This window comes from Lepidochelys olivacea (genome assembly GCF_965140295.1).
Source record: "Lepidochelys olivacea isolate rLepOli2 genome assembly, chromosome: 27".
NCBI lineage: Eukaryota > Metazoa > Chordata > Testudines > Cheloniidae > Lepidochelys > Lepidochelys olivacea.
In genome coordinates, this window is record NC_140437.1 from 9,344,306 (window position 1) to 9,467,486 (window position 123,181).

General features: G+C 50.6%; 1 protein-coding gene across 2 annotated transcripts; it reads left to right on the forward strand.

Annotated features, from left to right (window-relative positions):
• The first annotated feature begins 7,018 nt into the window (after positions 1-7,018).
• MRC2 (mannose receptor C-type 2) lies at positions 7,019-115,923 on the forward strand. Of its 2 annotated transcripts, XM_084615842.1 has the most exons (31): positions 7,019-7,035; positions 20,050-20,321; positions 55,805-56,212; positions 57,676-57,849; positions 58,837-59,001; positions 60,921-61,034; positions 62,577-62,720; positions 67,352-67,540; positions 69,610-69,764; positions 70,730-70,840; positions 83,406-83,521; positions 85,094-85,242; positions 86,046-86,263; positions 87,992-88,134; positions 89,273-89,375; positions 90,791-90,929; positions 95,010-95,045; positions 97,101-97,261; positions 97,893-97,960; positions 99,398-99,498; positions 100,136-100,281; positions 100,894-101,008; positions 101,246-101,409; positions 102,566-102,674; positions 104,030-104,268; positions 104,365-104,533; positions 105,204-105,353; positions 106,014-106,133; positions 107,144-107,323; positions 111,172-111,198; positions 111,959-115,923. In XM_084615842.1, the coding sequence occupies exons 2-31, from the start codon at positions 20,219-20,221 to the stop codon at positions 112,177-112,179; spliced, it is 4,437 nt and encodes a 1,478-aa protein (XP_084471968.1). In that variant the 5' UTR covers positions 7,019-7,035; positions 20,050-20,218; the 3' UTR covers positions 112,180-115,923. The 2 variants fall into 2 exon arrangements, with proteins under 2 accessions (XP_084471968.1, XP_084471967.1); XM_084615841.1 differs by lacking the exon at positions 7,019-7,035 and having other exon boundaries at positions 19,998-20,321.
• The last annotated feature ends 7,258 nt before the right edge of the window (positions 115,924-123,181 follow it).

Genomic DNA, 123,181 nt, shown 5'->3' on the forward strand with positions numbered 1-123,181 from the left:
TGGACGTGGCTCTTAGAGTCTGACCGAGGGCAGCGTGGAGAGTGATGAAGGCCCTCGACTGAGGCGATGGCAAAGATGAATTTTTCTTCTCTTCTGCCATTATGCCCCTGAAGCCGTGGCCGGCGGAGCTGTTCTCAGAAGCCGACACCGTGTGATGCCCAGCTGCCTCCGCTTGGAATCGCACACCGGTCCCAGTCACACTGAGGGATTTTCTGCCAGCTTCCTGGCCAAGATCTGAGGGAATCTGGCTGCCACAGCAGGAGCAGAGCAGTGTCGGCAGGAGTCTAATAGGAGAGCGCTGGGGGAGTTTGTTTCATGGCTGAGTGCCCTGGAGGAGCTGAGAGTCACAGCCTGATCCTTGGACCAATGCCCCTTGTGGCTGGTAAATGCAATGGGCCAGGTGCGGTCTATTGATGGGTGAGACGAATACCTCCTCAGGGTGCTGCCTTCCCTCAAGTGAGCAGTAGTTAGGCCTTGACTCAGGAAGCCTCAGCTGGACTCTAGCAATGTCGCCAGCTCCCGTCCCTAGTCGGTTTGGTGTCCTCTGGAGCCTTCCATGTTCCTTTCATTTCTTGCCAGCGAGATTCGGGCCTTACCAGAGAGCAGGGGCCACGCTGCTTTCTCTGGTTGTTAACCCCACCCCTGGTGGGGATGGGCAGTGCTCGGAACTCCATTCTCCCCCTGCTGCAGTGGGTATTGTCGGCCGCACGACCACGCTAATTGGCCTGCAATTGCTTTGGGGGCAAAGGGGAAAAGTCCGTTCCCTTTTTGGGGTGGTCTCTTTTTATTCATGGTGGAGCTGAGCCCCCAGCCCTGTTCGATGAGGCACCAGCTGAGCAAACTTGGCCTGAAGGACCCTGTGGAGACCCATGGGCAGAATCAGGTGAAAACCCAAGGACTGCATGGATTCAGAGAGGATACTCCTATTTAGGGACAAGGTGGGGCAGCATGGGAAGCTCTCTGCTGCCTGCACTGTGGATAGCAAGGACCTCACCTCATGAATCCGTCAGCTTTCAGCAGCTCTAAATCCACTACGTCTGCTCTGCTGCTGTGTATGCGCTTCCCCTATGCCCTGGAGGTCCTGTACTAGCTCCTGGCCTCCAGGAGCCCCAGATGTTTGCATTGACCCCTGAGCTCTCATTTCAGAACAGCCCTACCCGCTGTGGCTGGGATCCTCTCCTCCAAGCCTGTAGGAGGGTTGGAATAAACAAGTCCATGGAGTGGAACGTTGGCTCCGAGTCAGTGACTGTCTTGCTACGATCTGTGTCCAATGTTTCCATTCCAATGAGAAGCTGCAACCATGCACGCCACGTCCATGTGGCTCGTGCAAGCCAGATCCAGATTTTCCAGTCACACAGTGAGAAGAATGGGGAGTACTGATGCTCCAGCCATACCCGGCTAAATCCCTGCTGTCACAGCAACACACCCACCTGGCCTGAGCAGAGGATCTGGGCTCCAGTCCCTCCAAAGTCCTGCCCAAGCACCCCGAGGGGAAGTTTCCTTCCTGGGCACTGACTTGGCCATCATTTTAACCCTCCAAATGTGAGCCCCTCTGGTCTGGCATAGGAAGCATGACAACTCAGGAAGAAGAGAGCAGAGACAACATAGTGAGAGCTCGGAGTACTTCGCAGCGGGGAGGCTGGGACAGCTTCACTTAAGGGTTATGGTCGTTGCATCACAAGGAGGGGGGGGGCATAGTAACGAGTGATTACAGCTCAGCTCGTGCGCTCGCATTGGGCCTGTGACCATTTACACAAGCTGAGGCTCAGTTGCCCTCTGATTTAGAGTCCCTCCGCCACAGGATTTTGTGGTGCGAACTTGGCCAAGCTCGAATGAGGGCAGCAGCTGCTCACCTCATAGGATTGCAGACCTTCCTGGACTGCAGCCTGGCCAGGGCTCTGTGGCTGGTCAGTGACTGGAAGGCATTAGAGAAGGGAGCGTGTTAGTACTGAGCACCTTTTCAGCGCGATTTGCAACAAATAACACACCAGAGCCCGCCAGCCATTAATTCACACGTCTTAGTGTGATTTCACTGACAAATTGCTTAATACCTTGTGAGTCATGAATAGTGTCCAGACCTCCCGCCCCCAGCATGTTCCAGACAGGTCTCCACTTCACTGCTGCCAGCTGGAGCGATGTCAGGCCAGTAAAAGAACTCAGAGCAGCAAAGCATGGGACTGTCTCCTGGGACTAGAATAAGGAGACTGGCCTCTGTCCTTACACGGGGCACTGATGGCATTGGCATTCTCCCCACTCAGTGACAAAGGATGCCCTGGGAGCTGCCCTGCGGATCAAACCAGTACTCCAGCTAGCCTGCAATCCTGTTCACACCAGCTGATACCAGCTGTTTCAGGGAATGGCGGAAGAAACTCCATTGTAGACAGTTACAAGAGAACCTGCCCCCAAGGAAACTTTCACCCGGCCACCAATATTTAGAGAGCAGCTTAAGCCATGAAACAGGCATGTGCTAGCCTTACCAAAGTGTTGGGTGGTCTGTTTTGTTTTTTTAAAGCATCATCTCTCCTAGATAGCTATTTACATGGAGAATTAGACTAATCCTTATTTGAGTCCTGCTATGCCCTTCGCTCCCCTGATCTCTTTGCAGCAATGAGTTCCATGGGATAATGAGGCCCAAAGTCACTATGTGAATATGCTACAGAATTTGCCATGCAATATATTTTGAATATTGTATTCTGTTTATTTTAAATTCAGATTTAGTTGGGACTGGTCCTGCTTTGAGCAGGGGGTTGGACTAGATAACCTCCTGAGGTCTCTTCCACCCCTAATCTTCTATGATTGTATAAGACTGGCATCTGGACATAGGATGCGAGCCAGGACCTTGGGGGAGACCAGGACGCAGAGGATGGATGGGGTGGGGTTCAGGATGCACAGGGGGACAAATGCAGTTTGGGGAATTAGGGGCAGATGAGAGTGGGAGCTAGGAAAACAGGGAGCCAGGAGCAGATCACGGGGCAGATGGGATGAAGGGACAGGAATCAGGGGCATATGGGGCAGGATGCTAGAAAAGGAGGCTGATGGCATGTGGTACAGGACCCCAGGAGTAGACAGAGTGGAAGCAGGATAGGGAAGGGGCAGACCCCCGGTGGGCAGATGAGGTGGAAGATAGATGACGGCAGGCCCCTGGTTGGCAGATGGGCTAGGACACAGAGTGGGAGATGAGATGCAGGAAGGCTAGGCCAGGGGAGCAGAACAGCAGTGGAGAAGGGCAGGAGGGCTCTGACAGGGAGCAGATGGGGGAACCAAGGGGTGCCACTTCTCTGGTCACCACCCACCCCAGGGGGACCCTTGTTCTGGGTCTTGTCCCGGGAGAGGCAGCCAACAGCTGGGCCAGGCCCCCCAGCCCATGGGCCGTGCAGAGGCCTCTGCATGTGTTCATGCATGCAGGGTGATGAGCCGGACACTCACCGTTCATTCGCTTCACTCCAGTCCCCTTTCAGAGAGAGCTGGGATCAAAGCACACGAAGGACGGGTTAGCGGGCGGCAGGGTGAATGCAGAGAGCACGCGCTATGGCAGGGGGTACATCACAGCCACCTCGCCACGAATCTGCCACAGCTCGCACCTGTGCCTGCAGCAACTTCTGTGCATACCATGCTGGAAAAGGCACCGCATATACCTGAAGGCCACCAAAGTGCAGAGAGAAGCAGTCACCCCTCCAGAACCCCCCATTATCTCTGCCACTGCTCCCCATACCACTGGGAGGGAACCCAGCCTCTGGGTCCCCAGGCGTTTCAAGGCTCCGAAGCCTGAACGGAGCCCAGCTGCTGCCCCAGACTTGGGCTCCCTAGGCACGCTTTCGGGGCACAGACCCTCTGTCTAGTACTCCTCCACCCCCTGAGAGCTGGAACACACAGTCCAGCTGCTTACCCCATCGGCTCAATGCTGACCCTTCAGACTCCCTTGTAGCTGAAACACCCTCTCTTCCCGTCCCCACCCCCACAGCGGGAGCTGCTGGTTTACAGTAGCTCTCCCAGGAGGCCCATGGTACATGTCAGGCATATACCACATGCTTTGCACAGGATCGATCATCTTTGCTCTTTTACTTCCCATGTAAAGCACAAGGGAGTACAGAACATGACAAACCTCCTAACCACAGCACCCAGCACTCACCCTTCCCTTGGGGACCATCTGTGTTCAGGAAGGATCCTCCCTGCTAGGTTGCTTCTCGCTCATCTTGTCTTGAGCTGGGTGGGAAAGGGCCCCCAAGTAGATCAGCTCCTCCTTTTTTGTAAGTTTCAGTCTCCTCTGTGAGGTGACCAGAAACCAGAGAAGTCACCCTGTGACTTCATTGTCAAGCAACCTTTCCCCTGCTAAAGCAGTTCTCCTGGTTGGGAGCCGGTCTATATTGTTAGAGCGCTTTCATTTCAAGGGGAGAGCACTTCAAGTCAACGGCCCTCTTTTGTTATACTCCTGCCGCCAGCCCTTGGAATTTCAGTCCAGCGTGGCAGCAGACAGCCCACAGAGAAGGCAAAGGGTTGCAGCTTGGTAAAGATACACAGAGCACGTTTAGAATCTCACCCAGAATTAACAGTTTTACAGACATTCAACAAATCCTAACACCTCCTCTTCATCCCCTGCACTGGAGGGGTGCACAAGTGGGCAGAATTAGAATTGTACAGACAACAGTAAATCTGGCATTTCCTACACTGCAACCTGAATGTCATTTGTTTAAACACAGTTTTGTGTGTGTAATACAAAGATAGAACACAGAGAGCCTCATTTAGGGCCATCAGGTAGCAGTGCCTGGGTGGGGAGGGGGCGTCTGTGGCTACACACACACCACACACACACACACACAACTTCTCATCTTCTTCATGTCTCTGTCCTCCCAGATTCTGGCCTGAGCTGGGAGCAGCAAGTCAGACCAAGGGACTGCAAGAGACTGTTTGTGTGGATTTTTTTTCTGGAGCAAATGGAAGCAGGAAGCACCAGAAATCTTGGAGGGGGGGAAGATTCTTCTCCGAAGATTTCTAGTCAGTTTTGCAGCCCCGTGCACATTCAGCTGAGGATAGCGTACACAGCCAAGCTGCTAGAGATCGGCCTGTCACTCATCCCCACAGGAGACAGGGCTACCCAGAGCAAAGTATCCGTTAGCTCAGGCAAGTCCAGGGCATGCTCTCCACATAGATGTCCTGGTGATGTATACACAGCTGATTCGAAGCACAGCAGATGGGAAGATTCTGCCAGGGATGGTGTAAGTTCTGTGGTATGTGGCACCATTTCAAGCCCTGGCAGACTACAGCTGTCTTAATGATGCCTCTAGGAGAAAGCAACTTGGGAAACAGCATGGTCTGTTGCATAGAGCACTGGAGTCAGGACAGTCATGGCCCTGCCACTGACTTGCTGAGTGATCTTGAGCAAGTCACTTGCCCACTTTGTGCCTCAGTTTCCCTCCTTGTAAAATGCAGATACTTTCCTCCTTTTCAAGGTGCTTTGAGATCTCTGCCAGAAAAGCTCTACATAAGAACTTATCCCTGAGAAGTGTTTAGAAATAAGAGGGTGGTCATGGGAGTCAGGACACCTGGGTTTTGTTAATGTCTCTGCCACTCTCTGTTACCACGGGCAAGTTACTTCAGCACTCTCTGCCTCAGTTTATCCATCTGTAAAATGGGTGTGATAATGCTGCCCTAAATCACTGGTCACTGAAAGCACATGAAGTTTCTGGATAGCAGTGGGAGTATTAATCAGTTGCTCTTGGATGTGAGAGATGGGCTGAATCAGAGAGAGCTTGCTTGCTTAGGTGTAGAGCTGCTTACAGCTCGGCAGCTAGGGCCTGTGCTTTAGAAGAACAACAACATGCTGAGTTCTACTTCTGCCGACCAGCCTGTGTTCTGTGTGCGCGTACCGTGCCGAACATCTGACAGCCCCAATGGCTGTCGCTATAAAGCCATGGAGGCCTTCCAGCCAGGTTTCACCCACTGTTACCAACCTCACAGACACTGTGTCTCAAACTGCTCTGAGATCTTGCAATGACCGTATCATTATCAACATTCCTCAGACTGGGGAGCAGCTCAGCCTAGAATGCTGTAGACTGGGGCTGCTGTAGGGTTCAGGGAGCACCCAGCTCCCCTGATTCTTCCTCCCTTTTCTTCTGGGAGCAACAAACCTGTTGGATTAAAAGGAACCAAATAAGCGAAAAGCTGGTGGCTTGCCAAGATTACAGGTCTCATTTCTCCACTCTCCTGGGGGGAGCTCATTTGCTGGCATTGCACGTGCATCCAAAAGCACTTCCACTTCCAAGGCAGCTTCCAGCCCTTGCCAGAGTCTTTGGTTTTTCACTTGTCTTTTGCTCTTTTCTTGCCAAGTGAGAGAGAGAATTGGTTTTGGATGACTGGGCTAACAGAGGGAGTTTGCCTGGGATCTGTCTGAGAGGAGGTACGCTAAGGGCTGCATTAGGGAGGCTGTGTTAGTGAGTATCTGAGTGTCTGTTGTGGGGACAGGTTGATCGTGTGCTTGATTGGTTGTTTGAAAAGTGTGAACTGGGAGTGCTTTGTTCCAGGTGAGCCTTGAGTGGGTCTGACTGTTATAAAAAGCCAGTCAGCTGCGAACAGCAGAGAGGCTAACAGAGGGAGTTTGCCCGGGAATTCGCCTGGGGAGAGCCCACTGAGGCTTACATCTTGCCAGCTTCTCCGAGTAGTTACTACAACTCCTGAGGAAGCTCGTAGAAGGAAGGTAATATGGATGGGGAGCATTCAGCTGTTGTGACCTGCACTGGATGTGCCATGTTTGTCTGTCTTCCACAGGAGAGAAGCGACTTTGTCTGTACAAAGTGCAAGAGGGTCTCCATATTAGAAGAGAAGGTTCAAGGTCTGGAGAAACAAGTATCGACCCTGTGTTACATAAGAGAAACGTAAGATTTCCTGGACAGACATCAGGCTATGCTTCTACGGAAACAATGTTCTGAAGATTCAGAGCAGGTTGCACTGCGGGAACAGGAGGACAGTGAAGAAATTTAGCAGCATGTGACCCCCAGAAGAAGAAAGGGGAGCATCCATGTACCAGCAACACAGATACAGGTAAGCAACCGTTTTCATGTTCTCCCCACAGGTACTAATGTAGAGAGTGGACTAGATGATACATCTGAGGGAAGGGAACAGAGGGAGACTCCACTGATTGGAAGGCATGAAATGTCCTGTCCTAGGGTTGGCGGTTCCATGACCACTGCTCCCAAGAGGAGGAGATGGGTGGTGGTGGTCGGGGACTCTCCTCAGGGGGTCTGAGTCATCTATCTGCCGCCCCGACCGGGAAAACTGAGAAGTCTGCTGCTTGCCAGGAGCTAGGATTCACGATGTGACAGAGAGACTGCCGAGACTCATCAAGCCCTCGGATCGCTACCCCTTCCTGCTTCTCCACCTGGGCACCAATGATACTGCCAGGAATGACCTTGAGCAGTGTGACGAAGCGGGACTGTTCTTAATGTTTACTCTGAATATTGTGGGGATGCCTCAGTTTCCCCTATGCAGTTCTTAAGTATCTAGGGGGTGGGATAAGGGTGTATGATCGTTGCAAAGCCCTAGAGGGCAGGTGTGTGCAGGAGTCTGGACACAGAGAATGACCGACACCCTGTTTCCTGGCAACTGATGGCCTGGCCCTTCCCCCCCTGCACTGCGAGAGCTAAAGGGTTGGAGAACAAAGGAATCAGGTGCCCTCCTGGCCCGGGAAAGGGACAAAACCCAGAGGAGGAGGGGCTGGAGGGTGAGTCAGTTTGGGGCTGGCTGGGGACATGGAGTGAAGTGCAGACGTGGTTGTCTGGTTCACTGCTCCCCCACAATGGACCCGGCTGAAGGGTCCTGTTCTCTATACCTACAAGCTGTTTTAGACCATGTTCCTGTCACCTAATAAACCTTCTGTTTTACTGGCTGGCTGAGAGTCACGTCTGACTGCGGAGTTGCGGGGCAGGACCCTCTGGCTTCCCCAGGACCCCGCCTGGGCAGACTCGCTGTGGGAAGCGCACGGAGGGGCAGAGGATGCTGAATGCTCAGAGGTCAGATCCAGGAAGGTGGAAGCTGTGTGAGCGGTGTGTCCTGCAGACAGGCTGCTCACAGAGAGGAGACTTCCCCAGAGTCCTGACTGGCTTCATGGGGAGCAGTTCCAGAGCATCGCCCAGGGACTCCGTGACAAGTGGATCACTGCAGACTACGTAGCTTTGGGAAGAAGGATAAAGGAGTTTGAGGCGCAAGTGGTGTTCTCATCCATCCTCCCCATGGAAGGAAAAGAGACCGTCAAATCGTGGAAGTCAGCTAACCTCCTCACTCTGGTTTTATAGATGGCCAGTTTAGCTAGGGCCAGGAGGAGGTTGACCAGGAGATCCTGTGAGTTTGTGGGGTCGCGGATAAGGAGTGCATAAATGAGAAGGTGAGGGGAAAAGTGCAACCAAAAACATAATAAAATATTTGTGAGGAGCCGGAATAGGGGCTGCAGCCTGGCACGCTCCAAATACATGTGTGCCAGGGTTTCTCTCACGCCGCAAAAGGGGCAGGTATCCGCGATAGGGGTGAACCGCGCCAAATACAAGCCTGTGCTCACGGCTCCATGAAGGAGCCACCAACTGATATCCCTGGCAGGCCTTGGGACCAAGGTGGAATATAGGCTGGCCCACTGGGGCTCCTCACCCTCCAAAGGTGGCAGGAGGTCCTACCATTTTGTATTGGGGCTGGACATGAGGGAGAGGGCATGAAAGGTGTGGAGCAAGAGCATGTATAGATGTTTCCTTGGCGCGGTCTGGAAGCAGAACAGCTGCAGCTCGTGCAGCTGGCTCACGGTGAAGGGGTGGGGGGGGTTGGTTGTGTCCATGGGGCAGGGGCCCAATGAAAAGGTCCGATGGGCCTGGGGTGGAGGGTGGGCAGGGCGCGCCCTCGTGCAGGACCCAGTCGAGGTAAACCCGGGTGGCAAAGCGGCCTTCACCTCCTGAAGTACGCACCAGGGAGTACGAGGTCTGGAGATCCGCATGCGCTGAGCAAGCGTCAGGGGATCCAGCCAGTCTCCCCGGTCGTAGTCCAGGAGGTCTCAGACTCTTGTGACTTCTGCCAGGACCAACCTCTGGTGCACCGAGGGGGACTCCGCCACCTGCACACGAAGCTGGGGGTTGTGTAGCAGGGGCTCTGCGAGGAGATCTGCCCCCTTGCTGGCCGCCACAGACCTGGTCGTTGAAAGCAGTTTCCAGGTCCAGAGGAGGTCCTGGTAGAAGACCGGCAGCCCAAAGAGGTCTTGTGGAAGACCTCTCGGGCTACAGGAGAGTCATAGAAGGCAGATATATTAGTCCCAGGCTACGTAGGTCCCTTTTCTCTGGGTATGGTAACAGGGAAGGGTCCAGAACAATCAGGAACCTTCTGGAGACCATTAAGACAGGCTGATTAGAACACCTGCAGCCAATCAAGAAGCTCCTAGAATCAATTAAGGCAGGCTAAATCAGGGCACCTGGGTTTTAAAAAGGAGCTCACTTCAGTTTGTGGTGTGCGTGTGAGGAGCTGGGAGCAAGAGGCACTAGGAGCTAAGAGCGAGAACTGTTCGAGGACTGAGGTGTACAAGCATTATCAGACACCAGGAGGAAGGTCCTGTGGTGAGGATAAAGAAGGTGTTGGGAGGAGGCCATGGGGAAGTAGCCCAGGGAGTTGTAGCTGTCACACAGCTGTTCCAGGAGGCACTCTAGACAGCTGCATTCCACAGGGCCCTGGGCTGGAACCTGGAGTAGAGGGCAGGCCCGGGTTCCCCCCAAATCCTCCCAACTCCTGGTCAGACACAGGAGTCATCGAGCTGGACTGTGGGTTCAGAAAAACGGCCAAGCTGAGGGCTGCAGTGAGGCTCTAAGGTGAGCAAATCCGCCAATAAGCGCAAGACCCACCAAGGTAGAGCAGGAACTTTGTCACACTATACACAAATGCAAGAAGCCTGGGAAACAAGCAGGGAGAACTGGAAGTCCTGGCACAGTCAAGGAATTATGATGTGACTGGAATAACAGAGACTTGGTGGGATAACTCACATGACTGGAGTACTGTCATGGATGGATATAAACTGTTCCGGAAGGACAGGCAGGGCAGAAAAGGTGGGGGAGTTACATTTTATGTAAGAGAGCAGTATGACTGCTCAAAGCTCTGCAGAAAAACCTGAGTGTCTCTGGATTAAGTTTAGAAGCGTGAGCAACAAGGGTGATGTTGTGGTGGGAGTCTGCTATAGACCACCGGAGCAGGGGGATGAGGTGGACCAGACTGTCTTCCGGCAATTTATGGAAGTTACTAGATCATAGGTCCTGGTTCTTGTGGGAGACTTCAATCACCCTGATATCTGCTAGGAGAGCAATACAGCGATGCACAGACAATCCAGGAAGTTTTTGGAAAGGGTAGGGGACAATTACCTGGTGCAAGTGCTGGATGGGCTGGATGAACGGACTATAAGGTGGCTAGAAAGCTGGCTAGATTGTCGGGCTCAACAGGTAGTGATCAATGGCTCCATGTCTAGTTGGCAGCCGGTAACAAGCGGAGTGCCCCAAGGGTCGGTCCTGGCACTGGTTTTGTTCAATATCTTCATTAATGATCTGGAGGATGGTGTGGATTGCACCCGCAGCAAGTTTGCAGATGACACTAAACTGAGAGGAGAGGTAGATACGCTGGAGGGTAGGGATAGGATACAGAGGGACCTAGACCAATTAGAGGATTGGGCCAAAAGAAATCTGATGAGGTTGAACAAGAACAAGTGCAGAGTCCTGCACTTAAGACAGAAGAATCCCATGCACTGTTACAGACTAGGGACCGAATGGCTAGGCAGCAGTTCTGCGGAAAAGGACCTAGGGGTTACAGTGGACGAGAAGCTGGATATGAGTCAAAAATCTGCCATTGTTGCCAAGAAGGCCAATGGCATTTTGGGATGCATAAGTAGGAGCATTGCAAGCAGATCGAGGGATGTGATCATTCCCCTCTATTCGACACTGGTGAGGCCTCATCTGGAGTACTGTGTCCAGTTTTGGGCCCCACACTACAAGAAGGATGTGGAAAAATTGGAAAGAGTCCAGTGGAGGACAACAAAAATGATTAGGGGACTGGAACACATGACTTATGAGGAGAGGCTGAGAGAACTGGGATTTGTTCTGCAGAAGAGAAGAATGAGGGGGGATTTGATAGCTGCTTTCAACTACCTGAAAAGGGGTTCCAAAGAGGATGGATCTAGACTGTTCTCAGTGGTAGCAGATGACAGAACAAGGAGTAATGGTCTCAAGTTGCAGTGGGGGAGATTTAGGTTGGATATTAGGAAAATCTTTTTCACTAGGAGGGTGGTGAAACACTGGAATGCATTACCTAGGGAGGTGGTGGAATCTCCTTCCTTAGAAGTTTTTAAGGTCAGGCCTGACAAAGCCCTGGCTGGGATGATTTAGTTGGGGATTGGTCCTGCTCTGAGCAGGGGGTTGGACTAGATGACCTCCTGAGGTCCCTTCCAACCCTGATATTCTATGAGCCCTGTGGTTCTGCTGTTGAGGGACGGGAAGGGGAATCACACGGATCACTGTTCCCCCAGCGACGGCCAGATTCCATCTCCAACTAGCACGCTTTCAGCAATTCCCTCCTCCCCACTCTGGGGTCCCTTCCAACCCTGATATTCTATGATTCTATGATGTTTGGTTAACATCTCTGGTCTGGTTTGGTGAGGGTCCAGCCTGGTTCTGGCTACTTTTATTCTCTTCTCAGCCCCAGTTTTTAATTCACGTTTCTTGGTAGGCTTAGCTGGCAGAACCACTGGGATAGAGCCCATCTCCATTCAAACTCTGCTGGATCAGCCCAGTTGTGTGCACTGACTGTTTGCAGTAGCATCAACTGACTCAGCAATGCTTTGACTGTCTCCTTTTGAGTTTCCATCTTTCCACAAGGGAGGGACGCTGCTAATCAACTCACTGCCCCATCCTCAGGTTTCCCCATTTTGGCAGCTCTCACATAATGTTAAACTGGGACATTGGAAATCTCTTGTTGGCTGGTTCTTTCAGCCACTAGGCTATTAGGACCAGACCCTGATCTTAGTTCTTTTCAAACTCATGACTGGTGCAGCAACCTGCACGGGACGTGGAGGGAGGTGCACAGGCTGCAGAAGGGAAGAGTTTGGAGGAGGTGCCAGAAGTCAGTCAGTCTGTGTGCTCAGGGCTGGAATGCCAACTGAAGTTGCAGCACCTCTGTAAATAGTTGTCTTAATAAAGAGCCAGTTTTGTTTTGTGAGCATGGTGTCCTTTCATCTTATCACCCACATGCTCTGCCTAAAACTACTAGCGCCGGGCAGCTTCCACCTGTGCAAGTCCCTTTTTTTAGCCTGGCATGGCTTCATTGGGGTTCTGCTCTGATGCAGCTGTACTAGTGGTGGGAACTCGAATGCAAACAAGGCCTCACTTACACTGGAGTGAATCTGGCATGACATCCTTGCATGTAGGGCTGCCGCCTCTTTGGGGAGAAGCAGCTTACGGAAGTTTAGTCACTACTGCATGAGAGTTTGTGCAAATTATTAAACAAGGTAAGGTCCATGTCTGTGACTCATTTGCAATGTAAGCGGGTGTGTAATTTGTTTAGAAAAGGGAGCATGCTGGTGCGGTGCTGGTGAAAGGCCTTGGATCAACCATCCTGGTAAATAAAATCTACAGGGTGAGCGAGCTCCCCCCACATGCTGCCCTTACCCCGCGTAAAGCTTCCCTTGGTTCGTCCCTGGATTCAGTGCATGAGCGCGGGGAAGGAAGGGAGCCCAGGGAAAGCATTGAGTAGTGGCAGCTTAAGCGCCTGGTGTTTGAGAAACACCCCTGCTGTTTGAGCCCAGCCCTTGCTGCTGCTGCCAGCACTGGCAGAAGGGTTGAATATCTAAGATGTGTATGTGGCCCTCCATGACTGTATCTGAGGGTGAGGGCCCCTGAAGGAAGTTACATGTTGCAATGATGAGCATCACAGCGCCGAACAACTTTTAGGTGCCTAGAAAAATCACAATAACAACGCTGCCATTGACAAAGCCTGAGCTAGGGCCCAAGGCTCCCTATACAATTAATGGGGGGAAGAGGCACCTGAGATTGCGATCCACAAAGCCTGTGTGCTAGGTGGGAGGCACCTAAGCTAGCCCGTGGGAGATGCTGATGACTGGGATGCTTGCTGGAGACAAGGGGGCTTCCTCGAGCCAGGCGCTGTAGGTACAGTTGGATTCTTTCCAGCACTAAGCAGCGATGCTGGAGGAGCCCCACCCAGCCCCGGCAGGAAACCGATGGCCAAAGCCGGTTGTTCCTCACTCAGATTCTCAGCTCTCTTTGGGGCCCTGTCAATACCTTTCATTTAGGCTTTGCCAAATGATGGGGGTGGGTTATGGCAGCTTGGCACCAGTTCAGTAGCTGCCCCCCCACATCAGCTGCTTGTAGCAGAAGACAGTGGCAACCTATGCACCTGTGAACCCAAGTCTGCATGCAGAGAGAGCCTTAAAAACGGTTAGACAAATTTTGTTTTCACTTTGGAAAAAAACAAACAACTTTTGCCTTCTTCATAAATCAGGCAGTTTTCAGACCAAGCCAAAATCATGGGCTCTAACAAAGGGCTTAAAAAAAGAAGCTGCTTGCAGCCTTAAATGTAGAAAACCTACAGCCTCCACATATGGATTCTCTGATCATACATGACTGGATCTTTTTCCCTCTGGACGTTACCGCACAGGAGCTGATTCATCACGCCTTGGCCAGCCAACGCTCTCTTAATTGGCAGCGGAAACATTCGGCGTGCAAAGGAATGCAGAATCAGGGCCCAGCCTAGATTGCCTGGTTAGTGACTGAGTTTGCAAACTCCAGTTTCCTGCCGTCCGAGCCATTTGGATGGTTCCGGCCAAGTAGAGGCACACAAGGGAAAGTTGGCAATAGAGCAACTGCTGATGAATTTCTTAATGTGCTCGATAAGTCATGTGTCATCATTCACCTATTTTTTGGCCACAGATTATTCAGCTTCTGTGAGATGGAGTTCTTCTCTCTTTGCCATATCAATAGCTAAAGTCATGCGTGTGTTTCCAGAAGCGATGGTGCCTTGGCTGATAGGAGATCAGAGCTGATGACATTTTCCATCCAGCCCCTTTTGCACCATTACCATGCCGCTGAAGTTGCTAACAGAAGTCCGAGCAAGAAAACTATCCCGGTAGCTTTGTTCTATTCTCTGGGAGTGTAATAGCATAGGCAGTGGTCTTGTTGCTCTCATATATTAAACACAGCCAAGCCAACCCCTGAACAACCCCTGGTGCTGCAGGAGGTATGGGTGAGACTGCACAGTGAGACAGTTGGGAACAAATGCTCCAGGCTCCACGCTATCAGGGAACTGTCCTTTGGAGTGAAGTTTAAGAACAGGGGGTCCTGACCATTGGTGGTCATTAAAGATCTGCTGACTCTTTGGCACTGATGTTGGGTGGTGAAATTCCACCTCTGGGATGGAGAGGGTCTTTGGCACTCATGCACAGCTTCACACTTTCTAAGCTAGCAAGTCATCTAAATCAAGATGGGATGTTTTCTGAAAAGCTATTTTCTAGTTAAAACTGGAATGATTTCTGGGGGAGGGTGTTCTCTGACCTCTTGCCTGGCATAGGCTAGACTAGAGGATCACAGTGGTCCCTTCTGGCTTTAGCATCTAGGAACACTTTCCTCAATGTCAATTTGCGAGCTGTCATTTAGCAGTTTGATTTGGTATTGCCGTAGCACTGAGCACCCCTGCTCCTAGGCCAGAACCCTGTTGTGTGAGGTGCTGGACAGACACAGAGCAAAGAGCTTCCACTGTAAGTAAGTGTTACCACTGGCTCCATGTCCTTGTGGAAGGGCTGTCCATTACAATTCTGCTGTGTTGTTTGTTCCTTGGCTTTTTTCACATACACAAAACTTGGCTGTTACCCTCTCTCTTCTCTATCCTATCAGCAGTGTACTGTGCTTACATGATTTGGTCCTTGGCTTGTGTGTGATCTCATGAATTGAGGTCAATAAAAATAAGACTCAGGGTGGGGGCAGATTGGAAAGTTCATATCACTCCAATACTGCACTGGCTCAAGCTTGGGAGGTGAATAATTTACCTTGAGAATCTCCTTCAGGCGTGGAATACAGAAGTATCATCAGACACAACTACCCTGTCTGAGCCTTTCCTGTCCTGCCCTTCACTGTGCAGAGTTGATGTGCTCATCAACTGAGCTGTGAAGGGAAGGGAGGGGTAAAGCACTACCCTAGCACTCCAGAGACACAGGTTCAGGTCCTGCCTCTGCCACAAACTTATGTGATCTTGGGCAAGTCACTTATTCTCGCTGAGCCTCAGTCCCCCAGCTGTAACAGGAGGATAATATTTTGCAATCACACAGAAGCCAATGAAGTGCAGGGCTTTGATACAGTCAGGGCAGGGATGATATGAGGAGGCAGAAAGGGTTTTCCCCCCATGAAGCTGCAAAGTTCTGTCCAGGCCTCTCCTTCGATGTTACACCCGAAGTTGGTGTTTGCTCTGTCACGAACGTGAATTCCCAGTGCAGGGTCTGTGTGATGGGTGACACCATAAGCGCCCAGAAATCCTTCCCTATTTACACCCCCGCTGACAGAGAAGAGGGCAATTAGGCAGTGCTGCTGGCATATTCCTTCGAAAGCCCCATGCCAGCTGAGATGCTTCTGAGCCCTGCCCAGAGCACCAGCACCAGCTTTGCAAGAGGGAGCTCCTGAGATGCAGCTCCTGGCGCAGGCCCGGGCCCTTCTTTGGGCGTCAAGACGTAGCGCTAACCCCAGCAGAACGAAGGCTCATGCTGAGTCACCGGCTGCAAAGTGCGCTACTAGAAAACAGGAGCACCCGTCAGGCTCAGCGCTCTGTTTGCACCAACCTGACTTCATTTCTGGCCCTCAGCTGGAGCAGAGCAAGCCAAGATCAACACCCATCCGGCAGGCAGTGGCTACACTGAGATCACCGTTTCGAAAGGAAAGGGGAAATCAAGTGAGGCTGTCTTACAGGCAGATGGAGGTCACCTCGCTCAGGCCCAGGGCGGTGCTTGAGTGCTCTTCTGTGTCTGGAGGGAGGGGCGGAACCGCATGTCCTCTGTGGGATGGACATCAGATATTACCAGGCATTGCCATGTCCTGAATAACAGTCTAGGAGAGCAGGCTGACTCCGAGGGCTGCTGGACACTGAAGTCCATGAGGGCTCTCACACTCTGCCTGTCCAGCCCTGGATTTGAAGGGCTCTGTACTAACCACTCCTAGAGGAAGCAGAGAGCATGGTCTAATGGTTAGAGATAGGGATGGGAATGTTCTGGATTTCCTTCCCAGCTCCGCCACGACCCTTGGCCAAGACCCTCCTGCACACTCTGCCTCATTTTACCCATCGGTAGAACAGGGACAGTAATACTGGGGGGTCTGAGAGGAGGGAGGGGGAGAGTGTGTGTCACCTCCACATGAAAACTATGATAGCATAGAATGAGGGGGCCATTTAGGGATCTGGGGCAAAAATTGGGGCTTGGTCCTGCTTTGGGCAGGGGGTTCTACTAGATGACCTCCTGAGGTCCCTTCCAACCCTGATATTCTATGATAAATCATCCCAGCCAAAGCTTTGTCAAACTGGGCCTCAAAAACCTCTAAGGAAGGAGATTCCACCACCTCCCTAGGTAACCCATTCCAGTGCTTCACCACCCTCCTAATGAAATAGTGTTTCCTAATATCCAACCTAGACCTCCCCCACTGCCACTTGAGACCACTGCTCCTTGTTCTGTCATCTGCCACCACGGGAATCCACTGAGAACAGCCAAGCTCCATCCTCTTTGGAACCCCCCTTCAGGTAGTTGAAGGCTGCTATCAAATCCCCCCTCACTCTTTTCTTCTGCAGACTAAACAAGCCTAATTCCCTCAGCCTCTCCTCATAAGTCATGTGTTCCAGCCCCTTAATCATTTTCGTTGCCCTCTGCTCGACTCTCTCCAATTTGTCCACAACCTTTCTGGGGGGGCAAAATTGGATGCAATACTCCAGGTGTGGCCTCACCAATGTCGAATAGAGGGGAATAATCACTTCCCTTGATCTGCTGGCAACGCTCCTACTAACGCAGCCCAATATGCCGTTGGCCTTCTTGGCAACAAGGGCACACTGTTCACTCATATCCAGCTTCTCAGCCACTGTAATTCCCAGGTCCTGTTCTGCAGAACTGCTGCTTAGCCATTTGGTCTCCAGCCTGTAGCGGTGCATGGGATTCTTCCATCCTAAGTGCAGGACTCTGCACTTGTCCTTGTTGAACCTCATCAGATTTCTTTTGGCCCAATCCTCCAATTTGTCTAGGTCACTCTGGACCCTATCCCTACCCTCTAGGGTATCTACCTCTTCCCCCAGCTTAGTGTCATCTGTGAACTTGCTGAGGGTGCAATCCATGCCACCATCCACATCATAAATGAAGATGTTGAACAAAACTGGCCCCAGGACCGACCCCTGGGGCACTCCGCTTGATACCGGCTGCCAACTAGACATCAAGCCGCTGATCACTACCCGTTGAGCCCGACAATCTAGCCAACTTTCTATCCACCTTATAGTCCATTCATCCAGCCCATACTACTTTAATTTGCTGGCAAGAATACTGTGGGAATACTTGCTAAAGTCAAGATATATCACATGCACCACTTTCCCCATATCCACAGAGCCAGTTATCTCATCATAGAAGGCAAGCAGGTTGGTCAGGCATGACTTGCCCTTCGTGAATTCATGTTGACGGTTCCTGATCACCTTCCTCTCCTCCAAGTGCTTCAAAACAATAGTCGTCCTGTATTTTATCCACCCTGTTGTTCCACCCATGTATTGCATGCCCCCTAGCCTGGTGCAGCTCTGCCTGCACCCTAAAATACCCTTTCGATTGACACCCAGAAGGGGTCCCTTGGGATGGGGGGAGCAGAGCTCAACTGGGGAAGGGGATGATCGAGCCCCATACTGCAAGTGCCAGCACATGGTGTGTTTGGGGATGGATCCCCAATGCAGGACTGCCGACTCCTTAGGGAGGGGGATCCCCATGGCGTCCTTGCAGGAAGCTTGTTCATGGAGGAGCTGCTCAAAGACCTGCTGCAAACAATGGAGGTGGGAGAGTGTCTCAGATCAAAGGTGGCAAGAAGCCTTTAGGATGGGAAGTGCTGGGCAGCCTAAATACAGGGGTCACTACCAGCTGTCCTCTTCCCCCGGTGCTGGGTGAAATCGGAACTGGAAGAGGGGAGAGGGAAGTGGAGGAGGAACTGCTGGTCTGGTGCAGCACGTCCAGGTGAGTGGGGGATGTGGGAAAGCAGCCTGCCCTTTGGGTTGGTCTAGCCCTGACTCTTCTGCCTCCAGTGAATTGACTGCCAGTCCAGGGGAGGCTGCAGGTAATACGTTTGCAGAAGATAGTGTGGATGCGCCCCATGGGGACGGGGCTAGGCTACGAACTTTTGTGCCTCAGGTGATGACCGGCTCGTTGGGGCAGTGCTGGGCAAAGGGCTGCTGCTTGGGAGCAGTGACAGGAGAGGCACAGGTGGTCCATGCCTAAGCAGACTAGTCTCCCTCCTCATCTCATCCTCCAGCCAACCCTGCACACCCTCTTGGAGGCCCAGCAACGATGGGCCAGCCTGCTGGGAGGAGGCCAGGTGAGATGTGGGCTAGAGAAAAGCATCCTGGGGGCTCCATGTTTCCTAGGCTTTGAGGCCAGAAGGGATCATTAGATCATGTTGTCTGACCTCACGCAGAATATCCCTTCTTTCACTGATCTGTCCCTTAGGGTGACCCCCCCCCCCTTACTGTACATTATACTGACATGTTAAAACTGGGAATAAGGACTCTTTTAAACATTAACTTGAAGCTAATGATCTTTGCATTGTATACTTGAGAAACAAATCTGTGATGGAATTGCAATGGTGTTTCCCTAAACTGCCCCTTAAAACAAAACCTTGTGCCTCGTATTCCATGTGGTTTTCCCTTGTTTCCATCCACTAGGGTGGGCTCCAGAACGATCCCTCCGAGGGCAGGAAAAGACCTTGGGCTCTTCCACAAGTTGAGTAGTATCAGAGGATGCTCCATAGTTACATGGGGGCACAAACTCCGTAGGGTTTGTCTTCGCTGCAGGATTAAGTCAAGCGTTGCCCCTGACTCAGGTCCCATCCACACACACACACGCTGGAGTGGAGTGGAGTGGCGTGGCGTGGTGGTTTTCACTGGAGTTGGCTGGCCCACCAGGGGGACCAGGCTGCAGCTGGAGTGAGTTAGCACAATGTGTCAGCGGCTAGCACAATTGCTCAGTGCAGTCCTCCCAAGGCTCTGGGCAGTGTAGTTGCTCTCATTCCCGGTGTGTATTTGTCCACCAATGCAGATCACTTTGTGCTGCCTTAAAAGCATGGTGCCCTGTTCCCCTGGGAGAATGAGTTCAGGGGCAGTTATTCCCACCTGGCAGCCAACGAATAGGAAATGGGAAGGGGACAGACGACAGAATTTTGCAACACAGTGCCTGATTTGTTTTGAATGTGCAATACGTTTGTTTTAGCTGCACTGCATTTGATTTTACTTTATTTGTAAAATCTAAAAGGAATTTCGCTGCCTGCGAAGTGGGAATTTTGCAGCGCTAACCTCTGGGGGGAGGGAGCATCCACAACTCCCTCTCCAGCACAGTTGCTTACAATTAACAAAGACAGCAAACCTCCCCAGAGCTCCCATCGCAGAGGGGAACTGTAGCGTTTGGGGTGGTAGCTGGTAGGTGTGACTATTTCACCTCCCGGCTGGCTTCCATGCATTTAATCCCACCCCCCACCCCCGCGCAACTGCTTTGCAATATACCAAGGAAAGGCTGCAAACCCCAGCTCCCCACTGCGAAGTGTTGCAAAAGCTCCTCAGAAGTTTGCTTCCAGTTTGCTAAGCCAGAAACGTTTTCCCCCCTTCTGTCTTTCCCCTTCCCTGCTTTTTTGGGATCAGCCCACAAGTGACTGGCTCTCCGGTGACGCAGTGTCTACTCTGAGGCTTCCTTTGAATCATTAGCAGACACGCACAGACACTTTTTTTTTATATTCCTCTCCTCCTTCTCTCTCTTTCCACCCGCCTCCCCTTCTACCCCAGCCCCTCCAGCGTCCTCCCCTCCTGAGCAAGAGGAGGACAGAAGGGAGAAAGCAATTACCCAACTCAGGAGCTCTGCAAGGAGAGAAGCCGAGAGAGAGTGTGTGTGGGGGAAAATCCAGCCTCCATCCAAAAAGAAAACCCAACCCTTCAGAAAAACCTCTCCCTGGGCATGAAACTCACTAATCTCGCCTGCTCTGCATGGCCACGGATGCTGCAATGCACATTCTTCTGCCTCTTGAGCCTTGATCTGGGACTCGGCGCTGCTCGCTCAGGTAGAGTTTGCAAATGTTTTTCCAACTCCTAAGTGTGTCTGTGAGTGAGAGAGTTGGGGGGGGGGTGCTCCGTTTCTTTGTGCATCGGCTGCTCTGGACCGATTCCTTTTTCTTCCCTTTTTTTTGGGAAAGGAAAGAGGGAAAGGAGGCAGTGGGTGGGGGTGTGCAGGGGCTCTGCCGGGAAGGGAGGGCAGCTAGAGCAAAGAGCTGAGTGAAACCAGATGTGGAGGGCTCCCTGGCACTGCTCGAAGTGGGGGTGGGATGGAGAAGGGAGCAGGAATGAAACTACACAGCTCATTAAAAACACAGTAAACCCCCCCCCCCAACCAAAAAAAGTGCTTTTCTCCTTGAAGAGCAGCGCATCTCTGCTGCTGGGGCTGAACCAGTGATTCCACCCCTGACAAATACTCCACAGTGCTCCAGGCCAACAAAAACTTTGGTCGATACAAAGTTTTCCAGCAATACGTCCCTCTTCCCCCGCCCCCCCCCAGTGAACTGAAAAATCTGCCCTCTCTGGTATGCATTGGGTACCTAGTTCTCTCTGGGTGACAGCGATTTGGCATGTGTCACTCGGGTGTGTTGTAACGGGGTTGCTGGCCATTTGTTAGGCATCAGTAGCTAGCTAGATTTATTGATGCCATCATGCCAAAGCAGACTCAGCGTGTCTGTGGGGGTCGGTTGTGGTTTATTTATTTATTGTAGTCATTCTTCCTCTTTGGCCAAGTTGGCTAAAATCCACCCAAGAGTCTGGACAACTCATGGTTTGTACTGGACAGAAAGTCTCAATAAATAAATTAAATAAAAGGGTCTTTTCCAGTGTATATGTTTAAGACACACGCTGTTAAATGCAGAAGAAAAGTCAGCCTAGCATTAGGAATTCCCAGAAGAATCGGATGCTCGATCACCAGAGGAGAAGAATACAGCAGCACCGGGGGAGCGGAGGGGGTGGTTTAGGGGGAAAAGAGATTATTAGGTCAGATTGGATGTGAATCAAAGCAGCTCAGGAATTTGATTGCCAGCACTGGAAGCTGTGGATGCAATCTGGAACCCTTTTGTCTCCTGAGTGGGAGGTGTTCTGTTTGGTTTTTTTTAAGGAGTTTATACTTTTAGGCCCCAATTCAACCAATCGCTCCAGTTCAGCCAAGCACATAAGCATGGGCTCAAGACTCATGGGCTGTTAAGCGTATGCTTAATTGCTCTGTTGAACCGCGACCTTAATAGGTACTGGTAGGCTATGATTTTTGTTTTAATTTCTCATGATCAAATCCTTATTTTTTTTATCTTGGTAAATATGTGACATGCCAGATGGCCTGCAGCTTTCACGACCTCCAATAGAATAGCCATTTGAACTGTTTTGTAACTCAGGATGTGTCTATTTACATAAGTGAGTGACTGACGTCCATTTAGTTGCTTCCTTTAATTAATTCGGCTGTATTAAAAAAAAAATAGGGTCTATTGGCCTAAACAAAAACAAACTTAAACCCTCGGTTTAATTTGAGTGCTCTCCGTAAATCCGTACCAGATTTGTAAATGGCGATTTGCGAGGGTGACATTTTCCTCTCTACATAAGTAACAATGAGAACTAAATTCTGGTCTTGTCCTTGCCCTTCACGGTTCCTGGCAGCAGATGGCTGAACTGCTGACTCCTTGGGAATATCGAAAACTGGGAGGAATCCGTGATTATTGGGAGCATTGCAGCAGTACGTAGACATCACAACAGAGATGCTTGTGCTAGGTTCTGTGCAGACACATAGTGAGAGACCGTCCCTTTCCCTGTCCTAAAGACTAGCTACATAGGCAAAGCAGGCTAAGGGTAGGAGAAAGGCTCTATTGTTATCCCCATTTTACAGATGTGGAAGTGAGATGGAGAGAACTGTACATGCGAGTCAGTCTCAGACTGTCTCTCTACAGGAGCTGTAACTTCCAACTCGGACAGACGTAACTGCAGGAGTGGTGGGATGAGCTAGCAGACCTGAGTACGTCTAGGGTTTCAGGTGGGATCACACCTGGGGCGACTAGCCCCTCCCACCATCACAGCAGCATTGCTATTTTTAGCGCACTATCTCAATCACGGCTGGCGCAGGTATGTCTACCTGAGCAGGAAATTACAGCTCCAGTGTAGCCGTACCCTAGGCGACTTGCCTACGGACGAGCCAGGAGCAGAGCCCAGGCCTTGCAGATCCCACTCTGATGCCGTAACCAAAAGACCAACCTTACTCCTAAGTAGGTTCAAGGGTCCAGAAGGCAGCCCTGTGTAAAGCTGGGCACCATGTGCTGCTGTTCACATTTGTCTTAAGGCTGGCTGAAATTGGGGTGGCCAGATCTCTTGCCGTCCCTTGCGGCTGTGGCTAACAGGGCGCAAGGAAGGGCCGTGGGAAGAAATCCTCATGCGCGGTGTTGTATGAATGGCTGGGTTTATGGGGAGGGTTTTGGCCGGGGGTAAGAGCATGAGCCCGATTGCATGAATTTCTCTGACTCTTCATGGTGTTTGCAAAACTATTTTGAGTTCACAATCCTTTCATGTGCTCCCCCCCCTCCCCCCGGCTAGCTGCAACTCTAGTGAAATTCCAAGGGAAATTAAATTGAAAGACAACCTTCCTCTTTTCCCCCACCAGCTTTTCAAGGCAAAGGGGAGGCTTGTGCTCAGAATTAGGGCTCAGAGCACCTCGTCCCCCTTGCTCCCTAGGCATAAGCAGCCAAGCTACTCACAGCATATGGACCATGTTAGCTCTTCTCCTCCGCTTCACTGATGTTTTTCTCACAGGCCTTCTCTGTTTATTTTCCACTGTCTCCTTTTCTGCTCCATTTTCATGTCGGTTCTTCTCCCCCATCCATTTCCTTCTCTTTTCTTTCCTTGGCTGCTCTCTCCTCAGACCAGCTGGTAGCATTCCACTGCAGCTCTGTGGTGGGGTTTGGAGTCAGGTGGGCAGCGTGGCATTGGATACCGCTGCAGGTGATGCCACCAATGGTCTGAGGTGCGCTGGCAAATATCCGGTTTCTTGTCTCTGCTGCTCACGAATCAGGCCTGTTTAGTTTATTGACACCATGCAGGCTGGGCTGCGTTCTGCCTCGTGCATCGTGGGCTGCAATGATGCCCTCTGGGTTCTGATCCCACAATGTATCTTGGTGGCCCTGCATTAGGCAGGGGAGGGGGCCCAGCTGGCCCTTGCACAAGGGGACAAGCTAGCAGGCAGGAAGCGATTCTCGCTTTGGTTTGGGATCTGGGTGGGTTGTTCATTTCACAGTCATGTTGCTGATCACGCTTTAAAGGGACAAGGCCCCAATTAAAAACCCTGGGGTCCTGAAGAACTGACGCTGGGGCACAGAGTGGCCGTTTTATGGAGAAACCCCTGGTCAGGGACCAGAGGCGCATTTGGTTCGTGCCAAGTCTCCCCTTCCAGGGGACAGTTAATGGGGGACCAAAGCTGAGTCGCGATCCAGATGATTGCTGCTCTCTAAGGGTGTGGGCCCTTTCCAGTAGAAGTCGTGCCTCTATTTCCTGGGCGATCTACACAGCAGCTCAGCTGCATTCATGGACGGAGGCCAGAGGGAGTTAACGCTGCTTGTGCATCCGCAGGTTTAACAGGAGATAGTGCTTCAGAGTGTGGCCATTGCCTTGCTGTGCACCCGCCAGAGCTAGGCGGGACATAGAATCATAGAATAGCAGGATTGGAAGAGACCTCAGGAGGTCATCTAGTGCAACCCCCTGCTCAAAGCCAACACCAACTAAATCAGCCCAGCCAGGGCTTTGTCAAGGTGGACCTTAAAAACCTCTAAGGATGGAGATTCCACCACCTCCCTAGGTAACCCATTCCAGTGCTTCACCACCCTCCTAGTGAAATAGTGTTTCCTAACATCCAACCTAGACCTCCCTCACTGCAACTTGATACTATCGCTCCTTGTTCTGTCATCTGCCACCACTGGGAACAGCCGAGCTCCATCCTCTTTGGAACCCCCTTCAGGTAGTTGAAGGCTGCTATCAAATCTCCCCTCACTCTTCTCTTCTGCAGACTAAATAAGCCCAGTTCCCTCAGCCTCTCCTCGTAAATCATGTGCCCCAGCCCCCTAATCACTTTTGTTGCCCTCCGCTGGACTCTCTCCAATTTGTCCACATCCCTTCTCTAGTGGGAGGACCAAAACTGGACGCAATACTCCGGATCTGGCCTCGGAGTGCCGAATAGCGGGGAATAATCACTTCTCTCAATCTCCTGGCAATGCTCCTACTAATACAGCCCAATATGCCGTTGGCCTTCTTGGCAACAAGGGCACACTGCTGACTCATATCCAGCTTCTCAGCCACTGTAATCCTCAGGTCCTGTTCTGCAGAACTGCTGCTTACCCAGTCGGTCCCCAGCCTGTAGCGGTGCATGGGATTCTTCCGTCCTAAGTGCAGGACTCTGCACTTGTCCTTGTTGAACCTCATCAAATTTCTTTTGGCCCAATCCTCCAATTTGTCTAGGTCACTCTGGACCCTATCCTTACCCTCCAGCGTATCTACCTCTCTCCCCAGTTTAGTGTCATCAGTGTACTTGCTGAGGATTCAGTCTATCCCATCATCCAGATCATAGACATGCAGGGATGCAATGGGGGCAATGCCCCTCTCCCTGTTGGTTTAAGTCAGGCCTTTCCATACACTGAGCCTGGAATTCGTAAGGAAAATGAGCTATTAATCCAGGGAAGAGTCCAGGGGCTCACCTGGGGATTGTTTAGCCTTGTTGCTGTCTTAAGGGAGAAACCACTGTGGTATAATTCTTATGGATTTTATTAAAGAAATGTACAAGCAAATATAACCTAAACAAACATATCATTGGCTAAATGAATATAATTTCCCGAAACGCACAGAGGACGGAACGACACAATGATCAAATCTCAGCTACAGTTGAGGTTGAATTGATAGATCGGTAACTACCAGATTTTACTCATGCCTTCTAGGCAGAGCTCCCATTAGAGGTCTGACTCAGGAAGAACTGAGAATATGTGGAAGGGAGCTTGGGACCCAGCCACGCAGATTTAAAACCTCCTCACCTACCGCTTTAGATTAGCAACCTGACTCTGAAACGATGTCCATTTCCCATCCAGGCAAAAATTGCTTGGAACTCCTGTGGGATCTGGGGTTTGCCCCTGCATATCCGGCTGCTTATGGGACTTAGGTCCAAAATGTAGATGCTTGTGCGTGGGAGGGGAGGGGGGAAGGGAGGGAGCAAAAGGGGCAGAGAAAAGATTTTTCCAAAGCAGAAGGTGAACAGAACACTTCTTGTGTAATTGTCCCTCCATTTCAATTAAAATGGCTTGGTTAGCTGTAAACTTTCCCCTGCAGTCTTCGCAACTCAGACAGTGCGGCACTGGGCTAAGTTAGCACATGGGAGGCGGAGGGCAAGCGTCTGTTATTTGTTTGTATTATAGAAGTGCCTACAGGCCTTCCCGGAGATCAAGGCCCCAGCGTGCTAGGTGTTGTACACACACACACGCAGTGAGAGACAGGCCCTGGTCTGAAGAACTTACAATCTAAATGGACAAGGTAGACAAATGGTGGGAGGGCAGAGAGGCCTGGAGGGGGGAAGTTGTCTGCCCAAAGAATTCAGGAAGTGAACAAACCCCATAAGTCATTCACAGTAAACTAGATTTTTTGTTTTATTTATATTCCCAGTTTGTCTAATCCTGGCTGCACAAATCAGTCAGCCCCAAGAATAGTGAAATGGTAAGGAGAAATTTCCCGTGTTCTTAGATATTCCCATCCACTCTTTCTGTCTGCTCCCCTGCCACCCGTCAGGTAAAATGACAGGCCTACTCTGATTCCTGAATGTCGCTCCCTGGGTCCCAGTCCACAGTGTGGAAGGAAGAGGGGTGGATGGATTGGAGACTGGGTGGCTAGGGATCGGATGTGGATATTTTCACCTCTAGGTCACCGGTTCTAATACAGCCCAGCTTGCTAGCATCTGAAAGATATTATTACTGGACAGCTGTTTGCTGGCCTGTGTGGACAGATCGTGGGAAGTGATTATTCCCCTCTGTTCGGCACTGGTGAGGCCACATCTGGAGTATTGCGTCCAGTTTGGGGCCCTCCACTACAGAAAGGATGTGGACAAATTGGAGAGAGCCCAGTGGAGGGCAACAAAAATTATTAGGGGGCTGGGGGTGGGGAAAATTATGGGGGAACTGGGAGTCAACGGTGTGCCCTTGTTGTCAAGAAGGCTAATGGCATTTTGGGCTGTATAAGTAGGAGCATTGCCAGCAGATTGAGGGACATGATCATTTCCCTCTATTCAGCATTGATGAATCATAGAATCTCAGGGTTGGAAGGGATCTCAGGAGGTCATCTAGTCCAACCCCCTCTTCAAAGCAGGACCAACCCCCAACAAAATCATCCCAGCCAGGGCTTTGTCAAGCCTGACCTTAAAAACTTCTAAGGAAGGAGATTCCACCACCTCCCTAGGTAACGTATTCCAGTGTTTCACCACCCTCCTAGTGAAAAAGTTTTTCCTAATATCCAACCTAAACCTCCCCCAATGCAGCTTGAGACCACTGCTCCTTGTTCTGTCATCTGCTACCACTGAGAACAGTCTAGAGCCATCCTATTTGGAACCCCCCTTCAGGTAGTTGAAGGCTGCTATCAAATCCCCCCTGATTCTTCTCTTCCGCAGACTAAATAATCCCAGTTCCCTCAGCCTCTCCTCAAAGTCATGTGTTCCAGTCCCCTAATCATTTTTGTTGCCCTCCGCTGGACATTTTCCAATTTTTCCACATCCTTCTTGTAGTGTGGGGCCCAAAACTGAACACAGTACTCCAGATGAGGCCTCACCAGTGTCGAATAGAGGGGAACGATCATGTCCCTCGATCTGCTTGCAATGCCCCTACTTATACATCCCAAAATGCCATTGGCCTTCTTGGCAACAAGGGCACATTTTTGACTCATATCCAGCTTTTCGTCCACTGTAACCCCTAGGTCCTTTTCTGCAGAACTGCTGCCGAGCCATTTGGTCCCTAGTCTGTAGCGGTGCATTGGATTCTTCTGTCCTAAGTGCAGGACTCTGCACTTGTCCTTGTTGAACCTCATCAGATTTCTTTTGGCCCAATCCTCTAATTTGTCGAGGGCTCCTCTGTATCCTATCCCCATCCTCCAGATCATTTATGAAGATATTGAACAAAACTGGCCCGAGGACCGACCCTTGGGGCACTCCACTTGATCCTGGCTGCCAACTAGACAAGGAGCCATTGATCACTACCCGTTGAGCCCGACAATCTAGCCAACTTTCTGTCCACCTTATAGTCCATTCATCCAGCCCATACTTCTTTAACTTGCTGGCAAGAATACTGTGGGAGACCGTGTCAAAAGCTTTGCTAAAGTCAAGGAACAACACATCCACTGCTTTCCTCTCATCCACAGAGCCAGTTATCTCGTCATAGAAGGCAATTAGATTAGTAAGGCATGATTTGCCCTTGTTGAATCCATGCTTACTGTTCCTGATCACTTTCCTCTCCTCTAAGTGCTTCAGGAGGCCTCATCTGGAGTGCTATGTCCAGTTTTGGGCCCCACACTACAAGAAGGATGTGGAAAAATTGGAAAGAGTCCAGCGGAGAGCAACAAAAATGACCAGGAGCTGGTGCACATGATTTACGAGGAGAGGCTGAGGGAACTGGACTTATTTAGTCTGCAGAAGAGAGGAGTGAGGGGGGATTTGATAGCAGCCTTCAACTACCTGAAGGGGCTTCCAAAGAGGATGGAGCTCGGCTGTTCTCAGTGGTGGCAGATGACAGAACAAGGAGGGATAGTATCAAGTTGCAGTGGGGGAGGTCTAGGTTGGATATTAGGAAACACTATTTCACTAGGAGGGTGGTGAAGCGCTGGAATGGATTACCTAGGGAGATGGTGGCATCTCCTTCCTTAGAGGTTTTTAAGGTCAGGCTTGACAAAGCCCTGGCTGGGATGATTTAGTTGGGGGTTGGTCCTGCTTTGAGCAGGGGGTAGGACTAGATGACCTCCTGAGGTCCCTTCCAATCCTGAGATTCTATGATTCTGTTACAGTTTTGTTGGGTCTCAGTCTAGATCCATGTGGACAGGTGTGCGCAGCACAAAATCCACCACCACGGTTGACCCCTCAGCAGAGAGGCCGTAAACGCACACTGGGTGGAAGGTTAAATCCAAAAGAAGACATTGCAGGAAGGAGATTGGGGCGTACTAGAGAAAACCTGAAGAAACAGAAGCTGTGTAAAACATGAGACACTCTAGGAAAAGTAGTGTGAGGAGATAACAGGAAAGAAAAGCTGCCAAGACTTGAATGGGCCATGGAGACCGACCACCCCTTTTCCCCAAAGTGGGCCCTCCCAGGGTGGGGCACGTTGTCAGGGGGCGGGAAGCTCCTGCTGCGCCTTGCGGCGCTGTGTCTGCACTGTGATTAAATACAGGACGTTATTTATTTGTGGCCAGCCTAGCCCCTTTATTGTTATTTATAATTGGTGTTACTGCAGCACCTAGTAAAAAAGGAACGGGATGTCTGGGAAGGGCTAAAGGGGAAACAGACCATTCTGGAGGGTGGGCCTTAGTTGTAGCTTTGGTTTGAAAGGGTTTTAAAAAACCTTATGTGAATTACAAGACAAAAAAGCTCCATTAAGATGGAGTGAAGGCTGAGACTACATCTGCATAACTTCGGGGTGCAGATCATTCCACAGATGATGTAATTATCCCAGAACCAAGCATTGCAAAGCCAGGAAATTCAGAGCTAAGGTTATACTTAAAAGAAATCCAGACGTGTTAACTCATAGAAATGAAGCATAATGCACCCAAACAGCCTTAATTCCACGCCTGTAGTGATGCCATGCAGTAGCTGTATGAGTACGATAAAGGCATTTTAGGGTTTGCGGTCCCAGTTTAGACAAAACTGATTTTTAAAGACACAGGATGGGGTGGGGTTGGTTGTATGTTTTTTTCTCCTCATAGGATCATTACAAGGCAGAGTTAAGGCTGTTTGGATGCCTTATGGTGCATTTTTGTGTCTTAGACATGTCTGAATTTCTTCTCAGCATAACCTTAACTCTGAATTTCCTGGGTTTGTAATGCTTGGTCTTAGGATAATTAAAACATCCCTGTAATGGTTCAGTAACCTTTCAGTTTCTGATGCATGCTTTCAACCTTAACTACACTTCAACATATTTTGTTTAATCTTGCCGTTTCCTTGGTATTTTTTTTTAATTAAAAATTTCCTGTGTGAAGACTAAGCAAGAAGCTCCCAGGGAATGCGGCCGTGCAGTATTTCTGGGGCTTGGAAGATCTGTAGCGTTAATCGTGAAGTTAATGTTTGAGGGCAGCACCACAGATACAAGAGCAGCACAAAGCCGTCGAAGTGCACTAGTGTATCTGGCTCTGCTGCGTGAGCGAGCCTGGGGCTGTGTGAAAAGGAGTGGGGGCCCTGTCCTTGAGACCCAGTGTCACAGGGTGCGGCTGTCGCAAAGCAGCCGCACGTTGGGGAGCCTATCAAGCGCTGATCCTAGCCCAAAGCAAGATGGGACACGTGTCAAGACCTCTCATTGGTAGATTTTGTCCCATCTTCCCTTTGAATAAGAAACTGGGAGCCACGAATAAGTAACTGGTACTGCGAATAAGGAACCAACTTCATCCTCTTGGTGTACGCTCACTTATACCCATGTAAAAAATGCTGTATACCAGTATAGCTTATTTCCATTCCTGCAAGGGAATGAACTTGCATTCAAGCTATGGGGGTTTACTGCTTTAGTGCTACCAGCATAATTAAAGTCTTACAATTTTTGTGTGGAGACAAGGCCTAAGATAGAGCTCAGCTAAGAAGAAAGACTACTAATGGGGGCTGCGTGAGCTCAGCTCCTCTGAAAACTGAGGCCAAGTGAGGTGCCCGAAAACCGAGGCATTCAAAGACCGGCAGCAAATTTTGCAAATACGATCTTTGTACATATGTGGGGATGTACAGCTATAAATATTTTACAGCAGGCCCACGTACTTTATTAAAGCTCCATTAAATTATCACACGTATGTTAAAATATTTTACCCTTTGTTATCAATGATCAAAATATCTGCACATAGATAGTCTTTGGGGTAGGCACCATCTTTCTGGTCTGTGTTTGTACAGCACCTAACACGATGGGCCCTGGTCTGTGCCTGGGGCTCCTACGCACTACAATAATAATAATTACCACCCATCATCTTCCTTGTCGCACTTCAGTCCACCTGAAACAAGGGTAGTGTCATGGTTGCATTGATCAGACAGGGTGGGCAATGGGAAAACTGATAGAAAATAAAATAAGTCTTTTTTGTTGTTAACCCCTGTATTTTGGTAACCAGCAATGAAAAAGCCCATGACAGTGAGTAGGGAGTAGCTTATGACTTTCTCGGCCTATTTCTGCCCTTCGATGCATGCACAGTTCTCTGCTTGGATGGAGTGGAAGTCATGCACGTCCACGGGCAGAATTAGGCTCTTGAAGATTATTCGGTGGTGCTTGTGAATGGAAATTAGGTGTTGGAATCTGGAAGGTAGAATTGAAGGCCTGATCCTGTGATTGGATCTGTCCGAGGTAAAATGAGCCTCAGGCTGAGGGAAGGCACAAGGGGCTGACCCAGGCCTGTATGAGGGTGCAAATGAGGTCTAAGATTAGATTGGGGTATTGGGAACCAGGGCTCCTGGATTCTGCCTCTGCCACTGACTCACCATGTGACCTTGGGCAAATCGTTTAACTTGTCTATGCACCATTTCACCTCTGTCACATGGCTATAAATAATATTTACCTCCATCCCCTGCAGGGTTGGGAGAATGAGCGAATGTTTGTAGAATGCTCTGAGATGATCAGATAAAATGTGGCCTATGGGCCTGATCCAAAGCCCGTTGACACCAGTAGAAAGATTCCCCTTGACTTCAATGAACTGTGAATCAGGTCCTATAAGAACCAAGTGTACTAGTCTCCCAAGAAGTAAGATCAGCTACAGCAAAGAAGTAGGGATTCAAGTAACTCCCCCACCACGCAAGCTGCTTTGCTACGTGCACTGTGCTGGCTGAAATGAGTTTGTTGGCTCTTTGAGTGAGGCTTCGTGGCATTTCATACAGAAATCCCACCCATCGCGAGATTCCCTTTCTTTCCCTGTAGCGAGAAATCTGTTTGTTTTTCCTTGAGGTTTAGTGAAAAACCTCTCTTATTTTACTTCTTGGCTTGAGTGTGTAGATCCACTTCCTGCTGAGTCAGGCCCCAGCCTGAGCCAACTTTCTTCTCTGACGGGACAGCTTGTGCTTGGGAAGGATGCTGGAATGGAGGCGGAGTGCTGATGGGAAAATCAGACCTGAGCTCTGCCCAGAATAGTTTTTTATTTCTCCTCCTTTAGAAAAAAATGTTTTTTAAAGAGGGGGAAGGAAGTAGAGCATGGGCGACTTCTCACAGCGGGCACCCCTCATGGTAAGCAGGGTCTGAACTGAAATACCTGACTTTAAAACTTCCCCCTAGATCTTGGGAGACATTTGGACAAAAATCAAGACGCAGACTTGGGTTTTGCAGCCTGAACTTATCTCTAGAGGCACTGTGTCCCATGTATAGGGAACTGGACTAGGTCACTATTCCTAGCCATGCCCCTTGGGGCAAGTGGCTTCGCCACCTCTGTTTCCCTGTCACCCTGTTTCTACTTAGATTGTAAGGTCTTTGAGGCAGGGATTGTCCCTCTTACCACATGTATGACAGCACCTAGCACAGAGGGGCTCTGGTCTTAGTTGGTGTGATGTATTGAAAACTGTGTTATAATGAGAAGCTGCCACTTTAAGCGTAAAGAGTTTCTTGGTCCTGCTTGTGGGCTAGGGGGCTCTGTAGGGAAGCGTGTGATCTAGGTCTTCAGCAGACAGTCTGCAAAGACTCGGCTTAGAGCAAGGCGGAGTGAGTTGTGGCTCTCTGAGTTAGAGAGCAGTCTGCTTTGTCTCTCTCTGTTTTGAGTTCTTGTGTGTCAGGGTTCTGGATCAAAGAACTATAGTGTTATGTTGCAACCTTCCAAAAAGAGTATTTGGTGGTTTTTCTCTACCTTCTCTGTCTGTATGCCGTGAACATAACAGTTGGGTTCTCTGGGCACTAGTGGAATGCAAGTAAAAATAATTGCTAGTTAGAATGCCTGGTAGAAGAGCACCTTAGTTATAAGATGAATTCTCTTTGGGGTCTGACTGTGAGTCCATGCCAGTGTAACTCCATTGTTAAGTGGAGTTACTCCCAGTTTATACAGGTGTAAATGGAAGGAGAATCAGGCTCTGAGGCTCAAGAAGAATTTTCCTAAGTGTAAAAATGCTTTGAAGATTGCAGACGTCTTGTCTACCAGCTTGGGGGCGTGGGTTGGCTGTTAAGTTTGACTTGCACTTCCTCTGTACCAGAGCCTCAATGAGCTTTTAGAAAGTAATTTCACATAATACCGACAGGGATACAGGTTCTGGGCAGCAGCCACAGCTGACTTCAGGGGTTTGCTTGACACTGTGGGTGCAGCTTCGTAAGAAGCCGGCGTATGTTCCTAGCACAGACATGCCTCAGAGAATGTTTTCCTGTGGGCCTTACAGGGTATGGGCCAAAACATGTGCTGTTGTATCCCTTTTTGTTCTTCCCTAATTAAATTAATGGGTGACCTCAGGATAAATATTTATGTGCTCGTCTAATCCTTGCAGAAGGTACAAGGTGTTTTACTGTTTCTCTGAGCATTGCCATAAAGAGCTCTCAGTTGCAAAGTGAGAGCCATATTGTGACTTCCACACCACCCTTTGAAGCCTGCATGTCGTGGTGGGCAGAATGCCAAGGAGGAGAGGGTGTTTTCGATATTGCCAGAGACTGTGCATCATGCTGAAACACACACAGGCCAGATATTGGTCTGTTCTTGTGCTGTAAATCTGGATTAACTCGGCGGGAGTCCAGGGAGTTACTCTAGTTTTACACGGCTGTGACTGAGAGCAGAATCCAGCCGGTGTCCCTTTCCCTGGGTTTTCTTTGTAAAATAATGCTTTGTGCTTATGGTCTCCGATGTTTAAGTGACAGATGCCAAAGGAGCGGGCCGTTGTCTTGACATAAAGCTCTCCAGCTCCTGCAGACGGTGGCTGAGAGCTGGGGGGAGAAGCCTGTTTTGTACCTTGGGGAGTTTAGGCCGCTAAATGGTCCCAGCCTCCTGAGGGGCTGTCAGTGGACTTCGCCACGGTTCAGAACAGCCCAGAATCTACCAGAATCTGTGCTACCAAGACTCCCCGCCCCCCCCTTGCTTCTGCCCTTAGCCATGCCCCTGGCTGTGGGGCCAGGGCAGGGGACAGAACCTGTCCTAGTAAATGAAATGATCCCCGTGACACTGATCTAGAGAGTGGCTTTGTTTCTAGTATGCTAAATGGCTGCTGCACATGGAATGGTGACGCAGTACGGTAGCAGCTGCTTGCTGTGTTCCTCGCTGCGTCATGACCGGCTCTGAGATCAGGCTGCTGCGTGCTGTAGCCCATTACAAAGCAGTTTCATCATAAAAGCCCAGAACATTAGGATGATTTTCCAGGTTTTTACAGAATGTGGAGCCTGAAAGGCATCAGCCCTGGAGATGGGATTTCTGTCAATCCATGGAGTGGGCACAGTGGCGGTTTCCCTACGCTGCCTCCCCAGTGTGCCCCAGCCTCCTGCGATCAAAGTCAGGTCCCCAAAAATCATGAGGTTGGCTTAAAAACGGCTAGATTTTTTTTTCCAAACATGGTTTGCCTTTTAGCCTTTGTGGGTGAAGGTTTTCAAGCTTTTTCCTGCACTGCAAGGGCTAAAAATGTGCTCTTTTTTTTCATTGAACACTGAGATTCTCACATGATTACATGACTCCAGGAGCTGGGGCTGGAAGAAAAACGTGGAATTTCAGAAGAGCTGCCAAAGAGGGAGCCCCTCTGGGGTGAGAGGAGAGTTTAGTCCTTGCAGAGTGCAATGTTTGTCAAACCCTTATCAGTGATTAGGAGTCAGGCGTCCAGCTGTCTGACTGGCTGGCATGGGTTCTGTGTGTGAGAATTGAGTAGCATCAGAGCTGAGGGCTGAGTTTTTGGCTTGTAGTTGCAGTGTCACATTGGAGGGACAGGACAGAGCTGCCCCGCCCTGCAGGTAGGCTGCTTACTGGACACCATGGTTGTGCAGGGATAACCTACTGACCACTCTGTTCCTTTGCAGCTGGCTGATGCATAAAGAAGGTGGTGCCCTTAGGAACACTAACCCCTGGGCTCCCCAAGCAGGGGGTCTGCAATGTGTCTAGCCCTTATATGGGTTTAGCACTTATAGGGTCCCGGCATCAGGGAGAAGAATAGCTGTACTCTCTGGACCTTCAGCTTCAGATCTTACAGTGTGGGGGCAGCCCTCCCTCCTGTGCTGCAGGGGGAGCGAGTTCCACATGGCTCCATGGGCGAGGGCTTTTGCGGGGGTGGGGTGGGGTGAGAATGTACAAACTAAAAGAACAGGAGGACTTGTGGCACCTTAGAGACTAACAAATTTATTTGAGCACAAGCTTTCATGGGCTACTGTGTAGACATCAAAGATCCCAGGGGGGCCCTTTCCATTACAAGGAAGCGGCTTGCACTGGTGTCCTCTGCCAGGATTCTGTGTGCAGCTGTCTGCCGAGTCCCGGTCCACTGCTCTGTCCACTACTACACCAAGGTGCAGCATGAGGTGCTTCCGAGGGATGTGTGAGAATGTATTTCCTTGACAATGGTGGAATTACCTGCCATCGGGGAAGTTTTTTCCTGACCGCTGGTCAGTGGTTGGCTCATGCCCTGAAACAAGATGGTTTGTAAAATTAATGTTTTATTTTATTATTTCTATTGCAGTAGGGCCTAGGAGTTCCTGTTGTAGACCAGGATCCTATTGTGCCAGGCACCACAGAAACACAGAATGAGGAGACACGGACAGCCCCTGCCCTGCCCCAAAGAGCTTACAGTCTAAATAAATCCCTTAAACAAGTTTAATCCTTTCTAATGGAATTGCAGAGGTGGCTGCATTACAGTGGAATTGGAAAAGGTTCAGAAAAGGCCAACGAAAGTGATTAGAGGTATGGAACAGCTTCCGTATGAGGAGAGATTAATAAGACTGGGACTTTTCAGCTTGGAAAAGAGATAGCTAAGGGAGATATGATTGAGGTCTATAAAATCACGACTGGTGTGGAGAAAGTAAATAAGGAAGTGTTCTTGGTTCTGTCTAACTAATCATCTGTTTAAGGTGCCTGTCACCTTTTTGTGGATGGATGGAGAATCAGATTCTGGCTAGCCCCTGTTCATAGACACAAGGAAGGCATGGAGCACAAGGATGTCCCCACGCAGCTACTGCACAAAAGCCAGCCAAAATCCTGTTGTGGGGTACGGTCCCTGCAGGTGTTAGCTGCCTGGCAGGAGGAGGGGCAAACACAGATTATACACCCCTGCACTGGGCTGCATGCACTCTGCATCCTCTGCATGGGCGGTGGGGCTACGACTCCAGCACCCCAACTGAGCCGAAACCCCCGTGTGCTCGGTCTCCAGTTGTGAGGTAGCTCTTCGGGCGAGCAGTGCAGCGTGTGATGTACTGTTGAGATGCCAGGGTGCTGTTATTGCTAGGATACGTTGTGTGGTAGTCTTGAATTCACATGGGTCTGTTGTGCCTGCATGGAAAGAGAGCGAGGAACCTACTGCCGGAATGGCCTTAAGGGAGGGTGTGCACTGAGTGGTGGGAGCATCAAGAGGGGACCGGGAGCTGGGCCCACTGGATTCTATATTTTGCTCTCTCACAGATTCCCATGTTACCTGTGCCTCAGTTTCTCCATCTGTAGAATGATGATGCGATTTACCTACCTCATAGGGTTAATTAATTAATTATCTCTCTCATCTGCCTTTTTCAAGCATCAGTCATTGAAGCTTCTAGGTGCCTTAAAGAGCATTAGGAAACAATGGTCCCAACATGCATTATTATGATGTTTATGGCTATAACACTCTGAATATGTCCAACACTTAGGGGAGAGACTGCCTGGGACTACAGAGTGCTGTAGGCATAGATAGGAGCATGGCTGAGTGGACAGTGAACTGAACTGGGACTCAGGAGACCCGAATTCAATTTCAGTTCTGCCACTGGGTTGCTGGAGAAACGGAGGCACGGGGAACTGATGTGTTTTACCCAAAATGGGGACAATGAAATCTATCTGCTTTGTAAGGCACTTGGAGATCTACAGATGAAATGCACTAAATAACAGGTCGGTATTATTATTTGTAGATTATAAGCTCCTTGGGGCAGGGACCTTTTTTATGCTGTTTGTACAGTACCTACCATGATGGGGGCCTGATCTATGGCTGGGGCGCATAGGCCCTACAATAATACAAATAATAAATAATAGTAAAGGTAGGTAGGGTGACCAGATGTCCTGATTTTATAGGGACAGTCCCAATTTGTGGGTCTTTTTCTTATATAGGCTCCTATTACCCCTCACCCCCTGTCCCGATTTTTCACATTTGCTGTTTGGTCACCCTAAAGGTAGGTAGGTATTGCGGGAAAGGACTGTGTTCTCCATGATAGAAGGCAGTTTAGGAATTTTATGTGAAAGACAAGTATACTGTTTATTACAGAAACGCTGGGTGACATCCCGGCTCCACTGAAGTCAAAGGGAGCTTTGCCACTGACTTCAGTGGGGCCAGGATTTCGCGCAGAGTGTTCTGTGCCTTATTAGTGACTGGTTTGTGAGAGGGATAGAGTTCAGTGTGGTGGAGAAGGCAGGGAGTCACAGAATGACTCCATTCACGTGAATGGCTGTCATGAACCGAGCACAGTGATGTGCTGACTACTCATCCTGGTTATGCAGAGCCCTGTGGGAGCAATGAAAAATCATGGTCACTGGTGAATTTCCTCTCTGCTGCAGCCTGGGAAACCCAGAGCAGCAGCAGCGACATTGGAACTGTCTGTCTGCTGGCTCAGCCAGGTACCTCTGCATTGCTTTACGTTCAGTCCACGGCGTGGAAGGGCTTTAGCGAGAAACGTTTGTGTTTGGTTTTTTGGTTAAAGAAAGCTTAGATTTTGCAGAAGCTGGTGGCACTCACCTGGGAAAGATTCCCTCTCACCCTGGGAGGAGAGGCGTTTTCAAGCCCTGTCCAAAGTTGCCACCAGCTTATGGTGATTTGGTAACCTGTGTCAAATAATAATATCTAGCTCTTTTCATCTGTCGCTCTCAAAGCACTTCACAAAGGAGGTCAGTGTCATTACCCCATTTTACAGCTGGGCACAGAGCCGGGAAGTGCCTTGCCCAAGGTCATCCAGCAGGCCAGCGGCAGAACTGGGAATAGAAGCCATGACTCCTGAGTCCCAGCCCAGTGCATTGTCCACTAGGCCACACTGCCAAAAAACTCACTAATCTCAGGCTCTTTCCGAGCAGAGAGGAGTCTCCATCACAGAAGCGCTCACCATGCTAAGCAGCAACGCCCACCCTTGTGGCAGTCCCAGTGGAGAGGCCAAGGATCAAATAGGCCATGGAGACAGACAGCCTCCTTCACTGCTAGCAAGGGTCTGCCCAAGTCAGGCATCTTCGCAGGGCAATGTAGGAGACGTTTATAAAAGCACTGCCTGTGCTTATGTGTTTGTGGATAGAGGGCATCAGGCTCCAGGGGGTCAGATCCAGCCCTGAATTCATTTTAAAGGCATAATTCAAAGAAAAGAAGGTGAGGGCGGGACAGTGAATTTAGTGCTCTTTAGTCTCTGTAGTGTCACCAGCCAGATAAAAGCTCCTCTAGTCAAAGACACATCAAACGGCTTTATGGCTGCAGAGCTTTTGAAGTCAAACCTCTCCAACAGCCCTTGCTAAGAAGTGAAATCCCCATGGAGGGGAAGGGGGGCTGCTTGAGTGCCCTGGGCCCTCCTTGCTCTTCCTACTTTGCGTGTTTAGCGGTGTGCTGATTGGAAAAGCAAGGGCTGGTTGTTTCAGCTCCCAACACTCGAACGGCAAAGTCCCCGTCCGAGCCTATCGGAATTTCAGATGAAACATTTTTTGGTCAGAATTTGCCAGTTCATGAGAACTGAAACGTTCTTCAGAGATAAGACGATTTCAGTGCAATTATGACAGAGCCCAAGAGGTTTCCCTCAAAGCTCCCGCCTCTCGGACGGGAACTGCCCCTGAACCCCGCCTCTTGGACGGGATCCCCGTCAGAGCCCCTGCCTGTCAAAGGGGATCCCCCTCAGAAACCTGCCTGGTTTCCTGCCAGCTCACTTGTCTGCCTCCTTAGCAGCCCTCCTGGTGTGCTGACAAGAGGGAGCTAACAGCCTGGAAGTCCTGAAAGTCCCAGCTCCCAGGCTTGCCGCTCTTCTACCAGTTCATTCTTTTGCCTGAGCCTTGACCCGGAGGGACAAGAGCGGGATGAAAAATTTCCATCAGGATGCTTTTTGGATAGAATATAGCTTTTCAATGACAATGGAAAAGGAAAATAAAATAAAATAAAAATGGAAACTTGAAAAATGCTGGTGTAAACAACCAAAAAGAGTGTTTTCCCTAGAATTTTTTTATGGGTGGGGTGGGGGAGGCAAGTAAGTCCTAAGACTTCCCTTCCCCCAGGGCTAAAGCCCCGAGCCCTGGCAGGCATATCCCGGCTCACGAACGTCTGAAGATTGTTGTATGTGGCTTGGTGGGTCAGTAAGTTTGGACACCCTTGGACTAAATAGTCTGGCAAGGGGAGGTCACAGTTAGAGGAGATCTTGTTTTGGGGCAAACTCCTGTGCACATTTGATTGAAACTGGGATGAGATGTTAGGAAAATCTGGGAAATGTTCTTGATAAGTGTGAGTGGTTGGAGGGTTGGCTGTGAAGACAATATGACCTCAACTAGGGAAATACCTACATGGGGAGAAAATGTCTTATTACTGGGGTCTTTGGTCTAGCTGACGAAGGCATAGTGAGACTTAGTTGCTGGAAGCTGAAGCTAGATACATTCACACTGGAAATAAGGTGCACTAGGAGGAGAACTAACTATTGGAGCAGCTTACTGAGGGATGTGGTGGGTTCTCCGTCACTTGATGTCTTTACATTGAGACTGCGTGTCTTTCTAAAAGAGACCCTCTCGCTCAGCTAGAAGTTATGGGCTGGATGCAGGAATCTCTGGGTGGGTTCCGTGGCCTGGTGTTATGCACGTGGTCAGATTAGAGGATCGTAATGGTCCCTCTGAGCCTCAACATCTAGGAATCGGAAAGATGCCATTTTTTTGCCAACTTTGCCCCCCGTGCAGCAAAGCACTTAGGTATGTGCCTAACTCGAAGTACGTGCTTAAGGCCATTCCTCTTCTGCAAAGCACCGAAGCAAGTGCTGAAGTCCCATAAAGTCAATGGGAGTTCAGCATGTGCTCAAAGTTCAGTGTACGCTGAGGCACTTTGCTGAATAGGGATGGATTGAAACACCTGCTTACGTGCTTTGAAGACTCCGGGCCTTAACTAGGTTTTGTTCCATCCAAGCCTGTCATGAACCATGCTAACTGAGGAAAGTCTCTAGTAATCTCTTTCACTCCTCGCTCTTCTCTACACTGGCATTTTTTTCTTAAAATCTCCCACGCTCGCGCTGCCAGGCCCCATCAGGAGGAGATACAGAGAGGGGCTTTTTAAAAAGAGAAATATGCCAGTGTACAATGTCTTTGTTACAGGAGTGCTCTGTGAAAGAGAGATGTCTGTATAGACGGAAACAGTTCATTAGGAGCTTGAGTGCTAGTAGAGGACACTCAAGATCGTGCAACATAGTTTCTGAGTTTTGTAGGACCAGTAAGACTACTTGTTGCGCACTGCAAATGGCTTCTTATGTGTAACTCTCAACAGCTTTGGCAGCGGCTTTGTGGCCCAGCGAAGCTCACCGGCAGAGACCGTTGGAAGAAGGAACCTGTGCTCCTCACCAGCTGAGCTGGAGTGTTTTACAAAAGCCCTGATTGTTGACTTCCTTGGGAACAGAAGAGGCTGTTGAATATCCATCCTGAGTGTGTACAGCGTTGGTACAGGCTACAGGGTAGTTACGGTTGGGAAGATCATATTCTGTACGGAGGGAGTTCAGAGAAGAGCAACACCAATGATTGTGGGAGGAGACGAAAGGGAAGTTTAGACAACCTAAATCATTGTGACCAAGAGGAGATATGATGACACAGATACATCTGAAGGGTGGGAATGCTCAGGAAGGAGAGGGAACATTTGCAGTAGGTCAAGGGGGTGTATCTAAGAGTAATGGGATACAACTGAAGAAAGGGAATAGTAGAGAAGTTCATGGCAGTGAGAACTATTAGGCTGTGGAATAATCTCCCTAGGGGAACAGGTAAAGCAAAATACTGGGGAATATAGGGCATAATCTTGCATTATCCAAAGGGGCACTGGACAATGTGAGACTTAGTAAGTCTTCCCCATCTCTAAGACTATGAATGGATTACAAGTGGGTCTCCACCTGCCTGAGACGGGTGTTCTTAGTAATGCAGGCTCTCTGCAGGTGCAGTGCTGCAGCTCTGGGGGAGCGGTCAGTGTTATAAGACTGCAGGTGGCAATGCTGTAGCGCCAGGTGAGTTGGCCGTTCCCTGTATGACATGCGTGTGTACATTGCTCTGTCCCTACACATTTTGGCAGAGCTGGTCCAGAGCCATTCCCACAGCTTGGCAGTGGATTCAGAGCATGCAGGTTGAAAAGCAGCTGTTCTCCTAGGTTCTGGTTAGTGTCTGTCCCACTGCGACCTTTGCCTTCCCAGGTGCCTGTGAGTTAATTTTAAGATGCTCTTCCACTTTCAGACATTTTGGGGGTATTTTTGTAAACCCATCTTTCGGGGCCTTGTTGATTTATCCCTGTTGGTCGATGATAGAGACTTTTGCACAGTTGTGACTCAGACCTTCTAAGAGATGCTGCGTGACAGTTCAGGGTTCAGAGGACTGGTGAGGATGACTGGATGGAAACTCCTGTCCTTAGGAAGAAGGCCTATTATGCTGGATGCTTTACAGCAGTGGTTCTCAACTGGGGGTACACATACCCCTGGGAGTACGCAGGGGTCTTCCAGGGATACATCAACTCACTTAGATATTTGCCTAGTTTTAAAACAGGCTCCATAAGAAGTACCAACGAAGCCAGTACAAACTAAAATTTCATACAATGACTTGTTCTTACGGCTCTATATACTATGCACTGAAATGTAAGTACAATAGTTATATTCCAATTGATTTATTTTATAATTCTATGGTACAAATGAGAATGTTAGCAATTTGTCAGTCATAGTGAGCTGGAACACTTCTTTGCATTTTTGTCTGATTTTGTAAGCAAGTCTTTTTTAAGTGAGATGAAACTTGGTGTACACTAGACAAATCAGACTCCTTAAAGGGGTCCTGTAGAAAGGTTGAGAGCCAATGGTTTACATACTGCTAAATGAGAGACAGTTCCTGCCCTCAGAGAGCCAGGCAAGACAGATAGGGGAAAGAAGCATGTGGAGGGGAAGGGCCCCCGGTCACACACTGGCCTGTGCTGAATCCCTAGCTCCTGACTTCTGTGCAAGTGCCCAGTCTCCCCTCTTTTCTCTCTGGGAGGTTGAGATCAAGAAGGTTTGTTGCAAGTCCTTTTTCAGGAGCCTGAGCAGAGCTATGAAAGAGCTCTGGCCTGGAATAGCAGGGGGGCTGCGGGTCAGGATTGAGATGCATCAGCAGACTCGCTGTGGGACAAGGACTTGAATTGCCGGGAGTGCTGCGGAGTAGGCTTGAGGTACCTCAGCAGAGTTGGGGGAAGGGAAGGCGGGGGGACCAAAGCTGTAGGAGTTGCCATGGGGCAGGAGTTGTGACCGTTGGGTTTCTGTGTCTTTCACGGTAGGCAGAGTTTGGGAAAGCAATGAGCTCCCCCAGCCTCTCTCCTTCTCTTGCTGTTTTCCCCTCTTCCCACGATTTGTGATTTTTGCGTACCACAGTCTGAGCTTAGGGAAGTAAGTCATGCAGTCCACATTCTTGTGGGGGGCGGGGAAAGACGATTCCTCCATTCCTAGGCCGTGGGGCTGGCAGGGCCAAGCATAACATTCCATCACCTGCACCTCACAGGCTTCCTAGGAAAAGCCACTGCTGTCTTTGAGCTCTTGGCTGTACCCTGCTCGGTCCTGGAGATTGAGGAAGGACTTTGAATGTTGAGGTTTGGCAAAGCTGTACAGGCAGAGAGCGTGGGCAAAATGTGAGTCACCAGAGCTGTGTGCCTGGAAAACGCCTGTGTTAAGAAGGGGCACTGGGAGGGAGCGTTGTTCCGGGAAGGACTGCCCCCAGGGTAGTATTACAGGTTTCTCTATTTGGTGAACATGGGATGAACGATACAAGGACCAATCCCCGTGCTGGGCACCATAGCCCGCTCTCTCCTTTTCTTTTTCACAAATGCTGCCTAGGCGCATAGGCACCGACTTTCTAATGTGCCAGGGGGTTGCTCTCCTCAGCTCGGCCCCACCCCTACCCCGCTTCTTCCCTCCCCTGAGCACCCCCTGCCCTTGCTCCTCTCCCCTCCCTCCCAGCGCCTCATGCATGCGGCAGAACAGCTGATTGTGGCAGGCGGAAGGTGCCGGGAGGGAGGGGGAGGCGCTGGGGGAGGAAGAGGTGCTGATAGGGGGATGCTGGTGGGTGCTGAGCACCCACGGAGTCGGCACCTATGAGCACTGCTGCACCCAAGTACTAGGTAGCAAGGAGGCTGAGTCCTGCCATGGCAGCAGGGCATTCTGGGATAGCTGGGACAGCTATATGAGGCCCCAGCAGCAGGACGGGCCCAGCATTGGGTGAGAGGCAGCTCCGTTGTGACTTGTGGGAGCAGTGTGTGCAGCACACCTACCAGGAAGACTGAAGTCGAAGGATTCCTTAGTCTAAGATTATTAATTAGCATGGATGAAATTTTAATTATTTATTTTTGTACAAAAAAAAATTTTTAGATGAAAAATTGGCTCCCCCCCATGACATTTTTCCTTGAATTTTTGGGCTGAAAAATGATTTTTTAAAAAATTGAATGTTTTTTATTTGATGGGGGGAAGTCCCTCCCCCTTTTCTTCATTTTACCACAGGCAAAGGGGTTGTGGGTGGGGTGGAGAGAAAAATGTTACCCCCAAAATTTTGGGGAGTGTAGATGGGGGCAGGGTGAGGAGGATTCCGCCTTGGTCTGTTCTCTCAGGTTGGCCTTTGCAGGGACCCTTATGCTATATGATAAAATACAATTTCCATTGATGTCCTTGAGCAAGTGGTCTGATTCAGGTGTCTGTCTTCAGGCACTCAGGGCTGAAAATTTTGGTCTTGGTGCCCTTTTAATGAAAGTTAAAGCCCCCACTTCCGGCTGGGCCCGTCACTCCGAAACCGCTCGCACTGGGGTATTTGCTGGGAAGGATGCGCTGCCAGCAGCCGAGGTAAAGCCTCTCAAGCCCAGCCCTAGGTACAGTATCCACCTCCTGGTACTTTGCCTCTTGTCACTTCTGAATTTTTCCGTTTCCCTTCCTCCGACCCCACAGGTGACTGATGCTCCGCTTGCCTCTTACGGTGCTCTTGTGTCAGCCAGTGCCCAGTCAGGCGAAGGCAATTGTGGGGCTGAGCCCCGTTCTCAGTGAAGGTGTATTGACATTGCAAAAACTGCCACCCCAGTGGGTGCTCATGGACTCTGCCCCGGGTGAGGCACCAAGGCCTGACTGGGCCCCGGAAGCTGGACTCTCCTCTCACCCCTCAAAGTGGTGTCTCCAGGGCAGGACAGAGGCTGGGAGTGCTGCTGGGACAGCAAAGGGAAAGCTTGGGCCTTCCATCTCTGGGGCTGTCAATCCCCAGGGCTAAAATTGCTTGTTATGTCCGGCCAGCCTCCTGGCTGCATAGGCGGCGTCTCTCTGGTGCCTACACGAGGTTGCAGAAGCCAGAGCAGCGGAGTGTGGAAGGGAATTGGCTGCCTGAAGGTAACTTTCCATTGTTTCTGTTCAGGGAGAGTCTCTGTAGCTGGCGGGTCCCACGCTCCAGGCTATAATTTTCTACCTCCAGCCTGTCTCTTTTTAGAGTAAGATGTTATTTTCTGCCTTTCTGGTCTCAGCCATCCCCCTCTGGTCTGGACAGCTTCCTTTGACCTTTAGGTGACATATGGCTGGGGCTCACAACTTAAGGCTGAGCTTCCTAAAAGGCGTCTGGTGGATTTGGACACACGTTGGTTTTAATAGGAACTGGATATTCAGATCTCTTTAGGCAGCTTTGTAAACCTCAGCCATGAGAGACCATAGAAAAGCAAAGCAGCTCTTCAGAACAGACCTTGGTGGGGAGAATGGAGATGGGGCCTGTCCCTGCCCCATGTTGGAGTCAGTGGGAGCTGAGGGCACTTAACACCTCTCAGGATCGGGGCCCACAATGGCCAGTATCCAGAGTGTCACATACCTGCTGGTTTCTGAACCCAATCCCAGGAGTGGCTGCGAGGGAGCCAGCAGTCAGTCGCTGCCTGTGGAATGATGTCTGGATCATTCTCCTCAGAGCCTTCATTATTCTGAATTAAGAACTATAAACCATTAAGAAATCCATGCCCAGTTTGCCCCTGGGGGGATGACCGACAGGCGCTAGTCATATCACTTAATGCACCACTGAGAGTTACTCGGGTACCACGGTGATGGGCATGGTGTAATGACTGAATAGAGTGAGGAAGCACATCCCATTAACACTAACACTTTGGGGAAACCCTGCTTCATCTCCCATCCTCCCCGGGTCACCTGGGCTTAAAGTTAAAGGTTCACCTGATGCCTTGGCGACACTTACTCTTAATACAGCGTCACTGGCCCGTTCAGCCCTGGTACTCTTTGGGAAGACAGGACAAGGAAAGGAATTTCACCTGGACAGACCAGGGATCAGAAATATAACAGCAGCCAGCATTTAGCAGCTGAGCCTTAGTGAAGTCTTAGAAAAGGGACAAGGGGTCTTTTTCTTCTCTCATTTACAACTGTTTTATATCAGTGTAACTCCATTGCCTTGCATGGAAAATCCTGCTGTGGGCGCGACGGCAGAGCGGTGTGTGCTCTAGATCTGTTCTAGGAATTGTTGTGAGGAAGTTCTGTGGCCTGTGTTATAGAGGTGGTCGCAATGGTCCCTTGTGGCCTTGGAATCTATGCAGCTAGGACTAGTATAGCGGCATGGGGGCTGCGGGGCAGGACTGAAGTGCATTGGCAGAGCTGGGTGTGGGGACCTCAGGACCGGAATAGCAGTGGGGGCTGCAGGCTGGGATTGAGGAGTATGGGCAGGGAACCTGGGACCGGAATAGCAGTGGGGGCTGCAGGCTGGGATTGAGGAGTATGGGCAGAGCAGTGTATGTGCAGGGAACCTGGGACCGGAATAGCAGTGGGGGCTGCAGGCTGGGATTGAGGAGTATGGGCAGGGAACCTGGGACCGGAATAGCAGTGGGGGCTGCAGGCTGGGATTGAGGAGTATGGGCAGAGCAGTGTATGTGCAGGGAACCTGGGACCGGAATAGCAGTGGGGGCTGCGGGTCGGGACTGAGCTGCATGAGCAGTGCTGCATGGGGGAAGCTTGCCCAGCACTCACCTACATGCATTATGAGCCCCTCTTTCATGAGCAGTAAAACTCATTCAGAAAGTTTAAAAGTGTGATTCCATCAGCCGAACACATGGAGTTTAATAGGTTATTCCATCAGCCGAACACATGGAGTTTAATAGGTTATTCCCTGGGTAAAATGGGTAGAAACAATGCCCCAAATTAGTCCTTGGTGAACCTGCATAGATATCAGTGCAGCTGTCTCAGGAATGACTATGGTCCACTGACTATCCCCCCTATAACAGTGGTTCTCAAACATCGGTTGGGACCCCAAAGTGGGTCGGGACCCTATTTTAATGGAGTCGCCAGGGCTGGCTCATACTTGCTGGTGCTCGGGGCCAAAGCCTGAGCCCCACTACCTGGGACCGAAGCTGAAGCCCGAGCTTCACCGCCCAGGGCTGAAGCCAAAGCCCAAGGGCTTAAGCCCTTGGTGGCAGGGCTCAGGTTACAGGCCCCCTGCCTGGGGCTGAAGACTTTTGGCTTTTCCCCCTCTTCCCCTGCCAGAACGGTGGGGCTCGGGTTTTGGCCCAGCACCCAGGGCAGCTGGGTTCAGGCTTCAGTCCCCCCTCCTGGGATCGTGTGATAATTTTTGTTGTCGGAAGGGGGTCGTGGTGAAACCCTGCCCTATAAGATTGCTTTGTTGTATCTGTGCAGCCTAGAACTCCGTTGTAATAAATCCATGAGTTACTTGTTAGCTTGGTGGATGCAGTCCGAGATCCTTGTGGTTCTGGCCAACTCCAACTATCAGCAGCATCTAGTCTTATTCTTATTTCTTTGTGTGGTGGTAGGACCCAGGAGGCCCAGTCACAGACATTGCTGTCCAAAATGTCATCCCATCAGTCCTGTCCTGGACAAGATGGTGCTAGATTGGACTGTAGTGATCTCATTGTGGACATCAGTACTATGAGGCAGAGTTATCTACTGCTGGAAGAGATGGTGTGCTGTTCCCCATTGCAGACAGGTTTGGTTTGCCTCCATCAGTGGGGAAAGCTGCTGCCCTTGCAGGCAGCCCAGCTGTGTCTAGAGGAGCTCTTGGATCCAAAACTCCACCTAGTGCCTTGTTGGTATGAGAAGGGAGGAATCGAGAGGAGCTTAAAATGGTAGTGTGAATAGCTATTCCTCTTGTGAAATATGGCTCCTGATAAATGAATGTTACCAGCTATTCATAAGTAATAAGGTTGTAATTAATGAATGGAGGATAAAGTGTGTGCCCCTTTGGGACATGATTTGGGTCTTTTAATTACTTAGTGACTAGAGACTACAGTGGCAGGTACCTTAAAAGACCTGGCAAGGAAATGTTAATCACATTTCTTTGAGTGCCCCAAGCCCAAAAGAGAATCTAATTAAATCATCGCCTGAGGAAAAGGTCACCTCTGGTAAAATAGACTTACATGATTTACAACTTAAGTCCCATTTTTGAAAGTGCTTTAGGAGCCTGAGTGTCACTGTAAGTTGGTGGAACTTGGGCTTCTACGGGCTTAATTCACTTCTGGAAATGGAACTTAGCCAGCTAAGGTAATGTGTACTCAAGAGACTTCTGCCGGCACAGCTCTTTCAGGGAGAATCCTTGGCCGACAGACTGTGTCGTCAGAACCTGCTAGCGTAGACACAGCTAGACTAGCACAGTTGTGCTTCTACCGGTATAACTCAAGGGCAATGGTTTTACTGTACCACCAGAAGCCCAGCTTTGCAAGTGTAACCTGGTCCACGTTAGGAGTGCTTTGTCAGTATAGCTACGCCAGCAAAGCATTACTTGTATAGACATGGCCTGAGTCACAGAGGCCTTGCAATACTGAGCAGAGCAATGCCTAAATAGCCTTAAAAATCTGGGCCTTAGGTACTCTTGAAAATTTTAGCCCTAGGCTGTGACAATATCGTTATTTTGCAGAGGGGGAAACCGAGGCACAGAGCCGTGCCGTGCCGTGACTTGCCCAAGGTCAGCCATTGGCAGAGCCAGGAATAGAACCTGGGTGTCCTGAGATCTAGTCCAGGGTTTAGAGTGCTTTGCTGACTGGGCCCAAAGATGGAAACGCAAGTCACGTAACCTCTCAGCCTCAATTTCCCTGTCTGTTTGAAGGGATAATCATGCTCACCTATCCCTAGGGGATGTTAATTAAAGTTTGTAAAGTGCTTTGAGAACAAACTTGGGGATTGGTCCTGCTTTGAGCAGGGGGTTGGACTAGATGACCTCCTGAGGTCCCATCCAACCCTGAGATTCTAGGATTCAAAGAGTGCCGTATAAGTGCTAAATATTACCATGAACAAAACATGTGTGAGACATGCCAAGCTGTGGAGGCGTCATCCGCCAGATCTTCGCCCCTGCATTTAGTGGAGGTGGAATGTGTCGATCAACCAGCTATTTAAAGAACCAGCTGTTTGTACAAAAGTCCAGACAGATGCCTTCATATGGACGACTGCATGCTCACTTCAGTTAACCACAGGTGCAAACATCTGGATGACTGGATGTTCTTATAGATGCAACTGAATGTGATCTGTCACAGCAATTGGAGGATGCTCCCCACAGTGCACTTCCAGATTAAGGTATGTCAGACTCGTGGGCTAAACCTGCCTTTGTCCTGTAATTCCACACAGTGCCCTGGAGGGGCTGTGCTGACGGAGCTGTGACTATGTTGTAACGGGGCTGTGATGCTTAAGCTGTGTGAAGTTCAGTTCAGTTATCTTCCAAAAGAGGTTTCTCTTTTTGCAGTGGTCGGAGAAGGCTTTAGAGAGACAAGCAGGGATGATGCCATGTCTTTCACTGGACCTGCTTCAGTTGAGGGGAGAGAGAAGCTTTCGGACAAGGCAGTCAGGCAGTTTTAGCTTCCCTCCTAGAATAGGAGGTGGTACTAATATGGCTGCAAAGCACCACGAAGTTCACGCTTAGGTCACTGTCTGTTTCAGGCCCTGTTCAACTCTTCATGGATTTAGTTTTGTAGGTGAGAGCTTCAGGGTGTCTTTATCAGCAGTGTTTGGATATTTTTCCTCTTCTGATTGAGGGCTCCAGGGACTCAGGGCATTCATGTCTGGGTGTGGAGGAGCTGAGATGGCAGGGCTTGTGACTACAGAATTGCATGGGGGGTGTCTTTGGGAGGAGCTTGGCATCACCAACAGGCCTCATGCAATTCAGAGCGGGGACAGTTTGCCTTTACGTTGGGGACAGTTTGCCTTTACATTGGGCAAATAGACCCCGGGTCTTGTTTGCAGACTTGCCTGAAAAATGTAGAATGGGGGCAGCTTAAAGTGACACCAGCGAGTACGTTTCTATAGCTCGGGGCCAACGTTTTCCAACTTGGCTGCCTAAAATGCAGCACCTAGATCTCTCTTTTTTTAGGCCCCCTAGATTAAAAATAACCTGATCTCCACTGGGGCTTCTACGACTCCCACTGATTGTCAGCAGGGTTGTGGATGCGGAGTGTCCGGGGTAGCTCATGAGTGTGACGGCAAACCTCAGGGCAGGCTGTCAAGAAGCAGGTCACAAACCTCAAATTGGTTGTGAGTTCTGTCCTTAGATTTCACCAACCAAATAACAAGTGTGAACTCAAGCCCTAATGCAACCTAACCATACAGTCGCAGACAGTCCCCTTGGGTACTCCGGTCTATCCTGCCACCCAGGCAGGGTGGATAAAAATCAATGATTTAAAAAAAAAATTGGATTTTTTTTATAAAATGCTTTTTTTCAGGAAAAAACCTATCTAAAAGTAGTTTTAATTAAGATACATTATAGCTCAAAGATAATCTCATCATGGAATAAGGATTATAAATTCTAATTCTGTAGTATGAGACAATATATTCATATAATGTTTAAGAAAAGTTTTGTAAATGAGTTCCAATAGTTCATGGATTAGGGACCCAATCTTATGGGGTTCCAGGGGCTTCTGTATAGATTTAGGTTAATCTTTCTATCTACCCAATGGGACCCAGTGCTCAGTCTAGAAGATACCATCAGAGATGCTTAGTTTTGCAATTCTCAAACTGTGGATTTGTCTCCAGAGGTAACATGCTTGTTAACAGCAAAAATGTTTTAAAATAAATAAATAATATATAGAGGTGAGAAATAACAGACCTCAACCCTATTGTGTCTCTGCAAATTTGTGTACACAGAGTCAATCCCTTATCTCTCTGTAAAAGTGCAAAGTTTCAAAAAGTTCAGAGAATAGAAGATTGTTGGGGGTGGAATAGATCTGGACAAGGAGAAGAAGTCTGGAGATAAATGTGAGAAGTGAGGACATAGCTTGTTTTGTTAAAATATTATATGTTTGCTGTTGAAGAAAAAAATCCAGAATACTTAACATTGTTGTTGTTTTAGTTAAATAAAACAATTTTAATGTCTGTCTGGTGATGTTCTCCTCCTAATACAGCATGGCAAGAAAATCCTCCAAATATTAATGATTAACCTATTGAACTGGAGATAGTTCACCTCCCAATGACTTCATAAATATCTGCTTCAATTACCTTTGGTAAGAGGAATAACCAAACACTCATTCATTTTCTGTAAAACTAATCTGAGAAGTTTTCAGAATAAATCACTGTTTAAAAAGGTATAGTGTGTACCTTCTAAAAATGAAACCTACATCTATCTCTGAGTTGTGAAGAATATGTATTAAGGTTATAACAACCAACAAGAATGCACTTTTATGTAGAAAACCTTGATTAAATCGAGTCTTCCTGACTAGTGGTTTAAATCATGATTTAAATTGTGATTCAAGTCAATTTGATTTAAATCAAATCCCCCCTGTACCCGGGCAAACTTGCCTTTGTGATAGATGGTCTCTTACACCAAAAACCACAGCAATACTCAGGTTTCAGAGTAGCAGCCGTGTTAGTCTGTAGTCGCAAAAAGAAAAGGAGGACTTGTGGCACCTTAGAGACTAACCAATTTATTAGAGCATAAGCTTTCGTGAGCTACAGCTCACTTCCTCAGATGCATATCGTGGAAACTGCAGCAGGCTTTATATATACACAGAGAATATGAAACAATACCTATTCCCACCCCACTGTCCTGCTGGTAATAGCCTAAAATGGCTATTACCAGCAGGACAGTGGGGTGGGAATAGGTATTGTTTCATATTCTCTGTGTATATATAAAGCCTGCTGCAGTTTCCACGATATGCATCTGAGGAAGTGAGCTGTAGCTCACGAAAGCTTATGCTCTAATAAATTGGTTAGTCTCTAAGGTGCCACAAGTCCTCCTTTTCTTTTAGCAATACTCAGGTTACTCCCAGTCCCAAATGACCAGTCCTTACCCCAGATCAGTTGCACCTTAGACCTGACACTTAAGACACTTGTAGCCAATCAGATAATAAACCAACTAAAGAATTATTAACTAAGAAAAAGAAATGAGTTATTTACAAGGTTAAAGCAGGTGAACATATGCACACAAATGAGATACAGCCTTAGGTCCCAAAAGGTAATAGAAACTGCTGCGATATGCAAGTTTTCTATGTCCTCTATAGCTAGCCCAAGCTAAGGAGCTTGGGGATCCCTTGCTTATGCTTAGAAATATTGCCCTCTCCAAATTCCAAGCAGTGTAGTGTTACAGGTCCTTCTGGTCAGGGATTTTTATTTCTGTCCCCCTGAGTCCAAGCTGAAGGGACAAATGTTTGCACTGGTCTCGACACAATCAACAAAGTCTTTGTCTTTTGATTTTCACAATGGCTCATTTAGTTTCAGTGGGCTTTCTTGTGGGGAGGCCCCGCACTCTACATTAATTAGTGCTTCTTTCCTGTTTGGTGTGTTACACAGTTACAGAGCTTCACACTGCAAACCCTCAGTATAATTTTATACCACGGGCTACAGGTGTCATAAGCGAGATCAATACATTCAGCAGCCTACAAGCGTTTCATCAAGTCTAAACACGAACATCTGTTTTAACAATACTAACACGCAAGTGAGCTAGACTGGTTTCCAGCTATGCATTTGTCAGTATTCCGCGAGGCCCCAGAGGCCTTGGCATGAGCAGGCACCTGGTCTGCCAGCGTCATAGCGAGCATCTTAAAAATCAGAATGCTTATTTGATGCCTGAATCTGGCACTGGGTGCCTGACTTTAAGCAATCGACTTTGAAAATTATGGGTTATTGATAAGGCTCCATGTTGTTGCAGAAGTCACAGATTCCATGACTTCCTTTGACCTCTGTGACTTCTGCAGCAGCTGGTCGCCTGGGGCTTCCCTCCCTCCACCCCCCGGGGGAGTGACAGCAAGTCCCCTGGGGCTTCCACACTACCACCATGGCTGGAGGAGAAGCAGCAGGCCCCCCGGGGTTCCCCCCCACACCTCTGGTGCTTCCCCTCACAGAGTTCCACCCCTGCCCCCCAAGATTCAGTCATGGGTATTTATGGTATAAGTCATGGATGGGTCACTGGCCGTGATTTTGTGTTTTTTTGCCTGTGACCTGTCCATGACTTTTGCTAAAAATACCCATGATTAAATCTTAGCCTTAGTTATTGATTATTTTTTCAGTCTCCATCATGTTTGAAACTTCTCTGAGAGAAAGAAGCCCATCCTTCTTTCTCTTCAAATTTGTATCCCTTTCAACTTTTAGCAAACATTGATTTTTCTTTTATTCACCCCCACAATGGGAGCTTGAAATTAACACTTTATTTGGTTTTGTTTCTTTGGTCTTATCTAGACTGTGCTGCAGTGTAGATTACGGGGTCCGGTTTGCAGCACCCATCAAGGAGTTTCATTCTGACCTGCACTGTGTGAATGATGCTTTTAGTTTTCACCAGCAGTGTCCGCACATTGCAGTTATGGTGCAGCTCTTTGGTGTGCTCTGCCATTCACACCCTTCTAATCCACACGACAGCTCAGTGTAGTGTGACAAAGCTCTGTCCTTGCCTCCGTGGGTCCTGCATTTCCTGGCAGATTTCACTAGCCTCAGAGGCTCACTGTGACCCTCCACGTAACCCTTCTTTCTCTAGAGACAAGGGTCACAGTCTACTGAGCCATTTTCATCATAAGACAACAAGGGAGGTGAGGAGAAGTTATCCTTCCTTGCACAGTCTTTGTTGTCTCCCAGTCTCAGTGATTAATCAGGGGGCAAAGGTGGGGGGGAGCCCGGGCCCACCCTCTACTCCGGGCTCCAGCCCAGGGACCCTAATAGAATCAACTATGGTAGCAGACCTTTTAGAAACATGACCTGTACAATTCCCTGGGCTACTTCCCCCACAGCAGCCCTCACTTCCTCAAGCTCCACTTCACCCTTACTTCAGGGCCTCCTTCCTTGCACCAGATATGGTGTGTACTACTCAGCCTCTCCAACAACACAACTTCCTCACACAGCTCCTGACATGCACCCCCACCTGACTAACTGGGAGGCTTTTAACAAGTTTCAGCCAGCCCCTGATTGGCTTCAGGTGTCCCAATCAACCTAGCATTCTCCCTGCCTTCTGGAAAGTTCTTAATTGGCCCCAGGTGTCTTAATTGACCTGGAGCAGCTTCCATTTCACTTAACCTGGTACCAGGGATTTGTTTAGCCTGGAGCTATATCTATATCTCCCACTACTTTTCTATGGCCATCTGGCCTTGCCCCTTCACAGTAGACATGACCTTACTTTAATATCATTCATGGTGTTACCTCTACTTGGGAGTTGGACTGTTAGATAACATTTATTTCAGAGCCGGCTTGAGGAACATAAAATATTATTTATATCTAAGTCCTACAAAAACAGAAGCAATTTTAAAAAAATTTTGCAACAGCAAGTCAGTTTAAAACAAAGTTATTTAAATTCTGTGAGCTGTTTGCAACTTCATTATGCTGGAGCACTGGTTGCAACAGCATAGTTAATTTGGAGTGGAAATTTCAGTTTAATAGAAGTTTAAAGACATTTTATTATTATTGTAAAAATCTTATAAAAATGATAAGAAACCCTCTCCCGAAAACCCTAACCATAGAGTGTAAACTTTGAGTAGGATTTATTTTTTCATGATGAAAAATAAGTTGATAAAAACAGAACAGAGTTCCAAAATCACCCCTTTTTGAAATTTTTACTGGCAAGTCTTGGGTTTTTTCGGCCCCTTTTGCAAGACATTTGAAATGCCCCACTCTGCACTCTTATACCGCATGTTGCTGCTCACATGCAGATTAATACAATATCAGCATGGCACTTTCCCCTTTATAACTGGGGTCGGGGGGAGCACCTGCATGAGCAGTGGTTCCATAACACATCAGCTGGTGAGAAACACACATTTTCACTGATTTTCACACAGTTCTGGAAAGCTGAAGTCTAACACAAAGCAAGCAGATTTTTTTAGGCAGATCACCTTCCAGGGCACTCTGGCCTGTGGATATACAGGAATCTGAAGTTGCCAGTAGAGTGACAGTTCAGTGCAGACGCAGTAAATAGCGCTGTCTAGTATCTGTTGGAGGTGGAAGTGAAAGCCTTGTGGAGGGTTGTCGTGTTGTTGACGGTGTTGTAGCCAATAGGAAAGTGGCAGGGAATGCAGAAGGCTTGTCCCGGAGTTAATTTCCTTGCTTTCAAGGTTTTGAGTGGGTAGGCTGTATTCTAATGTAGCCTTAGCGATGACTAAACAAAGTTTTTGTTTCGGTTAGATCTGAGAGTTCTAAGGCCTGTCATGTTTCAAGCCACAACTATCTGAAAGTGTCACTTAGGTTAAGAGAGTGATGCTTCTGCAGGTTCAGTATTCCTTGGTTCTCTTCCTAGCTCAGCCGCTGGCTTTAGGGACGTCTGATATGGGGTGTGATTGCGGCTGTATTTGAAGTTTTGTTAGGCTGTACGTATCTGCCAGGAACCCTGGATAATTACTCAGGCAGTAGTCTGCGCTCAAGCCCATACTGCTGCGATACCCAGGCTAGCTCTGGTGTACGTCTACACAAGCTGCGATCGCACCCTGTAACTGCCGTATAGATTTACTTGTAGCGTGTGTGGTCTTGAGCAACTCACTTTACTTCTCTGTCCCTCCAGTATTTCCCCAATGGTCAAATGATCAAAACCATTTAGGGATTAGGCACTCCATTCCCATTGAATTGAGTCCCTACGTCCTTCGGCCCCCTTGAAAATCACTGAAGCGTAGCGAAAAATGTACAACATAGACCCACAAACAAGGCATAAAGAGATCAAAGCTCAAACATGACCTAAACAATGAGGAAAAGAGAAGAAAAACTAACACCGCATAGCATGAGTTGTTTGCTCTGCTTTCTGAAAGTGTTTTCCATCAGGAAGGTCCAACTCGTGAGTCACGTGGTGTGAGACCTTCCCCAAAATACTGTGTGTGTGTTCCAATATTTTTTTTAAACAAGGCCCCAGATGTGCATACAAGTGATGAACACCATTGTGTTTCCCTGCATAGCTATATTTTTTCAGCTTTGAACATACTGGCTAAAGAAGACCTCCTCTGGCTGAGCCATAGACCTGGGCTGTACTTCCAGTGGTGGAGAGCAAGTTTAAAATCCATTGTTAGAAGGCAACCTAACATTCTTTTAACAGGCCACTTGAATTGTTGGGGCCAGTTAGTGAACTGAGAGCAATCAGTGCAAGCTCAGGTTTTAATAGCACTTTAGTTTCTCTGTTGAAGAAATTCCTTTTTGTCAGGATCTTTGTATCTTTACTAATACCTAAAACTCACCTGCTGACATCCTGTGAAGCTTAATTATTGTTTTTCAAGCACTTGGAGACCCTTCCATGCCAATCAGTGGAAAAATAATACTCCTCGTTATCCTGTTAGGAGGCAGAGGCTAAGGAAAAAACAACCGTCACCACAAGCCGAGAGCGTCCTGAAAAGCAGTGTGATCTGTTATGACTCCAGGAACTTCCGTACCAGAGCAGACCCACAGTCCAGCTGTTGTTATGGTGTGTGTTACGGTATCTCCCAGAGGTCATGCTGAGAGCAGGGCCCTACTGTGTTAGGTGCTGTACAATGCAGCAGGGGAATTGATCGGACCTGGTAATTGTTGTTGTCCAGGCTGGTGTCACAGCAGAGGCTGCTCACATTCACATCAGGGCCTAATCCTTTCTCACTGTCTTTATTCTCTTTGTCTTCCAGATTCCAAGGTGTTTCTAATCTACAACAGCAGGCTGCAGGGCTGCTTGGAGACCAAGGACACCCTGGTGAAGGTCTCCAAAGCCTGCAACGTCAGCGCCCCAGCCCAGCAGTGGAAATGGGTCTCCCGGAACCGACTCTTCAACCTCGGGACCATGCAGTGCCTCGGAGTCTCCTGGCAGGGTATCAACTCCACCGCGGCGGTGCAGTCACTGGCCACCTACGAGTGCGACCGCGAGTCCGTCAACATGAGGTGGAGCTGCCGGAGCTTAGGGGAGCATCTCTCTCAGTATCTGAACGCCAAGGCAGGGAACCTCTCCCTGGCACCTGCCGAGAGAGGAGATCAGGCACGCGGTGGGCAGTGGAGTGTCTATACCACCCATGAAGATTTGTGCTCCAGCCCCTATTCTGGTAAAGCCTGGGGAGGGCTCTGTGGTTCTACATTGTCCCCATGATCTCTGGTTGTTTCCCTATTGTTCTATGATCATAGTAGAGCCCAGAGGTTCCTACTGAGATCAGGGTTCTGTTGTGCTTGGCGCTGTACAAGCGCATGGAAGAGTCAGCAAGAATTCAGCCATGTGCCCATTATTACTCTTTGAAATTAGGTCTTCAGCCTTATCATCATCATCATTTATTTGTTAATCGAAGTTAAGGAAAACAGCCTTTGCCCCAAACAGCTTAGAGCACAAGCCCCGATCCTGCATCCATATCTGCTAGGGCCTGATCCACTTCGCATTGAAGTCAGTGGAGAGACTCTCATTGACTTCCTAGATTTTTAGGGCCAAAAGGGAGGATTATGATTTATTATGGGGATTATGTATTTGTATTGTGGTAGCCCCTAGGAGCCCCAATTGTGGAGTAGGACCCCATTGTGCTAGGTGCTGTATATCCTGCATCGAGTCTGTCTTGTAGCCAGCATAAATGGGAATTGGATTGGGCCCTTAGCGCACACCCCTTGCGCAATTCTGTCGGCTTGAATCAACTCCACAAGGGTCTGTCCCATTACAGGATAGGGGCCTAGGAGCCTGGCTGCCTGGGAAATCCCCAGGGGGAAGACGAATAAGGGTTTTTAAAATCATTTTTCTTTCCTCCCATAAATATAGTAAACGTCTATACTTACAGACATGATTGTCTCCCAGGGAGCTGTGCACTATACGAATGAACAGTCTGTACCAAGGCTGCAGGGGAGTTGAAATACAAGCAGCTGAATGGTCCATAGAACTTTCCATCTTTTCTTCCTAGGATCTCAAAGCAACAGCAAACAGGATGATGACGATGTTATTTAAAGCACCGTCCCGCTGAGACCCTTGGAAACAAATCAAAGCCTGCAGTGAAAACCTAATTAAACTCCAGCTTCTAAGGCTATATCTACACTAGCGATCTTTCAGCGGCACAGCTGCACCGCTGGAAGGTCTCCCGGTGTACTTTATGTTGGTCAGGGGTGTGTTTTTTCACACCCCTGACTGACAAGTTTTACCGACAAAAGTGCTGGTGTTGACACAGTCTAAGGGCCCGATTCTCCACTGCCCTTCATCTTGGGTCATTCTTTATGCCAGTGTGGAGTGGGTGTGAATCAGCAGTAGCTTTGCACTGCTGTGGTGACTCCACCAGGCACAGAGCAGTGGCGATTTGGGCCGCAAGGGTTCCGAAAGCTCAAAGGAGGAAGTTCTGGGGCTGGGGTGGTGGCGGGGCGAGGCTGGAGCATAATAAATCTAGGGCTGGTAGAGTCCATACTGTAGAACTTCCGTGGGTAGAAGGGGCTGAGCCGGAGTACAGTGCTGTACCCTGCATTGCATTTTTCCTCGGCAACCCTCTGTCCCCCAGGAAGGGAGGCCGAGTTACGGGGAGGATTTTCTCACTCTTTCTCTCTGCAGAAATTTACACCATCCAAGGCAATTCCCACGGGAAGCCCTGCACCATCCCCTTCAAGTACGACAACCAGTGGTTCCATGATTGCACCAGCACAGGCCGGGAGGATGGGCATCTGTGGTGTGCCACCACGCAGGATTATGGCAAAGATGAACGATGGGGCTTCTGTCCCATTAAGAGTGAGTGGCAATTGGCCTGTCCAGAAGCTTAGCAACAAGGGGGTGGGGCTATGATCATCAATAACTGGCCTGGCACCAAGTGCGGGTTGCTCTTTGGGTGATGCCAGCCTGGCATTGCAGAGCGGAGGGTTGTGTCAGGGATACCAGCCTGGCACTGGTGAGGGGGTGAGGGATGCAGCTCTGTGGGGGATACCAGCCTGGCATCAGATGGGGGCTCCGTGCTGGCGATGAAGGGAAGGAGCTCGGCTGTGCTTACTGGAGAGGAGGTTCTACCACAGCCAAGGTGCAGGGAACAACACCACCACACCCCTTATCCTCCGGCAGTGTGGCCTGGCGTTTAATTCAGGGCGGGAGGGTGCTTTGCCGTTGGGCTCTGAGACTCTGGTGTATTCCCAGCCCTTTCTCCTGAGCTTTCACAGCTTCAGCCCTCCCACTGTTAGCCCCTGGCCCCTTCGGCCTTTGTCGACAGTTCTCAGCATCTCCTCCAAGAGCAGCACGAGTGGAGAGATCCAGACGCTGTGCTGGGCAGGGTACGGATTGGTGAGGCACCACCTGGTTTAGCTCATTCCCAGCTGGATTCTGCGACCCTTCCTCAGCCCAACTGGTCCCAGGGCAGTCAGAGGGACGCTTGGCAGAGGAAGGTGCCCAGTGCGGGACACGGTTAATCATGTTGTGTAACCCTGGGTCGGAGAAGGGAGTAATGGCCAGTTGTCTGCCTGCTATGCTGCATGCATTTGCCATGGTCTCACACCTGGCCAGAGCCAGAGGCCACCCCGGTCCTTTGGGTCTGCAGTGGGCATGGCCTGCCATTGTGGTGTCCCTGAAAGAAAATTGCAGCCTCTGTAATGAGAAGGAAGCCTAATGGGAGCTGCACTTCAGGTCGTTAGAGGCATGTGCCCGCCTGCCGCTGGCTCTCCAGAGAGCTCTGCGCACACATCAGAGTTAACCCCTGGCTCTCCCTGCCTCGCTTCCCATCAATCCCCACAGGCAACGACTGCGAGACCTTCTGGGACAAGGATCACCTGACCAACAGCTGCTACCAGTTCAACTTCCAGTCCACCCTGTCCTGGCGGGAGGCGTGGAGCAGCTGCGAGCAGCAGGGAGCCAATCTGCTGAGCATCACGGAGATCCACGAGCAGACCTACATCAACGGTGAGTCTGCACTGCCCTGCCGGGGCTGGCCCGGGGAAGGAAGGGGTGAATGGAAGGGGGGGCCCTGGTTCAGGCTCCTTGGCAGGGGATGTGGAGGCACCAGTTAGTGCCGGCACTTGGCCTCCAGCGCTCCTTTGAGGCGAGCTTCGCTGCAGGGAGAGGCTGCTTCCGCCGCAGCGAGGGCATCCCCAGCAACTGCCAGGGTTGTCTGGACAGGGGCAGCTGTAGGGCTCTCCTCTGTGCTGGCTGCTGGGCCGTTCAGCAGTGATGTCCCTGGCCTCTTGACACTACAACTGCTTCAGCACCCTCTCCTGGAACACGTCCTCGTGCGCTCACCATAGCGTCGCTGTGCTCGTTAGCCTCCAGCTTGCTGCAAAACACTGTAAGGCAAATCAGCTCGTTGTCTGCAGGGCTGGACTAGGTTTTTCTGGGTTCTCACTGCTCTGAGTGGGGTGGTGCCCCCAGGCCGAGCAGGGGCTGGCCGTGCGGATGTGCCGTAGCACGACGGTTGCTCTAAGAACGGGGTGGGAGTGGTGCGCTGGACTCGGATGCTTTGGGAAACATGAATTGAAGGTGCTATATAATCCTGCCATTGAGCTGTTGGCTAGCGCTGCCCTGGGCTCTTCTCGGAAGTCTTCCATAGTGCACTAACATGGGCAGCGGGTGAACGCGCTGTTGGGGGAGGCTAGCCCTTGCCCCTCTGCCTGAGGTCCTGCCCCGCCCCTTCCGCTCTCCCTCCCCGACCAGCGCCCAGAGCACGCGCACACACACCCCGTGGCCACTGCCCCCCCATGCACACCAAGCATGCCAGGTGGACAGCACGGTCCCAGCACCAGACATTTGGGAGGCAGGGCATGGCCCCGGCCCTAGCCCCAGCCCCCCCAGTCCTGGGCCTTGTGTGCACCAGCCCCAGCCTGCCTGCCTGCCCCAGCCTCTTGGCCACAGAAGAGCGGGAAGGGAGCTGGAAGCAGGCAGGAGGGGATGTGGGGGCAGAATGTGGGCAGGGCCACACCAGGCTGTTGGGGGAGGCACAACCTTCCCCTGCCTATGCTACCTGTCGCCCATGCTCACTAACCTCAATATTAACCCCCTTCCGAGAGTGAGTGGGTGGGTCCTTACAAGGGGGACCCTTTAGAGACTTGTGGGTGTGGCAGGACACGTCTGTAGCCTGGAACTTGACAGAGAGCAGTTTGTGCAACTGGAGAACCTGCCAAGGTGGGTACGCCTGTTCGCTTAACGAGGTGTGTGGAGGCCTCGAGAGGTGCATGGGTGTTTAGCCAACCACATCAAGGTGAGACCAGGCAGGTTCCCTGGAGGGTCTGTGTGACCCAGCAAGATGGCAGCCTGGATTTAGGGATATGCCCCTTTATCCTATCGGAGTGACTGACACCCTTTGAGCAGCTTCTGCCCGCAGCTGTGCATGTGTCCCTCCTGCTGCAATCCGTGTGGGGGAGGCGATGCGCACACAGCCCGTGGCAGGCTGCAGCCGTGCAGCTAATGCGTGGGCCATTGCTGTTGTATTGCCTACGCGTGTGGGTGGCTGTGTGGAAGAGGCCGTTGGCGTCGTCAGCGCTCTGAGCAGGGAAGAAGCGCGAGTGATGTTTTTAGGGAGAGGTTCTAGATCGGCAGCCTAGGTAGTAGCAGGAGGGCAGGTTTCACTCACACGGTCGTCAGGCTGGTGGGGGAGCTCGGTCTCTTTGGTGCCTCTGGTCTTTGTCGTCTCTTCTGCCCACCGACGGGGGGGGGGGGGGGCAAGCAGCCCCGGGTGCAGTGGCAGCTTGTATGCCAGGGACCCGGGCCTGGAAGGAGCCGTCTTTGTCGAAGTTGATGCTGGGGGCCCGCTAGTCTAGAGCTGCTTTATTTGTGAGGCCTTCCCAGAACAGGAGGTGTCTGACACCATCGTCCTCTCTCTGTCCCAGGGCTGCTGACGGGCTACAGCTCCACCCTCTGGATTGGGCTCAATGACCTGGATATGAACGGGGGCTGGCAGTGGTCAGACAACTCGCCCCTGAAGTACCTCAACTGGGAGAGTGGTACGTATTTAAAGGGTGATGCAGATGGGGAGCAGGATTCTGCTGTGGGGTGGGGTCCTGGCGAACTCAAAGCAGGAGGGAGACAAAGGCAGGTGTAGATGCTGTCCATGGGCAGCACGGCAGAGGAGGGAGGGGTGTAGAGACCCTCTGTTGTGCTATTGTGCAAATCCCAGCATCCTGCCCCAGAAGGTGAAGGAGAGATGGGCCAGGCGGCTACAGGATTTAACAGGCAGGCTCATTCGCTGGCGCATATGTGCCAGCAGCACTTTGCCGTATGTGGAATTACCTCACTTCTCTCTGCTCTACGTGATGCGTGGGGACTGAGAGGAAATGGGAGACATCGGTGCCGTGCAGGGGACCAGGTCTCAGGGCTGCTGGATGCCAGGGAGCTGCGTGCCTGGGCCAGGAGCTGCCATGGATTTGTGTGCCACTTGACACCAGAGAAGTCTGGGCCATGTGCTGTGGTGAGAATCCATGATTCCATGGAACTCCATGCCACATGAAACCTGATGCTGGAGGTGAACATTCACACTGCAGTATTCCTGGGGTGAAATCCTGGCTCCATTGACTTCAGTGGGAGTTTTGCCGTCGAGTGCAGTGGGCTCAGGATTTCCCCCGAGTGCCATAAAGGGGGGGAAAAGATTCTAGAAAATGAATATCTTAAAAATTAATTTAATCTAATCTGGGACCACAAATACCAAAATGCTTGAATTGTAATGCTATGGTTATTGCATGGCAGGGCAGAGTAAAGGCAGCATGGGTGCCTTAACTGTATTTCCATATCTCACCCTGTTTGGATTTCTCTGAAACATAACTTTAACTCTGAATTTCCTGGGCTCACAAGGCTTAGTTTGGGGATAATTCCAGCATCCCTGTAATGATCTTTACCCCTAAATTACTAATACAGACTCTCAGCCTAAACTCCATCATGATTGCCATGGAATATAAAATAATGAATGGTCCTGTATAATAGAGGCCAGCTGTCTGCTCCTGTTTACCGCATTCCATGAGACAAGCCCTCAGGGACATGCAATTAATTTTAAAGGCAACATCTTAAAGTCACTCCTTCCTTTTCTCTGCCTGTATTTAACCTGTGGCATTTGCTGTGGAAGGATGTTATTGGGGGAGGTAGTGTAGGGGGCTGGATTTTCAATACTGACTTCAGAAAATCAGACCCTAGTAAGTTTTAGGGTTACATATTTACCTGAATAAGAATAGCACCTGCCGGGACACTAGCTGAGGTTTTAAAGGCCCCAGGCTCTTATGCTTCAAGGCATAAGCTGATAACCAGTTTAGGGGTCAGGAAGAAATTTCCCCTGCCATATAGCATTGCTCCAAAAGCAGTATGATAGGGTTTTACTCCTTTTTTTTTTTTTTTTTTTTTAAAGCATCTGGCAGTGTCCACTGAATGGACCATGCTTCTCTGCTATGGTTTCTGTTTGAACTCCTCTGTATTCATCCAGGGGATGGGCTTTAATGCTTGTATTTTCCCTACCGTTCTTCCTCCCTTCTCGCCCCCCACCCCCAAATTCCTGCTTGTAGACCAGCCTGACAATCCCAGCGAAGAAAACTGTGGGGTGATCCGGACAGAGTCCTCGGGGGGCTGGCAGAACAGGGACTGCAGCATCGCACTGCCTTATGTGTGCAAGAAGAAACCCAATGCCACCTCCGATCCGTTCACAACAGGTGAGCTGGAGAGGCTGCCAGCGCTGCAGTGCTCCAAGGCAACACTTGTATCCAGAGATCTCTCTCTCTCTCTCTCTTTCCCCCCCCCCCCCCGCTTTTCTGTTTCTTTCTTTAATAACAAAACAACCCCCCTGGGCGCACTCTGCACAGGTGTCTGTACTGGTTGGTTGGTTCTTTAAAAAAGGAAAAAAGAAAGCGAGGGTGCTCAGCACCTCTGGGTATGAGACCCTAAGATCCTAGGCCTGGATGGGGCCTGATTCTGCACTGCCTTGTACCTCTGGTTGGGTCCAGTCTCTCGCCCACATTTCCCTTCCCAGGGTCGCTTACTGAGAACCCTAAGTACAGAATTGCATCTATCACTGCGGCTTGTGTTTTTCTTCCTACGACGAGGGATGAGCAATCCCCTCCTGCAGAGGAACAAGAACTGCCCCAGTAGCCAGTGGGAACCTTTGCCCATCACGCAAACCAGACAGCTCTCCAAAGTTGCCAAACTGGTTTCTTTTGATTATTTCCCACCTCTCCCACAGCCTCTGCCCTTCCAGTTGGGATATATTAAAATATTGCATGGTTTTGCCCCCATTTGGAATTGCTCTGTGCAGGTGTCAGTGACGACCCATGGTGCAAAGCGGTGGCGAATCCGCCCCATCCCTTCATAAGACCTTAGGGCCTGACACTAAGAAGGGCTGAACCCCATAGCTCCCATTTAAATGACTGGAGTTTGAGGGTGCTGATCACCTTACAGGTTCAGCTTGTTTCACTGTGGGTACAGTATGTGGGGAAAGCTGCCAGAATGCTAATGCGCGCCATAGAAACGCTACTCATTTCCTCTCCTTCCTCCAGGCCCCTTTCATCTCCACAGCCTTATGTCTGCAAGGTGGTGATTACACATCCCAGGTGTGTTTGGCCTCCTACCTTTCAGCCACACAAGAAGAGAACTGACTCCCCCCAGAGCGGTACAGCCTAGAGACCCTCGGTGCAATTATGAAATGGAAATTAGAAGAAGCAAAATGGGAGCTTTAATCATGTTCCGGGGGAGGACGGGGCATTATCGCTCTGGGTGTGACATTACTGCTGTCCAATCAGAAGGCTTCTTTGGTGTCTGGCACTCTAAATCATTTAACAAATTCCTCTGCTTTGTAGCTGATGGTTATCTTGAGTGACTCAGTTCTCAGCCCCATGTAGGTCAGGTCTCCCAGCTGCTCAGCACTTCTCCACCTTACGATGAGTACAAAGCATTCTCCAGGCTGCTGACCTGCCACCTGAGCAGGCGTGCCGAGATGTGTGCCAAGCTAGCTGCTTGAATCTGTCACTGCTTTCCTACAGCTCGCACTAAGGCTGCTTTGTAACAAACATGAAATATTTATCTAATGCCAGTGTCTGACTGACAACCTTCTAGCTGGTAGTGCTGTGTCAGAAATAATAAACCAGACAATGCACCATGCTGTGTCTGGCTCTTCTCTTCACGCTCAATTTTCTATGTTTTATTCATCTGGTGGGTAGTTGTTTTTTTTCCCCTTCAGTAAATCTCTGTTTTCACAAGAGATTTTTTTTTTCTTACTAGCGTGGCCTTTCTCTGACTGTTTCTGATGGGGCTGTCAGCATGTTGCTGCTGTTTTATTGCTATTTTAATAATTCTGTTTGAATTGTGATAGCCCCTAGGAGTCCCAGTCCTGGACAAGGACCTCAGTGCGCTAGGTGCTGTACAAACACAGAGCAACCGAAGTTATGTGACAAGGCTGATTGCATGCACTGCCACCACCACCATGTGGACATCCATCCCCTGAGAACTTGATTGTGGCCCACCGTGCGCATTGCATATACGTAGAGCCCTACCAAATTCATGGCCGTGAAAAATGCATCATGGACCATGAAATCTGGTCTCCCCCTTGAAATCTGGCTATTGTAGGGGGGCCACGGTATTGCCACCCTTACGTCTGCACTGCCTTCAGAGCTGGGTTCCTGCCCAGCAGCTGCCCCAGTCCGGCCGCCCAGCTCTGAGGGCAGTGCAGAAGTAAGGGTGGCAACACCACGATGCTCCCTACAATAGCCTTGCGACTCTCCCCCACCCCCGACCCTTTTTTGCGTCAGGACCCCCATGTTTACAACACTGTGAAATTAAAGATTTAAATATCTCAAACCATAAAATTCCAGATTTTTCTGTAAATGCTATGACCATGACATTTACCAAAATGGACTGTGAATTTGATAGGGCCCTACGTATAGTCCAGCAAAAAGCTGCCACGTGGCTGTAGCTTTCAGTCGCTACTGTCCTGCAGGCTGTGAGCTGGACTGACTGATTTGCACACCCGTGGTGGGGGTAGGAAAATGGGGTCTAAGAAGGTAGAACGTCAGCACTCTTCTCAAACTACAGGAAGATCCCATGAAAATGTTGTGAAGTCAGTTGATCCAGGAGCTGGTGTAAAGATGCCAGTTGGGGGTGGGGCAGCCCCGGGGGAATTCATGGAGCACTCCGATGGGGAGATTGGCAGTGGGGCCCGCAGAGTGGGGAAGAGGGAATTGCTGAGAGCGTGCTAGTTGGAGATGGAATCTGGCTGTCGCTGGGGGAATAGTGATCCGTGCAATTCCCCTTCCTGTCCCTCAACAGTGGAACCACAGGGCTCATAGAATCATAGAATATCAGGGTTGGAAGGGACCTCAGGAGGTCATCTAGTCCAACCCCCTGCTCAGAGCAGGACCAATGCCCAACTAAATCATCCCAGCCAGGGCTTTGTCAAGCCTGACCTTAAAAACTGCTAAGGAAGGAGATTCCACCACCTCCCTAGGTAACGCATTCCAGTGTTTCACCACCCTCCTAGTGAAAAAAGTTTTTCCTAATATCCAACCTAAACCTCCCCCACTCCAACTTGAGACCATTGCTCCACAGAGGGCTGGTCACCTCCTCCCCATGCTGTGCTGCCCAGTGCAGTAGTCTGGGAGCTGACCTTGTTCGTGAAGACAGAGGCAAAAAAAGCATTGAGTACATTAGCTTTTTCCATATCCTCTGTCACTAGGTTGCCTCCCTCATTCAGGAAGGGGCCCACATTTTCCTTGACTTTCTTCTTGTTGCTAACATACCTGAAGAAACCCTTCTTCTTACTCTTAACATCTCTTGCTAGCTGCACCTCCAGGTGTGATTTGGCCTTCCTGACTTCCCCAAGCAATATTTTTATACTCTTCCCTGGTCATTTGTCCAATCTTCCACTTCTTGTAAGCTTCTTTTTTGTGTTCAAGATCAGCAAGGATTTCACTGTTAAGCCAAGCTGGTTGCCTGCCATATTTACTATTCTTTCTACACATCAGGATGGTTTGTCCCTATAACCTCAATAAGGATTCTTTAAAATACAGCCAGCTCTCCTGGACTCCTTTCCCCCTCATGTTGTTCTCCCAGGGGATCCTGCCCATCAGTTCCCTGAGGGAGTCAAAGTCTGCTTTTCTGAAGTCCAGGGTCCGTATTTTGCTGCTCTCCTTTCTTCCCTGTGTCAGGATCCTGAACTTGACCATCTCATGGTAACTGCCTCCCAGATTCCCATCCACTTTTCCTTCCCCTACTAATTCTTCCCAGTTTGTGAGAAGCAGGTCAAGATTATCCCCTGCGCTTTCCAAAAATTTCCTGGATTTTCTGTGCACTGCTGTATTGCTGTCGCAGCAGATATCAGGGTGATTGAAGTCTCCCATGAGAACCAGGGCCTGTGATCTAGTAACTTCCGTGAGTTGCTGGAAGAAAGCCTCGTCCCCCTGCTCCGGTGGTCTATAGCAGACTCCCACCATGACATCACCCTTGTTGCTCACACTTCCAAACTTAATCCAGAGACTCTCAGGTTTTTCTGTAGTTTCATATCAGAGCTCTGAGCAGTTATACTGCTCCCTTTCATACAATGCAACTCCCCCACCTTTTCTGCCCTGCCTGTCCTTCCTGAACAGTTTATATCCATCCATGACAGTACTCCAGTCATGTGAGTTATCCCACCAAGTCTCTGTTATTCCAGTCACGTCATAATTCCTTGACTGTGCCAGGACTTCCAGTTCTCCCTGCTTGTTTCCCAGGTTTCTTTCATTTGTGTATAGGCACTTGAGATAACTCACTAATTATTCCTCTTTCTCAGTATGAGGCAAGAGCCCTCCCCACTCGCGCGCTCCTGCTTGTGCTTCCTTCCAGTATCCCACTTCCCCACTTACCTCAGGGCTTTGTTCTCCTTCCCCCAGTGAACCTAGTTTAAAGCCCTCCTCACTAGGTTAGCCAGCCTGCTTGCAAAGATGCTCTTCCCCCTGTTCGTTAGGTGGAGCCCTCCTCTGCCCAGCACTCCTCCTTCTTGGAACACCGTCCCATGGTCAAAGAATCCAAGCCTTCTCTCTGACACCACCTGCATAGCCATTCGTTGACTTCCATGATTCGACGGTCTCTGCCCCGCCCTTTTTCTTCCACGGGGAGGATGGACGAGAACACCACTCAGTAACTCAGCTCTGGTGTATTTCCAGACCCTCCTGCTGCTTGGGGGCTCTGCTGCTCCTAACACAGGCCCTGCACTCACGTGGCTGGATGCCACCAGCACCGTGGAGGAGAACGGGCTTAGAAGGGGCAGTGTGGGGAGTTAGCGAAAGGCTCTTCAGCAGTCTGCTCTGGGTCCCTGCAGACTCCTGGTCAGAGGTGAAGGTTGATTGTGAACCTACCTGGCAGCCCTTCCAGTCCAGCTGCTACCGGCTGGTTGGCGAGAAGAAGAGCTGGCAAGACGCGAAGAAGATCTGCTTGCGCGGCGGCGGGGACCTGGTGAGCATCCACACACTCTCCGAACTGGAGTTTGTCACCAAGCAGATCAAGCAAGGTAAGGGTTAAAGCAGGTCTGCGCGCTTGCCACCTGGGGACACGCTAGGGACCCGGGTCAGAGCTGCGGATCGGCTCTTCTGGAATGTGTGTGGCTTGGGGAGCCCATATCTTCACTGGCATGGTACCTACAGGCACATGGTTCGGTGCTGCACATACATGTTCATATTGACCTTTACATGTATGTATTCAGGGGGGATATCTACCAAAGGTACTTATAGAGCCCCCATGACTAGCAGCTGAGCCCCTCACACTCTAATGCATTCGTCCTCCCAACACCCCAGTGAGGCAGGGGAGGGCTATTCATCCCATTGCACAGATGGAGGACTGAGGTCCAGAGAGGCTAAACGGTTTCTCCAAGGTCACACAGGGAGGCCATGGCCAGAGCAGGGATTTAAATCTGCGTTTGCTGAGTGCCCTAGTGACTTACTCAGTGACTGAGTTTGCTGAGTGGACAGTCTTGCCTCTCTGCAATATACCTTGCACCATGAGTGGTCCCAGTGAGGCTACTACTGGAGGAAGGTACTACTTGGAATGAGTAGCGGCATCGTGATCTGGTCCATACTAGGCCCTATTCCCAGCTCCAGTGCTGGCTCGTTGTGAGGCCATGGGTAAATCCCTCCCACCACTTCAGTTTTCCTGTCTGTGAAATGGGGTTATGGATACTTCTCTGACTCTGGGATAGTGAAGATAGTTAATTCAAATCTGTGAATGGTGTTGAGATCCGTAGACGGAAGGTGCTATCATCCCCTGATGTCTTGTGAATCTATCAGAGACCGCACAAGAAGCACTTAACATGTGTGAAGTGTATCATTTATCTGCTAGGGCAATGGCTGGCATTTGATACATTCATCTCAGTAAGGAATAAAAAGGAATGGCCCCATTCTGTTTGAGTCAATGCTGACCCAACGCCCCAGGAGGAAGGTGGCGAGCACTGTGCTTCTGGTGATGGCATTGTTTCCACGAGATGTAAAACTGAGGCTCTGGACCACTAGTGGTTATTAACGATCTCCTGGCACTCTTTTAAGAATCAGGATGGCCCTGGCTGATTCCAAATTGGGTACCTGCATAGAGAAAGATTCCCCCAACAGTTTGTTAGATATAGTTTTAGTGTACACATCTTGTCCTAAATTTGCTGTGTAATAATGTTCCTGTGTACTGTTAAATAGCCACCACGTTCCATCAAGAGGTGGCTGCTTTTCATGGAGTGCAGTGATACTATAACCTACCTCAGAGACGCATTTGTAAAGCACTTTCAGACCCTTCCCCACAAGAATAGACATGCAGAGTACTTATTCACTATTAGCCAAGGCAGGGCTTTTGAAAGTACGCTTCTTGTTGAGTACAAACTGGGTCCTATGTTCCAAGCCCAAGTCAATGGATCTACTCTAAGGATGAGTTTAATCCAGAGTTTTGAATCACCTTTGGCATGTCAGAATGTCCTGTTGCAGCCAAGTAACGCAGGGTATGTCTACCCCACAAATAGGGGTGTGATTGCTGCGCAGGCAGGCATACTGGTGTTAGCTTTAATCTAGCTGGCATGGGTTACAATAGCAGAGGAGACTTGGGAGTACGCACAAAGGGGCCAAAATTAAGATTGTATGGACAACCTTAATTCTGGCATGGCCTAACTTTTGAGTGTTTGACTTCGCTACCCCAATGTTCTTTTAATGAATTTGTCTTGTATGTAATATTATCATCATTGGCTTGGATTTTCAAAGGAGCCTAAAAGAACTTGGGATCTGGAAACTGGGCACTTAACTCCCTTGGATGTCTCAGAAATTCTGACCATTATTATTTATCTGTAACCCCTAAGAACCTTAGTTGAGGATCAGGGCCCCATGGCACTAGACCCTGTACAAACAGCTAACAAGGAAATTAGTCCCTGTCCCAGGCAGCTCACAGCCAACATGGCTTGTAATGTGCGAGAAGCTCATTTCGCCCCATGAATGCTCAGAGAGGGCATAGTTTTCTCTTAGTACCAAAGTGCTACTGTGCTTACGTAGGGTGAGGTTCACCCCAGACACCCGAGCTGGACTCTGACCAGCTCTTCCCCTTTCTGCTTGGCAGATGTTGAGGAGCTCTGGATTGGCCTGAACGACCTCAAGCTGCAGATGAATTTTGAGTGGTCAGATGGGACGCCAGTGCGGTTCACTTACTGGCACCCCTTTGAGCCCAACAACTTCCGAGACAGCCTGGAGGACTGTGTGACCATCTGGGGACCGGTGAGGACTGATTGCGAAGGAGGAGCGGGATGGGATGTGGGACCTTTCCTATCCAATTTGCAGGGCTGAAATGGAGTAATTTGAGCTTGGCAGAATTCAATATATACATATTTTAAATCTCAACAGATCTAGATGTTTATTTTTAAGTATTTTTACAGCTGTGGGAAATTACTTGGGGGTCAGACAATAATTATTTAATGACCGTAGATGTTGAAATTCAAAAAGTTAAGCTTTGTAACCATCAAAACACAAATTTTCAACCTCGCATGTCAAAATATACATTGTAAATATCCTTACATCAAACCCTCGTAAGTTTCCAAGCAGCTTCTTTCTTACTTTGCCTATCTGTAAATTTCAGTTATTATGGATGGAAATAGTTTTTGGTTGGTTTGTGTGCGGTGAAATCAGCGTTTACTGACATTTACTGATCAAAATCTAATCCTGCCAAGCCTAGATTGATGGCATCCCTGGGTGTGAGCACTGTGCCAACAGTCCCGGAGACTGGCACGCTTTGTGTCCATCGTAAGGGTGTGGCTCAGACAGCAGTGTGTCTCCAGTGTCCCCTAAACCTGACCACGAGGGTGGTCTCTGTGACCGACCCATTCCTTGCCTTCTCCTGCAGAGGCTGCTGACAAGGGGGCTGTTTCCGGTGGTGGTTGTAATGCGTGGTCAGTGATCCACTGAGAACCGGACCAAGTGCCACCAAACTCCTATCACACTGCCCTCCTAAGCTGGATTTGAACCAACCAGAGGTTCTCTGCAAGATTAGACCCTGTAACAGGGGCAGATAAAAGGAAGAGGGGATCCACAATGAAGGTGTAATGTAGAGCAGCGTAGGAAGGAAGCACAGGGTCGGTGGGACTTACCCAAGCTTGCCACTGAAAATATCCCATCTTTGCTCCTTTGAGAGCTGCATTTGCTGTGATCGACCCTTTGCCTGACCTGCTCTGTGCCATCCTCTCCAGGAGGGGAGGTGGAATGACAGCCCGTGTAACCAGACGCTGCCCTCCATCTGTAAGAAGCCCGGCCGGGTGAGCCAGCGGGGAGAGGAGGAGGAGGACCACGGCTGCAGGAAGGTGAGGGGGCTGGGGGCCGGGCTGCCGTTAGCTTCACTGAGGTCCAGGCAGAAATTAAGGAGTAGGCCTCTACCAGCCCAAGCCCCACTGACCAGGGCTGAAGCCTGAGTCCCCTAGCATCGCCTCCTCCCCCCCAAGTCCCACAGTGTTGCTTATTTCCACTTTTAGAGACTGAATTACTGTAACAGTTGCATGACATTTATTCACAGTGACTCTGTAGAGAGGATGTAAATTCGCTTCATGGGACCCCTATGGTGTGGAGCCCCAGGCAGCTGCCCTGTTGCTGCCCCGCTAATGCTGGCCCTGGCTGGGGAGCGGGGGGCGGTGCTGCCAGAGGAAGGAATCCCATTTGGTACTTGAAGTACCAAGCCAAGGAGCTGTTGCTTGCTTCAGGTCAGGTAGTCTTAGAATGGAGCAGGCACCCTGCTTGCCCATGTCATCCCAAAGGACCCTTGGGCCCAGGCTGTGGGGGCGTATTTGAGCAGTCCTTTGCCAATGGTGATGTGTACATGCTTTGGAGGGATGGTGTCTCCATTTCTTATGACCAGGGAGGGACTTAGGAAACCCAAATGGGGCGGTGAAGGTCAGTGAAACACTGGGCCTCTCCCTTCGACCCCCATGACTTTGGGACACAAAATCTAAACCCCTTGGTCATCAAGGTGAGACAAAGCTTCCTTCCTAGGCGTCCCACTGCTGCACTGCAGGATCTGTAGGCACAGCAGTGGGGCCATGGCATCTCGGCTCATTGCCCATGAGCCCTCCAGAGCGAGCAGCTTGCCTCAGCGCCTGAAGGTGCAACTTCTAGGCAGACTTCGCTAGTGAGGTGTGCGCAGCTGCAAGCTGCCTTCTGAGCTCTTTTAGCCCAGCCGCTGGTGGGGCTCAGCTTTGCACGGAGCCTTGCTGCAGACAGCTTGACTTCCTGTCTGACGGCAGGGGAGGGGTGTGGGAGAGCTGTAACCCTGACTTGTCTCTGATAGATCCAGCCCCAGGGACTGTCACCTGGCTGGTGGGTGGGGCCAAGTATGGGATTTACAAAAGGGGGCTTTGAAGGAGAAGGTTAAAGCTGAAGAAGGAGGAGTGAAGAATTAAAGAAAACCCCACCTTTCCCTCCTCCAAGCTCCTAGATCCGGGGATAGCGTGCTGAAGGCCTGTGGGGAGATGTCTCATGACAGCTGTGTGCTCTCCCTCTCTGTCCAGCTGTACTCGCTGTCGTAGTGTCCAGACGTGCATCCGCCCTTGCATCAGGCCAGCTGTGCAATGCCGAGATGCGTCTCCAGTCCAGCTGCATGCTGGCCCGGGTCTGATGGGACACAGCAGTGCTGTTGATGTCTGCCACAGAGGGGGCTAGTGGGGCTGTTTGCTGTCAGTCTTACCAGGGGGGAGGTGGAGCTGCGAAATACCAGGTGGTACAAGGTGACATGAATATATCCTGGATAGGGAGGAGCCCCGTGCCTCCTGCGAAAGACTGAGCACCCTCTGCTCCCATCCACGAGAGCAGCTAACGTGAGCAGGGGGGAAGCAGGTTTGAGTCCAGCTGGATAAATCCCATCTTCCATCTGTTCCCTGTTAGTGTGGTTAATGTGAGGCTGCGCCCCCCTGGTATTTTAGGGCGTGTGGGCCATAGGCAGGCTTTGATTAGCCCTGTCAAATAAAGGGACTGGCAAACCAGTTGCAGTAAGACATGCATCCCTGCCCTCATCCTGAAATTGGTCTGCTCCATTCACAGAAAGTCTGTTCCTCCACTGAGGCATCTTGCCCAGCTTGGCAGCCCCAAGAGGATCTGAAAGCCAGGAAAAAGCAGCTACTCAGGGCAACTGGAAGGTGCCTCCATTTGTCCCAGGGCATTGTACTTCTTTCCTCTCCACCGTTGCCCCTATGGGGTGGCAGTTTTGCGTAGTGGATAGCGCATTGGTCTGGGTTTTGGGGACTAGGGGTCTATTCCTGGCTCTGCCACTGGCCTGCTGGGTGACTTTGGGCATGCCTCAGTTTCCCCACCTGTAATATAAGGATAATGTTATTGACCTCCTTTATAAAGGGCTTTGAGATCTACAGGTGAAAAGTGCTCTATAAGAGCGAGGTATAATTATATTGCACCCCTCCTCTCTCTTTCAGCACTCAGGCTGTTCTGCGACCCGACCTCATTGACTTGGGTCTCTGTACCAGCTGGCTGTGGCCATCCACCAGATCCCTTAGCATTTCCACTAGCTTCCGCTCATCCAGTTCTAGGCCCTTTAAGGGTTTGTAAATGGGTGTAAATCCTCATTTGTTCAGTGTTTGCAGTAAGGACAGAAGCTGGTCACACAGGGCTTGACTCACGCTGGCCCATGAGAGCTCTCCCGTTCCAGTCCTGGTATATGGCTTTGAAGGGGTCGTGCAATGCAGACATTTGCTCCTGCTAGAGTATGGGACTTGACAACATCACACCCAGCATCTTCTGCCTGGTGGACTAACAAGCTGTCCTGAGCCCTCTGTTGAAGCAGTGGAAGCTACTGGAGATGTTTAACACTGAATTGTACAGAGCTCTTGAGATAGATGCAGGGAACAACCCTGCGCTGGCCAGGGGGGTGGACCAGATGTGGCCTGTGAGGGCTCTGAGTTCCATGCTTCCTGATCAGCTGGTTGGCTGGCATGGAAAGATGCTACAGCACTGGTCAAAGCTGGCTTTCAGAGCAGCCCCTCCAGTTGTGGCATTGCCCGAGCTCTGAGCCCTGCAGCTGCTGGGGGCAATCGAGGCTGCAGTACGCGGTTCCCTTTCTCAGGATGGCTTGACGAGCCATAATCTGGTAATGACATCTGCAGGTTTTGGCTCCATCCTGCTTGTCCATAATCATGTTTGATCCGTGTGCGCTGAGGCTGCTGCATCTTAGGGGGAGGGGGTGCAAATGGGCTGATGAAACCGACACGGAGGATTAAAAGCAGTTAAACCCTGCACGGAGGATTAAAAGCAGTTGCCAGGGCAGCGTTTGTTCTAGAGCAATTAGCCGCCTCGGGCCTTCTTTACGCTGCAGCTGCCTCCCCTCTGTCTTTCCGGTTGCTCTCCTCTCTTCCCGCCACTTTCCCCTCCATCCCACTCGCCTTGGCAGGCAGTGCAGGAACTCCCAGAGTCTGCCAGACCTCAGGAGTGACACACTAATCCCTCCAGCATGGCTCAGCTGGGCTGCCTGCCCTTTGGGAAGGAGCTGGCCTCTTGATGCACTGAGATCCTGGCGGGATTAGGGAGGCAGCAGATGAGGAGCATCCCTCCCTGGAGGCTTTGGCAAGTCAGGCTGCTGGCTTGCAAGCAGACAGAAGGGGTGTGGTGCGTGTGTGTGTTGGGAGGAGGGGGGGGAATTGCATTGCAGTGCTGGTGCTGTCCACCCAGCTGGAATCAGAAACTGAAGCATCTCAGCAGTGGGGTCATTTTGCCTGTGGCCGGCAGGTCCCTCGTGCTGCAGGGGTGGCTCTCTGGCCGGTGGTGCTGCAGGGAGCCCTCGCTGCCCACAGACCGAGCAGGGCAGCTCAGGGTAGGGGCCGGAGGTGAGCTGCCTGCACTGAAGGGATCGTGCTGAGGTTGAACGTTTCTTTTTCCAGACCCCTTGTTTTGTCTATGCTTCCTCACCCTGTTACTGGGGTGCTGCTGTCTGTTGCCTGATGCAGGGACTCCAACCTGATCTCTCTTGGTTTTGTGTTCTGGGCTCTTTGCATAAGGGCCTACCTTGAGTGACTTTCCATCTAAGAACCCATTGTCCCCACAGGGGACCCCGATGCTGCCCTGCACCACAGAGAAGCTTCCTCTGCCTGCTCTCTTTGTCAGTGCTTGTGTTTAAGACACAAGGTCTCCCTGGGCTCTGTTCCTGGCTCTGCTGCGGCCGCGCTGTGTAGCCATGGCCAAGTTACTCCCTGCCTCAGTTTCTCCATCTGTAAAATGAGGACAGTACTCACCTGATACCCACGAAGGCTGTGAAGCTCCTTCCATTACTGTTTGTAAGGTTCTTCGCCATGCTTGGGTGGAAGAGGCTAGGGTGGGTCACAGGAGGTGGTGGTTCATGAGTTTCACCCAAGTCTTGAAAATCCCCAGAAGATAAACCTTATGCAAATTACCAGTAAGGCTCTGGTGATCTGAAATTACTGTAGTATCCTTCATCCTAAAGGAACCCAAACCACATTTCTCTGGGGATCTCTTCTCCCACCCCCGACTGCAGCCACCTCTAAGGTGGATCTCATCAGCCGTTTTAACATCTCACAGTAATGATACACAGCCGCTTAGGAGAAGAAGTGGCGAAGAATCCAGCCTCCAGGTAAACTGGCAAAGAAGAATGTCATTATCTAGGTTGGGGAGAACACCAGTGTTAATATCCCTTCCTTATGGGGGAAAAGTGCCATTTGATCTTCAGTGACCAGCTGTGCTCAGGACCTCCGTTTTACAGCTGATCTGAAAAAAGGTGTCCCTGAGGGCAGGGTCCCTTAGTGCCAAACTGAAGCATTGGGTTCAGCCCTGACTCAGCGAACGCCGCGTAGTGCATCCCCATGCCAGTCCTTGTAATACCATGGAGCTTTCCCGTCACAGCCCAGCCAGCCTACAGGTGCCTCGCTCTGAGATCAGCAGAGGTACAGCACGCCTCTGTTTGCAGCCATCACGCTGTCCCTCGACTGCTAAGGGATGAAACTGCCAGGAAATTAAATGAGATCCTGAGACTGCAGATTATAATGAAGAAAAATCCATTCCCTTCCTCCCGCCCCTCCAGTTCTTTGTCATCTGCTATAAGGAAATCAATGTCCTGCTGATAACTGGCCTGCTACCTTGTACCTCTCTGTAACCTCCTTCCAGCCTGAGCTATGAAATCTGTTTCACACACACACACACACACACACACACACACACACACACACTGCCATGCACACTCGCTGCCCACAGCGAGGGAAGGAAGAGCGCCTTTCCGTGTTTGGTTGCTGTCTGGGTACTTAAAGCCAGCGCTGCTACAGCCTGACTCAGAGGACAAAAGCACAGCTGGTTACCAGAGAAATACCAAATGGGAGCTCACAGTGAGCGAAGGCTGCGTGTGAGTAACTTGGAAGCCAGCTGAAATCATGCCCAGCCGGCAGGTCTCTGGGGATCCAGCCATCAAATTCCACTCGTTCCCTCCATCAGTCTGTTGATTCACCTCATGAAGCATCCCGTGCTCTGGCAGAGCTGAGGGCCAGGGGCGGCCTTCTCTGGATGTGGCGGGCATAGGCGGAATTGGGGAGGAGGGGGCATGGGATGGCGTTGCCCCTGAACTTCAAGCCTCAGACAGGCAACCTGTGTGTGCAATGTGAGGAGTTTTCCCAGAGGAGACAGGAGCCTGCTCCCAGTCTGTGCCCCTGAAGCAGGGAGTCAGAATTTTGTTTATAAACAGAGTGATTAACAGGGGATTAAGATAAGAAAGGGCTGGTAGGATGTTTCCTAAAGTTCAATGATCTGTTCCAAGCTTGGTGAACTGCAAAAAGTAAGTAGCCTAAATGATAGAAAGTAATTGTAGATTTTTCTACAGTTGTTTCAATTGTTGGATTCAAGAGGCGGTAAAGAATCATAGAATAGAATATCAGGGTTGGAAGTGATCTCAGGAGGTCAAAGCAGGACCAATCCCCAATTAAATCATCCCAGCCAGGGCTTTGTCAAGCCTGACCTTAAAAACTTCTAAGGAAGGAGATTCCACCACCTCCCTAGGTAACGCATTCCAGTGTTTCACCACCCTCTTAGTGAAAAAGTTTTTCCTAATATCCAACCTAAATCTCCCCCACTGCAACTTGAGACCATTACTCCTTGTTACTAATACCTTTCTTTGAGAAGAGAACTGATTTTTTTTTAGACAACGGAAGTGCAGTAGATCTGATCTGCCTGGATGTCAGGCATTTGATACAGTTCCACATGAGAAATTACTAGCTACATTGGAGAAGATGGAGATTAATATGAGAACTGAATGGTGGAAAAGGACCTGGTTAAAGGGAAGACTACAACAGGTCATACTGAAAGGTGAACTGTCAGGCTAGAGGGAAGTTACTAGTGGAGTTTCTCGGGGATCTCTCTTGGTACCAACCTTATTTAACATTTTTATTACTGATCTTGGCACACAACATGGGAGTGTGCTCATAACATTTGCAGATGACACAAAGTTGGGAGGTATTGCCAATACCAAGGAAGACCAGAATACTGTACAAGAAGATGTGGATGACCTTATAAACTGGAGTAATAGAAATGGGATGATATTTAATAGTGCGAAGTGCAAGGTCATGCATTTAGGGACTAACAACAAGAGTTTTTACTATAAGCTGGGGACTTATCAGTTGTAAGTGACAGTGGAGGAGAAAGAATTGGGAGTATTGGTTGATCACAGGATGACTGAGCCACCAATGTGATGCGGCTGTGAAAAGACTAATGCAGTCCTAGGATGTATCAGGTGAGGTATTTCCAGTAGAGACAGGGAAGTGTTAGTACCATTATACAAGGCACTGGTGAGACCTCCTCTGGAGTATTATGTGCAATTCTGGACTCCCGTGTTTAAGAAAAATAAAACTGGCACAGATGCAGAAAAGGGTTACTAGGATGATCTGAGGAATGGAAAACCTACCTTATGAGAAGAGACGCCCAGAGCTTGGCTTGTTTACTCTAACCAGTAGAAGGCCGAGGGGAGATCTGATTACTCTGTATAAATACATCAGAGGGATAAATACCAGGGAGGGAGAGGAGCTATTTAAGTTAAGCATCAGTGTGGACCCCAGAACAAATACATATAAACTGGCCACCAACAAGTTTAGGCTTGAAATTAGGCAAAGGTTTCTAACTATCAGAGGAGTGAAGTTCTGGAGCAGCCTGCCAAGGGAAGCAGTGGGGTCAAAAAACCTAACTGGCTTCAAGACTGAGCTTGATAAGTTTATGGAGGGGATGGTATGACAGGACTGCCTACAATGGCATGTGGCCCATCGGCGTCTGCCCGTAGCAAAAATCCCCAACAGCTGGAGACAGGACACTAGATGGGGAGGGGTCTGAGTTCCTACCAAGAATTCTTTCCCAGGTATCTGCCTGGTGGATCTTGCCCACATGCTCAGGTCTATCTGATCATCATATTTGGGGTCAGGAAAGAATTCTTCCCTGGGTCAGGTTGGCAGTGACCATGTGGGTTTTTCACCACCTGCAGCATGGAGCACAGGTCACTGACAAGTTTAAATTAGTGTAAATGGAGAATTCTCTGTAACTCGGTCTTTAAGCCCTGATTTGAGGACTTCAGTAACTCAGCCAGAGGTTAGGGGTCTGTTAATGGAGGGGGTGGGTAAGATTCGATGGCCTGCTGTGTGCAGGAGGTCAGACTAGGTGATCACAATGGTCCCTTCTGGCTTTGGTAAGAGTATCTCCATAAGAATATACATTACAATTTTAAACCTAACCAGTATCCCATACATGACTTGCCACAAGATGTCAGACCGTGTTAGTATTAGAGCTGAATGGGGTCTAATATTTTTTTTTTTTCTTAAAATAGGAATTAGATACAATGCTCCTGTTGGATATTTCTAAATTATTACCTGCAAAACCACTAGATTTTTCAGTTGCCACATAGCCCCTGGAACCATGATTAAGATTGCACTCCCCCGCACCCTCCATCTGAAATGGCACCCCTGTGGGCAGGCACGGAATTTGTCCACCCCCACCCATGCGTTGACCTGACTGGAGCCACCCTCCCAAATACAGAAGTCAAACGACACCTATGGTGGCAGGGAGCAGGGACGTGGAAGGAAGGGGGGAGGGAGAACAAGGGCTCTGGGATTTCCATCGAGGTGTCTCAGAGGCTGTCTTGCCATCAGTGTGGTGTTGAGGGGGATTTGCCTCAGTGGCATTGAGGACACTGCAGACTTCATCCACTCACTCAGGGTTCCCTAGTACCCCCCATGCATCTGTCCTCGCAGCCCCCCCCCCCCGTGCTGTCCTTACAGTCTCCCCCTCCCCTCAGTATCTCCCATGCTTCTGCCCTGATGGCTCCCCCTCCCAGCCCCCCCACCCGATGCCCTTCTGCATGGCTTGCCCCAGGAGTGCACTTCCCTGGCAGTCATGCATTGTGAGCAGGACCCTGTATCTCTGTCCCTGCGTCACAGAGGCAGAAAGCACTGGCTTGCTCACTGGGTGACAGGGCTGATGGTGGGACCCAGGCATCTGCCTCTCAGCCCAATATGCCCACCCCAGAACCCTCCTTCCTTCTCCCAAATTCCTTCTAAACCAGACCCAGCCTGCCCTGCCCTAGCTCCTTGGGGTTGGTCTGTAGGATCCTGTACCCAGCCCATTGACTTCTGCGGAGGAGCCAGCAGCCGCACTGCTTTGTCCTATATAGAAAACATGGTGGTGTTTTTGGCAAGTGGAAACACCATCTGCTCAAGCTTTTGGACATGTTTCTCCCAGGCCGCACTGCCAGGTTGGCCAACGAGCTGCTTTTGTTTTTCCCTTCCCCCTCCCCATCATCCATACTCACCCCCACCCCTACCACCATCAGCTAATTGATTGGTGTAAAATCCACAAGCAAGTCAGGCACTTGGGTACCATGTGAGCTGGGTGGTGGGCAGCAGAGAGAGGTATTGGGCTGGGTTAGAAGGGGGATGGAGCAGGTGAGAAGGGGACTTGGGACGTGGGTTCTGGGAGGGAGGATGCAAGCACATGGAAAGGGGGGGACCGGAAGCACTAGTGGATGGAGAGTGGTGCTGGAGGGGGTGACCAAGAGGAGTGGGACAGGGTGTGGGGGCCGAAGGATCACAGTTGATCGTCCAGCCGAGAAGGGTGCACAGTAGTGCAGGGCAGGATCATCAGGGGGGAGCTCAGAGCATCTGGGCTGCAGGCAGGTGGTGTTGCCAGCTCCTGGTGACTAAACACAACTTTTCCCTCACCTGCAGCCCACCCTGCCATGCCAGTGCTGGGCTCCTCCAGCACCCATCGCTCCTGAGCTGCAGCACCCCTGGCTTAGCCCCCAGTCCTAGGTCTCCTCTGAATGCTGCTGTGAAGAATTTTCATTGTTCCCGGCTGGGGCCTCTTCTGAGAAGAGCCTGCTCTCCATGCCAAACTGTGCGGTGGTTTTGTAATGCAGACAGATGTGGACGAGGGATTGGACTGGGGCAGCCAAGCTTCTTCTCAGCAATAATTGAACCCAGGTCTTCATGGGTGAGAGAGGCTGGTGTATTAACCCGCTGTGTCCCAGAGCCCTTTGAGAGCCAGTGTTGGAGGAATGCAGCTTGCAATTCCCCTGGAATGTCCCCAGGGCTAGGGGGAAGGTTCTGAGGGTGACCCACGTTGTGGGACGCCTGAGGGTGTCTGCCACTCCAGAGGGTACCATTCTCCCTTCCCCCAGCCTTCGTTTAAATGCTATTTCTCTTGACGTTGGGGAGGGGCAGGGAACTGCCCCCATCTCCCACTTCTGTCTTGCTGATTTCCATGTAGGTGGATCTGTAAGGCTGTAATAGTTTGTAACCCACAACTGTAGGCCAGCCTGGGGTTGGAACCCACTGGGGAAATGTGAGTTCAATTCCTGGTCTCAGAGCCGGAGTCTCCTATTGCTTACACCAGGGTAAATCAGTGGTCACTCCACGACCGCTAATGGAGATACATTGGTATCAAATTGAAGTGAGGGGACAATAGGGCTCAGTCTCACACTCTGCACGCTGGAAGTGAGAGGTGGGTGCAGGAGTCCCTAGCGAGCAGTGCTCCTTGGTGAGGGTTGGGAGCCAGGATTCCTGGGTTCTGTTTGTACTCCTGCCTCCCCTGTGCTTCAGGTACCCCACTGGTGAGCTGAGGCTGACGATCCCGACCCACCTTTGCCAGGAGGTCCTTGGCTGAAAGGAACTATCTTCACTGCAGCTCTGCTCCTTACAAACAAAATCAACTGAATTGGAGTAAACCAATAATAATCAACACCGGTGTTGTCTGATCAGAAGCCATGCACGAGGAGGCACCAACCCCCCTCTCTGTGTAACTCTGGCGCTCCCAGCCCCCTCCTCCCTCCCCCATTGCTGCTCTTCCCTCTTTCTGTCTTCTCTCTTAATTGTGGGCTGTTGGGCAGGGATCACACTCTTCCTGTTTGCCTGCCAGGGACCCCGAGCATGCTCTAGGGTCCTCGAGAAATAATCATGATGTTTCTTGGCAATCAGGGCTTCATTCTGTAGCTTGTGCTGCTGCCTTCTGAGGCTGTCCCTCACCTGGTCCTCCTTTGCATGTTGTCTCTTCGGTCTGTTGGCTGTCTGGGGCAGGATCTGCTCTGCCATAGGTGCCGACTCCATGGGTGCTCCGGGGCTCAGGCACCCACAGAAAAAAAAATAGGGGGTGCTCAGCACCCACCAGCCACAGCTGTTCAGCGGGGACGCCAATCAGCTGGCTGGCGGGTGGTGCTCAGGGCAGAGCAGCGAGCGGTGGGCGGTTTGGTGGGGGGCGGAGAAGAGGCAAGGCCTCGGGGAAGGATTGAAGTGGGGGTGGGGCCTTGGGGAGGAGCAGGGTGGAGCACCCACCGGGAAAAATAAAGTTTGGTGCCTGTGCCCTCTGCATACCTTGTGGGAAGGCACCTGGCACGCCACTGGCACTGTGGAAATAGAATCTTCTGCATATGTGGCTGGATAACTATCTGGTTGCCGGGGGGGGGGACTTTTTGCCCCAGGTTTTGCCTCTGCCTCAGGCTGTGGCTAAAAGTCCACCAAGAAAAGAGAGGTGGGGTTAGCATGAGGCCATTGCCCCTGTCACATGCTGCATTCCAGCAGGAGAATGCTCAGAACAGGTGGTACTTGACGCAAAGGTTTCCAAGCGCTTTCAGGCGAGCGCTCTGAGTAAAGCAATCAGAGCCAGGAACTTGGGAGTTCACATGCTGGACCTGACACTAATGTGCTCGGTGAGCCTTAGGAAGGGCCATCCCTCTTGGTCTTTGCCTCAGTTTCCCCATTTGCAAAATGTGGATGATAATTCTTCCCTACCTTGCATGGGGGTTGTGGGGATAGGTAGGGATAAGGGGACATGCTCTCTAGCCTGTTGACATCACTCCTTGGCATATTGGACATTGCTGCGCTTCTGGTTGTGAGGATTGATTAGCTGGGTTTGCCTAGCACTTTTGTAATACACAAAGCTAGTGTGAGACTCTGTATCCCGCCGTGGCCGGGCCCTGTGGCTATAGAGATGGCTCTTTGCTCCCCCGTACGGGACCTGCTACTTTAGCTGTAGCCGTGGGGCCAGCTGCTGGTGCTGGAGTTGGTGGGAGGTGGGTTGTGGCAGTGTGCGCAGCTCACAAAGGTGGAGACGATGGTCTTTTGCTCACTGGCTGGGAGTGCTGGGACTTAGGGGGGCGATAGGGAGGGGGATGTGGGCCCCACAGCGTGGATAAGCTGCTCAGCCTGTTTTGCTCACACCACACATGATTTGTCAGCTTCCCTAGGGTGCGGGAAAGTGGCAATGTGGCCCAGGCCTGAGCAAGGCCAATTTCTCCAGCTGAGCCCCTCCTTCCTTCTCCCCCGCCCTGGCCTCAGGCTGGGCAAGGAAAATCCTCTCCCGGCTCTTTCCTTTGTTCTGAGTGTTTCCTTTCACTCTTCTCTGCAGTGATCAAGCCCCCTTCCTCCCACCCCATGCAGCCGGGGCTGCTGCTGCCTTTGCCAAGCATTTCTGGAGCTCTCTGCACAGTCCCTCCTGCCTGGCAGAGAATAGACCCTATTGTGTCCCCAACTCCAGAGAGGCTCCAGCATCAGCAAACCAGGGCTATTAAAGCGGACTGCGGTGGGACTTGCTATTTGCTTGGCTTTCCCACATAAGGAGGGGATTGTATTCCCCTCCCTGTACCTCCCATCGGGGCCGGGATGTTAGCAACACAAATTTTTCTGTTACTTTGAAGCTGCCTCAATGTTTTTTTCTGCAGCCCTGTCCTCTCGGGCTGCAATCTTGTTAGACCTCACCAGATAAACAGGGTCAAGCCGGGTTAGCCTGTGGATGGGAGACCTCCCAAGAAAAAACAGGGTGTTTCAGGAAGTGGTGGTGGTGAGTCAGGTCATGGCGCTTTTCCCTCTGAAGCCGTGCTGAGCCCAGTACCCCAGGAGTTGCAGGGGGCTCTTTGCCACTGTGTTTTGGATGAGACACAACACTGTTGTCCTAAATAATTCTAGTTTGCATAGCGATTGCCAGGCTGGCTGAAACCCAAGGTCTATCTTAGGCCAGTCTCCTGTCTCTAACTGTGGCCAGCATCAGCTGCTTTCAGAGGAGGATGCAAGGAACCCCCTAGTGGACTCTTGATCAATAACATGTCTGTGGCAGAAGCTCTTTCTGACCCCAGGCCATCAGTGGTTTCTTATGGCCTGAAGCAGGAGGGTTTATATCCCCAGCAGATTGTTTTATCCTAACTAGTGGAACTGCAGAGGTTCTTCTTATTCATGCACATGTTTGATCCCTTTTCTGAATCCTGCTAGGCTCCTGCCCTCAGTAACATCTTGTAGCAGCGAGTTCCACTGGACAGTTATGCATTGTGGGTAAAGGGCACTTGGAAAGCACATCTGCTCAGATGGTACTAAAGTCTGCAAGATGTCTTACCATCATTGTCTTCTCTTGCCCCAGGGCTGGAAATGGCACAGCCCCTCCTGCTATTGGCTAGGAGAAGACCGTGTGACCTACAGTGATGCACGGAAGATGTGCATTGACTATGGGGCCACCCTTGTCACCATCACCAACAGGTGGGTGTGCTCTGGGGATTAGCTCTGCTGTCATGGGTGTTCAGCTTCCATTCCCTCCGGGACATGCCCATAACCCTAGCTGAGGTCACTGGAGTCCCATCCCCGCCGGCTCGGTGCTGAATACTGCATTAACAGAGGTGGCCTGTGGTCTGAAGAAGGGAAGGGGAGGGAGGACCCCTGGTTTCTATTTCCAGCTCTGCCACTGAGTGGCTGGCTCTGCAGCCTTGAAGCAAGTCATGTCCCATTTTCCCCCATCTATGTAATGGGGATAATGGTACTTCCCACAGGATACTCCTACGGGAATTCTGTGCTACTGCTTGTGTGCATAATTAATTTTTTGAACAAAAAAAGCTTCTGCAGACATGTTGATGCAGTTCCACCTTTTGCCCACGAGAGGGCGCTGTGGCACGAGCGCAGCAGCTCACAGCAGAAAATAACTTCTGCAGTTCTGCCTTTTGGCCAGCAGAGAGCGCTGTGGCAATAGAGCAAAGCTGCAGCTTGCAGCCAGCAAGGGAAGAGGGAGAGCTGCCTTCTTCTCAGACCTTCTCAGGCCAGGTCAGGAGACAGGGGCTATGGGGGACAGACAGCATGGCGTGCTGTGGGAGTGGGGGGGGGGGTCAGATGGGCTCATAAGGGCTAGTGGAGGAGGACAGACTGGGGCAGGGGCTGAATGGGAATGGAAGCACAGGGCACAGGAGGTACAGAGACACATGGGAGTGGCTGAGTGGAGGCACAGAGACACATGGGGATGGGGAAGGGGGACAGGGAGACATAGGGACAGGGGAATGGCTGGGTGAGGGCACAGAGACACATGGGGACAGGGGCAGATGTGCCTGACTGAATGGGAGAGGCTAGGGGTCAGCCAGGGTCTGCATGGGGGAAGCACCCTAACAATCCCTTCCCACCCCCCAAAAAAACCTGTTTTATACTTTTCCCACCCATACCCAACAACCTTCCAAGTTCACACCCAGCCTCCTTCCCAGCAATTTACTTCCCTCTCCCTCAGCTCCTCCATTACCCTGACTCCCCCAAGCCTTTGCACTGCTTCTGAGTCTGGGACATACTGTTCTGTATTGTAGTTTAAATGAATTATTACTGAGAGTTCTGTATTAATATGCCTAGTAAGGAATCTATTTGTCAAAAAACATTTCCTGAATCTTTTTTGTTGTCTGTATTGTTACAGACATACTTGCTGACAGGTATTTTGAAAGAAATGACCAAAAATAATTGAAACTGGTGTGATTATAGGGTATTATTTTGACAAATAAAATATGAAGAATTTTGCAGAATTTTAAAATATTGAGCGCAGAATTTTTAGGTGCAGAATTCCGCCAAGGAGTAACAGGAGGCAGAGTTAATTAGCGGGTCACACAGCAGGAAGTGTCTGAGACTGTACTCCTTGTGTGACAGCCACTGGGGATTGAACTGGGGATCTCCAGAGCTAAAAGCCTGAGTTTCTACAGCTTGAGTCAAAGCACTAGGGCTGGGGGCAGGAACAGACCCATGTCTCGGGGCCAGAGCCACAGAGGAGGAAGATTAACCGCAGGGCATCCCACTGCTCTCCCGTGTCAGGTTTGAGCAGGCGTACGTCAGCAGCCTCATCTATGGCTGGGACAGTGAGTATTTCTGGACGGCGCTGCAGGACATCAACGAGACGGGTGCTTTCCGCTGGCTGAGCGGCGATGAAGTCATGTACACCCACTGGAACCGCGACCAGCCCGGTAATGGCAAAGAAGCCAGCTGGGGTGGGGGTGTTTGCTCCCTTCCCCAATTTCCCATCGTTCTCCACAGCGAGACGCATGGTAGCTTCTGTTCCCTGAGCATTCTCCAGGAAAACAGAGCTGTGGCAAGAAGCTCAGGGCCAGATGCCGATGGCAGAAGGAGCAGTAGCCAGCTAATGACAGCAGCTCTCTCTACCTCCCTATCTTCCTGGGTGTGAAGGAGTAGACCCCAAGCAGGGAGGGGAACCATCTGGAGAAGCACAAGGGGGGATAACGAAGAACCGTGGAAGGGAACCAGGCAAAAGAAAACACCACCACCGTCCAATCTCTTGGGCTGTGGGTCGATCTCCCACAGCAGCCCCAGCACGGGAACCAGTCAGCAGGGGACACTGGGGCGCATCCTGTAGGGGGTGCACCTGGTGGCTCTCATCCATTTCTCCTTCCTATGGGCCCTGGGGCCCTGATGGGGAGGGGATCGGTCCCACTTGTCCCTGTGCTGTTTTAGCCCCGTCGCCCCGCATCCCCGTAGCATAACTTCTCCATTCCCCACCCATTCCACCCCCCCGAGGGTGGCACTGCCAGCCCTGCCTCCCCTGCTCCTGGTCCCCTGGATGCCCCAGGGCAGCAGTGGGGTCTGTATTCATGCTGTCTGCTTGGTGCCCACCTGGTGGTAGGGGGATGGGTCAGCAACGATGTCCCTAGGCAGGGGCCTGTTACGCCAGGGTAGGTGGCTGGGTTCCACTGTCAGCTATCTAGGCTCAAACCTTGTCCCCCTCTCTGCCCCCTTTCCATGAGCGTTCCAGGTTACAACAAGGGTGGCTGCGTCGCCCTGGCCACGGGGAGCTCCATGGGGCTATGGGAAGTGAAGAACTGCAGCACGTTCAAGGCCAAATACATCTGCAGGCAGAACCTGGGCACCCCAGTGAACCCCGAGTTACCAGCCCCATACCCGACGCCCAGCCTCACTGGCTCATGCCCCCAGGGATGGAGCTCGGACCCCAAGCTCCGACACTGCTATAAGGTAAGAAGCAAGCGTGTCCCAAGGAAGACAGCAGGGTTCTCTGGGTTTGTCCACCCTGCACACTAAATCCAGGTCCTGGTTCGGGTTTGAGTCCAAGCCCCTCTGAGGCTCAGATGAAAGCCCCATCATTTTGCAGTGTGGATGCAGCTCAGGCTGCAGCTCTGAGTCAGAAACTCTGTGTAGTGCGGTGTGGACACAATAGCACAGCTGTGAGACCCGGGTCCAACCAGAACACCCTCCCTGCCCCCAGGTCTGTCTCTTCCCCCTCTGAGTCCCTGCCCCTGTTCTCCCTCTTCCCCCAAGGCCCCACCCCCTGTTTGCTCCTCTCTCCTCTCCCCCTTCCTCGTAGCTAGATCCTCTTCACCTTCCCTCATCCTCCCCCACGCCTGTGGTAACGGGACTTTTGGTGTCCGGTCAGTACATCTGACCAGACATTGCCAGGTCCCCCTTGCGACTGGACATTTCAGTCAAAAACTGGACACCTGGCAACCCTGTGCCAGCCATGGACACAGAGGCCACTGCAGGGTAACCAGGCAACCTGCAGAGCCCTCACTGGTGCCCTTGCGAGGCAGGTGAAAAGTGGTTGTAAAGAGCGAGGGAAGGGAGTGAGTGTGCACCCAGGGAAGCACTCTGGCCAGTCTGAGTCTGTCACACACATGCCCTCCCCAGGCAGGATGCCGTTAAGCCACAGCCCTGCCCTGGAGGTGGGGTGTGGAGGCCTGGCAGAAGCTCCTGGAGGCTTGCATGGATGAGGCAGACAATGTATCTCCTGCTGCTTGGCCCAGTTCCAAGGTGAGCCCCCCCCCCCCCCTCCCCGCGCCCATCCAGCCCTTTGGGCTGGCGAGAGGGTGGGACAGAGTTATGGGCTGCTCTCCCCAAACACCTCAGGGAGCCAGTGCTGCCGGAGGTGCTGGACTCCCCCAGTCCATGGGCGTCCAGAGCCCAAGCACCAGCCATGTAGCTGGCTCCTGGGCAGGGAGTGGTGGAGAAGGCTCCTTGGGCCTTGGCCTCAGCGTGTGGGAAGCTGCATAGCAGTGAGGGGCCGGAGGCAGGGGGTAATTACACCACTCTGGGTCTCTCTCTCTCTCTCTGCTGCTGTCATTGTGGAGGATGGAAAGCAGGTTGCCTGTCCAAGCCAGTTCGTTATCCCCAGGACTGGATGTGGCGGGCTGGGAGGCAGAGCTGCTGGCCGAGAGGCTTTCCTAACTATAAGTATATGGGATGGCAGATGAGGTCCTGCGAGCTCTGGAGAGCCTCCACCCCTGTCCCTTGCTCACTGCACTCATTGCTAAATTCTGCTGCTCTTGGTACATGTTACACAGGCCAGCTGGTGCTGTGGGACAGGCCCTGTGTGTCACCGGGCTGTGAATGGCACCTGCAGGCATCTGAGGCTCTTTAAAACACAGTGTGGAGACCCCCCGGGGGAGCTGGCCCCAACTGCCCATGGATCTTTCCCACCTTTGGGAAACTTGGCCATGGGGTGAGGTGCAGTGGCAGGTGCCTGGTTTGCAGAGGGTGGTCTGTGCCGCTGAGAATCCACTGTGACTGGACAGGCCTCGGCCGCCCAGCCAGGTGCACCAGAGGTCAGGCTGGAGTGGACTCAGCATCTCCTCATGCTTAAAATGCCCCTGGCGAGAGGGGCGGTGGCTTGGAAGCTGCAGAAGGGAACTGTGGGTGTGCTCTGGGCATGGAGCAGAGCAGTGAGTCTGCCCCTCTTCCCCGCGCCAGGTGTTTAACTACGACAAGCTGCAGGACAAGAAGACCTGGATTCTGGCCCAGCTGTTCTGCCGTGAGCTGGGGGCGCAGCTGCTCAGCCTGGGCAGCTACGAGGAGGAGCATTTCGTGGCCAACACCCTGAACAAGATCTTTGGGTGAGGAGTCAGTTGTAAAGGGAGCATGTGCACGTACGCTCTTGCAGCCATGTGGCTGTGTGTACAAGAGTATGCATGTATTTGTAAGCATAGATGCATGTGTATGTGTCTGTGTGCTCACATGCATGATTGTCCGTGTATACATGCGGTTTTGTAGGCAAAGCGTATACGCTTACCTGAGTGTGAGCAGGTACATACAGTGTGTGTAAATGTATGTACATAGTACAAGAGATGGAAAAGACAGGACGGTTTACTTTGGGGAGGCAACCAGGACGTGACACAGATGTATGAAATACTGAATAGGCTCGAGAAGTTGCCCAGAGCCCATGATGATGGATATCCCTGTAATAATAGAAATTGTCAAGTAGATAGGTGAGAAACATGTAGCTATTTACCCTTCCTTGTCAGAACAAGGAGCTGCTCCGTGAAATCATAGGGAGCAAGCTGTAAAATGAGGAAACGCTTTTTTTACATAAGGAATGATTGGCTTGTGGAACTCATTGCCACAATACCTCTCTGAGGCCAAGACCTTAGCAGGACTCCATGCATTTATATGGATAATGAGAACACCCAGAGGTACACAGTAAAGATTGAAACCAAGGAGTGTAAAGCTTTCTGCTACAGGGCGTAAGCCAATCAGAAACTGCATCTCTAAATAACTACCCGAGGACCTCCCCCGCTCCCCATGAGCAGGTTATTCCATAATTCTCTACTAGGAGATTCCTGTGACTTCCGCTGAAGCATCTCGGACAGGGTACTTGGACTAGCTGGGCCACTGGTCTGGTCCTGTGTGGCATTTTTTATGTCCTGTGTCTGTGTAGCTGTGCATGTGTGCATACATGCATGTTTTGCCAGTGCTGGTGCATAGGCAGGGTGTACGCTGTAGGCAAAGCATGCCCACATGAGTGCCTGAAGTGCGGGTGATTTTCTCATTGGTATTCCTGGAGAAGGGGATAAAATCATGTTCGCAGATGCATTGTGGGATGTACCCCCTGCGTTTTGCCCATTCTCGCTGCTGTGCATCCAGGGGGCATTAGAACTGGCCCTGGGTGTTCTTCCTAATAGCTCCCCCGTCCAGCTCCATAGCACGTGGGTTTCCCCTTCCCCCAGTTCACCAGCTCCGTGTGGTTTCTTCCAGCGAATCGGAACCGGAGATCCATGAGCAGCACTGGTTCTGGATCGGCTTGAACCGGCGGGATCCTGGAGCAGAGAGGAGCTGGAGATGGAGCGATGGCCTCGGGGTGAGTGCAGATGTGCTTTGCACAGGAACAGGTGCTGGCCATGCCATGAGCTGAGAGGCAAGCAGGGCTGCCACGTGCTCTGCAGGGGTGGCAAACTGGCATCCAGAGACCTCAAAGTGCTGTGCACACTGGCTGCAAACTATTGACATAGATAGATAGAGAGGAGCCGCCTGACCTGTTGCTGAATGCAGCCACCTTTGGGGTGGACAGCAGTAGCTGTTCAGCAGTGCTGTGCAGTAGTTCAGGACAGGAAGCGGTGTCTGCAGGGGGAATTTTAGGGAGGCAGAAGGTGACAATTACTCATTTGGAATTTGGTCAGGGCACCATATAACGGATCCAGAACTGGTGCAAGCAGGTGTTACTCTATTGACGTTAATGAGGTTTGCCGATTTGCACCTGCTGAGGATCTGATCCTCCGACTTGCAAAATGAGCTGTGAGCTTTTTACTAACCACAAGTGGCCAGCACCTCGTCCATGTCTCCTTGGGATGATCACTCAGACATCCCCCTGGGCACTGAAAGCTGTTTTATTGAGAGAGGATAATACTGGTAAGGCTTCAGGGTTGTCCCGTTGTCTCTTTGGCAAAGTCCCTGGGACTCTTCCCTTCCTCCTGACTGACTGGCTGGCTGGATAGCCATCAGAGGTGGACTGGTGCAATGTCTGAAAGGCATCATGGAGAGACCATAGTGGTTTGACTTTCTTTTTACCTAATCCAGTGGTTTTCAATCTTTTGTGGACCCCTAAAAAATGTTGAATGGAGGTGCGGACCCCTTTGGAAATCTTTGGCATAATCTGTGGATCCCAGGTTAAAAACCACTGGCCTAATCCTTCATGTCTGAGCCTTCTACAGCACAGTGACTGGAGCATTGGGCTTTGAAAGAGATAAACACACAGGAGTCCCTGCTCCCAGCTGACTGATTCCGCCATAGGACAGCTACTGTGGCCACATCTTAGAAAAAGGGCTGGATAATTTTTTGACCCATATTAGCGCTTGAGATCCCATTCCTCTGTGCCCTGCACCGTGTGTGCAAAATGGATGGAAAGGACAACTGTCCTGACCGGGAACTTTTCACACACACTTTTGCACAGATGCAAATGACTTCCCAAGGTGTAGGGCAGAGGGAATGAGGCTGAAATGGGGCAAACAGTTCTTGTGCTGCTGCTGGGATTAGCTGGGCACAGTGGGGGTACAGCACTGCACAGCTGGCTGGGTACATTATGGGAGGGGTTTGCTTACATCTGAAGCATCAGGCTGTACTCTGAGTCAGAATGCCATAGTGCTATAGATGGATCAACACTCAGAACCGTTGCACCAGGAGACCGGATGATAAGGGCTAATTGTCCAGCCCAGTGTGGTGACTCCAGTTCCCGCGGGTTTGCAGGCTCTAACTCTGCCCATCTTTCCTGGCTCCCAGTTTTTCTACCACAACTTTGACCGCAGCAACCACGATGATGACGACATCCGTAACTGTGCAGTGCTGGACCTGGCATCCTTGCAGTGGATGCCCATGCAGTGTGACTCACAGCTGGACTGGATCTGCAAACTGCCCAAAGGTAACAGGGAGAAGGGCACAGGACAGAGGCCGTGCAAACAGGGAAGTGCAGTGCATTCCATCCACTGCTCTCGGAGCATTGCACAGACATGGGCTAATTCAGCCTCCCAGTGCTCCGGTGTGGTAGGGAAGGGATCTGAAGGGATCACTGCCGGGGGCTGCTCGTTTGGAGTCTGCCACCAAGGCAGTGCAGGGAGTTTTCCCTCCCTGAGATGGAGCTGCCTCTTTCTGGATGTAACCAAGGCTGTGTCAGCACTGCAAAAATAAGGGTGTTCTTGCATTAAAGTAGCAGTGAAGAAAGGGTGACTTAGCAGCTCAACTTAAAGCCTAGACAGGAGCCTGGGGCTGAATCACCCAGCTAACCCACCTTGCTGTGTCTTCACTGCTGGTTTAACTGGAGTCAGTTAACCCGAGTCAACCCCCCACCTTTTTTTTTTTTTTTTTTTTGCAGTGTAGACATACCCTAAGTCTTCCTGGCCAGAGCTGACGTCTTGCTGGGGAGCATCTATAGCAGGGTTCTCACACTGGAGTCGGCACCCCTAGGGGGTCGTGAGGTTATTATGGAGGGGGGTCACAAGCCGTCAGCCTCTACCCCAAACCCCACTTTGCCTACAGCATTTATAATGGTGTTAAATCTATAAAAAAAGTGTTTTTAATTGATAAGGGGGGGTCACATTCAGAGGCTTGCTGTGGGAAAGGGGTCACCAGTACAAGAGTTAGAGAATCACTGAATAGCTACATTTGAGGAGGAGATGTTCTGCCTTCGCAATGCACCAGATTGAGGAGAGAGGGGAAACGCCCCAAACAACCCGCCCAAAACACTGCACTGCCCCACACAGTGAGAGAGAGGATGAGTGAGAAGATGGAACACACGTGACAGATGTCAGTCACGTCGCTCGAAGCCTGACCAGGAGTCACTCAGAAACTACGGTGAAGGGTGGGACAAGCACCTGGGTAGAATGGAATAGCACCAAACTGCTGATGTTTTTGAAAAATTCGTGGGGGAGGAAATCTCCACCCACCAAGGCTCCCCTGAAAGCTCTACACACACAGATGTGCACACTCTTCAAATTACACACGCTGACCCGCCCCCCTCTCCCCCACAGTACTGTCAACACACTGACGGGCTTAAGGAGCGGAATCTAAATATTTTCAGCAAATACACTTAAGTTTGTTTGCCAAGTGGTTCGGGTTATTTTTTATGAGAAGGTAATTTTGTTTGAATGGGAAAACCAATGAATTCATTCCTCTGATGTGCGCATGACCATGCTCAGAGGCAGGGTTGCTGACAGGTGCGGCGTCATTTTGTGGGAGCCCTTTGTTAAAATGTTGGCTGTCCATCGCTGTAACCGTTTTTAATCATAGTGAGCCCACATGACAGTTTGGGACAGGAAGTGAAGACAGATCCTTTGTCCATTTGTATATGATGGCTGAAATTTTCAAAGCTGTGAAGGAGTTTTGGACCAAATCATTGGGTAGGCTTTGAAATAAGAAGGAATTGGTTATGACTCAGTCGTTTAAGGTTCCATTGAGTTTCTTGCTTAAAGCAGGGATTCAGTCTGGTGGTTTGTATGAAGAATATAGTGTAGCCTCCTGAAACTCGCAGCACACAACCAGTGAGGAGAGGTTAAGGTTTCTGAAATATACATTGCACTGCAAAAAAAAAAAAAAAAGCGTTCCAAAGTTAGGAAATTCCAGAGTTAAGGTTTCCTGTGTAATCTTAATTCAGCCCCGTTATGTATATGCATTATGAAACAGTCTTTAATTACGTGGTTGCATGCTTCGTTTTCCACGGGGCCCTGCTGCATTCAGTGTACAAGATAGTGCTCACTGCATGAGCAGCTCTTCAGTATTAATTTTTAACCTAATCGTTCAGTGTGTGGCCTCAAGCCTTATTTAATAACAGTAATAAACACTGTATCTCTTATCTAGAGCTTTTCACCCACTGATCGCAGAGCGCTTTACAAAGGAGGTCAGAATTGTTATCTCCATTTTTCAGATGGGGAAACTGAGGCACAGGGCAGGGTGGTAACTTGCCCAAGGTCACCCAGCAAAGTAGTGGCAGAGCCAGGAATTGAACCCAGTCTCCTGAGTCCCAGTCCCGTCCACTAGGCTACACCGCCTCCCATCATTTGTTGCACACCATCCAAACTCTGCTCTGAATACAGAATTGTTAATTTCCTCCTGGGCTTTTCTGTGACACGCAGCAGCACCATGTCTGAGTGATTCACAAATGTCACAACGCCCCTGGGAGGAAAGGTGGTGCTATCCCCATTTTCCTGATGGGGTCCTGAGGGGCACAGAGATATTGAGGCCAGTTGCAGCAGGCTTGCATATAATTACAGGAGTTGGGATGTGGTCAGCGTCATTACAGTAAGGCTGTAAAACTATTTCCATTGTAAACCCCCCACCTACCCTCTCCCCTCAGTGCTCACATGCTTGTATCACTCTGAAATGTTCACCTCTGGGGCTGGCACGGATCAGATTTGGCTTCGGCATAAAGATGATTTTTCTTTTTTGAGCCAAATCCCTTCCACTGTTGGAGCTGCAGCAAGATGGAAAATAATCCATTTCTCCCATTGCTAATGGAAGAATCTGAGCCCTATTTTTTGAGACCTCTCTAGCAAAGGTAACTGAAGCTTGAAATTTACCGTGAGCTTAGTTGCCCTGAAGGGCTAATGTCTGAGCTTGTTAGAGGTGTTTGGGGCGGACGGAAGCTTACAGATAAATGAGATTTAAGCGATTACAAAACATTTCTGAGCTTGATTATTATTATTTTTAGTGATATTTATAGCAGATGCATTGTGTGTGTGTGTGTCGGGGGGCGTGCATGTGTAGATCGATGTTCTAAATACACGTGTGCACAGGCACACAACTTCTCTGCCCTCTGCCTTTAAGGCTGAATTGTTCCTGAAGGTTCCTGATGCTGTTGTAAACCACTAGAGTGGTGCTTGAGTGGTTTATTTATACACATCCACAAAACCCTTAGAGAGCAGAAGGGACGGTCTTGCTTGATGCACTTCTGTCACTTCCATCTTCCCAATGCTTCATGCCCCTTCAGACAGAATAGCAAATCTGGGGGTTTCTGAGGACACTGTTGCCGGAGCAAAAACTGGAACCCTTGGTCGATTCGCAGGGAGCTGGCTGGCTGAGGGGACTGAGTCTGGCACTTGGAGTCGTTCATGTTTGGAGTCTGGCTTGCACTCCAGGGCAGGTTGGCACTGGCCCAAAGTCATTACCAGCAATCTGAGAGCTCCTCAGTGGCCTGTCTTCAAAAAATGTAGGGGGCCTCGGTCCACTTGCTAAATTGCTCAAATCTCCAGTAGACACCAAGGGACAAATTTTCCAAAGAGCTCAGTTCACTTTTAGGCACCCAAATGAGGGGTAGATTTCCCCCCAAGTCCTCAACCCCCAGCACCGCCCTTCAGCCCCCCGCCCATGGTGTGGTTTATGGCCAGATTTTTCATAAGGCCTCAGCACGCTGGGTGCCGAGCAATTGGGAAAAGCTAGCCACAGCTGGGAGTGCTGATTGCTTTTGAATTCTGGCCGGCGGGACTCCCGGTCAGGGTTGCAGGCAGTGGCTGTGTAAAGCTGCCGCTGCTGTTGTCCATGAAATGCTTGCCCTGTGGATTCATAGGGGGGCGTCTCTCCCGCACCTTTCACCAGCTCCAACTTCATGAAATAAAGATTCCCCTTCTCCCTCCCATCACCTCAGACTCCCTGCATGTGCCAACAGCTGCTGCAGTGCTCTGATATCCCCGGGATTAGAAGTCATTATCCATATGCATCCCCCTCTCTGGTCCTGGACAGCAGAGCACGAGAATGTCAGCAGGCTCCAGAAGCAGGTGATCCATAATTCAGAACTGGTATGAAAGCCAGAGGAAGCTGCTGCCGGCCAAAACCACTTGGCTTGGGAAGTCACTTTTATTTAATTGAAATCAGTCTGAGTGGATTCTTCAGACGTGGCGCAGTCCTGAACATAAAGGGGGAAAGCATCTGAGGCCCACAGGCAGGAGCTGAGCTGAATTCAGGAGCATCGCTCATCCCTCCCTCATCCCCCTTCTTCTCTCTTTTTGAACAGGTGCTGATGTGAAGGAGCCAGAGATCCCCACCCAAGGTGTGTTATTGAATCATCTCCTGGAGGTTTTCCTACACATTGGAGTCTCTGCACATCCGCTGCTGTCTGCCTCCCCCGATGAGCGTGCCCGCATCCTGAGGGCATGTGTTGTGTGTGTGCATCTTGTGGCGTGTGCGTGTGTCTGGGAAGAGTCTGCCTCTTGTGCACATCTCCCCTGTTTGCATCCACCTTGTATGACTGAGTGCCTGTCCAGTGAAGCATCTGTCTCCACTGTGTGGACGTGTGTGTCCTTCCATGGTGCCTCCCACCCAACAACGTTAATGAGCAAAGCCTCAGAAACCCCCTCGGAGCTCGGTCAGTATCGCTGGCCCCGTTTTACAGAGGGGGAAACCGAGGCACACAGCAGCAGCGTGACGTGCTCAGCATCGCACAAGGACCCAGGAGTCCTGGCTCCCAGACCTGCATTCCAGCCACAAGACTAGTCTTTCTCCAAACTGTATGTAAAGTTTTGCAAATGGCATTAATGAAACAAGCAGGTTGTGGGTGAAATGGACGGATGTCTCAGCAAAGAGAGCTGGATGTCCGATGGACAAAATTCACCCATCGTGTAAGGAGGCGCAACCCTAGGGAAGTCACTAGAATTCTCCCACTTGTACCAGGAGTGAATTTGGTCTGCTGGGCACCACAGTCTCATCAGTGGCAGGGAGGGTGGGCTCTGGGCCATAACCCAAAGTGACAGAATTACTAAGCCAAGCAGGCAGCTCTTCTCGAGGCACGGGGTACAGTTGTCCCCAAGGGTTACTGGGCTGGAAAGCTAGAATGCAGAATTTGGAAAGAGGCTAAATATTTGGGTGTGTCTCTGGAGGGGCCATTGTACAATCCTGAGGCGCCCAGAGCAAGGGGTGTTGTCATCCTTCCCAAACTGGCCAGGCACCACATGGGCACAGCTGTGCTGAAGGTGTAACAAGGACAACACAGAACCCGGCCTTCCTTCTGCAGGCGAACTCCCATGGAATGCACGGAGAGCTTTGTCTGTCAGAGGAGTGTGCTGCTCCCCCCCGCAGATTTTGACCCGCCCCTAAGGGTTTGCTCAGCCTTGGCGTGGATGTCACTGCCGTTCAGTAAAGGCCAGCAGCTGCGCAGTGCCAGAACCAGGGATGGCGTTGGTGGATAAATGCCCTCAGCCACAAACATGCATTGATCCCATTGGAGAGCAACCCAGGGCACCCTTGGGCTCGTTCTGTGCCCAGGAGCATGGGAGCCGTGGGCTAACCACCCACCCTGTGAGCCCCAGATTGAAGTGCAAGGGAGGAGCCAAAGTGCGAGGCATTTGCCCTCCCCCTCACCCCGAACGTGCCTTTGTCAGCATGACCCGATCACCATGCAGCAAGACTTGCTTAGAGCGCTCTGCCCCAGAACCCCAGTGGTGCAGAGGGGGCGGAAGAGCAGCGCAGAATCAGCGGAGCAGGGCGGCAAGGGGGAGGGCTGGAATAGCAGGGCACGCCGTGGGGCGGGACTGAAGTGCATCGGCAGAGCCGTGCTGCTGGGGGGCCTGAGTCTAGAGCAGCAGAGACCGCTGCCGGTCAGAAGTAAGGGAAATTGGCAGAACTGACAAGGGAGTGGTGAAGGCAAGACTGCAATAGGACAGTAGCTTCTGCTGGAGGGCCAACAGCCGAGCTGGGGGAGAAGGGCCAGGAGTGGACTAACGCAGGATGCTGGAGATCAGGATTGAGGGGCCTGAACAGTGCTGTGGGAAGATCCCAGAGCTGGAACAGCAGGAGGGACTGCAGATCAGGTGTGAGGGGCACTAGCTCGCACAGCGTATGCTCCACTGTTCGTTGCTGCCGTCAGGTTCTCCCAGCACTAAAATGTCTCCAGCTTGCCAAAGGGAGAACCCCTTGCTGGTTGCATTCCAGCACCTGTGGCAAGGGTGACAGATGCAAAGGAGGCAGCACAGAGGGCTGCTGATAGGCCTGTTACTGTAAGAGCAGATTCTCTCCTCTCTCTGTCACTGTTTTGCCCGGCTGCCTGCCCGCCAGCTGAGCCAGCATCACTATGCACAGCCTCATCTTGTCTGTGCTTCTGTGTCCACAGGCAGCAAAGAGTGGGTGAAATATCAGGATGCAGAATACAAATTCTTTGAGCATCACTCGACCTGGGTGCAGGCTCAGCGGATCTGCACCTGGTTTCAAGCTGAATTGGTGTCTGTTCATAACCAAGCCGAGCTGGATTTTTTGGGCCAGAGCCTGAAGAAGGTAGGAGAATGTAGCCAAGCATGGGGCATCCTTGGACAACTGCGTGTCTCTGAGCCCTGTTGTTCAGCAGGAAGCAGGTCTGCACAGTTGTGGAAAATGTTCCCTTCCCATCATTAAAGCCAGAGCAGGGTTTCAATGGTGTAATTTCACAGGGCATCAGCTGACGCCAGCAGAGTTACTGGATTTACCTGTGTAACTGAGAGCAGAGTTTGATCCTGGCTTGGTCTTAGGGCTGTGGTGCATTGCACAGGCTAGTGCATGAAGCCACTGACTGGCACCAGCAAAAGCATCTTATTGGTTCTCCCAAGCTGCTGTATGAAGAGAAGGAAGGAGGAGGAGGGGGGGTGGGTACTGAGCATCTTCCCCTTTTGAGGAAGGCACTGCAGGGTCTGGGAGGGAAGGGGAGGCCGGACACAGCTCATCACCCAGCTAGCCTGCAATAGCCATGGGGCACCCATGCTAGGTTCTAGGCCTGGGGAAACTGTTGGCCGCAGCCCAAACTGAGGGCCGGGCTCAGGCAACTCCTGTAGGCCCCGGCGGAGAAGGCAGTAAGTGAATGGGGCCCTGCTGGATTTGCTCTTCTCTCAGCTCTGTCAGCGATGCTGACGTGCCCCATGTTTGGATTCCCCAGTTCTCCAGGGGCCAGGAGCAGCACTGGTGGATCGGGCTGCACACCTACGAAAACGACGGGCGATTCAAGTGAGTCTCTCCCCCCCCCCCTCTTTCCCCATGCATCCTGCTCTCCTTCTCTCCTGTAAAAAGGATTGTGTTTCAGTGCAAATCCAACCAGCAACCCCAAATTCCAGCTGTGGTGAGGACACTGGGGCAGGGCTTGGGACTCCTCAGCTCATCCCAGCTGGAAATGCCTTAGCTGGAGGAGGATGGGGGCGGGTGTGTCAACATTCTGCCCTCAGGTAGGCACCTGCCCCCCCTGCTGACTTCAGTGAAAATTGCATGTGAGTCTGGGAGAGCAGAAAGGCAGCTCCTGGCTCACTCCCTGAAGAGTGGTCTAGAAAAGCTGTCTCCCCCCTAGAGACTGAGCGCGGAGCCTCTCCAGCCCAGAGAGCAAAGTGGCCAATGCTAAAAAGCCAGCTCCAGTCATGAGGAAAGCAAGCCTGGCTATCTCCTCCTCTGCTTGTATTCAGATCTTTCTCGCCCCCCGCCTTCGTCCACACCAACCCTGCTTGGTCAGAGTGCCGTTGCTGTGCTCCCATCAGCACCCCCAAACAGGCTGCAACACTCCTTCAAGCAGCTGCTGCTGCGAGTTTCTTTACAGCAAGAGCAGTGTCGCACCCCGGGTGGGCCATCGGCCCTGGGCATCACACCTGTGTCTTGAAGCAGGAGCCTCTGCTGCTGAGCTAAACAGCCAGCCTCCATTGGCTAAGCCTATGACAGGCTCATGGAGCTCTGCAGGAAATTAAACCACTGTTAGAAGAGGGCCCGTGTGCCATGCTGAGCAGATGTGGGCTGCACTCAGTTGATGGGGTATTAAACCTTCTGCCCCAGGAGTCAGAATTCGCCCAGGTGGTCTGTGGTGCTATGCATGAGCCTTCACGGTGTAAACACAGAGTCTCCACCCCTACTCCCCTTCCCCGCTCTCCTCTCACTGGACACGTCTTGTCTAACATTAGTCTGGGAGCTCCCCTGGGCAGGGGGTCTGCACTGGGTGGTGCCTGGCCTGGGAGTGGAATAGATGCTCCAGCCACATGCTTGAGCAGGTCTGCCTGAGCCACCAGCAGGGGGCAGTAGCGGTACCTGCACACACCCTCGCTCCTGGTCCCATCTCCATGGCAGTCAGTGACCAGGCTCCCCTGGGTTGGATGGGAGCAGAATTATTCCTCAGCTGTTCCACCACACTGGCTGCTTTGAAGCCCACCCTCTTGATTATAAGCGGCACACGCCAGGTGCGTGCACTCAGCTGAATGGGCAGCAGCAGGGGGCACAGGGGGAGCTGCCCAGCAAGGAGCCTGCGCTGCAGGAATCCTGCCGTCTCCTGGCTCTGGGCATTCTGCTTCTCAGACCCCTCCTCCGAGTGCGTGAGAGCCTGCCTGCTTGGTAGCCTCGTCTCCCACTCGCTGTGCCTTCCACCCTCTTTCACGTGCAGCTGCTGACCCTTCCCGCCCTTGCCTTCCCCAGGTGGTCCGACGGCTCCCTCCTGAACTTCATCTTCTGGGCGCCGGGCAAGCCGCGGCCGATCAGCAAGGAGAAGAAGTGCGTGTACATGACAGCCAGCAGAGGTGAGAGGTTTGTACGTGTAGGCGAATGGCCGCACTATCAGGGCAGCTATCTCAAAGCACCACGGGCACTCGTCAGTGACCCCGCTGGCAGCCCCTCCGGCCCCGTGGCTCAGTACCATGATCCCCGATTCACTGATGGGGGAGCTAAGGCACAGAGATGGGGGTGTGGGGGGAACCAACATTTTCATAAGTGGCCTCTGATTTTTTGGGAGCCCAGCCTGGAGACACCTTGGTCCTGATTCTCAGAGGTGCTGAGCACCCACCAGTGAAGTCAATGGGAGCTGCGGGTGCTAGGTGCCTCTGAGAGTCAGCCCATGGGGCAGGGAGACTGGGTCTAAGTGGCTTGCCCAGTAGGTCATTGGCAGAGCTAGAAATCAAGTCCTGACTCCAAGTCCCATGTAACCACCATAGACTATACATGTGAGTCTTACATGACAGACACCCCCTACACACCCGTCCCCTCTGCACACATCCGGTACAGATGTACCAAACTGAGGTTAATATTCGAGGTAGCTGGTATGCTGGAGGCACCAAGGCCATTGCAATAGCAAAGCCCCTTCCAGACGAGGGAGTTACATTCCATTGGCTGCCTGGACCACGTAGAGGAAAGTCGCATGCTCTCTCCTTTTCTCTGAAGAGGACTGGGGGGACCAGAAGTGTCTAACTGCTCTGCCGTATATCTGCAAACGGAGTAACATCACTGCTGTGAAGCCCTCTCTGCCACCACTGCCTACTCCCGTTCCTGGTGGCTGCGCATGGGGTTGGATCCCGTTCATCAACAAGGTATTCCAGGAGGCCTGCAGATGCAACGTTCGTCTGTCTTGTCTGTCCCCTCCACGTGCGTCTGCTTACATTTCTGCATATTCCTGCGCTTGTGCAAAGGGCCCAGGATCTCCCAGGGGCGGTTTAGGAGCCTCTAGGGGCAGCATTGCTGGGGCTTTCCACGACCTGGCTGTGGGACTGAGGAAAGTGAAATACTACATTGGGTACTGGACAGGAGAGGAGTTTTGTGTGTGTGCGCGCGCACGTGTGTGTGTAGGAGAGAGGAGTGTGTGTGTGTAGGTAAGTGGGGAGGATACAAGGTATGTCTGTGGCCAGTTGGGGAAGGGCAATATGTGGGTGGGGGTTAAGGTGGGGAATAGGTGCGTCTGTGTGCGGGTTTGTAAGGGGGTATACTGGCGGAGGTCATTCTTGTTCTGTTTGTACCGCACCCAGCACATCGGGGTTCTGATCTGTAACTGGGCTCCTAGACAACTAGTAATTCAGACAAGTTCCCAGGAGCACAAGGAAGGGGAGTGAGTGTGGCGGCGAAGGGGAGGCGGGTGGGTGCGTTGCTTGCTGGGCTGGGAAACGCCTCCTGAATGTCTCTCTCGTCTGCCCTCGGGCCTTGCCCAGTGTTTCAGCATCAAGGGCCACGACAAGGCTGAGCAGGTGAAGTGGCAGGAAGCGAAGCGAGCATGTGAGAGCCAGGGCTCTGTGCTGGCCACCATCTCCAACCACCTAGAGCAAGGTAGGGTGTCCCCCTGGGGCCTCTCTTCTTCTGCCAGGGCTGGGCAGTTTCAGGGCATCATAGGACCCCAAGGGCTGCCTGTGAGGAGCTTGGTCTAACAGCTGGCCTGTGGCCCTGAGACCAGCCAGGTGCAGAACCTGCAGACAGAGGGGTCAGGAGCATGTGCTTTCGGCAGTGCCCCGTGACTCTGCCGCTGATCAGCTGGTTCCTTCCTTCCCCTGTATTTTCATCTTTCAGCTTTTATAACATCCATCCTTCCCAATGTGACCTTTAACCTTTGGCTCGGCCTCCACGATGCCAAGCAGGAGTTCCAGTGGGTGGAATCGGAACCTCTCCGATACGTCAACTGGGCCCCAGGGGAGCCCTCCGGGTACGGCACCTCCACAGTGAACGACAAACCGGTGAGCGACTCCCTGGGCCCCTTTCTCTCTGGACTATTCCAGCCTGTTGCTTTCAGCCTGGCTGCTGGGGCGTGGGTGGAAAGTAGGAATTCCTAGATCGGAGCCCAGCATGGGGCCAGCTAGCCCTGTATCCCATCCCCAACACTGGCCAGCTTCAGAGGGAGGAGCAAGAACCCCGTAGACAATCTCAGGGAGGTCTCCTCCTGATCCCTAATTAGAGGTTTGCAGAAGCCCTGGCCAATAGGATGACTCAGTCCTGGCAGCTCTGCTTGGCTATACAATGGCTAAAAATGGAGAGGTGATCATCGGCAAGTCTGTGAAGGATGCGAACCCCCAGGCCGGGAGAGGAGCATTGACAGCAGCCCGGTGAGGGTGAATACCTAGGCATCTGGGATGAACAATGAGCAAAGGGAAACATGGATGAGACCCTGGAAAATGGGTCCTGATGGTGGAGGCTGTCGGGCTGTGGAACCATCTCCCACGGGTCTGGGGAGGGAGCCTTGCGTCTTGGGAGGTTTAAAAGGGGACTGGACAGAGTGGGGGAAAATACGCCTTAGGGATCAGCCTGCATTGGCAGTGGGGTGGGGCAGTGTCCCTCTCTAGCTACCCTGTCTCTCTCACCGTGCTGCCGCCAGGGCAGTTAAATGGGGTCTGAAGGTCCGGGAGATAGGTAGGAATGATGTGCCCAGGAGCACTCTACAGGCTGGATCCCTGGCTGCATTTAGTGGCCTAGGGGCGGGGTTGGGGTTTATCTCCTGTCCCCTCTCCCCACCCCAGTCCGGAGGCTGGCAGCAGCCTGGTTTGGCTCCCAGCACCACCTAGTGCATCTTCAGGTGGCTGCTGCACCAGGAAGGGAGCAGAGACTTGGCGATGTTCTGGCCATGGAGCTGCCCTCCCCAGTCAGCCAGCTCTCTCCACCTGCTTTGGCTGCCGTAACAGTGCCAGGCAGCCTGAACTGAATGTGGCGCCAGGATCCTTTCCGCTCCCAGGGACAGTTTCAGGGCCTGGGCTCAGGATACCATTACTCGTAATGATAACATACCCACCCCTGGACACACAGCCCGGCTGCCTTTGCCACTCGTCCAGCCACCCCCGCTCCTCCGAGCGGAGCAGGGCTTGCAGAGGCAGCACTGACCTCTCTGGCTTCTGTTTGTAGACTAACTGCGCGATGGTTTGGCACGGCTCCCCGCCCCACTTCACTGGCCGCTGGGACGACAGGAACTGCCTGGAGGAGAAGCATGGCTACATCTGCCAACGTAGCATAGGTAGGGGAGAGGGGCCGACAGCACCGGGCATGTGCAGGTGCCCTGCCCATGGCACCTACTGCAGAGAAGGCGGGGCGGGTTCAGGTCAGAAACAAGCCCCTGGTGACCTGGCATCACGGCCCCCTACGTGCTGCTTCTGTTGGGTCACTGGCTGCAGCTGGGCTTCGCTGCTGCCAGATCAGCTCTGCGCCCAGCTGTCGGCATCCAGCTTCTCTGGGCAGCGTGCGCTTTGCCTGGGTTCTCTGGTACCAGCCACACTTGTGGGGCTGACGGTCCCAATTCTCTGGTAATGCGAGCCAAGATGCTGGGGAAAGGATCAGTGCAGATGCCTCTGTGCCACCCAGGCGCCAGGCTGTCCGTGTGCTGGCACGTCTGTCAGGCTGAGTGTGTCCCACAATACGCTGCAAAGGAACTCAGCCACCGTTTCGAGAACACCCCTCCCCGGGGTATCTCAGCGTGCCACTGAGTTGCTCTGTGCAGGGCTGGGTTGGAGCTAGGGTGACCAGATGTCCCGATTTTATAGGGACAATCCCAATTTTTGGGTCTTTTTCTTATATAGGCTCCTATTACCCCCCAACCCCTGCCCCGATTTTTCACATTTGCTGTCTGGTCACCCTAGTTGGAGCCCAAATACAGGCACCAAACATGCACCCCCTGGAACGTAGGACAGGTTTGCTTTCAGATCCTGACCCAAGCCCGTGGCTTTGGGCCCAGCTCTAATACTGTGCCAGGTCCAGCTAAACCCATCTCTGACATGGTGCTGGACCGCTCAGCATCAAAACGCACCACGGCCCTCCCCACATGTCTCAGCAACCTGCCTCTTAGCTCCCACGTGCCTGCCTGTCTCCTTAACACGATGCAAAATATATTCTGTCCCACTCGGGCTGCGTTTGCAACGCACTCAGCTCCACCGGAGTCCATGAGCTGCCCCACATCTCGCTCTGCGTGTGGGCAGCAACCTTGGGGCCCGGATCCTCATGTGCTAAACAGTCACAACTGTGAGACTCTGAATGTGCCCCCGGGCTGGGATTCCCCAACCCATGCTCACACGCACACTCCTCAGCCTGGCTCCTGCTTTGAACAAAAACCTGCAGCTGGTGGCTGCCTTCTCTTCTGGACCTGGATGTCGCCTGCCGGGGGTGGGACATTTTGCTGTCCGTTCAGCAGCGTGTTTTGCCCTGAGCTGGTACGACAGTTACCCACGGGGGCGTTTTCACATGGTCTCGTTCCTGCCCGCTCCCCAGGGCCCACTCCCATACTGGGATGGGATGCCCTGTGGCAGTGCCGAGGGGCATCGCACCAGTGCAAAGAGGGACTCTGGATAGAGATCTGACTGTGTCTCTTTCCTTCCCCAGACCCAACTCTGAGCTCATCCCGGACCAGCTATCCCCCCTCCCCCAGCTCCCCGCTCTCCTACCTCAACAGCACCTACCGCATCCTGCGGAAACCCCTGAAGTGGCAGGAGGCCCTGCTGCTGTGCGAGACCCGCAACGCCACGCTGGCCAGTGTGCTGGATCCCTACACCCAGGCCTACCTCACCCAGGCCATCAGCAGCTTGCGGGCCCCTCTTTGGATCGGCCTGGCCAATGAGGAGGTAGGAGAGGGGGGCTTGTCTCCTCGAGGGCCGGTGGAGGGGAGGGGTTGTGCTCTGAGCTGCCCCTGAGCCTTCCCCCTTATCGGTGGTTTTCAGGGAGGCCGGAGCTACTCGTGGTTCACAGAAGAGAGCCTGTCCTATGTCAACTGGCAGGACGGGGAGCCTCAGCAGGTCACGGGCTGCTCCTACATGGACATGGATGGGACGTGGCGGACAGCTGGTTGTGACACCAAATTGCAAGGGGCTATCTGCAAGGTCAACACAGGTGTGTGCGCCGACCACCTGGGAGCAGAGGAGACGCAGGGGAAGCAGGGGGAAGAAACACATCGGGCACCCTTGGTGCCGCTCTGCTGGGCAGCTGCAGACCGTGGGATGCTGCTTGCAGGCCGAGCTGTGGTTTCTGAGCCCCTGGCTGGGCGGGTTGCAGGCTGAGCAGCAGGAATCCATCCAGGGAGCGCACGGTGTGGCCGCCGCTCTGCACTGGGATGGGATGCCCTGTGGGACCTAGAGGAGCTGGCCTGGCAGGAAGGTGTTCCAGACATGGCCTGTGTCTTCTCTTGCTCGTTCCCCCGTCCCCCCACCTTGCCCATCCATGCAAGGCAGGGCACAGACAAGACCTAAACTCTAGCACTGGTGGGTCATCAGCAATGCTCCTGCTTGCAATGTTTGCCTGGACAGAGGTGTTTGGTCTCTTCCTCCTCCCTCCCCCTTGGGGTGCTCTCTCTGATCCAGCCACAGCTGTTTGGCGGTGCCACCGATCAGCTGTTTGGCGCACCCCCGATTAGCTGATTGGGGGGAGGGCAGAGAGCACCGAGCAGGCAGCGGCCTCAGGAGGGTGCGGAGCAGAGGTGGGAAGACACGGAGTGGTGGTGGGGCAGAGAGGGGACCTCCAGGGAAAAGAAAAACTCCTTACCCATGCTTCGGCTCCTTTGCAGGGTCCCCCCGGTCACACAAGTGGAGTTACAGTGGGAGCTGTCCCAAGTCAGTGGAGGATTCCTCCTGGATCCCCTTTAGGAATCACTGCTACACTTTCCACATGGAGGTCACTCTGGGACAGAAGGACGCCATAAAGAGATGCCAAAAAGGTACGAATGAGGTTCGAGTGCAGCGAGCCCGACCATGTGAGCCTAGGAATACAAGATGGTTAAGACCCATTAGATCGTGGGCTCCACCCACTGCCCAGGCAGACTTGTTCCCTGTAACGTTCCTGCCAGTGAATTGTCCAGTTCATTTCAAATACCTCAAGCAGTGCAGCTTCCACCCCTTCCCATGCAGAGCCAGTTCCACGGACTCCAGCGCTTGCGGTCCCTCATGGTCAGTATAAATTAACCTCCACCCCCCTTTCTCCTGGCCCAATGCCCTTGTGTATCTCTCTCCTGGGTGCTTCCCCACTTCAGTCACTCTCAGGTCGAATCTCCATGTGTTCAGTGTGTGATCAACCAATCCTTTCAATAATCACTTCTTCTCACAGGGCTATGGGGCAGATCCTCAGCAGATGTAAATTGTCAGAGCTCTGATGACCTGCGTGGAACGTTCCAGGCATTTTACACCAGCTGAGGCTCTGCACGCCCCTGCTGATTGTCTGTGGAACCATTGCTGGGCATTGGATCTACTTAAACAAAGGCCCCTTCCTGTCAGGTCTCAGCAAAGCCCCTGGAGCAAGACCCAGCACCTGCAGGCTGCGCTTCCCTTCCTCTGAGCGGCTGGCCCCGTAACGTTCCTCTGGTGTGCCTTTTCCTCCGCAGCTGGTGGCACGGTGCTGTCCATCCAGGATGAGACAGAGAACGTGTTCGTTTGGGAGCATCTCCAAGCCTACGAGAGCCAATCCAAGGGCGCCTGGTTGGGGATGACGTTTAACCCGAAAGGTAAAAGAAACACGTTACAAAGGGAGTGATTTGTCTGGCTCCAGAGTTTTTAGAAACTGGAGAGGTAGGAGCAGCGCTTCTGACTTCACAGCAGATCACTGGTGTCAGGAGGCGGCATGGCCCCATGGGTGGAGCACTGGACTGGGAGTCTGGACAGCTCGGCGCTGTTCCCAGCTCTTCCATTATTTGCCTCCATTTTTCTGTCTGCACGAATGGGGATAATGGCACTGTCCCTCCTGGACTGAAGTGTTTGGAGATCTACAGAGGGGAATTGCTAGATCTGGGCTCAGTGTTACTGTCATCAGCGATGCACTGTGGTGAATGAGCGCCTAGGGAATTGCACGTATCAAATAGCTCATGTATGTGGAAGCCAGGCACTCTTGTAGGCCTGCACCAATCCTGTTACCCGTTTCTCTGGGGGAAGATGTGTCTTCTGCATGCAGTGGCCTGCGTAGCTCTAGGCACTTTGGGGTAGAGGGCTTTGCTGTGTCAGTCCCAGGGGAAGTGAGACAAAGGAGTGGCTGGACGTTTGCAGTCCCAGTCCAGTCTCCCAAGGGAGAGCTTGGCCTGGGACAGTGTCTCTGACCTGTCTGGATCACCTGCAGGGCTGATCTAAGGGGACCTCCAGGCCACACTGGATATGGTGCTGGGATTCAACACTGTCAAAGGGCAGCTCATGGGCCAAGGGCAGCCCATGTTGCTCTGAAGTGCAGCTTATAGCTCTTTGGAGATGACCAGTCCCCGTGTTCAACATGGCCAGGCCACTCAGCTCATCCTGCTGGAACCTATAGACTCTGCCAGCTGCTGCTCACATCAGAATAGAGCATTGGATGCTGGGAACTGTAGAATCAACAGTCTGCTCTGTCATACCGAAAATGAAGGCAGCAGCGGCCTGCTCCCGTGTGACACTAGATAGGTGTCCTGACAAGGCACCAGCACCGTGGCTCTGAGCTGGGCCAGGTTCTGGCTGCCCTTGTAGCCCTCTGTAATGGTTTCTTCCCTTCTCTTAGGAGGCACTTTGGTTTGGCACGACAACACAGCCATGAACTACTCCAACTGGGGCCAGCATGACACTGGACCCAGCATGCTCAGCCAGAACAGCTGCTACTGGATCCAGAGCAGTAACGGGGTGTGGCACCTGGGCTCCTGCTCTAACGTCACCATGGGGGTCATTTGTAAGATCCCCCGAGGTAAGAGGCCCCAGGAAGCTGGCTGACTTGGCTTGGTGGCTTTCACTTCAAACAGAGAGAGAGTTTGAGATCAAGAGAACCGCCTGCCGGGGTAGAATAAATCGCTCTGGGGCTCAGGTGCTGATTGATTTTCTGTCTCTGGGGACCTGGCCTCAAAGCCTGGTTAGAGGAGTTTGGGCGGGGGCATGGTACTTCATAGCACCTTGTCCTCCGCACCCAGAGTGCAGCTCAGTGCAGTTGCCAGCCTTTGTGCCGGAGAAGTGCAGGATTAACATGTAAGAGCTGCGGCAGGTCAGATTGAATTGTAATAGCAGAGCTGTGGGTGGGGAATAGCAGATAAGGACTGAGGTGCATCAGCAGAGCTGGGTGGGGACCCAGGGTCAGAATAGAAAGGGCCATGGAGGAGGGTTGCGGGGCGTCGGCGGAGCTGGGTGGGGACCCAGGGTTGGAATAGCCGGGGCCATGGAGGAGGGTTGAGGGGTGTCAGCGGAGCTGGGTGGGGACCCAGGGTTGGAGTAGCCGGGGCCATGGAGGAGGATTGAAGGGCATTGGCGGAGCTGGGTGAGGACTCTGGGTTGGAATAGCCGGGGCCGTGGAGGAGGGTTGAGGAGCGTCGGCGGAGCTGGGTGGGGACCCAGGGTTGGAATAGCCGGGGCCGTGGAGTAGGTTTGAGGGGCGTTGGCAGAGCTAGGTGGGGACCCAGGGTTGGAATAGCCAGGGCCGTGGAGGAGGATTGACGGGTATCGGCGGAGCAGTGCACGGAGCCCAGGGTTAGGATACATACTCTTGTCCTGTCTGTACCCTTCTGACAGCCAGCTCATTCTGGAGTTTTCAAGTCCCCAGTATCCAGCGGGCTTCTTAGCCTGTGAAAATGGCCGTTTGCGCCATGCTCTGGTGCATCCAAAAGACCTGGCAGATCTTCCTGGGCTCAGAAGCAACATAAACAACATCAGGCCCAGGCAGAGGTGGTGCTAGCCCATTGGGGTCCCTAATAGGAATACTTTGGGCACCCCATAATACATACTAAAAACTCAAATGGGGGCCCCTTGGGGAGTCTGCTTACACCCAGCACTGGCACTGGGCCAAGGAGTCTTAGAATCATAGAATCATAGAATATCAGGGTTGGAAGGGACCTCAGGAGGTCATCTAGTCCAACCCCCTGCTCAAAAGCAGGACCCATACCCAATTAAATCATCCCAGCCAGGGCTTTGTCAAGCCTGACCTTAAAAACTTCTAAGGAAGGAGATTCCACCACCTCCCTAGGCAACGCATTCCAGTGTTTCACCACCCTCCTAGTGAAAAAGTTTTTCCTAATATCCAACCTAAACCTCCCCCACTGCAACTTGAGACCATTACTCCTTGTCCTGTCCTCTTCCACCACAGAGAATAGTCTAGAACCATCCTCCCTGGAACTACCTCTCAGGTAATTGAAAGCAGCTATCAAATCCCCCCTCATTCTTCTCTTCTGCAGACTAAACAATCCCAGTTCCCTCAGCCTCTCCTCATAACTCATGTGTTCCAGACCCCTAATCATTTTTGTTGCCCTTCGCTGGACTCTCTCCAATTTATCCACATCCTTCTTGTAGTGTGGGGCCCAAAACTGGACACAGTACTCCAGATGAGGCCTCACCAATGTCGAATAGAGGGGGACGATCACATCCCTCGATCTGCTCGCTATGCCCCTACTTATACATCCCAAAATGCCATTGGCCTTCTTGGCAAAAAGGGCACACTGCTGACTCATATCCAGCTTCTCGTCCACTGTAACCCCTAGGTCCTTTTCCGCAGAACTGCTGCCTAGCCATTTGGTCCCTAGTCTGTAGCTGTGCATTGGGTTCTTCCGTCCTAAGTGCAGGACCCTGCACTTATCCTTATTGAACCTCATCAGATTTCTTTTGGCCCAATCCTCCAATTTGTCTAGGTCCCTCTGTATCCTATCCCTGCCCTCCAGCGTATCTACCACTCCTCCCAGTTTAGTATCATCCGCAAATTTGCTGAGAGTGCAATCCACCATCCTCCAGATCATTTATGAAGGTATTGAACAAAACCAGCCCCAGGACCGACCCCTGGGGCATTCCACTTGACACCGGCTGCCAACTAGACATGGAGCCATTGATCACTACCCGTTGAGCCCGACAATCTAGCCAACTTTCTACCCACCTTATAGTGCATTCATCCAGCCCATACTTCTTTAACTTGCTGACAAGAATACTGTGGGAGACCGTGTCAAAAGCTTTGTTAAAGTCAAGATACAATACATCCACTGCTTTCCCTTCATCCACAGAACCAGTAATCTCATCATAGAAGGCGATTAGATTAGTCAGGCATGACCTTCCCTTGGTGAATCCATGCTGACTGTTCCTGATCACTTTCCTTTCATGTAAGTGCTTCAGGATTGATTCTTTGAGGACCTGCTCCATGATTTTTCCGGGGACTGAAGTGAGGCTGACTGGCCTGTCGTTCCCAGGATCCTCCTCCTTCCCTTTTTTAAAGATTGGCACTACATTAGCCTTTTTCCAGTCATCCGGGACTTCCCCCGTTCGCCACGAGTTTTCAAAGATAATGGCCAATGGCTCTGCAATCACAGCCGCCAGTTCCTTTAGCACTCTCGGATGCAAATCATCCGGCCCCATGGACTTGTGCACGTCCAATTTTTCTAAATAGTCCCTAACCACCTCTTTCTCCACAGAGGGCTGGCCATCTATTCCCCATGTTGTGATGCCCAGCACAGCAGTCTGGGAGCTGACCTTGTTCGTGAAGACAGAGGCAAAAAAAGCATTGAGTACATTAGCTTTTTCCACATCCTCCGTCACTAGGTTGCCTCCCTCATTCATTAAGGGGACCACACTTTCCTTGGCTTTCTTCTTGTTGCCAACATACCTGAAGAAACCCTTCTTGTTACTCTTAACATCTCTCGCTAGCTGCAGCTCCAGGTGCGATTTGGCCCTCCTAATTTCATTCCTACATGCCCGAGCAATATTTTTATACTCTTCCCTGGTCATATGTCCAACCTTCCACTTCTTGTAAGCTTCTTTTTTATGCTTAAGATCCGCTAGGATTTCACCGTTAAGCCAAGCTGGTCGCCTGCCATACTTACTATTCTTTCGACACATCGGGATGGTTTGTACCTGTAACCTCAACAGGGATTCCTTGAAATACAGCCAGCTCTCCTGGCCTCCTTTCCCCTTCATGTTAGTCCCCCAGGGGATCCTACCCATCCGTTCCCTGAGGGAGTCGAAGTCTGCTTTCCTGAAGTCCAGGGTCCGTATCCTGCTGCTTACCTTTCTTCCCTGTGTCAGGATCCTGAACTCAACCAACTCATGGTCACTGCCTCCCAGATTCCCATCCACTTTTGCTTCCCCTACTAATTCTTCCCGGTTTGTGAGCAGCAGGTCAAGAAAAGCTCCCCCCCCAGTTGGCTCCTCTAGCACTTGCACCAGGAAATTGTCCCCTACGCTTCACATTGTGGGTTTCAGGTGAAAGCACCTACCTCCCTGCAGGACTGTCACCCCAGGCACAGGGGGAGCCAGGGACTCGGCGGGTGCAGAGCAGGCACATGGGGTGCCAGGGTCTCGGCACGTGCGGGGCAGGCTCGGGGGGCGCCAGGGACTCTGTGGTGTGGGGTGGGCTCGGGGGGGTCCAGGTTGAGTGCCAGTCCAGGAAGAGAGATGAGGCAATGCGTAGATTGGGCACGTATTCTGTATTGCAGCAGCCATTTGCCCCCGCTGTAGCAGGCAGGGTTGGGCGGCAGGGGAGGAACACACCCTTCCCCACTGGCAATAATGGGTCTGGAAGGAAGGACACTCTGGCAGGCTACTGATCTGTCTCTCTCTTCATTCCCCTTGCAGTTGAGGAGAGCAGCTTCTCCCGATCAGGTGAGTGGCACAGCAGGGTCACAGATCAACATGGGCATAAGGCCTTGTTCTGTCCAGCCCCAGTTCCTGGAGTTGTATGGGACAAAGGGAGTACCAGGGCCTGGCAGCCTGGTTCCTATTAATACCAGCAGGAGTCATCGTGTTTGCCATCTGCTGCTGTGCCCATATCTTGGCAGGCTTGCCAGGGTCTCCTTTGGGTTAAGAGCTTTCCCTGTGAATTCCCCAGGGCAGGGGCCACACTTGATTTCTGTGGCTGGAGACTGTGTGCGCACACCGCTCCCTTGCTCCTATCATTCCTCTCCCAGACGGAGAGGAAAGGCTTCCATCCGCGGCTGGGATCCAGGGCGTCCAGGCGCTGCGGGTTGGCAGAGAGGGGTACGGCACGTTGAGTGGAACCAGGCACTACAGCCATGGAAAAAGACGCCCCCACAGTCCTCCCGGGAACCACCTCTGCTTTGGGGGCCTACCTCCCAACCTCTGAGCCGTGGGAGCTGTCTCTGTTGCAGTGCCCTGGCCTACCCCTCTTATGAGCTGGAGAAGCCTAACCCACATGTCTGGGAAAGTTTGCAGGAGCTGATGCACAGGACTTGGAGACAGGACACCTGGGTCCTATGCCCTGCTCTGCCACTGACTTGGCTGTGGTGACCTTGGGCAAGCCCGCTCCCCTTGCTGTGCTTAGCTTCCCCTCAGTTCAGTGGAGACGGTGACCAGGATTGGGCCTAGTGGTGTGGGTTTCATGTGCTTTTCCCCTCTCCCTCAGCTCTCCCAGACAACACGACCGCCATTGCTGTGGTTGTCCTCTCCGCACTAGCGCTGTGTGCTTTGATCGCCCTCGCCGTCTACCTGTACAAGCGCCGGCGGAGCTCCGAGCGGGGCACCTTTGAGAGCGCCCGATACAGCCGCACCACCTCCAGCCCCAGTGAATCTGCCGAGAAGAACATTCTGGTGTCTGACATGGAGATGAATGAACAGCAAGACTAATGGGGGGAGTTGGGGGGAAGGGGGAGGGGCTGAGAGCACCAGGCACACTATCTCCACACCAAATACACAAGGTCAGCAAAGGACAACAGCAGAATCACTGCGGCTGGGACAGGGAAGAAGAGCCAAAAAGGGTTTGGGGTGGAACGAGGGCCTTTGTCACCAGGAAATCAAACACAGGGGGGCCAGCCGCGTCTCCCTCTCGCATCCCCTGGGAGGTCAACAGGGTTTGCAACACCCATGGGAGTTCGGGGAAGGCGGTCTCTAGGCTGCAGCGGGAGGGCAGAGCATCACCCAGTTAGAGCCTTTCAGAGACCTACACAGGAGCCAAGGCACCTGCGACCCTGAGGTACTAATAACCACGAGCATTTAGGGCCATTATGTGGCTCTCTGGACTGGCTCCCCGAGACCACATAGGAGACAGGCTGGTGTCCAGAGAGAACTTCCTCCCAGGTGAGCAGTCTCTAAACCCAACCCTTCCCCCTCCACTTATCTAGGTGGGAGGGTTCCCCACCCCTCCCCAAGCGTCTGGGTCTGAGCTATCTCCATCACACCTCCCTGGGTTACTGCATCCCTCTCAGTTAGCAGAGCATGGCCATGGCCCACGTTCCCTCCAGCAATGGCAGCATGGGCATCCCACTAACTCCCCTGGGATCAGATCAGAGGCCCTCCTTTCCCATCCTCCCCACCAGATACAAAGGTGTGAGCACTCCCTTCTCTTCTAGCACTGTGTCTGATTGGGGCGTGGGGGGGAGGCTGCAAGGGAATGGTTTTCCACTTAGTCTTCATTCCCACCCTGCCGTTTTTCCTGCGACTTCTCATCATGTCACGGTGCAAATTATATTTATTCCATTAGGGTGTCAGAGACGGAATCCTTTGCCCATCCCCATCTCTCCTCTCCCGTGGACTCAAACAGAGCCACTTCTACCTTGCCTGAATGATTTAGAGAACTGGAAGATGAGCTCACCCGCTTTGTCTCATGTGCCAATAAGTGGCTTATGCCCAAAGCTGCTAGGCTACAATGAAACTTGAGCCACTAAGCAGCCCGGTCAGTGTGGGTCTGATTGCAGATTTCTGACAGGAAGCTCAGAGTAAGGAATGAAAGGCCCCTGACTCTATAAAAATGTTCCTGTGCCAGATATGGACTGGCTACAGAGCTTCCTTACACACAGCAGATGTGTTCATTATACATTCCTTTAATGCTCTGCCAGCGATGGTTGACATGCGTTTAAATCAGGTATTTTACACACACTGCCATGTGGTGGCTGAGCAGTGTAACAGTTGATCATTCCCATGACTTCACCCCCATTAAGTTCTACATTCCTACATTTACAATATTTAAACTATCCCTTTGTCTTTGAAGTTCAGTACATATCAGTCTAAGTGCCTCCGAATCATACTGTTCTTCTAATTACACAACCCAAACACGTAACACTTGGTCAGCTGGCTGGCTGTTAGTTGCAGCAACTGGCAATGGTAGGTTTGGAATCTTTGAGGAGTCCTCCTGCATCTGCCATGTGCAGAGTTTGCTCTGTTGATTGTTCTTTCTGAGGAACAAACTGTAGATGTCAACGATTTCTGTTGAACTCTCCACTGTCGGTCTCGGTTACACATGATCTGGGCGCTGAACTCTTTTTTTTTACGGCAGCTGGACTTGCCCACCCTTTTTCTCCATCCAATTTGATATGAACAGTCACCAGGTTCTCGACCTGGCAGCTCTCTGGGTGACCTTTGTTGTAAAAGTGTTCATAAGCTCTTTTAGCCTTTTTATCCACTTTGGCTACTCTCTTCATGTGTGGCCACTTCGGGAATATGTTCTTTTCCAAAGTTGGAACAGAAGTTGTGAGTTGTCTTCCCATCAGCAATTGTGCTGGACTGTATCCAGTAGCTGCTGTTGCTGATTTGTAACTCAGAAAAGCAGTGAATAGATCTTCCTGCTGTAGGACTTTCCTGTCTGCCTGTAAAGCTCTCTCATCTCTCCATTCACTTGTGGGTAAAGTGGGATGCTAGTAATATGATCAAAATCATATTTTGTTTGGAATGACTTAAATTCTGCTGCAGTGGATTGTGGTCCATTGTCCATCACTAGTTGTCCTGAAATACTGAAGTGAGCAAAAGTGCACTTCAGTTCCTCGATAACCCTGCTACATGTTCTGTTTTTCAAGTACATTATTTCTTTATATCTGGAAAAATAGTCCACAATGACCAGGTAATGATGTCCTCTGAATTCACATAAATCTGCAGCTAGTCTCTTGCCAGGTCTGTCTGGTCGAGATGCTTGTACACTGTATGGTTCGGCATTGTTTCTTAAGTTGATTTATACTGGATCGCCTCTCAAAAGTCCAATATCGTCAAATCCTCCATTGAGTTCTTCTACCTTTCTCACTAGGCCTATCATGGCTGCCATGTTGTTTCTGTGGTGAACTGGTTCATGCAGTTCAGAATACTGCCAGGGCTAGTCATAGCTGTGTCAGGTGACCTGAGCTCTGAGAGGTGTGGAAGGTGATTGTATGTCTCTTGTGCGATGACTGTGACATCAGCTCCTGCATCAATTTTAAAGTCAATAATCTTAGTATGAATATTCAGTTTCACTCTCCAAGCAGGTTCTGTGTCATCACAAGTGGTAGATCCCAGAAACCATGGCTCTTGATTGTCTGTAATATGAGTCACCTCCCTGATTGCTTTGGTGCAGCAAATAGCTGGAAAATGTCCAGATTTCCTGCATTTATTACACTGTGTGCCTCTAGTTAGATGTGCATCATCTCTTGGGATATGACTTTGTCCACATCGTGTGCATGTAGGCTGGAATTTGTCCCTCTTAGCCTGGAAGTTCTTTCTCCCTGCTTCAGGGGTTTTGTGATGATGACTTTTAGCACTCAAGTGTCTTTTTACAGTTTCTAAGCCAGTAGGTTTTTCAAATTTGTCAACTTGTTCTGGGTTTTGCTGTCTTACCAGCTCAGAATACTTTGCTCTCTGTATAGCTGTGGCTAGGGTTAAATCTCTCTTCAGTTGTAGCTGCAGTGAAAGGTTTTTAATCTGTTAACCCAGTAGCTAGCCTGTCTCTGATATTTTCATATTTTGCATTTCCAAAATTACAGTTTTCAGACATTGTATGCAGAGCTCTTATAAAGCATTCAACATTTTCCCCTGGTTCTTGAATTCTCTGGTGAAAACAATGCTCTTTTGTAAGCCACGTTTCTCTGAGGTATAGAGTATGCATCAAACATAGCCAGAACCCTTTCATGGTCATCTTTGTCTTCAGTAAAGTCAAAGGATTTAAAGATATGTTCTGCTTGTTTCCCCATAGCATAAATTAAAGAAGATACCTGTATATCATCAGTTTCTTTGTAGAGCTTGGTAGCAATGTGAAACTTGGAAAATATTGTTTTTAGTCTGTCCATTGTGAAGGTTGGTCAAAGCTGAAGTTCTCTGGGGCATTGAGATCCTGCAACCTTTGTTGCTTTGTTCCTTCTATTTGAAACCTTTGTTGCTGTTTTCTTTCTGTTTCTGTTCTTATTTTACTCCTGTCACCAGGTCATGTTCTTCTGTACCAGATATGGCTACAGAGTTTGCTTATACATACCAGATGTGTTCATCCGAAGATCCTTTAATGCTCTGCCAGATATGACTGAGGTTCATTTAAATAAGGTATTTTACACATAGCGCCACCTAGTGGTTGGAATGCATCTGATGACATGAGCTGTAGCTCGCGAAAGCTTATGCTGAAATAAATTTGTTAGTCTCTAAGGTGCCACAAGTACTCCTTTTCTTTTTGCGGATACAGACTAACACGGCTGCTACTCTGAAACCTGTATAATACAGTTTAGCATTCCCGTACACTCACTGCTCTCCCTCTTCCAGTACCCAGCCGCAGAGCTGCCAGACTAATAGCCTCAGTCTCTCTCTCTCTCTCTGTTCCCCTCCATCCCCAGCATGGACCATTCCATACCAGTCATTCTGCTGTTAATCTCTGCTGACTTTCAGACCAATCATGTTTCTTGGGAGAAACAACCCAGAGCGTTTAGTTTGTTTTCTGTTGTGTTTGGAATTGGTTGCCTCATTCGGACTGGAATAAAAGTGGGGTGGGCTTGATTTTGGATGTTTGGGTCTTTTAAAGGGAAATGACAGCGTCTCGCCATACTGTATTGAATGCGTGCTGAATACATGCCTTTCTTTACACAGATGGCCGGGGAGTTTGTGGTTGCCTGTTTCATGTGTTAAGTGTAGCTAGGAAGGAGGAAGGCAATGCATGGCCAATACCCTTCTTTCATGCTTTTGAGCTGTGCAATAAGAGAAGCCTGGGTTTCCTGGGGAAGAAGCCAGGAATGGAGCTCAGCTTTTCCACTCCACCATCTGGCTTCAGCGACAAACGCTTTGCCAGAGTTGGGATACCAGATGACTGGAGACAGCGAGAGACATTCAGCCCTTGAGGGGTGATCTCTGATAGGAATGGGACGTAAAGGAGGCCGTCAACATCTCTGAAGCGAGACAGCATGCCCCTGTAAGAGACATTTGATTTTAGCCCTCTGCCTCCGAGGCTTGAATTTTTGTTGTTCTAAAGACAATGGGAAATAGCTAATTTTCGTTACTCTAATTATTATGGCACCTGTATGAATTTTAAAATTTGTTGATTTCACTTAAGCTGGAAATTAAGTGTTTGTAAAACTGTTTTCTTGGGGTTTTTTTTAGTTTTTGTCTTTTTGGTTGGTTTTTGTTTATTTTGGATGGTGTCTAAAATCTGCCACAATAGTCCACAGTGAGGGGCAATTTACAGATAATGGAACTGCCCCACTTCCATTGCTTTGTTGTGGCTTTCTCTGTGCTTATTTCCTGAGGATTTGTCCAATTCAGAGCTGTTTGTTTGTACGCAGACGTTGGGGGGGGGGGGAGCTGTGTGGCTCAGCGGACGAATGCACTAGCCTTTCAGCTTTGAAGATCTAGGTGGAAAAACCTGATGAGGATGAAGATGAATGTGCTGATCTCATCCTAATCCCCAGTGGGCATTTAGGTACATCACACACACAAAACAACACTGTTAGCATTGGCAGCCTCTTCCCTAGTGATCTTCCGAACTCAAATAGCAGGAGGGTTGCTTAGTCTGTATAGAGGTCTGCTGGCATAGCTGTGGGGGGGCCCCGGGCTGGAAAAGGAAGGTGGTGCTGCTGGTTGGGGCTGCAGAGCTCAGGGGGGTCCCTGTACTGAAATAGCAGGGGATTACAGCACTTTTTTTTAAAGGGTTTTTTTAGGTTTCTGATCAATTCTTTTTCTTTCAAGGCGAAATAACAAACTCAGAACTGCACAATCTAGTGGAAATTCTGCGTGGAAAGATTCATGTAATCAGTTGGCAGTGATTGGGATTACCGAAAAAATTCATACACAGTTAAATGGTATTTCCTATCACCGTCAGAATAATGTGAAGAAATGCTTAAAAGGACCCTGACCATATCAATTATATGTGGGTTTTTTTTAACTCTCCATGTTTTGTAAGATCCTTCTAGAAACTTGGAAATAAAAATCCTTTCCCCATCAATGTTTTTCTTTTTTTTTCCATTGGCAAATGCAAGGTTTTTTTTACCTTGGGTCCCTAATGGTCCTGAGGAGCTGGACTCAGATTTAGCCTTCCTCTCTGCTTGTGTGTGTCCCGTCTCTGCTATCACCCAGTTGATGGAGTTGTGAGTGTTTGTTAATGGCTGCTCTGCAGATAGTCAAGGGACCTTACAGATTGATTTTTGCTGCCCCTAGAGTGAGGCGGCTGTTTGTTTGTTTTTCTCTTTAAATCTCAGTCAATGAGCAGTGCACATTTTTCAAAGGGGGTATTTATATTTTGACAGCCAGTTCCACCAGTTTATGAGGTATGTCAGACTTGGAGCCAGCGTTCTGGGGTTTCCTCAATAAGAGTTGGAAGATTTGGGGGCTGGAATTTGGGATGGTTGAATTTGGTCAGCTGAGCCTAGAATATTTATTTATCAATTTTATAACTTGGTTTTCTGGCCCTGATTCAGGAAAGCAGCCGTTTTCAGGACCAAGCTTAAATATTGCTTATATGTAAAAATGAGCTTCATAGATTCCAAGGCCAGAAGGAACCATTTGTGGTCATCCAGTCTGACCTAAATAACAGAGGCCATAGAACTGCCCCAAAATAATTCCTAGAACAAATATTTTAGAAAAACATCTAAACTTGATTTTAAAATTGTTAGTGATAGAGAATCCACCATGACCCTTAGTAAGTTGTTCCAATGGTTAATTACTCTCATTGTTAAAAAAAAAAATGTATGCCTTATTTCCAGTATGAATTTGTCTAGTTTAACTTCCAGCCATTGGATCATGTTATAACTCTCTGCTAGACTGAAGAGCCCATTATTTAATATTTGTTCCCCAAGCAGGTATTTACAGACAGTAATCAAGTCACGCATTAACCTTCTCTTTGTTAAGCTAAATAGGTTGAGCTCCTTAGGTATGTCTCTATAAGGCAGGTTTTCTAATCCTTTAATCATTCTTGTGGCTCTTCTCTGCACCTTCTCCAATTTATCAACATCCTTCTGGAATTGTGGACACCAGAACTGGACACAGTATTCCAGCAGCAATTGCACCAATGCCAAATACAGAGGTAAAATAAACTCTCTTCCTACTCTAGATTCCCCTGTTTATACATCCAAGGATTGCATTAGCCCTTTTGGCCACAGCATCACCCTGAGAACTCCTGTTCAGCTGATTATCCACTATGACACCCAAATCTTTTTCAGAGCCGCTGCTTCCCAGGATAGAGTCTCCCATTGTGTAAGTATGGCCTCCATTCTTTGTTCCTAGATGTATGCAATTATATTTAGCCATATTAAAACCTATTGTTTGCTAGTGCCCAGCTTACTAACCAATACAAATTGCTCTGTATCAGTGACATATCCTTTTCATTATTTACTACTCCCCCACATTTTGTGTCATCTACAAACTTTATCAGTGATGATTTTATGTTTTCTTCCGGATTCTTCATAAAAATGTTAAATTGCACAAGGCGAAGAACCAATCACTGTGGGGCCATACTAGAAACACAACGATTCAGTGATGATTCCCTATTTACAATTACATTTTGAGATCTATCCGTTAGCCAGCTTTTAATCCATTTGATGTGTGCTATGTTAATGTTATATCTTTCTAGTTTTTTAATCAAAATGTCATGTGTCGATCATACTGACCATTAATTTTGATTAACATTGGACGGCCTGGATCAAATTTTGCCTTGGTTTATACCCAGCACAATCCAACTGATCTCAGTGAGACTGCATATCAGAGCAGAATTTGGTGCTATGTGTCCTACTGAAGCTTTCTGCTTTTGCTTGTTGATTAAGAAAACAACAGAGCTGGAAATTGAAAGCAGAAAAGCTAAGAGTAGCAGGAGTTGATTTTTTTTCCCCCAGTGCACTCCTCACGAGAATAGGGAAAGAGAAGCTGATGGGTTGACAGGAAAGTCACAACGGGCCATGATGTTTATTGGAAACAGCAATGGAAATCTTTCTGAGAAACATTGCAGAGTGGGGAAAGGACATGTGAGTTATCCTCACTCTGGAATTTTAAAGCTTTCAGGGTGACTTGACCTGATCTCAGGTAGATGGTTTATGTTATGGAGGGATCTCAGTAGCAATTACAATGCTGGTTTTAAACTATAAAGTCCAGAATGAGAAGTGTTTTTAAATTAAAACTTTCAGAGGCAGAAGTTGCTTGTGGTAGCAAAAGGAACATAAGAAATGGTGGAAATAAGATGGAATAAGTATTGTCCTTTTTTAAAACTTGCACCAGATAAACCTGCTTTAAGGGAATGGCTAGTAAACTCTATGAGGTTATTTTTGTTATAGTCTCAGTTTGCACCCAAGCCTAGTCTAGCCCAAGCTGCTGCGGTGGGGGAAAGAGGGAGAGACCCCCCACACACACTCCTTCCCAGCCCAGCTCAGTGGCTGCCATGGCGGGGGAGAGACTACTGATATTAAAATATGAGTTGTGTGCTTTTATTTGTAGAACAAAAATAGGTTAATTATTACTTAGGTTTTTTTATATAGCACTTTTATCCAAAGCGCTTTACGATAGTTAGCTACCCGTACAAACAACATTTGGAAAGCTCATTAAATGGTCCGCCAAGACCCTCAGCAATTTTCAAGTGGTCTGCGAAAAAAAAAAGTTTGAGAACCACTGCTGTAAAGAATAGTATGACAGGGGAGTTGACATACATGTAGAGCAGGGAGTTGCTTAAAGAATCCATAACTTCCCTTTCATCCCAAAGCCCCCATGACTTCCTGCTGTCACTCTCCTCTGCAGGCAGGAAGGATGCTGCAGGTTTCTCTGCAGTAGGGGAAGAGTCCTCAGTGATGCCTTTGTCGCAGAAGTGAAGCAGGGGTCCTTTGAAGAATCTGCCAGATAAGGGATGGCTATGAAGTAAAAAATGAGACTGAAAAAAGGAGACATCAGGGGTTTTTTTGGAGGTGGGGGGGGCAGAGGGTGAGATCATAGATAGGTGACATTTTGATACAATCTGTGATTTAAAATAAATGTGGCATGACTTGTGATTTTGTGCCTAAAATTTGCTATGGCAAACTCAGTACCGCAAGGTAGAGGATTCAAATCACTCTCTAGCAGGAGCAGCTCATCAAGGAATGAGGTTTTATCAGCACTGTTTATCAGCACTCTGCATTGTGCCCAGCTCCAAGGGAAAAAATGATTTTCATGAGCACTCAGAAACATATCTGATAGAACAATATATTTGACTATTTTCAGAGTGGATACAGCATTTCTGGGTAAATTTATCTGGGTGCAGGGAGCGGGAGACACTACTGTGCATTTGCCCAGGAAGTCATTCTTTGCAAACAGCTGAAAATGCTTTTCATGGCAAAATGGCCATTCAAAAGGAGAACAAAAAAATGATTCCACTCACATTGCCAAATAAATAAATTTTAAAAAAACCCACTGGTTTTGCCAGCCTATTACTGGTAGCTCTGGTTTCTATAGTATTTTATAGAGTGCCGTATGGATTGCAATTACTGTGCATTGTTTTAAAAAATAAAAAAGCAACAGTTGGTGGCAATTTTCATTTCACCCAGTGGTGAAAACCATTCCTCTGACTAGAACTGGTTTGTACAAAACAAGTAACCACAAGATCTTTGTTTCCAATTCCCAGAATCCAGCCATGAGTCTGACTCAGGAGCCACTACTTGAGCAGGATAATGGAGGAACACAATGCTCAGTGGATATGGTGAATGCTTAATAAGTGATTTTACTCATAGACAATGACAATTCTACTAGGTACTCTTCACTCAAACCACAAGCTATACAATGTTATGTGACTAATAGCTAGTTAAACAACTATAAAATTCTCATTGTGTAGCTAAGGTTCTTGTTCTGATAACCATGCTAATTGCTACAGTGGTGTTATAATCTGTTAATATATTTTCAGTTGATATCCAAGCTCCAGGCCACCTTGGTTATCACTACACGATCCAGAACTGGTGTTTCTAAAACCTACACTAGAAAGTTACCTGTTGCTGACAGTGCGTGTCAGCAGGGGCAGCTGAACTGCTGCCGAACGTGGTTTAGATGGTAGTATAGCTAATGACAAGCCACACTGTGCACGGATTTAGCTGCACCCGGTGTCAGCAGTAGTCCATTTGGTAATGTAGACAAGCTGTATAGGGATTGCAGCTCAGCACCTCCAGTCAGATTCTGAGCTCAATTATGCTACTGTAAAACTAGACTTTACGCAGAAAGGAGTGAGTTGGAGTAAATGTTTTTGCTTCTAGCTTTCCTCTTAATCACCTTAGTAATTATTGTATGCGACTCCAAAGAAGCTAAACTGCTTTACACCAGCTGAGGATCTTGCCCATAGTTCCCAGTCCTGCTAATCTTCACACATTTGGGTAACTTTAGTCACATGCAGTTAAACTAATTTACATGAATGGGACTACTCACATGCAAAAGCATCCACAAAATTGGGCCCTTATTATGAATTTTTTACTTTAACTGGTTTTTATTTTTTTGAAAGAAAAAATCTTCTATTAACATAATTATTCATTTATTGGATTTTCAGAGCCTGCATGCAACAAATGGATGTTCCAGTAGTCAGAGATAAAATGCCCAACTGGAGCTTAGAATTCCAAAATCCAGGGGATGGGCATAAGCTTTTCCATCCTGGTAATGTGTCTTAGGGACTGCCATAAAATTCTTCAGACGTCGACCATCTCCTGCAGTAAAACCCACTCCAAATCTTTTGGAGAAAATCTCGATGAGGATTCCCTCCTGGATTTCTTCTCCTGTTGTTCTGTCTGGGGCTGGAGGTTGTCTTATGGAATGAACTCTGGACCAACCCCCAAACTGAGGCGATCCCCAGAAAGTGGGCCTCTGCTCCAACTCTGGCCCTTCTTAACTGCACCCCCCATTTCCCAACACTGCAATTTTAATGGAGCTGCATAGCCTGGGACCTCAGCCCCTACACCTACAGCCCACAAGATCTGCCAGGGGTTATTGAGGCTTCATCAAAAAGATAATGTAGCCCATATATGTTCTCTTTTCTGCCTAAGGTCTGTGGGGCCAGAGTAGGGGGAAGGCAGTGTAATTGTCTGCCCCTTCTCCTTGAGTGAACCCCAAACCAACAGAATAGCCTCTGTAGGTCCCAAAGGAGTGGGGTGCTCCATGGGGCCATATGCACCCTGTGGGCAGGAGGAGACCCCACCGTGTAAATCAAAGAGAAATTAGTCATTTACAGATCTGAACATTGCCTGAAAGGAAAGCTACAGCAAATCTGTATCGATCAGTGCAAAGTTGTGTGAAATCCTGAGGGCTCCGGGCTGATTACACAGCATCTAATTCTGTGAAGCATTCAGTCTCTTCCCCCTCATGTTCCACTATTCAGGAAATGCTGCAAAATGCCATTTATTACCAACACATAGCAATATACCAAATGGATGGATAAGTGTTCTAGTTGCTTTCTGTGGATAAAACTAATGGTTCAATGTCTTACTACATCAGT

What these genes read in the sequence shown, in the direction of transcription:
- MRC2 (XM_084615842.1), top strand. Translation starts at nt 20,219, where the DNA reads ATGAAACTCACTAATCTCGCCTGCTCTGCATGGCCACGGATGCTGCAA. An exon ending in ACTCGGCGCTGCTCGCTCAG is followed by an intron (nt 20,322 to 55,804) that starts GTAGAGTTTGCA and finishes TTTGTCTTCCAG; the next exon opens with ATTCCAAGGTGTTTCTAATC. An exon ending in TGGGCCAGAGCCTGAAGAAG is followed by an intron (nt 97,262 to 97,892) that starts GTAGGAGAATGT and finishes TGGATTCCCCAG; the next exon opens with TTCTCCAGGGGCCAGGAGCA.